General features: G+C 31.6%; 21 protein-coding genes and 1 long non-coding RNA gene across 26 annotated transcripts; 8 read left to right on the forward strand and 14 right to left on the reverse strand.

The window, feature by feature from the left end:
- Positions 1-6,556: 6,556 nt before the first annotated feature.
- LOC128392816 (THO complex subunit 6 homolog) lies at positions 6,557-8,479 on the reverse strand. Its single transcript, XM_053352894.1, has 2 exons — positions 8,175-8,479; positions 6,557-8,004 (listed from the first exon to the last, which is right to left on the reverse strand). The coding sequence occupies exon 2, from the start codon at positions 7,912-7,914 to the stop codon at positions 6,853-6,855; it is 1,062 nt and encodes a 353-aa protein (XP_053208869.1). The 5' UTR covers positions 7,915-8,004; positions 8,175-8,479; the 3' UTR covers positions 6,557-6,852.
- Positions 8,480-8,614: 135 nt separating this feature from the next.
- Positions 8,615-9,468, reverse strand: LOC128392818 (programmed cell death protein 6-like). Its single transcript, XM_053352897.1, has one exon. It carries the CDS (start codon positions 9,273-9,275, stop codon positions 8,745-8,747), a length of 531 nt encoding a protein of 176 aa, XP_053208872.1. The 5' UTR covers positions 9,276-9,468; the 3' UTR covers positions 8,615-8,744.
- Positions 9,469-9,747: 279 nt separating this feature from the next.
- On the reverse strand, positions 9,748-11,777 carry LOC128392817 (peroxisome biogenesis factor 10-like). 2 transcript variants are annotated; one of them, XM_053352895.1, is made up of 3 exons: positions 11,522-11,777; positions 10,827-11,116; positions 9,748-10,750 (listed from the first exon to the last, which is right to left on the reverse strand). In XM_053352895.1, the coding sequence occupies exon 3, from the start codon at positions 10,738-10,740 to the stop codon at positions 9,916-9,918; it is 825 nt and encodes a 274-aa protein (XP_053208870.1). In that variant the 5' UTR covers positions 10,741-10,750; positions 10,827-11,116; positions 11,522-11,777; the 3' UTR covers positions 9,748-9,915. The 2 variants fall into 2 exon arrangements, with proteins under 2 accessions (XP_053208870.1, XP_053208871.1); XM_053352896.1 differs by having other exon boundaries at positions 11,491-11,777.
- Positions 11,778-12,135: 358 nt separating this feature from the next.
- LOC128392815 (uncharacterized) lies at positions 12,136-14,796 on the forward strand. Its single transcript, XM_053352892.1, has 3 exons — positions 12,136-12,277; positions 12,729-12,887; positions 13,093-14,796. Exons 2-3 carry the CDS (start codon positions 12,743-12,745, stop codon positions 14,655-14,657), a joined length of 1,710 nt encoding a protein of 569 aa, XP_053208867.1. The 5' UTR covers positions 12,136-12,277; positions 12,729-12,742; the 3' UTR covers positions 14,658-14,796.
- A 691-nt stretch (positions 14,797-15,487) lies between these two features.
- LOC128392814 (pancreatic triacylglycerol lipase-like) lies at positions 15,488-18,375 on the reverse strand. Of its 2 annotated transcripts, none has more exons than XM_053352891.1 (8): positions 18,049-18,375; positions 17,365-17,639; positions 16,899-17,298; positions 16,436-16,828; positions 16,050-16,362; positions 15,805-15,968; positions 15,675-15,743; positions 15,488-15,608 (listed from the first exon to the last, which is right to left on the reverse strand). In XM_053352891.1, the coding sequence occupies exons 1-8, from the start codon at positions 18,128-18,130 to the stop codon at positions 15,556-15,558; spliced, it is 1,749 nt and encodes a 582-aa protein (XP_053208866.1). In that variant the 5' UTR covers positions 18,131-18,375; the 3' UTR covers positions 15,488-15,555. The 2 variants fall into 2 exon arrangements, with proteins under 2 accessions (XP_053208866.1, XP_053208865.1); XM_053352890.1 differs by having other exon boundaries at positions 17,365-17,654.
- Positions 18,376-19,671: 1,296 nt separating this feature from the next.
- On the reverse strand, positions 19,672-21,799 carry LOC128392802 (uncharacterized). The gene is made up of 2 exons (XM_053352881.1): positions 21,077-21,799; positions 19,672-20,303 (listed from the first exon to the last, which is right to left on the reverse strand). Exons 1-2 carry the CDS (start codon positions 21,221-21,223, stop codon positions 20,076-20,078), a joined length of 375 nt encoding a protein of 124 aa, XP_053208856.1. The 5' UTR covers positions 21,224-21,799; the 3' UTR covers positions 19,672-20,075.
- A 1,257-nt stretch (positions 21,800-23,056) lies between these two features.
- Positions 23,057-33,761, reverse strand: LOC128392793 (lethal(2)neighbour of Tid protein-like). The gene is made up of 8 exons (XM_053352873.1): positions 33,471-33,761; positions 32,943-33,190; positions 32,259-32,419; positions 28,150-28,270; positions 25,781-25,977; positions 25,147-25,250; positions 23,866-24,001; positions 23,057-23,625 (listed from the first exon to the last, which is right to left on the reverse strand). Exons 1-8 carry the CDS (start codon positions 33,655-33,657, stop codon positions 23,490-23,492), a joined length of 1,290 nt encoding a protein of 429 aa, XP_053208848.1. The 5' UTR covers positions 33,658-33,761; the 3' UTR covers positions 23,057-23,489.
- Positions 33,762-34,405: 644 nt separating this feature from the next.
- LOC128392800 (mothers against decapentaplegic homolog 6-like) lies at positions 34,406-36,617 on the reverse strand. Its single transcript, XM_053352878.1, has one exon. The coding sequence runs from the start codon at positions 35,521-35,523 to the stop codon at positions 34,846-34,848; it is 678 nt and encodes a 225-aa protein (XP_053208853.1). The 5' UTR covers positions 35,524-36,617; the 3' UTR covers positions 34,406-34,845.
- A 2,156-nt stretch (positions 36,618-38,773) lies between these two features.
- On the reverse strand, positions 38,774-40,661 carry LOC128392803 (uncharacterized). The gene is made up of 4 exons (XR_008326036.1): positions 40,267-40,661; positions 40,024-40,052; positions 39,666-39,893; positions 38,774-39,316 (listed from the first exon to the last, which is right to left on the reverse strand). It is a non-coding gene; the product is annotated as an uncharacterized LOC128392803 (long non-coding RNA).
- A 301-nt stretch (positions 40,662-40,962) lies between these two features.
- Positions 40,963-47,726, forward strand: LOC128392789 (protein PFC0760c-like). 3 transcript variants are annotated; one of them, XM_053352866.1, is made up of 4 exons: positions 40,963-41,094; positions 41,194-41,644; positions 41,973-44,262; positions 45,487-47,726. In XM_053352866.1, exons 3-4 carry the CDS (start codon positions 43,232-43,234, stop codon positions 47,177-47,179), a joined length of 2,724 nt encoding a protein of 907 aa, XP_053208841.1. In that variant the 5' UTR covers positions 40,963-41,094; positions 41,194-41,644; positions 41,973-43,231; the 3' UTR covers positions 47,180-47,726. The 3 variants fall into 3 exon arrangements, with proteins under 3 accessions (XP_053208841.1, XP_053208842.1, XP_053208843.1); XM_053352867.1 differs by having other exon boundaries at positions 40,974-41,094; positions 41,499-41,644; XM_053352868.1 differs by lacking the exon at positions 40,963-41,094 and having other exon boundaries at positions 41,120-41,644; positions 41,973-42,111; positions 42,985-44,262.
- A 1,151-nt stretch (positions 47,727-48,877) lies between these two features.
- LOC128392790 (coatomer subunit beta'-like) lies at positions 48,878-52,426 on the forward strand. The gene is made up of 4 exons (XM_053352870.1): positions 48,878-49,013; positions 49,368-49,990; positions 50,072-51,127; positions 51,202-52,426. The coding sequence occupies exons 1-4, from the start codon at positions 49,011-49,013 to the stop codon at positions 52,229-52,231; spliced, it is 2,712 nt and encodes a 903-aa protein (XP_053208845.1). The 5' UTR covers positions 48,878-49,010; the 3' UTR covers positions 52,232-52,426.
- Positions 52,427-52,585: 159 nt separating this feature from the next.
- On the forward strand, positions 52,586-53,639 carry LOC128392796 (signal recognition particle receptor subunit beta-like). Its single transcript, XM_053352875.1, has 3 exons — positions 52,586-52,787; positions 52,902-53,093; positions 53,168-53,639. The coding sequence occupies exons 1-3, from the start codon at positions 52,676-52,678 to the stop codon at positions 53,614-53,616; spliced, it is 753 nt and encodes a 250-aa protein (XP_053208850.1). The 5' UTR covers positions 52,586-52,675; the 3' UTR covers positions 53,617-53,639.
- A 376-nt stretch (positions 53,640-54,015) lies between these two features.
- Positions 54,016-55,065, forward strand: LOC128392801 (B-cell CLL/lymphoma 7 protein family member A-like). Its single transcript, XM_053352879.1, has 3 exons — positions 54,016-54,236; positions 54,390-54,465; positions 54,619-55,065. The coding sequence occupies exons 1-3, from the start codon at positions 54,145-54,147 to the stop codon at positions 54,925-54,927; spliced, it is 477 nt and encodes a 158-aa protein (XP_053208854.1). The 5' UTR covers positions 54,016-54,144; the 3' UTR covers positions 54,928-55,065.
- A 1,765-nt stretch (positions 55,066-56,830) lies between these two features.
- On the reverse strand, positions 56,831-58,491 carry LOC128392797 (MOB-like protein phocein). Its single transcript, XM_053352876.1, has 2 exons — positions 57,543-58,491; positions 56,831-57,413 (listed from the first exon to the last, which is right to left on the reverse strand). The coding sequence occupies exon 1, from the start codon at positions 58,479-58,481 to the stop codon at positions 57,801-57,803; it is 681 nt and encodes a 226-aa protein (XP_053208851.1). The 5' UTR covers positions 58,482-58,491; the 3' UTR covers positions 56,831-57,413; positions 57,543-57,800.
- On the reverse strand, positions 58,484-60,466 carry LOC128392792 (serine/threonine-protein kinase minibrain-like). The gene has a single exon (XM_053352872.1). The coding sequence runs from the start codon at positions 60,278-60,280 to the stop codon at positions 58,736-58,738; it is 1,545 nt and encodes a 514-aa protein (XP_053208847.1). The 5' UTR covers positions 60,281-60,466; the 3' UTR covers positions 58,484-58,735.
- Positions 60,467-60,644: 178 nt separating this feature from the next.
- On the forward strand, positions 60,645-62,465 carry LOC128392799 (MOB-like protein phocein). The gene is given in 3 exon segments (XM_053352877.1): positions 60,645-61,493; positions 61,496-62,043; positions 62,170-62,465. Coding segments are annotated over 2 exon segments (675 nt in total). The 5' UTR covers positions 60,645-61,099; the 3' UTR covers positions 61,777-62,043; positions 62,170-62,465.
- Positions 62,466-62,971: 506 nt separating this feature from the next.
- Positions 62,972-65,613, forward strand: LOC128392795 (uncharacterized). The gene is given in 3 exon segments (XM_053352874.1): positions 62,972-64,274; positions 64,736-64,976; positions 64,979-65,613. Coding segments are annotated over 3 exon segments (984 nt in total). The 5' UTR covers positions 62,972-64,139; the 3' UTR covers positions 65,587-65,613.
- A 118-nt stretch (positions 65,614-65,731) lies between these two features.
- LOC128392791 (mucin-5AC-like) lies at positions 65,732-73,751 on the reverse strand. The gene is made up of 3 exons (XM_053352871.1): positions 73,089-73,751; positions 70,275-70,417; positions 65,732-67,522 (listed from the first exon to the last, which is right to left on the reverse strand). The coding sequence occupies exons 1-3, from the start codon at positions 73,423-73,425 to the stop codon at positions 65,960-65,962; spliced, it is 2,043 nt and encodes a 680-aa protein (XP_053208846.1). The 5' UTR covers positions 73,426-73,751; the 3' UTR covers positions 65,732-65,959.
- Positions 73,752-80,321: 6,570 nt separating this feature from the next.
- On the forward strand, positions 80,322-121,474 carry LOC128392780 (neurogenic protein big brain-like). Its single transcript, XM_053352856.1, has 5 exons — positions 80,322-81,282; positions 117,572-117,776; positions 119,826-119,906; positions 120,011-120,125; positions 120,543-121,474. The coding sequence occupies exons 1-5, from the start codon at positions 80,831-80,833 to the stop codon at positions 121,289-121,291; spliced, it is 1,602 nt and encodes a 533-aa protein (XP_053208831.1). The 5' UTR covers positions 80,322-80,830; the 3' UTR covers positions 121,292-121,474.
- Positions 121,475-121,551: 77 nt separating this feature from the next.
- LOC128392781 (hepatic sodium/bile acid cotransporter-like) lies at positions 121,552-125,711 on the reverse strand. The gene is made up of 4 exons (XM_053352858.1): positions 124,659-125,711; positions 122,921-123,098; positions 122,447-122,604; positions 121,552-122,143 (listed from the first exon to the last, which is right to left on the reverse strand). Exons 1-4 carry the CDS (start codon positions 125,373-125,375, stop codon positions 121,667-121,669), a joined length of 1,530 nt encoding a protein of 509 aa, XP_053208833.1. The 5' UTR covers positions 125,376-125,711; the 3' UTR covers positions 121,552-121,666.
- Positions 125,712-126,555: 844 nt separating this feature from the next.
- On the reverse strand, positions 126,556-127,598 carry LOC128392774 (uncharacterized; the record flags this gene model as incomplete). Its single annotated transcript, XM_053352851.1, has 4 exons — positions 126,556-126,872; positions 126,956-127,029; positions 127,101-127,217; positions 127,391-127,598. Coding segments are annotated over 4 exons (666 nt in total), but the record flags the coding sequence as incomplete, so codon positions are not given.
- Positions 127,599-129,723: 2,125 nt separating this feature from the next.
- Positions 129,724-139,058, reverse strand: LOC128392775 (secreted protein C-like). Its single transcript, XM_053352852.1, has 3 exons — positions 138,063-139,058; positions 136,749-136,803; positions 129,724-129,800 (listed from the first exon to the last, which is right to left on the reverse strand). The coding sequence occupies exons 1-3, from the start codon at positions 138,999-139,001 to the stop codon at positions 129,724-129,726; spliced, it is 1,071 nt and encodes a 356-aa protein (XP_053208827.1). The 5' UTR covers positions 139,002-139,058.
- Positions 139,059-143,363: the final 4,305 nt, after the last annotated feature.

Raw genomic sequence — 143,363 nt, forward strand, 5'->3', positions numbered from 1 at the left:
TCGAAAGAGTATCTTTGTCCCTCGTGTGGCAAGAAAGACCATCAAGCTTATAGCAAAGACTGCAAACTTTATTGCTCGGCTTTGCAAACAATAATATCGGACTGCGATTTTAATTACAATAACTTAATGATGTGAATTTAAGAGCTAACCCGATCTGGCTTTGCTCCATTCACACCACTAATACGATAACAAAATCCAAATAAGGAAATAAGAATATGAAATGAAAATCATTTTAATGATGTATTTGAAATCTGAACAAATAAAATTTTTGCATTATAAGTTTACAATGGTCGCCCAATTGGTAATAAATCGTAATCAGCAAGCTGATAGAATAACAAACTTCCTTCGGTGTAGCGATCAAATAACTCAGGTATTGGCTCATGATAACAACCATTATTAACCTCCTGATATCCACTCTGAGTTTTGATATTGATGCAAGTATGCCAACAACTTGGGACATAAGAAGCATGAGGCTTGAGGTAACGATCACCGAATGACTCTCCAGATTTAGTCTCGTAGGTCATGTAAACGCAACTGAATGCGAACCTATTGAAAACAAAACGCTGATCGTCGATAGTAAGAATCATATGCTCCTCTGGTATTATTTTAAACTCGGGATTTTCCATAAGTGGCCCACGTAAACTAATCGCCATAAAATCGGGTATACGAATCAACTCAAGATCCTCGATGCTGCGATATCCACTCCCGCAAATAACACCGTCGATGACATTGGGACATGTGACCTTGATTGTCTGACGCCAATAAAAAGGCTCAGTCAGAACTTCAGAGATTCTGATAGCTTTTAACTCGACACAAGTATCACCTGGGAGCTCAAGCACTGGAAAATCGTAGGTGAAAGAGTATCGAAAATTTACACAATGTCTACAAATAAAAACTCCTTTAACGGAAAACATATACTTGTTGCGAAAAACTGGATCATTGTTAGCGAGCTTCCGAATGAGATCATAATAGGTATCACTTTCAAGTCCTCCGGGTGTTTCATAGCTTCGGGAACAGAAATCACTTAAATGTCGAAGCATAAGCATCTGGTGATCATCCAGATCCAAATCGTTGTAAGGTCTACTCTTGGTTGGAGGCTTAACTATGACATTTGGAAACAATTTTTTCTCGAGATGAGGAGGTAGATTTTTAATCACGAAATCATCTCTCACAGAAGCTTTTATAACGTCTCTAAGGAAATTGTAGATTACAATGACCCACAAATTAGGTGGTTCAACTCTATCGACTAGATTCCTTCTCTTACGAGGGTTAACGGCCTTTTTGTTTCCTATTGAATCATAGGCCTTTAAGAAGCATGGAAATAAATCATGAACGAAGGTATGTGAATGAAGAAGAGGAAGGAAAGCCGAATTGAAAAAACAGTGGCCTCTCCAGTTGGGTAACGCTGTCAAAACACGAGGCTAAATGTAAAAGAAAAGAAATGAAGAAACATTAGAGTCGCTTGTCGGTAACTGATTTTGCGAAATGAGATCTTACCATTAGTATTGTTGGGTCTCTTCTAATAAGGACATTTATCAGAGTAAAACAACTCATATCATGGGCTTTACGAAAATCCAAATGAACACCAACTCCAGTAAAATTCTTACCATAAGAATTAACCTTGACCTTAACAATGTAGAAAATTTCATCATCTCGATTATAAGTGGTGTATATAAGGTCGGTGATTCGTATGGATCCATTATGCAAAGTGAGAAACTCGCGAACCAATGTAAACTTAGCACCCAATATAAAATAAGTATTCACATATTTATTGAAAAGCGTTGATTTAATGAAACCATTGAACTCACGTAAAGAAAACTCAGGAGGAATCTTTGAAGCCATTATGATGATTTGAAAAAAGTGCCAGGGAAATAGGGTTGTTACTACCTGGCAACCAAATAAACAAAATGAATCAAAAGTTAATTAAAATGTGGATAAAAGTAAATCACATCAACGCAAACAAAATTAGTGACTTAACTCAAAAAACAATTAGCTTAACGCTAAATTCAAGTTACAAGATCACTTCAATTTGTGAGCCAAATTTGAAAGTCTTAAGTGAAAATGTAGACAACAAGTTCGTGTTTGGTAATGCAAATATTGCGATGGTGTGTTCAATGGACCTCAAAGGAAAGATTATAAATAAAGACACGTCGACGAGTATCGCTCTCTACATAAGAGAAAAAAGATTAATCGTCATTGGAATATATATAAGACCATGGAAAAAGAATCATCATGATGAATTGGTCCCAACAATTCACTCGACTTTGGCAAACTTTAAAAACCAATCGATGATTCTCATGGGGGATTTGAACACCTCGGATCCTTATTGGCAAAACACCACAAGAGTACATTCGGCAAGATTGAGAACGAGTAAACATCTATATGACTCATTAATAGATACTCTGAAAGAAAACTCAATGAAACCGATCAGTTGTAATTTTAAATCAACGTTTGAAAGATCAGAATGGGTAATAGATATGATTTTTACAAACCTTAAGGTCGAAAATCCAGAGACGAAGACTACAACATCAGATCACCTTGAACTCAGTGCTGAGGTGGAAATAAAAAATAAACAACCAGTTGATAAACGTCCCACTAAAATAAAGTTATTTGGATCCTGGATACTTAAGTCGGAGCTGAATACTATCGACGGGTTAAATTGGGATAAAAATCATCCGATAGTTGATATTGTCAAAAAGATTATACACTTTCCAGATAATCATGCCAAATGGACCTGGAAACCGAAAAAGAAAAACAGATTTAAAAGATTAATTATTGAAAGGAGAAACATATTGAGAAGAAAATCAATGGGCTGGCAAGAGAAAGTTGCTGAAATATCAGTAGAAATCAAAAGAAAAATGGATTCTTTTAACCTGGTAAAATTATTCAGATCAACAAAAGAAGGGAAAAAAGTGTGGCGACTAATAAAAAAACATCTATTATCATCACCCCCTAAGATAGACTGGGAGAACGAAAACACAATTGAGAGTAAAAAACAATGGTTGACAGGCTTCTCGAAATCTAAACCAATTTATAAAGATCAACCAAGTTATATCAAAGGTCAACTCATGGATCACGAAGTAGACATGATTAAAAACATGAAATTCAAGTCCTCGAGTTTATCGGCAGATAATTTCAACTGTTTCACCTGGACAAAATTTGTAGGGAAAAATATGCAGCTAATCATTGATTTGATGCACAAACTCTTTGAAATATCGCATATTCCAAATTGTATGACAACGGTTGGATGCGGTTTTGTTCCAAAGTCTGGTGGCAAACTCAGAATGGTAAGGACCCCATGTTATTTACTGAAAATTGCTGATACAATATTGGCAAATCGACTTCAAGACATTCTTCCGGATTTTCTTCTTCCGGAAACTCAGTTTGGATTCCAACGAATGAAAAGTAGAGAAGACTTTTATCTAAAAATAATGAAAGAAACGATTAGAACGTCAACAATAGTGAAGATTGATGTAAAAACAGCTTTCGACGATGTTAACCTTGCCAGAATCCGGTGTCGATTAATCGAGAGCGTTGGTCAATCTACATGGTCACTATTGGAATCGATAAATAACAACAGCTGGCTGACTATTTATAACAATGGAGAAAAATTATACAAGAAAAATCCATCGTACGTGTCACAGGGAACAGCAACGGGACCACTACTATTTATAATTGCACTTGATCATTGTATTAGAAGATGGTGGGAAATTGGACTCAAGGTGTATGCCTATGCGGACGATATGGTTTTTATTGTTAATCAACACCAAATTCGGAATCAGCTCAGTCTATTAGAAGCAATTGAAGAAGTTTTGGCGGAGATTGGATTGAAGATAAATAAGGAAAAAACGGAAATCATTGAACCAAAGGACTTTAGAACTTTTGAGCTGGTGGGCTTTACAGCTAATAGAAGGAGAATTAGAATGCAAGAGTTTGAAGGATATATAAATGACACATATGTAAAAGAGATATTACCAAAATTTTCAAAGAACTGGCCATCCATAAAGTACCTGCCACACCAAATAACGAAACTTCTCTTTTCATCCATTGTATGGCCGAGAATATATAAACACTTCATGGCAATGACTCTGGTGGACGCTCCGCTGTACATAAATATGATCGAAATTGTAGGATCGCTAGTAAACAGATTTATGGGAAGAGTAAATCAATCAAAATGGAGCTACCTAATTCTGTGGGGGTATCCGAACTACATTGGCAAATTAATCTTGGATCAACTAGAAAGAAAGGCGAAATTAACTGGTAGGCTGAATGACAGGAGATGGTTATCAAAGAAATGGATTCCAGTTGGACAGATTGAGAGCCGAAAGGTGGAAACAGGAGATAAGATTGTGACCTACAGAGTCAGAAACGGGAAAAATAGAATAGAAATATCAGTTAAAACTATTACTCTAAATAGAGAAAGGATACTTACGATTTTAATTCCAGGAAGAGCCACGGAGTATGAAGGAAAATTAATAGCTGTTGATTTAATCTTAAAGTTGTATCGAAATGAGAAAATCACTTTGGAACTGGATGAGCAATCATCGAGATACTATCGAGGACAATCTCAATTTGCGATAAACATGAGGATGATTCTGGATAGCCCAGGGAATTGGAGATTCAAATTGTACCAACAAAGACAATGGACAGACGGGGAGATCGGATTGGAGGTACCCGCTCTGAACAAACCAATAACCATATTAGCACAAAACCGGATACTAAAACAGACAATGGAAAGAGAGATGGAGAACAATTTCAGGAAATCAAAGACAAACCTCAGTAGATTGAACTTACAATTTAAATCCAGACTATCATGGCAACAAAAAGTAGCAGTCATGGCGATAACTAAACACTATATAATCCCTGAATGCTGTGGAAAAACAGTTACTGCTTATCATATTATCCACGAATGTGACAAGAAACTAAGAGAATATCCGAGGTTATTTGAAATGCGATGGAAAAGAGTCGAAAAATGGGACGAGGAAGACACTATGACAATTAACATGATTGTAAACAAAATGAAAATTGAACAAAAAATCTTTTCTTTGTGTTCTCTGTCATTCGGTGGCTCAGATGACCGATCGAGGGCAGCACTTGAGGCTGCTCAGTCTTCGGACGACTGTAATTAGTCACCTCTTAGAGGACCAATAAATTGATGTAACTTAGAATCCAAAATTTGGATCTTTGAATTGAGTGATTATTTTGTTCTGGTTAATTGATTGTGATTCAATAAATTATCTTCATTTTCAATTGGATCATCTGATTTTCTTTTGATACGTCAAGTGTTTTCTCGGTAAGGCTCAAGATATGTCCGTAAGCTCAACTTTTTTACTTTCAGCTGACTTTTTTTCGGCTTACGATTCGCGGCTTTTTAGGAAAATGATTTAATTTAATTGATTAGTCGATTAATTCAGCAATCTAAGATTATTTGACGCCTTGTGGGTATAGCGGGTACATGTTAGTCCACATTTAACAATGAAATAAAATGATTAGCGGAAGATGTGGCTAATCAGCTGTCGACAGCTAACATTACATTAATTGTGTGATAGTTTGATTGTCTCAGGCCCTCCGGGCCTTCCTTTGTCCATGGTGACCCTTAATAGTGAAAACCTAACCTAACCTAATTTAAACAAACACAATTAATTGAGAAATTCAGTTAACTTCCATATGTAGCTGTAATCGTAAGCCGAAAAAAAGTCAGCTGAAAGTAAAAAAGTTGAGCTTACGGACATATCTTGAGCCTTACCGTTTTCTCTTCCCTCATTTCGGTGAGTAATATTTTCTATGAGTAAGTGTAAGTGATTTATCACTGTTCTTGTTGTTTACAGTCTCTTTCAAGTCTGTCTGTTTTTCTGTCTTTTCAATTTCATCTTTATCTTTTTTTTTCAATAACAAATTGATTACTGGTTATCTATTAGGTGTCTCCTATTTATTTTTTAATCTTCTATTTAGTTATAAGCTTCTACTTTCCACTGTTTCTGTTTTGGGTCATCTTGTTATCTTCTTTTGATTTCATTGTTCTCCAATTTCTCTCTCTCTCTCTCCCTCTATCTTTAGGAATCTCTTTGGAATGGACACAGTTTTAAGTAGCTCGATGTCCAGTGCCACTTTAATTCAAGAGGTCACTCCAATTGCTGGTACCAGTCGACAAGGTGGAGATGATCAGGTTCCATTGGTACAATTAAAACTGTCCAAACCCAAGAAAAGGAAAAGGGTTACCTGGGGAACTGGAACAGTTGACAACGAATTGATGGATAAAAAGTCATCTAAATGTTGCTGTATTTGGGATAAACCTAAAGAATTTGGTGAAAGCTCAGAGGAGGAAGAAGATGATGATGATTGTGATAATTGTTATGGTCACAAACAGCGAAAATGATTAAGGAAAAAAAATGGAAACCAAAAAGTGTTTGACTTACATGATATTAGAAAAATACTTTTAAAAGTAAATTAACTTGTAAATTAATTTCTCTCTCATTCTTTTCCAACCCAATGTTGGTCCAATTTTCCGAATTGTATAATTTAACAACTATAAAAAGAAAAATGTTTTTTTTTCGTCCTCATTGTAAATAATAAATTTTAATCACAAAAAAAAAGACTAATTGTCAAATACAATTAATCTATTGTTGTTGTTGTGGTTTTTTTTGTTCTGCAAAAAATGAATCTCTTTTTACATTAATGTTGTGAAAGTGGCAAGAAGATGTAAAGATGAAATGGATTAGTTGATTGTGAGAGGCAAAAAAAGAATTAATCATTTTCTGATGATGAAAATTTTGTCTTGTTCACTTGTGAAGCGTAAATTGATTCAGCAATTAAGTGTTTCGATTGGAAAATGTACTTAAAATTAGGCGATGATTAAAAAACTTCCAAGTGAAAATCGTTGTACTTGAAATTGGTGCAAATGTTAATCTTGTAACTCGACCCACCGATTGCCATTAGCGATTTTTGATCTTTCTCGTGAATCGCAATACTATAAACGTGAAATGGTTCACAGGGAATTTCGGAAAAAATTTTACCATTTAAACTCCAGGTTGACACTTGGGATGAACTTCCACCGGAAACAACGTAATCATTGTGAATAAGGGCAACTTGTGATGTAACATCGCAAGAGGAACTTTCAAAAACGACTCCTCGTGAAAGTGACCTCAAATGCCAACTACTTAAATGTGGACCTCCACCACAAACCATCCACTCTGACGAATTGTCCAGCGCAATACTGCCAATCCATTTACCGAAGGGTCGATTTAGCTCATTGTGTTTATAAGGTTCAATTGTGTTAACAGTTTTACCAATTCTCAAATCCCATAGGCAAACTGAACCATCTTCACTTCCAGAGAAAAGGATATTTGATTGTTTGGAATAAGCGAGACAATTAATATAATCAGTGTGACCATCAAGGGTTAATCTGGGTTGATTTGATTCCAGATCATAACCGTAAATCTTATTATTACCACATCCAGCGAGTAGCAGCTCATCAGTTTCATCGTTTCCACATAAAACAAGTGAATTAATCTCTGGACGTAATATTGAATCACCATGAGCAAGGGTTATGGACCATTGAGATTCAATTGTGTTTTGATTAACCAAATCTGACCATTTCCAGCATTTGATTTCACCTTTACCACCGGTCAAGATTAAACTTTTATTCCCGGTTAAACCATAGATCGCATCTTTATGAGCTTGTATTGAGATACTTGGTTGATAGATTGATTTGTCCGAACAAGGTTGATTCTCATGTGAATCAAATATTCTGGAGATTCCAAATAAAGCTAATTTACCACTTTTAAGGGAAGCAATTAAATATTTTCCATCATGGGAAAAGGTTTGACACAAAATGGTAGCATAATATTGCTTGATAGCCTCCGATCTGGTAACGGATTTATTGGCAAGGTCACCAGAGTCATTTAAATTAACCATTGTTACCAGGGATAGAGAGAATCAATTAGAGATTAGTAATTAGATTAAATATATATTTGCTTTCCTGTGTAATATAAATTGAGTGGAAATCTATTAGAGAGAGAGAGAAAAATTGTGAAGGAAAAGAGAGAAGAGAAAAAAAATTCATTTAGATTCAGTAAACAGGGAAAATTGGAATTGATTTTCTATTGACATATTGAGGTGAAGGTCACAGTTAATTAGTGGAACAATTAATCAATTTTAAACGAGTGAAAACTTACCCAAATTAATTGTGATCAAAGAAAATAAACAAAAACAACAACAAATGCTTCTTGTTGAGAGTCTTTGATGAGCAGATAGGATGAAGGTTAAGAGAAATGTAATCACAATTGTTTGATGATTAAAGAAAATGATTTAACTTTCACAATCGAATACTGTTAATGATGTTGATTAATTGGTCGATCAGTTTAAAGAGAAAATAAATTTGATTATCTGGAGACAAATGAGTGGATAGAAATTGAAGAGAAAAGTGTAAACATCAAAACCGAAAACTCTTATGGACTAACATATGATTTTCCATTTGGAAGGAGTAACAATGGAAATAATTGTAATTCGAATTTTTTTTTGTTCTTTTTGGTTGTTTTTATATGGAATTGATTGGATTTTATTTGAACACTGGGCAGTTGATTAAGAGGAAGGAGAGATTGTTTTTGTTACATGATTTTCTTTCAATTTGGCTCTTTAATTTGGCTCGATAACAATTAACGTTTTACAATTTGCGTGAATTAGAATTGATCGTTTTTGTTTGTTGATTCTTGGATTTGGAAGTGATGGGAATATGGTAACAATAATTAAACAATACAAACATCAAAAACCATAGTTAAAAATCTTTCATAATCAATTTGGATCCATCCATCTTGATCTGTATCATGTTGCCTGAATGCTGAGGTTAGTGATTGAAGAAGTACACATAATTGGATGAAATCATCGAAATAAATTGATCCAGAAGATTTTCTATCAAATTTTCTGACTATTATGGTGTAAAAGTTATCCGATAATCTGTAACCAAAGGTGGTTAATGCTTGTTTCAACTCGTTACGGTCAATATTTCCAGAATTATCTCGATCAAATGATTTGAAACAGTTTAACCATCTAGTTACATAATCCCAGAGAGCAGTAAATTCTTGATAATTGATTGCTCCACTTTTATCTTTATCAAACATCCCGATCATAAGTCTCACCGTTTCACCATTAAATGGACTCCAAGTCCCATTTGATAAAGCTGATTGTAATTCAACCGCATTGATTGCACCCGATCCATCTCGATCTACTCTTCTGAAAAGATCATAAAGCCATTTATTATCGGGCATTTGGTAAGTCATTGTTTCACTTTACAACTAAAGAAATAAACAAATGTCAACAAAAATGGAATCTCGATTCACAAAACCAGTAAAAAAAATAATTCCAACGAAATGATGGATTGAAAAAAAAAGAAAAACTGAAATTAAACTGTAACAATATGAAGGTAAAAAAGTGAAGTGTTTCTTTTCACGAGTGAATGGAAAGAAAATGGTGAAAAATAATTACACAAATTAACGAAATAGATTTACACTGATAATGTTAATTAATAAATTGTTCGTTACTCCCATTAGTCAGAAACAAAGAGAATCAATTTTTTCCTTTCATTCTAAAGTCACGTGACCTTAATGTTCTTCTACTAGAAAATCCAATCGGTAGATGGAGTTACATGGATCTTAATTGTAAAAAATTAATTTCTTTTTTCAATTCCAATTTGGAAATGGAAATTTGGCAAATTATAAACAATAAATTGATTTTTTTTTCTTGATTATTCAATTTATCCGTTATACCGTTTTACTTAGAGTTTAAGAGAGAGCACTTTTGTTCAACTATTACAAATCCGTGAACGAAAAATAAATATCACAATTTAATAAGTTTTTATGTTTTTTGATTGTCCTCAATTGGTATCCAAATATATACTAAAGCTTTTTCACTGGTTGATAGTTAATAGTTGTGTAGATAAACCAATTTACTTCCGCTATCAATTTGAGTTCGACAGATTGGACAGAATTTCTTAATTTCAATCCATTGACAAATGCAAGTCCAACAGAAAAGATGACCACAAGGTGTAGATGTTGTTTCCTTCCTGGTTGACCAACAAAGTGAACATCGAACACCATTTGGTGAACCTTCGATTGATTGAAGGTTTTGTTGGTTAACCTTTTCTTTTTCATATTTTTTAATCCGATAAGTGATCATCATGGATAAACCAAATTCCAATGTTGATAAAATTCCAAGTAATCGGTAAAATCTTCGATAGTCTTCCGTTAATTGAGTGTGAGTTGCGTATTTAATATTTGAGATTCTCTTGGAAAATTGGTAAAAACTACCAAATATGTAGAAAAGAATAAGGTTAATGTGTTGTAACTTTTCCATCATAAATAACACCGAGTCTTTTTCCCATTCTTCAGAATTTCTCATTAATTTAGGAATAATTGTACCAGTGATTAAAGGATAAATACAGTTGATTCCAATCATAATTACTCGACGTAACTTTGATGGAACACGAAAACCAATCTTATTTGAACCATCAATTTGAATTAACGATGTATACTCTTCACCCAATGTTTGAAGGCCTGACAATGTGGTTACCATGTAATAGGAAAGTGGAGCAATTAAATTTAATTGTTGACGATACTGAAACCATCTTTGCATGCCAATTATCTTTTGGAATATGAAAGACCATTGGTTACCAAGCCATTCAATATATTCTTCATCTCTATTAGATCCAATTACCAATAAAACTGGTGAAGGTTCAACTGAAGACATGATTGTTAATCTGAAGCGGGATAAATGATAAATCAAGAATAAGAATGACATAACTATAAATGATGTTAAGATCAATATGTACTAACCTTTATTTTTTGATAATATGATTAATGTAATCTCGTTGTAAGTATCTTGTAATTTCCTTTGTCAAATATCAAGTAAGATTGTTTTTGAATCTTGGATGCTTAATATGAAATTGAGTGGATTGCTTTACAACTGAATCACCATGATAGTGATAATTATTCTGCTAATTAGATTGAAATGAGATCAACTTTGTTCTTGATTATGATTTCCCTTCATGTTATCAAATCATCAGCAGGATGTAATATGATTTCCTCGTTGAATATAAACACCAATCGTCTGAGTCTCATTGAATCTATTGGAAAAGATAATAATAAAGAAAAAGATTAGTTAATGAGAATATTAAATATTGTGACATTACTATGATCACGTAGACTAATGAATTGGAATGAATCAAATTGATCAATCGTAATCATAGAGGATTAAAGGTATTATCCAGATTAACATTAATCAAAGAGTTAAGTTTGAAGATCTAGATTTGAATCTTGATAAAGGATTAATTAACTTTCGTAAATGGATGAAAGAAATTTTTAATCTGACATCAAAATCCATTTGATTAATTAGAATAAGACAAAATTAATGAGAGAAAAGGAATGAATTTCAAAGCAAATACATTGGTAGTAATGTTTGTTTTGAATTGAGAAAATATCATCAAGTGTATTTACTTACAAAATAAATGTACTCTCAATGATGCACTTACCATGTAAACAATTAGATAATAATTAAAGTTGATTCTCACAAAATGAAGAAAAAATTATATTCCATTTGGTAATAAATTAACAATCAATTTGATTGTAATTTGTATCAAGTGAATCACAGAAGAGCAAACAGAAAATTAAATAACATCAACAATCAGCTGTAATGTCAACACTATAAACAGAAGTAAATGAATGAATTGATTACATTGAAGAGGTTGAGAAGATTAAATTGTAATCTCAATAAATGAAGATGATAATTTGTGATTACGATGATGGTGATGATCCAAGATAATTGAGAATATGAGGAAAAGTGTTCAAATTTGAGAGAATAAACAATTAATTCAATTCTATCAGGTCATAACATGAGAGGTCAAATCATGTTTTCTTTATGTGATTTAAACAACAAAAATGGTTTACGTGACTTCCACTTAAACTGGATTAGTGTATTGAAAGAGATGATGATGATTAGTATGATGATGAAAATAAATTGTTCAGTTATTTACAATATGCAAAGTGAAGGAGACACAAGGTGAGTTGGAAGAGAAAGAAAGAGAGAGAGAGAGAGAGAAGAAAGAAGGAGAAAGAGAGAAAGAGGATAAAAAAGAGAGACTATGAGAGTTTGCCTGATGGAAGAAAAAAGAATTTTCAAATATTCTATTTGGGAAGATTTTCTCTTTTGATGAAGACAAATGATGATGATGATGTTTTCGGAATTAAAAGGATCGAACGATGAAAAGGGGAATAAACACCAATAAAAGGTAATCAACAATTAAGTATTTTAATTACTCCGTTTATGTTTAATTTCTTTTATTAACACAACCGGTGATGAGAAGGTGAAACAACAAATGAGAGAAAAAACAATTTTTTCTACTCTCTTTCTTTTCTCTTTCTTTTATTTTTGTTCTTCTCTCTTTTCTGGTCCTGGTTTTTTCTACCAATAATCACGTTCACCATCAGTTAACCTTTTCTCTTTTACTCATTCAATTTGATTGTGTTTTTTTTTCTTTCTTCCTTTTTTAATCAACCAATTTATCTACAATTAATTGTTAATTGTTTTCTATTCCATTGATATTCATTCCTTATTAGAGAGGGTTAACACCTCTTTCTTGTTTTCTCCTTCTTCGATATCCCTTTTTCTCCTTGTGGTTCTTTTCCCTCTGTGATTGACTCTTTCTCTCTCATTATCTTCATCTCTCTCTCTCTCTTTAGTTGCCATTTCTACTATGGGGATTTCTCATTGTTGTTCTTCACATTATCTCAATATGGTACCAACTCTACGATTACCTAGTGCCCTTAGTGGAATCACTTTAGCTCAATTAGTTGTGATCGTAACCCTTTTACCCTTTAGTTTTCAATCAAAATATAAAGGTTAGTATTTTTACTCATATGTTTCCCTCTAAATTGTTGTTTCCTCCATTTCTTTCTCAAACTGTGACTCTCATTTCCACAAGAGGAAGAGTTTTATTGAAAAGCCGGTTTAATTACGGTTGTGTATTTACCATTCACCTAATTAGGTTTTGAGTGTTTCTAATTGTGTTTTTGTTTTTCGTTCGTTTCACTTTTCCTTTGACAGATAGTCAACTTGTAATCTATTCAAATGGTCCATGTTTGATGATCCGTTTCTTTGAATCCCAGTCAACAGATTTGACGCCATCTTTTCCCTCTTTTCCCTCATTAAGACCTTTGGAGGTGCCATTAAAAATTGCCGGTAAAAATTGTTCTCAAAATGATCCAGGATGGATTACATCAGTTGATTACTTTATGGATCCAGTTACCTTGGACTTTCATCTAATTTGGGCTGATTCAGATAGTTCAACTCTATGGACTGGTCGGGTTAATTCAACAAATTACCATATAAGTGATGTGAAGCAATTACGTGATAATAATGATATGCTTATTGGAGCTCGTGTGAGAAGTTTAATTGTTGATTCTGGAAAGATGTTCATTAGCCTTCCATATTTACATCGAATTGAAATGTACGATCTCATTGGTGGTTTATCGATTGCTCAAAAAAAGTCAAATTCATTTTCGATTAATCTAAACCGAACCATCTTATCTGAAGATACTGAGAAAATAGGAAAAGTGCTTTATAATGTAGATGAAGATAAATTATTTTGGATCGAAGAAAATAAGTGTCTATGGTTTGGAACTCCAAGCTCACAGAAAATTATGGACAGAAAACGGCTCATGTGTACCAATTCCCTAACCGATGGATTAATTTATTCTGCTGTTATCGATTCAGAGACGGGCGATATTTACGTTTTCAGTGGTAAAGGCAAAATAGAACGTCTTTCTGGTCCTAATTGGTCCCAACGAACTACAGTTATATCAAATTGTTTAGCCGAGGAAAAGTATCAATATGCTAAATTTTACACTATCAAGATGATGAAAGAGAAAAATTTTCTCAAATTCTATGCCAGTGATACGCAACATTACGCATTCCGGCAAATTAGTTTAATCAAACGATTCAAGACAGGAAACAACGATGAGGGAGATAACGATGAATATATTTTGGATAAACAAAATTCTGGAATCTTATTCACTGATGCACCAAACATTTATGATTTTATTTTCCCTGGTGATGATAAATCTAAAAGCAAAGTGATCAGTTCACCAAGAGACCAAGAGATGATGAATAAAGCGACACAAGCACAAGATGAACATGATCTCGCAACTATAATATACGATGAAAATTTGGATCAAGATGAAGATTTGGACGCGAATAATGTTGCAATTTCATCATCATCGTCATCTAGAAAGTATCAATCAATGACAAGGCCCAAATTAGAATTAATTAATAAACAAGATCTTCCGGAATCAACTTCCTCCTCTAAGCTTTTCAGAAGAACGGAATTACCTGTAAACAATTTAGATTCAATTAATTCCCTGTCCAATATTATTGTGTCTTCTTCTTCATCATCACCATCGCCCATTGAAGGTTTACCTCCTCAAATAACCTTATTAACTGTAACATCATCATCAACAATTATCTATTGGCTTTACGGCTTCTTATCGATTGGGCTTATTATCGCCGTTGTTTGGATTTTATTAACTTTAATTGGATTAAAGCGAAATTATCAAAAAGTTTACACCGATGATAACAGTTTAAAGGAAAATCTAACCAGCGTTAAATATTAAAGAGAAACAAATTAACAACAATTACCAGCTAATACTTAAATTAGAAATCAAAAATGTTTAATTGCAATTATAAATAATATATAAAACAAAATGTTAAATGTAAAATTTATCAATAGTAATAATATAATTATCACCACAATTTGTAAAACCAATCAAACTTTTTCAATTTGGTTAGTTATTGATCTTGTTTTTTTTTTCATTAATTTTGATTCTTTTTTTTTGTTTTGTATTAATAATTAATATTGATTGATAGTTAATTGTTTATATTGATCATCAATTCAATTGTATAATTTAAAATTATTTTTCATGTTACATTCAATTGCTATGTAGTTTTCAAGCAATTAGAGTTATATTTGTTTAATTAACGTTCACTGGGAAACATCATGATCAGGGTAAAATGAGAAGTCTGATAAAAGGTAAATTAATATTAATTGTGATTAGTTAATTTAATCTTCCATAGTTGTTTAAAGTCAAGGTTAAACAATCAAATGGGAAAGATGCACAATCACTGATTAACTGATGAGCCTTTTAATGTAAACATTTAATTCCTGATTATTATTAGTTTCTCGATTCATTTTCCTGATTCTTATTTTCCAGTTTTCAATTGAACAATCAGTTGATTGTTTATCTTGGTTAATTAATTATCTCATACCAATTTAATCAATTGTTTAGTTAACTTTTCAAGGAGAAAAATCAAATCTACAAGCAACATTGGATTTTCTAACCTCTTTCTTTTTAAACTTCCATTTGATAGATAATTAACTCTAATTGTTATCAATTGGTTCTCGTCATCTGTTGATTATAATCAACAATCAAGGAAAATGTTGAAATAAAAGAAATGAGACATTTTCAGTCATTTATTATGAGAATTACAATCATGTTTAGGTTGATTGTCTTCTTATTCTGGATTCTCAGTTGTAGTGAATAGATTCCGATTTTTTCCAAAAAGCACTGAAAATAGAAAAGAAAATGTTGGAAGTTAATTGCAAGTTAAATAATAACAATTAGATGAATTACCTCCTCGAGAACTTCCTTGTTGATTAGCGAGGTTCTTTAACTTTTCAATTTCCGATTTCTTAGTTGAATCTAAAGTAAATTGTCATAAATCAGTTAATTTTAATTTTCTTCAATCTCGTTCTAAATTTACCTTCATCGTTTTCTTCAGAGTTACTACTCTTTGGCGGCGGCTTATAAACGAGGCCAAGACCTAAAGGTTCATCGGGATCATATGGGTACCAACAAGGAACGAATGATTCTTGGCTTCCATTTGGAAACTCTGGTGAATGTTCAGGACACAGATCGCTATTTATTCTGGCGTAAATATCAATAGTATTAGTAATCAAGGTAAGTACAAATTGATTATATAAATAACAATTTCCAACTAATAATTACCTGTAGAAAAGCTTCAGAAAATATTTGACTGATATTCTTAGTATGAATATTCTGGGATTAGAAATATTTTTTGATGAATTATAATCATCGGCTTTTGGAAATGTCCATTTGATTGTAGCTCTTTTTAGTGGATATAAGTTTATTTCAGAAGTTAAAAGGTAAGTGTATTTACCACCAGGCTCAAAGTTCGAGAAATTATCTGAGATGTTGAGTCCATAAGCGTTTCCTTTTTCACTTTCAAGGTTAATAGTAATTGATGCAAGTCCAGGCTCAGAATAGTTAGACAAAGTGAAATTAATTCCATAATGATGAACTTTGGATGAAAAGAAGAAGAGTCGAGAAAAAAGTAGAATCAATAGAGTTAAATGTACTTCGATTAAACTTACGACAATATGGGAATTTATCACTCGTCTTGAAATAATATTTCTTAGATTTTCCATCAAAAAAAGTATCTTGTGTTTTTCTATTCAAATTAAGCCCGAATACGCGGTCACTATAGATACGAAATGGAACACACTTTTTACCATCATCACCACAATCGACGGTACATTGACCTTTCTCGAATTTATCATAACTTGAACATTGGTAACCAACGAATTGACAGTCGAAAGATTCAGAATTAACCAACATTAATTGAGCTGCAAAGTTTTCATTACATGAAACAGTTTCATTCGTCACCTTATCGTATGTGCCATTTGAATCAATGAACAATCCTTTCGATTCATTACACATATGATATCCTCCATTTGGATAAAGATCAACATCTCCAACAGGAGGACCTATTTTTAAGATATCGAAAGTAATTAATTAGCTAATAAAACGATATGAAGAAAGAAAATAAAAGTTCACCTCCAATAGTATCATAATTGTGAAGAGCATCAACGAATAGAGCATCAGTTGGATCTAAACGAAGTGAAGTTAAATTCTGATAGAAATCGGGACCTAAGGAATCTATTCCAGAGATCCGTCCAATATACGGAGCTTTTATCCTTTCACCTACATAGCCAGCGATATTAGCACCTAAACCGAAGCCAATCAAATGGATATCAGACATTTTCAAGGCCGAGAACATTTCAAGTCGTTTGATAAAATGAACGATCGCTGTACCAACAACTTGAGAGTTCACTATCGATTGACAAGAGTTGACTTTTTTCGCGCCATTCGACCAATCGACTGTGAATACATTTATCGGTTTGATCCACCGGTTCCAATTTTTAGGTACTCCTGAAAGAATATTGTCTCTGACTTGCTTCAGAGTGACAATTTAAAATTAAGATTAGAAATTTCATAGAATATATTTTAAGAATAATCTTACATTCATCCAATCTGTTTCATTAGTAGAATCGACCAGTCCATGGATGATAAATTTGTTTTTCAACCCTTTTTCGTAAGTTGAATTGTTCAATTGAGACTCTTCAAAATGGTATTGTAAATCGATTGGACTTTGTCGATTTCTCCAAGTGAATAATCTTAATGACAAGCTAATCTCCTCGAAACTTTGAGGTAAAAGCATCATCGATTCACCAGCAACGTCAATGAATTCAACCCTTGGAAAGCAACCCAAGTGCTCATAACATTTTTCCAAATTATCTAAATTTGAAGAAACTAGAGTTCATGATAAGAGTTTAAAAACTGAAAATTTCAATTCAATTGTCATATAAAAAATCATTAGCTTTCCATGTAATTATCAATCGATCAATAAACAAAATAATGATCTTTTCCATGGATCAATCGATTACAACTAATAATATTCGTTGGATAAATTATATTAAATTACAAAGACCAAAGAGAGTCTATTGATAATGATTTAAGCTCTTGATTCAAGTTCAAAGGTGAAATGACTCAGGACAAATAACGAAATACCCTGAAACTCTAATAACTCTGAAGATATTTGCACCGTAATGAAAAATTGAAATTTTCTGAATCAATAGCTTTTCAAAAATGATCTCGTTCATTCATTGCTGTCAAGGTTGTCACATTTTTCGTTGTGATTACTTACTATTTGTATCATTTGGATCCAAGTGGACATTTTTAATAAGAAATGATAAATAGAGTAAAAATTGTAATAAATTTATCTCCATGTCAATCAACACGATTTGAACTTATCGACGGGATAATAGTGAGAAAAATTAGTTGACCACAACGATTGACACCATTTCACATGAAAAAAGGTTTAGAAATTGTCATCAAAATTAATCGAAAATAGATCGAAGTGTATCAATATTAGCCTAATACTATTAGGTACAGAACTTTTTGATTCGATGATTATTTGAATGCAACGAAACTCCGTAAATTGAATAAGAGTTTTGGTAAACAAGTTGATTGAGAATCGTGATGCTTTCGATTATCAGAATCATCGATTATCATCGATAGTCGAGGAAAATTTTTATGGAAAACCAAACATCGATTTCTCTTTCTCTTTCTTTTATATCGTAACTTTCACTCTTCTCAAGTTCTGTCTTACTTTTCTTCTGTCTTTTTCTCTTTCGGCGAAATACCGATGATCATCGATTCTAATATTGCGTCACAATCAATTATTGGAAATTTTAATTATCGCAAATCATTAATTGGAAACGAGTTGAAACGGGAAAACCAAAAAAACAAGAGAAACTAAAAGGAGTGATTAGTATTTTATTTCCAATGGTAAACAGGTAAAAGAAGTTTAATTTAGTTTTCTAATCAGATTGTTAACTATTAATAATTTAAGGAGATAATTAACTGAGATAAGAATATTAAATTGAAATGAGAAAGATAATTAATGAATTGAAGTGATCAAATTTTGTTTTGCAAGAAAAAAAAGTTAATCATTCAGAACAGATTTGAATTTAAATCAATGGAATTGATTGTAAACATTATCATTTGGTTAACTCGATTTAACTCAATCAACGAATCAATTGATTAACTGAGATCTTTTCTATTAGCATTATAATCACAATTGAGATCAACTGATTAACAAATTGTTGCAAATTGAATTTACCTTCTGTTGATTTACTAACATCAACTCATTGTTAATATTTGATTATCGTTATTATTATTATAACCAAAATCAGAATCTGATTATCAACCAAACTTACAATTTGATTAGCTTAGACAAAGTTAATTCAATCTGTTAAGTGATTAACATTCTGTCCCTTGGTAACTTATTAATGAAATGATTAAATCAATAGTAATTAACAAATTTTTTTTTCTGTCAAAACAAATATCATTTAATAATTAAACGTAATAATCAGTTGATGACAATCAAGTTATAACTATGATATGTAAGTAAATTTAATAACAACCATAATAATAATGTATAATGTATTAATTGACTAATTAATCAATTGATTTGAGATGTGATTATGACAATGATGATTATAATTGATGATTAAAGAGAAGAGAGAGAGAGAGAGAGAGAGAGTGAAAGTAAATTAATGAAAATTAATTTGATTTCCAATAAAAACAAAAGCAAACACACAATCTAATTTATGGAATCAATTATAAGGTCTCGAATCGTAGACAATTAACTGATTGTTGTTGTCTTTGGTATAATTATATTACATGTTGAATCGCAGTCAATCAGTTGATTGTTATTCTAATTCTATTCTAATTTTCTCTTAATCATTAATCATAATCATTCAAACTGATTTGAGATGATTTAATGTTCAATATTTTAAAAGTTAATTTGATTACAGTTGATAAATCATAATGATATTATCGACAATGTTGATTAAATATTAGCAACTAATATGTTATTAGCATTGTTATTATTATTAATTTAAAAGGTTTACAAGTTGATTTGAAGTTGATTTGTGTTGATGAAGTTAATACAATTTAGCAATTCAATTACAATTACATATCATTTTGATTGGATTAATTTGTTGATTTTCAATTCAAATTTTTTTCTCTCTCTCTCTCTCTCAATTTTTACGATTACAGAACTTTTTGTTTTTCGGTTTCGATTTACTCGATTTTCACTTTTTCTCTTTTTGGTTTTGATAACTTTCTTTCACTTTGTTGTTGATATTATCGATTATCTTTGTGAATCTACTTCCGTCGTCTGAAACAGGAAATCGGGTTAAAGTAACACTGATGATAACGGATTTGCCTTTTCTCTGGACTCAAGATATCACGAGTTGGACCCGAAGGGGATGAAGATGATGAAGATGGTGAAAATCGTCCAACTCCTCGAAATCGAGGGACAAGGGTATAGAATTTGTCCAGACCGAGGTCGTTATCAAGACCGGAATTAAATATTAAATCAGCTCCAGATCTCTGTTAATTCAGATGAATATTAATGAGAGGAAATTTATTCACAATGAAATTCAATTAATCGGATAACTTTTCAAGATTTCCACCTAAAAACTAACCTTAATGTTTCATAAAAGTTCAATCAACTTACTAATTCACTAACAATAGCTAATTTTTTTCTATTTTTAAATGATTAACTATTTACACCTAATTGTTGATTAACTAATATGTCAAGTCAACAACCTTTCGAGTGATTTATTAACAATGGTTAATTCAAATTGTAACCTTTCCCTTTGATCATTTGAATAAAACTTTTAAGGTTACGATTGAAATGATATTTTCCATTCAAATCATATTAATTTAGAACTTTTTTCTTCCTTTAAATTTCCGAGAATTCGAATCCCTCTCTCTAAAATGTTCAGTTCAGTTCGAAGAAAAAAAAAATCTATTCACACTAAAAGAGAATAAGTTAATTTCTCAGAAAGAAGTTTTTTCTTTTCTTCAAACTTTTCATGATAACTCATTTTCTCATGAATGGGCTAACTGAATAAATTATTGATACTCGAATCAGTTAATGTAAAAACTACCATGGGAATTAGAAACATTTGTATGCACTAATTGAAATGATTAAAGATCTAAATTGAACACTTAATCAATGACAAGAAAAAACAACAAAAACAACAATTTCAAATATCATGATTACTTGAAATTGATTGGAAATAATTTCCAATTGTTGTGAGAAAAAATCATAAGAATCGCGAAACAATAAAGATTTTAATTGTTGATTTAATTGTTACCTGTTTAGTGATCCATTCATCATCTTGTTCATCGGTATTCCGTTTAATTGTTTCCCGATTAGCTGCAAGAGCAACAATTAAATTAATCACCAAGATCAATGATATCAGGTAAATGGTTGTTAAGCTGTTTCTCAGATTAAAACTCATATTTGCAAATTTAAATTTTGTTTAATTATTGATGATTAAATGATTGAAATTGTCCAATTGAATTGATTGTTGAATCACAATGTAATTAACAGTCAACCACTAAGATACACAATAAGTTAATGAAAACAAAAAACTGGTTGATTAGTTAGTAGATTGTTAGTTGATTTGAACAAACAAGAAAACAAAAGCGAGTGGATTAGTTGATTGTTGATTAGATTATCTGATTAATAGTGATGGATAAAAAAAATCTTCAGGTTAATATAACTTTCTCACTTTTTGATAGTCTCTCTCTCAAACACTCTCACTAACTCACTATATATATAAATAAATCTCTCTCTCACTTACTCTCACGAAAATTGATTAGTTAAATCGGTTTATATCTCTTTGAATGAGCAAATGATTTGAATTCGTAAATTAATCAAAATATCAGAAAGTTAAGGAGGTTTGAATTTATTTTTTCGAATTGGCGTTTGATCCGCTTCTCACTAAAGATGATGACGAAGATAAAAGGTTGAAAGATGAGAAGAGTGTATGAGAGAGAGAGAGTGAGAGTGAGAGAGACAAGAGGGAGAGAGAATTTTTATCTTGCTTATATTCAGTTGATTCTTGAAACTGATGAAAACAAGAAACGATAATATTTTAACTCCCATGAGATGCGCAGTAATAGGAATCCAAGGGAATCCGTTCATGTTTTTTGTTTCTCTTACGTTCTGTCAACTCTGATATTCCCTTGATCAGCATCATTAGGTGTTGGCTTTTTTACCGTTACATTTACATCAACATGCGCATTCATTTGTAATCGTCAATGTCCAATCAGTTTGTCTTGTGTCATTTTCTCATCATGAATCAATTAAAGGGATAAAGGGAGTGTAGGTGATGATGAAGATGGTGATGATCATGATGATGACGATCATGGTGCTTATGGTCAATGATTATTATCCTCTAATTTAACTGATTAGCTGATTTCCTTCAATTCATTACGATTCTGTATTATTGTGGTTTTTCATGGGGTCAGATGATTTTCTGATTGGTTAACCTGATCAATTGGTGATTAAATGAATTATGTTTTGTTTGCAGCATTTTAAAGTAAATAGTTTTAAAGTTTATTTGATTCATTTCTGAGGTCGGAATAGTCAACTTGAATTGAATTAATTGATTAATTGTTTATATCACATGAGAAATGATGTAGTCTAATTGTGATCGGAATAATGAAAAACTTTTTCCCTGAAATTTATGTTATCATGATGACGATTTATCATCCTCAAGTTTACATGGATAATTACATAGCCTTGAGTTAAATTATTTTCAATGAACTTTTTCAACCCTTAATCCTCATTATAAGGTGAGAGAGAAGTGAGATGACTTTGATGAAGATAAAGGTGAGACTGAGAAAGCGGAAGTAAGGTGATTTTTTTTGTTTCTACTTGATTTTTAATTCTTCCATGGGTTTGTTAAGGGATGTTACATTTAAAAGTACATTTCCGATTTAGGTGATGATGAAAAGAAGCTACAATTATAATCATGATGATAAAGATGACAGAAAATTGATCAAAACTCAAACGGAAACGGAAATGATGCTGATAAAAGTTCAATCTCTTGTAATTTGATCATTTTCTTTCATGATAACAGTTGATAATATTTTTAATCTCAAAGTTTGTTTATATCAGATTAATAACTTTGTTGTTGTTGTTTAGTTTTCATCATATCTTTGGTTTTGACCTAAATTTTGATATTATTATCGTCATGATTGAGATTTAATTACCGAAAGTATATAAATAATATCAAATCAACAGGAAATTGAAACGATATGAAAAAAATGAACCCATATTAATACATATTGTATATTATAATATGTAATCAAATTGGTCGTAAATGATTAGTTGATATTAGAAATCAATAGATTGAGTTATAAATGTTACAATAATTTAATCAATGGCTTAATTGTGAACATAGATTAAACGAAATGAAACAATCAGTGAAATCCATCAAAGATGATTATCAATATTTTCAGATAAATTGATTGAATAAAGTGGCAAATGAATAGATTTGTCAACAATTTACTATATCTAAATTGTTGTAAGTTGTTTGTAATCAAGATGATTCCTGATCAACTTGTTGATTCTTGACCATTGACAAGATGTGTTTGTCTATTTGTTGAACCCCAATCAATAAACATTGACAAGTTACACTTGCAATTGACATTTAACTCAGTCTAATGTTAACATTTATCATGAATAAGTTTTCATGGTGTCAATTCAAATCGTAATTAACATGTCAATCTATTAGTTTGCTTCCAAAGTGAGTAGATGAGAGAAATATGAGATAAATGAAGAAGCCAACAGCTCATTATCGTAGATGGATAAGTGTTCCAGCACAATTCAATCAATCCCATTAAGCAAAGTCTATCAGGTGAATTCGAGATGATCAATTTGGATTGAAAAATAGAAGAAAAAAAAAATTAAAATCAATGACAATTTATGACAATTGGTCAGCTAAATAATGACCATGGTAAACCATATTATCTACACATTAATATAATACAGTGAAACGAAATGAGTTTCATTTCATATATCAGGAAAGGTGATAACAACAGGTGATATTAATATTGTTAGATAATCAAGGATTCGTGTTAATTAACTTACTTTGAAACTGTTGAATAATTAGTTGACCAGATCAGATAGGGAATTGAATGATAATACCAAACATAAAATTGATAATGAAGGGATCGAGCAACGGTTATCCCAATCAAATTGCTTGTAAATAATGTTAATAAAATTCCTGTAACACAATTAAATCAAATAAGGTTAAATGTACAGGTAGTTTTAACTGTGTGTTTCTTAATCATTATCATTGGTAATTACAATTAAGCTCAATAAACTTGTAATGATATTATTTTGGGCAAATAAAAGTTCATCTGAAACTGAGTTTAACTTCCCAGGGAAAGTTGGAAATGGAAACAAAAAAAGTTCTGAAAATATCATGAAATTGTTCATGGGGGTCAATTCAGTAAACTCATAGCATTACATCACCTGATAACTCAACATAAAATTATCACCATGTAACTTATATGTTCACATTGAATCAATTGTCTTTATCAATTGAGGAACCAATTATTGAAATTGATTATCTTCCTCATTGAAACATAGGTTAACATTGAAATTAACTGATTACAATTAAATTCTTATAGGAAAATAAAGTTGTAACTTTTACCTATAAAATTCATGGTGAAATTAACGCAATTATTATTCAGATTGTGAAAACAACAAACACACAATCAGTGATTTAATAATTTACAATAAGGTTACATTTTCAATTTGGATAAACAATCAATGATTAACTAATGATTATCGTCATCAATCAGGATGTAATTTATAACTCATATCAACGTAATCATCATTTTCATTAAAAAACATGAAGAAAACAAAACATTGTTATCAAATGATTAACTAATCAAATTGTAATTGTTTCAATTGAGTCCTATTCAATTAACATCATCATCAGTTTGAAAAGCTTGCGGGTAATCAATTTATTAACTTTTAATCTGATCATAATTAACCCATCATTAAATAAGCTTAGGGCTTAATAGTTAATTTCTCTATATTTATCATGATACATATTAGTGAATTTAATTTGATTGTTACCAATTTGATTTAGTTAATAATTAGATTTTTGTAACTTTATCAACTGATTGACAGATATTGTTTTTTAAATTGCTACGAGCATTTTAATTGGTGGTTAAAATTGACGTTGGAAAATGTTGATAAATCATTTTGTTTACAAATAATCAATTTTAAATCACATTTTAAACAAGTTAATTAACTTTTAGATCATGATAATGATTGTCGATCAATTGATTTGCATCGAGATGGAAAATTAATTGAGGTTGAATTTTGTTGATTGAGAAAAATGTTCCATGTACTTACTTGAATTCGTTAATTTATCCTGATTAGAGTTAATTTTGTTCCTGATTCTTGTCTGAAATGTTACTTTGGACCAGAATTTAGGTTTTCTCAAAAGCGATGAATACCTGTTGAGATAATCCATTAGATCAGAATTAAGGATAATATTGATAATTTAAGATTATTGGGGTTATGATTTGTTCCTATTCTTGTTCTAGTTCAAGTTTGAAAAGATTTTAACAATCAATTCCAGGGAATCAAAGTTATCATGAAAACATAAATAATTCATCATGAAATTTGTGTGAAATTATTGACAGAAGTTCAATGGAAGTGGACAGAGAAATTTAATTATAAATATATTAGTTCAATCTTAGAACTGAATTGAATGTTGGAAACTCAAGAGTTCAATAAATAAGCCATGATCACAGGGAGAGGTTAAGATAATCATAAATGAAATTATATCTTAATTATCAGATAAACAATCCGTAAGTAAATCAGGCTAATAGACTTTCAATTGATTACAATTTATCTAATCACAGCATAGGAAATTTGAGTGGAAAAGTTAATCAGTAAATAATTAGGTTAAAAGCTAAAGATGAAGACAAAAAAAAACACTGACCAAGTTAATTAGTTGATTAATGAACAATTAAATACTAACCTTTTACCAAAAAATATCACCAATAAGATAACATGTAAGACCAATAGGATTAGGTGAAAGTTACGATTAAGAAACAGGGTCTCACTTATACATCTCCAATTAACTGTCCATTTGTAGAGGAAAATCCGACCCAAATTGAATGATCGAGTTAAATAATTTACAGGGTAGGTCAGTAGAAAAGGTAATCCAAGGAAAATCTGAAAGAAGAAAAAAAAATCAAAGAAATTAAAATAATTTGATAAAAGATTAGCTAATTAACTAACTCTAAGATTGGCCAATTTATTGATTAGAGTAAATCATCAGATTAGACAAAATAAATTATCAAACAACATTAATAATCATTTGTTGTTATGTCTGATTGATTAGTTAATCAACCAGGTAGCAATCAACATTTGAATAATTAGTCCAAACCGTAAATCAATGTGATTAATTAAATTAATTAAATGCCAATGACGTTACCTAAATAATGATTAGACTGGAAATCTCTTGTTTCATTTCAATTAATTGTTTCTCATTACAAAAGAAAAACTTTTCTAATTACAAATAAGTGGAATGGAAAAACTTAATAAGGATGATCATTAGAAAACCAGATTAACTTTGGTCTTAATTGCGTTGGATTGACCAAACTTTGATTAATTATTTGATTTGATTAAATAAGTTTGAACTAACGGCCGTTAGTCAGATACAAAATAACGTAAAGAAGATCGTCAAAATGACCTGTTTCTTGGAATTACTCGACTTAGGTAACGATCGAAAGGTTCATCATGTTTTTCACAAGTTTTCATGATAAAATATCAAAAATTCATTGCGAATATATTAATAAGTCGATACTTTTAACTTTAGTGTTTCCTGATCCTTTTGTTTTTTCACAGAAAATTGTATTAATATTAGAACATGTTAACTCGTCCTTTCAAAAATTCATGGGGGTATTAATAGATTCAGAATGAACTTTTGCTCTTCCTCCAGTCAGCATTATCTTTCTAGCTCTTCAAAAGTGATATTTTTTACAGAATTGAATATCAAGACATATCATCATCACCATTATCATAATCATTTCCAAGTAAATTTCCGATCGGGTGAAAATTATCATGGGAATTGGGAGTTAACTGGATGAAAAAAATTCTCATATTATTCAGTTCATTTGACCAATGGACTAAATGATGATAGTGTTGCATTTTCATAATGGAATGGAGTATATTTATTATGAATAAGATAAAGTTCTTTAACCTTTTCTACCTAAGATGAGCAAATCATGATAATAGAAGATTAAAGTTTCACAAAATGAAAAATCGAAGAAGATAAAATGAATGAAAAGAAAAAAAAACAATAATAATGATCATGTTAGTATTTCCGGTTGATATTTATAGGGATAAAATTGTATAGTCGATTTCCTAGAATTTTGAGATATTTATTCATAAGAATCAACATGAAAGTGCTGACAAAGTTTCAAATACTAATGAGGTGGAAGAAAAAAAGTTCAACAACATCAACAGAACAAATGAACTTGAATATGGAATTTTTTCCTGCTAATATACATTTATTAGTTCATCTTCTCTGGATCATCAATCATCTTTCAGTAGAATTGGAATCTTGAGAAAAATAATAAGGAATATGTGTAAACACCATGATAACATGAGGAGATACATGAAATTCAAATGAAATCGTTTTTCATCATCAAGTAAAATGGTGAAAGATAATGACAATTTCCGGTTCTAATCATGATTATCAAGAGATGTTGTTATTATTGACCAGGAATGACTGATTCTCTTGACATTGGTTATTATTAATAATCATTTGGGGACAATTTTCTCAGAGCTAGTAAAACTTTTCCAGGTAGATACAAATTGGTAAAGATAAATAAAGGTCAGTATCTTTTCAATAAATGATATTATTTTAATCATCTAATGATGATGATAACGAAAATTAAATAATAAAGAGATGAAGATAAACTTTGTATCAACATCAATAAGTGTATATTGATTCAAGTATAAGGTGAGTGATATTCAACTTGAATCTCATGAGATTGAAATTGATCTTCTCATGAAAAACCATATTGGTAAAAGTTGATGATTAATATGAAAAGCTAGAGGCTCTGTTGGAGCATCAGAGTATTGGTCATCTTCATCTTCATCGTCATCATCCTATCTCATATCTCATCATTTTTATCATAATAAACTGAAAAACAATCAACTCATCAATACATGTTGCAGGTAACATCAGTTTCAGATGGTTAAGTTGATCAGTTGATTATATTTATCATCAATATTATCATAACCTCGGATGGAAGATGATGAAAGATGATAAATTTACACTGTAATCTAAGCAAAATGTTAACATATTATAAAAACGATGATACTTTTAGCTCTTACCTGAGTAAAGGCACAAATACTCAAGTATTTAAGTGTATTATAAGGACCAGTTTCCTCGAGAAATGTAATCAAAAGACCAGGAGCAAATAATAAGATATTCATTTTAATGGAAACTCCAATGCTAAAGGTGAGAAAGAGAAAGAGAGAGAGAGAAAAATGATGATAAATGAAGATAGACTTGTATAATTTTCCCTACTGGACATTGTCCATTTGAGTTCACATTCAATATCAGATGAGTTATTTTTCAACCCTTTTGCCTTATTTTGTATGTTGATTGAACCGTTAATTGTAAAGTAAATTAACCAAATGATTAACAGTATTGTGAATTTTTTTGTAATTAGTAAACATTGATATTAATTGTTGAAAATTCTTACAATTAACTGATGCAATTTAAATACAGACAAAAATTATAACCATTAAAAGAATCAGTAATAGTTGTTTAAATATCGTAACAATTAAAATTAACGAATCGCACAAAATTATATTAAAGACAAACATTTGATTAAATTGTTGAAGAAAAAAATTATAATGATATCTGGTTAATAGCGATAATTAAGATTCAATTCAATTAAGGAGAACACATAAACACAATCAACTATTTAATCAAGAATGTTTCATTCATTTTTTAATTGTTATGCTAATCACTTTCAATCAATTTGATTTCACTGAAAATTACAAAATCAATGCATGTTAAAACCTAAATGATTAGCAACAACAATTAGCCAATAATCAATAATAAATCAGAGTGATTATCGTTAGGGTTTAATTGTTTATCTTTTTATCGTTAATCACTTTTCAAACTCTTTCTTTTACAACAATTTAAATCCTTTTGACTTAATAATGGATTTAATAACTCCAATCACCTCCCAGTGTAATAATGATAATCTCTCAACGGATTAACCCAAAACTTAATCTGATTGTTTTTCACCGTTCTAAGTACCTTGATTATTGGACTTTTATAAAAATAACGAGAAATTTATAATTCTGTTGATTCAATTAACTTTTTTCCTGATGAAAGATGAGGAATTAAACAGTAAATGGTGAGAAGAAAAGGAAAAAATCAGATAAGATGATGGAATTAAGATTAATATTAAAGGTGAAGAAAAAAAGATTATTAGAAAGTTAAAGAGATTAAAAATGAATTGGATTTAATTGTCATTTGAAATGTGAGAAAATTAGACAATGAGATTCAATTGGAATTGATTATTTGAAAGCTTATTAGATGATAAAGTTTCCAGGGAAATAGTAATTTATCATTAAGAATGATAATGATGAGGATGATTAAAGATGATAATAGAATTACATTCCATTCGGATTTATCCTTAATCATCAACTATTTATACTATTATTGGATAATCGTCGATTTAGATTTGAATACATCATTAACAATTGAATTCCAGGTAATCAATCCAATTACTTTTTTCTTTGTGTAACTTTAACTCTTTCACTAATTAACCTTGATTTAATTTCATTGTAGTTATATAATCAAAAAGAGAGCTGGTATTATAATTAGTTGATTATCTGGGCTTAATAATTATCGTAAAAATCGTAAATGATAATTGGATATAAGGTGATTAAAATACGAGCCGTTAAAATGGTGATATTAAATTAAGATTTAGCTAATTCATCTTAACAATCTAGGTTAACTGGATTAACAATTAAGTAACTAAGTGGTTTGTGAGTGTCCAGCTAATTATTTACCTTTGAAAGATTGATGATGATTAGCTACTTAAACAACTGAGAAAGAGGATTAATAATAAATGATTAGAATCCAATACATATAATATAACACAATTTAAAATGAAATTAAATCCAAGATAAATGCCATCGGTGATTAATACCAAATGAGATTATCAAAGCAAAATCTGATTATCTTGATCTACAGGAAGGAAGCATAAAAAATGGCAATTACAGTCCATAAGATTTCATGTTGAATACTCAGCTGATTAAATGGAAATTTCAATGAATCAATTGTTACAATTAAGGATTCGATAATGGATACTAATTAGTAACCAGAGTAATTACATTTGGCCTTTGAATACTACTCGAAATATCCTCCAAAAAAAAGCCTTTAGTCCACTTTAGTTGTTTAGAATCAATTTAGAAATAATTCTTGATTTAAGTAAAAGTTTTGATCTAATTTGCGCCAAAATTAACCGATAAATAGTTAACTTAACATAATTTCGGGATAATTTAATTGCAAACAATTGAAATATCAGGATTCTAATTTTTTCAAATTAACAAAAAAGACAAAAAGTAAACCAAAATTGTCATTTTATGCTCCCTACTGTACTTAAATTAGTTAGGATATTTAATAAAAAATGAATAATAATCCAATTGATTGAAATTCCTCATTATTATAACAATTAGTCAAGATGTAAAACAATAACAAATTATAATCTTAGCTAATTATCTTTATAACAACTTTTAAATTTTCACGTTGAATGAAATGATTAGATGAATAATCAAACATGTTGAACATCATAATTAAAACACGAGGTAAGTTGATTAAGAGTGTTGATTTCATTACAAGGCGGTTGTTAATCATGAATGGAAAAGGAGGGAAAAAAACAAATTACAACCTGGAAGGTCAATTATTGAGCTAATTAATTGGATCTCTTGTTATTATTGACAAATTAGTTCAATTATCTAACAATAAAGTGATGTAAGATGTGCTCATGGTAGAAAAGAATAGGAAAAAACAACAATCAATAATAAGAAATAGAAGATTAGCTGATTCGAATTGTAGAGATGATCAAGGAATAAGATGATTGTAAGATGATAATTGCGTGGGCTTCAGGTTAACATGGAGAAAAAGGATCTTCCAATAAAAGATTATGACGATAGTAGAAAAAGAAAAATCGAAACAGGTAAAAGTCTAATGTTTAATTTAGAAGTTAATTCTTAATGAGAATTGAACAAATTCGAGAAGCTGAATGGAAAATGATTTATAGTTAATAAGATAATAGAAGAAAATTTCTCTCGGAAGTAAATGTTAAACCTTTTCTTCATTTTTTCAACTAAATCTTATTCTCTAGAGTTGAATATACTTTCTAATTGTTACTAAATTATTAAGTAATTGATACTTAATTCTAATCTGTCAACTACTTAAGTTACTTGTTCTTTCTAGTATTCGATTGACATTTTAATCGACTTTATCTCTCTCTCTCTCTCTCTCTCTCTCTCTCTCTCTCTCTCTCTCTCTCTCTCTCTCTCTCTCTCTTTCTCTTCATCTTTCAACTTTCTCTGTTCGTGTAGCTTAATTATTAACACGCAATTGGATGGCCTCAGTTTCTGGCCTTAAATTTGATACCTTTAAGGAGACAGAAAATGAGTCCATCATCAAAATACTCTGTTTACTTGGATGTGGAAAGATAATCTTTAATTCATTTGGGAAATTAATTGAGCAACAATTGGTTAATTCTAGATTATAAGATTAGATTGATTGTCCATCATGATTGTCAGAAAGAAAATGTAATTGTAGTTGTAACAAGAATCAAGCTTTACAAGAAAATTACCTGTAGATAGATTGAGATTCCCTATAATATAATTCTGATAAATAATATTAATGATACAATATTCTTAATCGTTACTGATTGTGAAAAAAAGTCTATGAATTATATTATCTACTAACTGTAACCTTTATTGATGATAATAGGCTTCAATTTTTGATAATTATTGTCTAAAGTGATAAATATCAGTATGAAAATGTAATTGGATCAATTTTTAAGGTGATATTTTTAAGTTGCCCTGAATCATGATACTCAATCAACTTTAAATTGATGGCAAATAAGAAGTATGAATTTGAACCTAAATTAAGATTATCTCACAATTTTATCACTTACAATCTGATGAATGATGAGATCTATTCTTGGCGAAAAATTAATTGTCATATTGGGAGAATCAAAGTTAATTATGAATAAGTCAATCGTTGATTCTCATGGTGATCACAAGTCTTGAATAGATAAAAATATTACTACTGCAATATGAACAATTAGTTTTGAAATTGTTTCAGTAACAAATAGATTGACAAATATTGAAACTCTCTCATTGTCTCTGATCAATGAATTCAGGGAATGATTATCATGGAAAAACATTGAAAGACTAACCTGAACAGTAATGCCGCTGATTTCCAATGTTTTGATAGAATTAAATTAACAGATAAATAGAGAGCAAACATGGCCACTGGATCGTTAAACAATCGTAATGAGTAAATTGAGTGAATACGATATGAAGTGAGACACATCATCATCAGAACATATGGAGGAACCTGAATGGAAAATGATGAAATGTAATTAGATTAGATAGAGATTAAGAAAATGGAACAATAAACAGGAGGGAGAGTGAGAAAAAAATTGGAATAAATTAGAAAGGAAAAGAAAACAATTAGCATTCATCTGTCAATCAAGTGCAATGTCGGAAATCTCAATCAAAGGTAAACAATCAGATAAACAAAGAGATAATCTCTCCATATCCTGTTTACTATAATAAGAATCCACCATTTAGATTTGGCCTCAAATACCGAATAGTATTGATCGAAATTAACAAGTTAATTATATCAACGATCAGTGTATTGCAACAGTACCGTTACAATTTAAACAAAATTTACTAAGAGGAAATCTTTTTGTGAGCAACATTGCGACATCTCTGTTATATTTGCAGAATCAACAATCAATGTATTGATAATTCTGATGATGTTTCTTGATTTCTCAGCAGAAAATGAATTCACCAAATGATCTGTGTAAATGTTTGTTGATCTTGTTTTCGTTGAGGGAATTTGAATGTCTCAGTACCTTGCGAACCCGATTGTAAATATTAAAAACAGCAATTAAGTTGAACAGGTATAAAAGAATGAAAAAATATTGACCAAGCTGAATTGATTTTCCTTGACCAGTAAGAAAGTATAACAATGTGTAGACATATAAATGACCGGCAGGATAAACAATCGGTCCAGTATCACCTGAAATATTATTATAATCCAAAGTTCCATTGAGAAAACATCTAACCTGTTGCATGTATGTACTCCAATCAATCTCGGTGTCTTATGAAACGAAAAAGAAAACAATAGAAAATAAAATAAAAGAATATGAGAACAGAATATAAAAAACAAAAGAATAGACAAAAGCTTAATCTTAATAACGGATTAATTTAAAAAGGAATTAGGGAATTAAGGCGAGAAGAGAAAAGGAAATAAAAAGTTAAACATGAGAAAACATTAAATCATCTTCATGAAGATTTTTTAAAGATGGAGGGAAAATCTTTGAGACAACAATATAAGTCTCACAATTGTGAGAAGAAGATAAAAAAAACACTATACTTACATTTAACACGTTGAACAATTAACAAATTAAGAGCTAATTCAAAGACAATTAAAAGAAAACAAATTACCGGAATATAAGAAACATCAGTAAATAAACCGATTAATGTTGAGATTAAATTTTCTGGTTTAAGAGAATCAAATAGTCGAGTTAATCTACTCCGAGAAGATTTAATCACTTTCCGAGACATGTTTTCTATCCTGCTAACAATTAAATCAAATTCTCCAAAACAATTAACCAAACCAACAATTAAATCAAAGAAAAACACATGACATTGGATTTTCCAGCTGATGGAACTTGAATTCTTTTCTAAAACTTCCAATAGGTGGAGTTGTTTTCCATTTTCCACTTAACGGTTACTCTGCCATCTATCAAGTACAATTAACTAATTACTTTGAGACAATTAAGTGACCAAGAAATTGTTTAATTAATCATGTGTACCCACCGGTGGATAACACTTCATGTTCATTGTTAAATGATTAAAGGTTCGTAATTAGAAGTTAAATGTTCTATCAAATGTTCAGGTTCTCTTTTTTGTTTATATTTTCGAATAGAATTTTTTTTTTAATTCTTTTTTCTCTTCTTTCTATTTTTCTTTCTTTTTAATTCTCTTTCTACAGAATATTCTGTAGTAGAATTGAAATTTCATTCTGATTCTTGATTCTTCACGCTTTACCGATCTCTTCATAACCTTGAACAAAAAAGAAAGTTTGTTTTATTATCATTATGTTGTGTGTTTATATATCTACAGGGTGTAAATGTAAATTTACCATGTAAGTGTAAAGGAAAACAATTTTTGTTCGGTCACTCTGATGAAGGAAAAGAGAGAGAGAAAGAGAGAAAGTCTCATTTGAACTTTTTCCACTTTCATCATTAATGCCGATTAATTGTTTACCTTTAGTGTCCTTCTATTAATACATTTAACTGTACACCCGGTATTGTATTTTTATGTATATATATTTGTATGTTTAGAGTGTGTGTGTGTGTATGTACAATATTTATACAGTCAAATAAAATGAGTTTGACACCAATATTTTATAACTTATGTATTCACAAAGTAGACGATTGATATTGTTGATGTGTGATAGATTTTCCGGTTAAATTAATCAATCTATTAATCTGTTAATCTTTTTTTTCTTGTCTTTCTTTTGTTCATTTCTTTTGCTTTCGTCCTCTCTCTCTCTCTCACTTTTTCTCCAGGTTAATTGAACAATCTATCAATCAATTCTTTCGCTTTCCTGGCTTTATCCTGGTCTCATTTGTAGATGTTGTTGTTGTTGTTGTTGATTATGTATATATGATGGTGATGATGACGGTGTTTATATTGATCATGTTGAGATTGGTATGAGTTGAAATGATGATCTAGATATTTATACCCTCATCTATGCATAAATAGTACTTCTAACCAGCATGGACATGATGTTATCGTTTGTCTAGAATAATTTGGTCCCCATCCTTTGACAAAACTTATCCTAATGGAATACAGGTCAATGGGACCATCTTTCTCAGATCTAAAGGGATAGAGAGTGTTCTTGAGGGCAACATCATAATCGAATGCTTTGATCGAGTAACCAGGTAGAATTTTAAATATTGTTGGACGACGAGAATTTGGTGGACATAAGGTCGCCGAATTGAGGAATATTGGATAATCAGATCTGTTATAAACGTAAACCGATGAACCTTTTCGAATTATTCTTATACCATTACCAATTTTGGCTCGTGTTTTACCAATTTTACCACTATTATGATCAATATGATGGAGCGGAAAATATCCTAGATAAAGGCCATTCCCTTTTGGACAATCGTTAAAAATATCAATACGTTCATTGGAAACAGGAAATAAACGACCAACTCGTGATTTTAATTCCCAATAAGCAAGGATACACCAATGTGAAGATGAAATCTCGGATTCTGGATATGATGATGATGATTCAGTTGTTGATGATCTTTCCTTTACAATACTACTACTACTGTTACTCCTTGATGTTGTAGTAGTTATTATGGTTGTCAAAGAGTCCAATGATTTGACCATCGATGAACAGAGTAGAGTGAACATATGTAAAAAATGATGAACGTGTTAAAAGGTTGATTAGAGTGAGAGAGAGAGAGAGATGGAAGAAAAATAGAATAGAAAAACAGAACCAATTCATGAAACTAATGAAAACATTGATGGAAAAATGGTTATAGCTGTTGAAAGCTATTGAAAACTGATGATGGCGATGGTGATGATGATCAACAGAAGCAAAAGAAGTAAATAAATATCAAAAGCAGTGAAAGAGACGAGAGATGTTAGTATATTGTTGTTACTCTGTCGTCGTCGCTTTGATGTTGTTGTTGATGAGGACGACGAGAAATGAAATGATGAAGCACAAGAAGGAGAAGAAAAAAAACAGGAGAGAGAAAGGGAAAGAGAGAGAGAGAGAGAAGATGATAAAAAAAAGAAGAGCGAGAGAGATATTATCTGTCTCCTTCTGTCTACATCAAAAGTCTAGACAGAAAGAAAACCGAAAAGGGAACAAATTATTCCCCCTTGTCTGTTTCTTCTCTTAAAATAGCCAATCTATTTCTACGAAAACTTATGTTAGAATAGAAATTTTTTTTTCTCTTCGTCTGGGTTATGATTTCTCTTCTTTACGTTTCATTTAATTTTTAGCTTTTCTCTCTTTTCGTTAATTGCTGATTGATTTTTTGATTGACATCAATTACGAAGGTATCAACATCATTTTTATCCATATTGTTTGATGAGAAAAGAAAAAGAGAAACAGAGAAAAGAAAATTGTAAGTTTTCTTATGACTGATTGATGAAAATTCATTTCTCCCTCTCTCTCCCTCTGTGTATCTCTTTTATCTTTGTCTCGATTTTTTTTCTTCTTTTCTTTCGTCTCTCTCACTCTCTCACTCTCTCCCTCTCTATCATCATAATCACAATATTATTGTGCTTTTATCATAATTAACGATTTCTCATCTTCTTCTCCCCTGCTATTTTCTTCATCTTCTTGTATTCAGTGATTCACATAAATTGATTTTCCTTTCTCACTCTCACTACACTTACCAAATCTTTCTCCCTCTTTCTCCCTCTCCCTCTCTTCCTCTTACATTGTCTTGTGCTTTTACCTGTGTAAATTTTTTAGCAACGATTCTTGTAGACTATTATTATATTTTTTTCTATTGTGTCTTTTGTTCTTGTTGAATGTTATTACCAGAACTTGTTATCTAAAGCAAGTTCAGAGGCTCTTCTCATCTTCCTCCTCCTACTTGATATAAAATCATGTCCAGAAGCCAAAGTGAAAACGAGATCAATTTTAATTGTTGTTAACAAACTACTCACCATAGTTACTCTCTGTCTCTCTCTCTCTCTCTTGAACTTTTCAAGTTGATTCAATATTTGACAACCAAACAGGACACAGACAAGAACCAATCAAGTAAATACAAAATGGATTGTGTCCAAAAACAACAATTAAACTTTTCCAATCTGACCTTTGAACATGTTTTCCAGTATAAAAAAAACTCCCCAACCACTAATCTACTAAACAATTAACATTTTGTGCTCACAATTTAAAATGTTGTTTACAACCTCCCCTTAGGCTAGAAGATGAAGGAGAGAGAAAGAGACAGACAGATAGAGACAGAAAAGTAATAATTTTTTCATTGACCGTGAAAGTCTCGCCGTGTCATTATCATCATCGCACAAGGAGGAGGAGGAGGGAGTGGACATTTGATCTACTCCAGCAACAGTTTAGCTCAGTAAACAGTTTCGATTGAATTTTTTTTTTCTTCTCTCTCATTATTACTGTTCGATGAATGGAGATGATGATTATATTGTTATCATATTTTCAATATCAAAAGGAAATAACATACAAGGTATCCAACTATTGTTGTCTATTTAAATTCTCACTCGTTCTCCTCTCCCGATTATCTTCGCTCTTCCTCATTCATTTTTTCTCCCTCCCTCCCTCCCTCTCTCTCTCTCTCTCTCTCTCTCTTTCTATTTACTGTTTGTTGATTTTCTGTCTGCAAACTTCTTGTTTTTTTCTATTCTTTTCTATTTATTTGTTTACCTCAACTTTTTGTGGAAGTTTTTCTCCTCTTCTCCATATGAATTTCCAATTCTCTGTTACAGTTACTTTTCTTTTCGAATTTTTTTCATCATGTCTCTTCTCTACTTGTTGGTTTTCTTTAAAATTACATTTTTATAATATTTTTATAATATTTTGTTCTCTTTTTCTTTTTCATTGCAGACTTACAAGATTCTCTTTTCTATTTGCAATTTATCCATTTTTCTTTGGCTTTTTTTTTTATCTTCTCGGTGTAAGGAGACAGTGAGACACACTAATCACTCACATGAATGATGTAAATCTCGGATTTTTATCTTGTATTTTTTTTCTGATTGAAACAAGAAGAATAAGTTGATTTAGTCATCTGATGATTTTCTAGAAAATTTTCACTTGTAATCAATGTCTACGATCTATTTTAATCAATGTAAATAGAGTGGAAACAATGATTATCATATTGATTGTGACAACAAAAGGCATATATATCTATACATAAATGATAAGTATCATTCGCGTAAATCGTTTGTCACAATTACGAGAAAATTGGAATCAAAGAATTGAAGGAAAAAGAGAAAAAGAAAACATCAATACCCAAGGTACACATAGAAAACACTGGAACACTAAAAAGAAGCCAAACAATTGGGAAGGATAAAGAATAAGGATAAAAAGGCCTTTGGAATTGAATATAGATCAACCGTCAACCGTTTAAGTGGAACAATCAATGAACACGATTTAAAGAAAGCACATAATCAAAGAAAAGGGATCAAGTTAATTAATACAAGAAATGGATACATAACAGAAAAAGAGAAAAATTCAAACTTGTTGACAAGATGAATGTCAGAAATTAGGAATGAAAAACACACAAGTAAATGGAAAGAAAGTTGAGCCAATTGTTGAACAATCCATAGAAATTATTCAACAATGAGAATAACTTTAAATATTAGTCAAGGACGGAAATTCCTAATTAACTAATGATGATTATTAACAATCAATTAGTGTCTAGAAAATGATGATTCACTTGGATTAAAAATAGAAAAGAATTTAAATCAATTGGTAAATAGAACAACAGATGGCAGCACATAGTTGAAAAAACGAAAACAAATCCAAGGGAATTTAATTGTTTACTAATTGTGATTGTTAATTGTTTTTCTGTTTTTTTTTAATTTTATCCAATTTAGATTCTTCTCAATTAATCAGCATTTTTTACAAAGATTTTTTGTTGCAAAGAATAAGTTAAATGGGATGAAGTCTTTTTTTCTTCAAATTAATTTGAGCTTTTGATTTTTTTCTTGTTTCTTGATTTGTTTTGATTTCTAAAGGTTTGTGATTATTGTTTTTCTTTGATTATCAAATATTCATTGATTAGTTTTCAGTGTTGATTAGATGGAATTGATTTGTATTCTTTTTGTATTTTAACTCTTTCCTTTTGGAGGTTTTTCTCTCATGCAATCTATTGGAATGATCGTTGTTTTCTTTGTCTCTTCTTCCATTTTGGATTAGGTTTAATTGTAAATCTTTTTTTTTCTTTAGGTGATTAACTGTATTGTAAGAAAGAAGATTAATCTGGTTCATCTGTATCGACGATCAATCAATCAACCAACCAAGAGAAATTGAATATAATGGATTTGCCAACATTCTCCTCAAGTGTATTGATTTGATTCCTTGAATTCTTAGGAAGGAAAAGCTTTTCAACTAAACAAGATTACATAACAATCTCTTCATGTGCCGATTTGAGTAATAACAACAAACGTCTAATTATCATAATGAAACCATCATGCTCTCTATCCATGAACTATCCTGGAAAAAGAACATATAAGATAATAGTTGTTTAGATGATTGGCAGAAATTCGCTGGTTAATGAAAAATATTCTCTCTCTCTCTCTCTCTTCATCCGTCTATTTCCCTTGAATTTTCTGGTTCCTTTTCAATTTGTGTTTATTAAACACAAAAGTAAAAGAGGTGAATGGGAAAAGGTTCATGGTACATTCATGGAAAAAGAGAATCAGAGAACCAGAAAAACCGGAAAATGACCTTCCGGTTTCATCGGAGGATAAAAGAGGCTTAAAGTTTATACTCAAGTTTTGTAGGAAAAAAAAAGCTCACCGTTGATTCCTAACTATTATCATGAATTATTTTATGTACCCACCTTAGTAACTGTAATTGGACATCATCCTACTACTAAATATGTACCTTTGTGAGAGAGAAAGAGAGAGAGAGAGAGAGAGAAAGAAATTGATGACTGAACATAATAGGAACATCTAACCATGAATCGGAAATGTTTCTCTTAAATGTTCAGGTAATACGATGATGGGGAAAATCTGAACACCATCAGCAATTAACAAGCAAGAAAAAGAAAACCTCAGGATAAATCACACTGTAATTACGAAGAGAAAAATTTATCATGTATACAAATAGAAATTACTTTTTAGAGTTCAAATTTTCTTTCAACTTTTTCTTCCAAACTCATTTTTAAAGTAGAATTTTTTTAACTCATCTACCTTTACCTTTTGTTATCCTTCTGTTAACATGAATTCTGTAGTAATAGTTGGTGAGTTAGTATATTAGAGAGAGAGAGAGAGAGAGAGAGAGAGAGAGAGAGAGAGAAAGAGAAAGATTGAGAACAAAAGAATTACAGAATCAACAACACAATATCTTGAAACTATTTTCAACATGAAATCATTTTTCAGAATCTTCTTTTATATCTTTTTTTTTCTAAAAAAAGAGAAGAAGAATCTACTTTAAAATACCTGAAGCCTTTTTTATCCTACCTGTTGTGTTATAAAAGCAACAACAAAAGCAATAGGAATCACCAAAATTACTACCAGCACTTGAACTTGATCATTTCTAACAACAACTATTACTACCGGTTGTTACCAGTTCAGGGAACCATGAAAAGGTAACGAAAAGACACAGATGAAAATTTCCAGGTTGGATTGTGAATTGTTCAGTCAACAGAACGACGAGGATCATGAAGAAGAAGAAGATGATGATGATGATGATGCCCTTGATGTTCCTGTTGTATGATGATGATGATAAAGAAGCACAGGTAGAATAGAAGAGAAGAGAAAAAAAAGAGAAGATATTTTAAGAAAGAGAGAAAATGGAGAAAAAAAAAGCGAAGACGAGTCAGAATAAGAATAAGATTTTTTCCCATGGTGAATGAACTTTACAATTGAAATAAACTCTTAAATTATGTTAAATCTGTAAGATGGGAATTGAGAAGATGATGATGGTGATAAGCTAAGAGAAGATAAAACTGAGAGAGAGAAAAAAAAAGCTACAGAGACAAAGGAGAAAAGGTTAATACGTGTCAAGATCCATGAAGACAAAGAGTTATCGTCTTGCCATCTTAACCTCTTGTTCCCAACGAGAGTCATAGTAACAAAAATGTTTTTTTCTCTTTTTCAGCCAATCAGAATCGTCGATCAATTATTCTTCCAGTTTTAATCCAAAGGGTTAACCTTTTATTCATTTGGTTATTTTGTTTTCTCTTGTGAATTAATTTTAACCTTTGATTAGTTTATTTGGATTATTCATGGAATTAAGGAGATTTTCTGATTTGTTTGCAATTAAAGGTTAGAAGGTCAAATTGGATTTGGAATTTTTATTTTATTCGATAGTGTCTTCAATCGTCTATTTGTTTTGTTTTTCTCGTTTTTTTTTTCGTATTCAAGATGGTGGATGTGCATTTTAACCCTTTGATCTATTTTATTGCTTTTGTGATTGTTACTGGCGATATTTATACCTAATTAATAGTGACCCTGATTGGTGATGAGAGAGAAAGAAAAAAATTCTAAATTAATTTGGTTTTCTATTGTTGTTTTTTTTCTTGTTCTACCTGAAATCGTCTTATTGTTTCATTTTTCTTTCTACTCTTTCCCCTCTCTCTCTCTCTCTCTCTCTCTCTCACTTGCTCACTTACTCATTCTACCTCCTCCCTCTTTCTCCTTCGTTATACGTTATGTTTTTTGTATCACAGGTAAGACCAAGTGTAGTTTTTTTGAGGTCGGATTTAAAGAGTCAATGGCCTTTTTCATCCATCACCTTAAAAGAATCAAGCAAAGAAGAGGAAGAAGATGAGAATTGGAAAAGAACTTAGATCAAGAACAGAAGAAAAAAGAAAAGGTAAGATGATGGTGATGAGAAGACGATGATGAAGTAATAAGAAGAGAGAGAGAGAGAGAGAGAGAGAGAGAGAGAGAGACAAACAAGGGATCGCTTTATGTTGAGTCATGTTTCCCTATTCAAAGGTTACCCACCTTTCTACTTTTCCCTTGTATCTTCTCTCTCTCTCTCTCTTTCTCTCTCACTCACTCTATCTTCATCATCTTCATCACAAGCTTTGGTACCTGAAGCTTGATCGGCAGGTTTCAAGCCTCATCCTCACCAGTTTCAGCTCCACTACTTTTTATTATACATCAGGTAGTCTAACAGGTCCTTTTTCTTCTGGCAGGTCAATGGCAGAGATCATTGCTCGGTAAAGAGATGAGAATGGAAAGAACAAGCTCATCTATCTTCATCTTACATTTTCTTTTTCATCACTTATCTTCTCTCTCTGGGCGGACTCTTACATTTTTAATGAGAGCGAACAAGTGAGTTTTCGGGAGATATCTCTCTCTCTCTCTCTCTCTCTCTCTCTCTCTCTCTCTCGTTCTCGCTCTCTCTTCGTTCTCTCCTGTTCTGGTTAACCATTCCGACAACACAATTGTTGCTCATCCAAAATCTCTAGAGAGACTTTTTTTTATTGTTTTCCAAAATCAAAGTGTAATAATCAACATTGGAACCACTTTTAGATGTTAACCAATAAGTAAACAAAAACATTCACCTCTGTTGATTTTTTCTCCTTCTTCCCTTAACTTGAATGTGCCTTCAAAATATTGTATTCATCATCATCATCTTCATTATTACATCTCCTTGTTTAACATGATGCAATTTATGATAAACATTTGGTCAAGTTATATTGGTGATTATGGTAAAAGCCTTTGGGGCCAACAACAACATTTAATACATCAACAAAACCAACAACAAAAACAACAACAACGTTAAACTTTTAACAATCATCATCGTCAAAATTTGGATCATTTGAAAATCTCATCATATGTTTTAAACTGTTTCTGTCATCAACAAAAATAATCAACAAATTTACTTACACACAAGTAAAAACAATAAGAGAAAACCATAAACCACTTTTGTTACATTTCTCTCTTAGTCTTTTAATATCCTCAGAGAGAAAAAGAAAAATTCTAAGCAAAAGATCTCATTTTAATTCTTCTTATAACAACTCGAATTATGTTGTGTTAATTTAAATCATCGAATAGAATTTTTTTTCTCAATATTCTATTCTTTTATTACCAGAGAATTCTTCTTCTTTTTTTTTGGTTTATTCTAAATTATCTTCGGTGTTTTATTCTTATAACTTTGTGATACTAAATTCATATTATCTCTATGGTTTCACCTTCTATTAGAATGTGTATTCGTCCCAACAATCAACATCAGCAAACAATCAAACGAAAACCTTTGTCGTGTTAATTGAATCTCAACCAATCTTCTAATTGTGATCAATATTATTCTTGTGTAATATACAAAATTATCTACTAAACCAACAATCAACAGAGAACGAAAAACAAAATATACTTATCGACATTCCTACAGATCGATATTTTATAATAATTATTTATATATATTATCTATTATCATCTTTAATTAATCATCATGTTGTCCAGTTCGTCTTCCAATCATCATCATGTTCACCTTCATTCCAGCTCGAATCATCATCATCTATTATCTTCATCATCAACCTCTTCAAATAATACATCAAGTTTACATCATCCTCAGCAAAAACCATTGAGACTTCGTCGAGTTAATCATTCGGATGAGATTGTCTCTGGATTTAGTAAACTTCTTAAAACGGAATCGATGACCGATGTGACCTTAATATGTTCAGGTGGACAAACAATACGAGCCCATCGAGTGATCCTGTCAACCTTTTCACCCTATTTTAGGGCAATCTTTGAATCTCAACCTTTCTCCAATAATCCCTGCCAGTATCCGGTGATTGTAATTAAAGATTTGGCTCTAAGTGAATTACGTACAATCATTGAATTCATTTATAAAGGTGAAGTCTCAGTTTCTAGGGATAAATTACCTGCAGTACTTCATGCAGCCAAAGAGCTTGAGGTCAATGGCTTGGTTGACCTTAAATTAGATTCACCATCTTCTGTCTCTTCATGTTCATCACCATCGTCAGGCCAATCATTGAATGGAGCTAATAATAATAATAATAGCAGTAATAATAATAATAATAATTCTAACAATAATTCTCATCATCATTCATCATCTTTATTCAATGGAACCGGATCATCTGATTGTATTGATATAGTTACCATTGGTTCACTTCGAGGTGGTGGTAATCATGGAAATGATGGAAACAATTCCAGTAATTATCTTTGGAAACGATCCCATGATACTCTTGAATCATCATCACCCTCACATTCATCATCATCAATATTTGGTTCCTCTGCTTTTGAGGCTTCACTGAAAAAATCTCGTGTTACCCTTGATTCACCTGACGGAATGGGAATCTCAATTCTCGGTGAATCTAATGGATCAAATCATCATGATTCTGTTCGTAGTTTACTTCATCAACCCAATAGGATGGCCAATGATTATAAAAATTTTCGAAACAATTTATCCTCACAATTTAATCAAGCCTTCAATAGTAATAATAACAGCAACAGGTCAAGGTAAATTAGTTAATTTATTCATTTTTCTTTCTCATCTGAAATTGGTTTCAACTCATTCTAATCTCTATCTCTTCACCATCATTACCATGAATCCATTGTTATTCAAATTTATTACAATCACCTTTTCTTTTTACATATAAGGTTAATAGCCAAAAATTCAATCAGGTTTAAATCTTGTTTTTAAATCACTTTTCTCAAATGAATACATTTTATGATTTAGTAGACATGATTTTGGGATTTCTTTTTGTTTCCAATTTGTTACTAAATTAGTTGATCATTTTGCTTTGAGAAATGATTGTTGATATTACATGTAACTGTAATTATCATTCTTGCAGTTTTGGTCAGTCAACTGACCAATTGATGAATTCATCTCTCTCTCTCTCTCTCTCTTTAATCACTTGCGTCTACAATGATAATTATTTAAGTGATTAAGTTGTCAGTTTTTCTCTCTGGTGGTGGTGACCTCGAACAAGTGGTCAAGCTTTTTCTTCATGTTCTACTTTTTCATAAAACTTGATAATCACATTTTCCTATAGTTTTTGTCTCTCTCTCTCTCTCTCTCTCTCTCTCTCTCTCTCTCTCTCTCTCTTCCTCTAACATTTTGCCAACGTCATAATCAATTTCGATAGATTTGTATTGAGTTTTAATTTATGTATTATTGTTGATAGACAGAACTGATTGTTTAGCCAATGACCCTTAGGGTTTGAAAACCTTACGCTCAATAATATTTAGATGAGTTGAAACTGAAAATTATCCAGTCAAATTGTAAAGTTTAAAACTGTTGTGATTAACATGACAATTAAGGATGTGATGTGTCACTCAAAGTAATACTCACATAAAGGTGATCATTATGTATATTTTAAATTGTTAGTTTTGTTTCTTGATTTAATTTATTCCTTGACGAAATTGTTTGAGAGAAAACCATGATTATGATTGTAATTAGCATCTCAATTTGGGATATGGAATAAGTTTTATTGTAATAACACAATTTATTATTCATTCCTCCCAATTGTTTGTGATCATTAACTGGATTAGTTGTTTATCTTTGATTATGATTAATTTTGTTGAGGTTGGGTTAACAATTAAGGTATTGATGCTTGTTTTCAATTTAATATCATCATGATTGTACTTGAACTTTTCTCTCTCTCTCTCTCTCTTGATTAATTTTAATCTGATTTTGTTTTTCTTTTATTTTCATTTCTTACAATTTAACTTCTTATTTAGACATTTAACTGTTGATCAACTTTTACAACAAAAGCAACAACACCTTCAACAACGTACATTGTTACAGCAAAAGTTACGATTACAACAACAGCATCAAATGAAACAGCAACTACTTCACCAACAGCAACAGCAACAACATCAACAATTCATCCCAAAGTCAATGCTTTCATCTCGATCATCCCCTAGCATTGAATTTAATAGATTCCAAGAGAGGATAAAAGCTCAGATTTTAGAGAAACATAATCGCTCCTCTACTGCCCATGGATTAGAATCACGGTCATTGATTCAGTCATCCGCTTCACCAAGAGGAGGAGATACTCGTATTGGTGGTGGTGATGATGATGAACCAGGAAGGACAGAGGGAGGAGGCGGACCTGGTGATAAGTCAGATGATGAGGTCAAACAAGAAGAAGAATGTGAAGTGGAAAATTTGACCGTTGATGTTGACATAAGATTAGATGATGATGATCCACCTATTGAAAAGTTGTCTCGTAAGCAGAAAAGACAAATTGATGGTGACGGAGGAAAAGGTGATGGTGGAGATGGTGAAGAAGGAAATGGAGAGGGTAAAAATGAAAAAGAAATCAAAGGAAGACGAACAGGAGGAATAAAGAGCAATAATAATGGTGACGAAGTAAATGGCGATGAGGATGGAGATGATTGTGAAGAGGGTAAATTGGAAATCGGTGAGGATTTGACTATTCGTAAACGGAAATCAGATGAATCGGGTGGAGTTGATGATGATAATGATGAGGATGATGAAGAAGGAGAAGGATCAAAACGTAAAATTGAAGGGGAAGATGACGAAGATGATGATGATGTAGTTCAAATAAAAAATCAAGGAGCTGATTTTAACGAAGATGATGATTTACCCGAGGATGAAGATGAATTTGAAGTTGATATTGAAAAAGATGAAACTTTCCAACGACAACAGCAAATGAGATTACAGCAACTTCAACGTCAGCAACAATACCAATTACAATTACTTCATGAGCAACAAGAAGCCAAATTAATTGAATTACATCAACAATTTGCTGGTGCTTCAAGTGGTAACGGTGCGAGTGGTAATGGTATCATGTCTCTGCGAATGTCAGACCAAGGAGATGATACAATGGAAACTGATGGTATAGACGATGACCCCTCATCCCCACCGGGACTGAGTCTCGATTGGCAGGAAGGTTTTACCGATGATGCTTTTCCGTCAATGATAAATCATCTATCTAACGGTGAAAAAGGTCGATCCTTATTAACCGGTGGCTCTGGAATAGGTGGTGGAAGTAATAATAATAATCATCATTCCGATAATTCTAATAGCAATACTCAAAATCATGGTGGAAACAAATCAACCCCTGACTTTTTACTCCCTCGTGGACCAGGTAGACCTCGAAAGGGAAACAAATCAAACGATATCAGCCCATGTCCCGAATGTAATAAGGTCTTTGTCCGGCCAGATGTACTTAAACTCCATTATCGTAGTGTTCACCTTAATGAGAGACATCCTTGTAATTTATGTCCAAAAATATTTAAATGGCCTGGAGATTTATCTAAACACAAACGAACCAAACATCCCGAAGCAATGGCCGCCGCGGCCGCAGCCGCTGCAGCAGCGGCAGCAGCTTCAGCTGCCGGTGTGACAACATCTTCATCCAATAATAATAATAGTAACAGTTCATCAATTGCTAGTAAAAGTTAACCACCAACAGATGATTAATATAATTTCACGAGTAAATAATTATATATATAAAGAAATATATATTTACATTAATTAATTACAATTAATTATGCAACAAAATCTAAGGGACCAAAGGGATCTTATTATCATCTTTTGCAACTTTTATTATTATTATTATTATTTTGATTATTAATATTATCATTATATTAACTTTTCTATTAATTTACAAAAAAAAATCTTTATAATATTTGACTGTTAACAATGATTAGTTAATCATTAATTCCAAATGTCAATTTAAAATCAAATTATCAAACAAAAAATTAACTGATATCGACAACAATCAAAGAAATCACAACAAAATGATGATATTTATATAAATACAACTATAGCAAAAAGAAACACATAATTAATATATTATTATTAATATAATGATGATAATTATAATTACTATTAACTTGTTGATTAAGAAAACTAAATTAATCTGTTCAATGCAATTTTTTTTTACAATTAATGATTTAAAATTTTTTCCATTTACAATTAAAGTCACAACAAAATCTTTGTAAACATTTTCTCTTCCGTATTCACATTGTTTTCATCCTTTCAAATTTTCCAAAGAGTAAAAACAATCACAATTGAATTAAAAGTTAATTGTTGATTAAAAAAATTCTTTGCAGTCAAAATAACGGATCAGAATAAAAGAAAGAAAAAACAAAGCGCCATCTCTCGCCATATGGAACAACCTCCATCTTATTCTATTCGTGCAAAGATTTTGTTCATTGCAGGGGAAGTTCTGAAGTTCGTCCAAAGAAAAAAGTTGTATGAGACAACTTCGGTAGGGAAATTATATTATTAATAAGTTCGAATTACAAATGTTTTGGTTAAGACAATGAGGGGAATACATATACAAAGAAGGGTCTCTAACATTGTTCATTTTTTATTCTTTTTAGTTAAGAACCCGACTTTTTTTCGGTTATAGAATTTTGGACGAATATCTAAAAAATATCGTCTAATTTTGTTTCTATTAGCCAGACGGAAGTTATTTTAGTCAAATTCGATACCTTATAGTGACCTTGCTATTGATCATATTTAATCAACATCAAACTCATGATTTCGATAGACCTTGTTTTGGACTTTTTATTTGTACAGTTAACTTTGATTTGTTATCAGTAGTTTTTGGTCTATTCAAGTTCGAAAAAAATTCGAATAATGTCCATTCTTTGTATTAACAGACCGCTATGAAATTTTTTCTATGAAAATCAGAGAATATACCGAAAAGATATTCATATATAAGCCAAGAGTAAATGAAGTTTCAATCAAATATCCAAAATATTATGGATTCTCAATATATTAAATGCAATTTTTTACAATTACAATTAAAGTCACATTAAAATCTTTGTAATCATTTTCTCTTCCATATTTAATTCACACTATTTTCTAATCCATCAAATTTTTCCATTTGAAAAACAGTAACAATTTAAATAAAAGTTAATCACAATTAGAATTTAACATTTCTCTTTTACATTACAATAAACCCAAAACTAAGAGTTTTACAATACAAATTCAAATGAATTTTCAAATTCGCTATAGTTAATTTCGTACATTGTTTTCTTCTACTTTTAGTTGTGAAAGACAATTAAAGTGTATTGTTGATTAAGATTCTCAATTTGAGAATAAAAAAATTCTTTGCTGTGAAAATAACCGATTTCGGTTTTTCTTTTCTAATGTGAGAATAGCTCATGTGAAGGTGTGGAAATCATCAGGAAAGATACACGTCAAAGTAGATTTTCATTAAATAACTAATTGTATTTTAATTTTGTTCCATTGTTAATGATTGAAACGATTAAATTTTAAGATGGTAAGTTGTTAATTAATTGAATTGAGTTGAGATATGACCAGTAGTTAAAAGGGTTAACCAATTTGTGGTGTTCCCAATGATGACACAATATGATGACTGATTATATTTGGTTGGCTTTTTCTTCATCTATTTTGTGTCTTTACTAACTGTTTATCTTGTAATCGTATTTTAATTGATAATTATTGTAATGATTATTCATTCAATTGTAGATTAACATTAATTACTGGTTATTATTTTAGAAATTCGGATTGATTTGATCGGGAGTAAACTTGATGTGTGATGTGTTACCATATGATCATCTTTTTTTTTTACTATTTTCTTTTCTTTTTTCAATATCCGTCTGTCTCTTTTTAGCCTCTCAAATTGGATGTGCGAAGAAAATTATTGGCTCGTAGTGATAGAGTTAAATGTGTTGATTTGCATCCAGTTGAACCATGGATGTTATCATCTCTTTATAATGGTTTGGTGCACGTTTGGAATCATGAGAATCAACAATTGGTTAAATCATTTGAAGTCTGTGAGGTTCCAGTTAGATGTGCTAAATTTGTAGCTCGTAAGAATTGGATTATCACCGGTTCGGATGACATGCAAATTAGAGTCTTTAATTACAATACACTAGAGAGGATACATCAGTTTGAAGCTCATTCTGATTATATCCGATGTATTGTCATTCACTCTACTCAGCCTTACGTTTTTACCTCAAGTGATGATATGCTGATTAAACTTTGGAATTGGGATAAAAATTGGGCCTGCACACAAGTTTACGAGGGGCATACACATTATGTCATGCAAATTGTTATTAATCCCAAAGATAATAACACTTTCGCCAGTGCTTCACTTGACAGGACCGTTAAAGTTTGGCAAATGGGCTCGAATACACCTAATTTCACCTTGGAGGGTCATGAGAAAGGTGTTAATTGTGTTGATTATTGTTACAGTGGTGACAAACCATATCTAATATCTGGAGCTGATGATAGGTAAAAACTTCAATTACAATAATGAATCCAAACACATTGATTTATAATCTATTTTTCTTTCCTCTTTAACTGTTTTACCAGAACCGTGAAAATTTGGGACTATCAAACTAAAACTTGTGTTCAAACCCTGGAAGGACATGCACAGAATGTCACTGCTGTTTGTTATCATCCAGAATTACCGATTATCATGACAGGATCGGAAGACGGTACAGTTAGGGTTTGGCATTTGAATACTTATCGTCGGGAAAGTACACTGAATTATGGTCTTGAACGGGTTTGGACAATTTGCTGTCTCAAAGGATCAAATAGTGTGGCAATCGGTTTCGATGAGGGTAGTATTATAATCAAATTGGGAAGAGAAGAGCCTGCAATGTCCATGGATAGTTCGGGTAAAATTGTTTGGGCTAAACACTCGGAGCTACAACAGGCCAATTTGAAAGCTCTTGTTGACCCGGAAGAATTGAAAGATGGATACATTTTACCTTTAAATGTTAAGGATATGGGAAGTTGTGAAATTTATCCTCAAACAATTTCTCACAATTCAAATGGTCGATTTGTTGTTGTTTGTGGTGATGGTGAATATATTATCTACACTGCCTTAACTCTGAGGAATAAAAGTTTTGGTTCAGCGCAAGAATTTGTTTGGGCTTTGGATTCAAGTGAATACGCTATTCGGGACAATACAACAACCGTTAAATTATTTAAAAATTTTAAAGAAAAAACTTCATTTAAACCCGAATCTGGAGCTGAAGGTATATTTGGAGGCTATTTTCTTGGTGTTAAATCAGTTGCCGGTTTAACTTTTTATGAATGGGATACACTTGAAGTTATCCGAAGGATTGAAATTCAACCTAAAAATGTTTATTGGTCTGATAATGGTGAATTAGTTTGTATTGCTACCGATGATTCATTTTATATTTTAAGATTCCTTCCCAATAATGTTGCCAAAGCAAAGGAGAATCGAAATGAACTAGTATCGGAAGATGGAATCGAAGATGCATTCGAGGTGGTAACTGATGTTCAAGAGATTGTAAAATCAGGATTATGGGTTGGCGATTGTTTCATTTATACCAGTGCAGTTAACAGACTAAATTATTTTGTCGGTGGTCAAATTGTGACCGTCGCTCATTTAGACAGGTAAGGAGTTTGAAACAATTGATAATAAAATGAATGATGAATAGTCGATGATAATTTATTTCTATTCTTTTTAGAACTATGTATCTTTTAGGATATATGCCGAAAGAAAATCGTCTTTACTTGGGAGACAAGGAATTGAATGTTGTCTCTTACTATCTTCTTCTCTCTGTCCTGGAATATCAAACAGCGGTGATGAGGGAAGATTTTGATGCTGCCGTTCAAATTTTACCCTCCATTCCAAAAGAACAGCGAACCCGAGTGGCCCATTTCTTGGAAAAACAAGGTTTCCTAAGTCAAGCATTGGAAGTTTCAACTGACCCAGAGCATAAATTTGACCTTTCACTTCAATTGAAAGACACTGATACTGCTCATAAATTAGCGGTTGATGCTCAGAGTGAACAAAAATGGAAACAATTGGCTGAATTAGCAATGTCCATATGTAAATTTGATTTGGCCCAAGAGTGTTTACACAACGCCAATGATTATCCCGGTTTAATGTTACTTGCCACCAGTTCGGGTAATTCAAGTATGGTCTCAAAATTAGGTGAAAAAGCTCATTCCTCGGGAATCAGTAATGTCGCATTCCTTTCATATTTTATTCTGGGTGAAAAAGAAAAAGCCCTTAACCTTTTAATTGACACCAATCGACTTCCCGAGGCCGCTTTCTTTGCCCGAACATACCTTCCCTCTCATGTACCACGAGTCATTAAATTATGGAAAGAGAGTATGCTGATTAAGAATGAAAAATTTGCCCAAGCTTTGGCCGATCCAACCGAATATGAGAATTTATTTCCCAATTTTCACGATGCCCTTTTAGCTGAACAATTTGTCGAAGATCAATCAACAACCAGGCGACCAAAAGCATTAGATTATCAATCTATCCTTAGTAACGAAGATAGAGATCCAATTGAAGAAGTTCGAGAAGCAAAAGAAGCTGGTACATTTACACCTCGACCAATTATCTTTCACAAAACAATTAACCAAGATGAACAAGATCAATTATCATCAGTAACCAAAGGACTAACTGATGTTAAGCTAAACGATGGTATTGTTGATGAAGATGACGATGAAGACGAAGCCATTTACACACCACCTGAAGATTAATCTAATATCTCACCTCGTCTTATCTCTCTCTCTCTCCCACTTTCACTCTCTCTCTCTCTTTCTCTCTCCAAATTATATCTTTTCAAAATCAATCTTTTTTTTGTCAAATATCAACAATCAATTTCTTAAAAATTTGTTATCCACAATCACCATTAAATATGAGAAATAATAATAATAAATTTAACAAGAATGGAATTACAACTTCGACACTTTCGAAACGTTCACTATTCAGTTTTCATAATTTGCAATCATGAAACAATCAGTTGATTAAACTTTAAATTGAACCGTTTTCACTCAAGAAATTAGGAGACGTTCCCTTGCAACGTAACTTGTTTTTGTAAACATTTGAAATCCATTCACTATTTGGATCAATAAAAAACATTGAGCAAGTTGTCACATTGTAAGGGAATCAATTAGTTAATTTGTTAATTGTGTGATTAAAAGATGGATAATTATATTAATCTAATTATGGACAAATTGCCTCCAAGTATTCGAGATGATAAATCAACACTGGTCGCTCTCGGTGTTACATTACTTGTGCTATTCGTGACTTTAAGTGAGTAAATCTGGTTGATTATTTTTTTTTATATTTTTCTCTTTGATTTTTTGTTATTGGTTCTCTTTTACCGGGCTAATTTAATTTCTTAATGTTTTCTTTTTGATTCTATAGTTGTTTTAGGTTTTATTTCTAAATCTCGAAAAGGATCTCGTGTTCTTTTACTTGGTCTTTCAGATTCGGGTAAAACTGTTCTATTCTCACAATTGGTTGGTAGTAAATCGGTTTCTACATTTACTTCAATGAAGCAAAATGAGTGTCAACTTGTCCTTCCAAAAAGATCTGTTGCTCTTATTGATATTCCAGGTAAGATTTTCGTCAATTTCTTTGTCACTTGGATTATATTTATTGATTGGCTTCTCTTTTTTTCTTTAATAAAGGGTTTGAAAGACTTCGTGATAAATATTGGAATGATTTAAAGAAGGGTGTTCGATCTATCGTTTTCGTTGTTGATTCTTATCAAATCACCTCGAATATCAAAGATGTTGCTGATTATTTTTATACAATATTAGCTGATAAATTGGTAATTTCACAAAAGATTCCAATCTTGGTGGCATGTAACAAACAAGATAAGCCAAAATCTAAAGCAGCGAAAGTTATTCGTACTCTTCTTGAGAAAGAGATTAACTCTATTCGAGAGACTCGAGCTGCTGCTCTCGAATCTACTGATGGTGACAATGAAAGAAGTCGAGTGATTGGCTCATTGGATCGAGAATTTAGTTTCAATGATCTAAAGAATACAATTGATTTCGTTGATTGTATCGCAGAATCAAAAGAAGACTCATCCTGTCAGATTGAAGACATTACCTGTTGGCTAAATAAATTTTAATATCAATTGTTTTCTAACAAAAAGAGTCAATAACAATCAAAAATTAATTTCCACTTCTCAAAACAAACTTAAACCAACAATTTGATTGATTTGGTTTTCTTTAAAATCAATCAAATTTTCATCGTTTGTATTTAATGTTTTCAGATGAAAACATTAAACATTATTAAGGTAAATACACAAGACCAACCAGTTGATAATCTCGATCAGTAACCACTAAAGCAACAATTATCTATCGATTCGGATGATCATCAACTATTTACTATTTTTTTCGCATCTTAATTCATTGAGAAAAATAAATTAATAAAAAAAGTGAAAAAAAAGCTTTACATTAGTTGAGTTCTTTTCCCATAGATGTCGCTTGATTCAAATTCTCCATTGAGTTAATTTTTTTGTTTACTTTTCTCTTGTAACTAAAATTCATCATCGGTCATTATTGATTCATCCATTTTCATGTAATTGTAAATCTTTTCCAGTGATTAATTAATTTCGTTGATTGATTTGTTTTTGCTAATTAATTACTCTTTCAATATGATGTCAAGATCGTTAAGAGCCGATACCAGAAGTCGTGCTAAAGATGACATGAAAAGAGCGATGCACGCAAAGGATAAGGTCAGAAAATGGTGAATATATTTTTTTCTTTTCGATTTTGCTTTTTTCTTTTTGTAGAATTTTGTTCAATTCTTTTTCAATATTTTTAGCTTGACTATTATTCATTCTCTTTGTTTACAATGTTGTTCTATCCTTTTTTTCTTTGTTACGTAATCGAAAAACAGGGAAAAGAAATGGGTCACAATTGGAGATACTTCCATGAAAATCTTCAAATGGGTTCCTGTCACCAACTATGACTCTGTAAGTGAATTCAAAAATTGTCGCCATTTTTAATTAATGATTTTGATTTTTTTTCATCAATTTATGGTTGATATTGTTTTTTTTTTGTTAACCCTTTTAATTTTATTGTAATATTTACAATATTGTTTTCTTTTTGCAAATTGAATTTTTTAGGTTCCACAAAACAAAAATCTAAAAGGAAAATCAATCGCTCATAACAAGGAGAATATTGAAGAGAAAGGAAAAAGTCACTCTCTAAGTCGTAACGATGCTACAACTAACTCATCATTCTCATCAGTTTCAAATGTTCTTGTTAATAATGACCAATCTATAACTGGATTCTCTGAAACAAGTCAAGATGATTCAACCAATCATGAGGAAAAGACCCATGTAACTACATCAACATTACTCGGTGAAAACAGTAGTGATGCTCAATTTCCAGACAATGTCACATCAGACAGATCATCAGGGCATCTTAACTAAATTATTTCATAACAATCATAATAATCACAATAATAATCATCATCATATTCAATCGGAAAAACAAAAGTTTAAAATTAAATCATTAACAATTAATTCCTACATCTGAAAATTAAACTTTCCGTTTAAATTTCAACGAAACATATTACTGATGTTTCTCAATCATCTTAAACCGGGAATTAATTTAGTTTCAACACTCAATTAATCACTAAACAAGAAACAAAAATCAATACAGAACTCAATCAGTTATATCCTCGACAGTTAACAAAAAGACAATTATAAAAGCATTTGTATTTGATGATGAGATGAAAAAAATAATGTTCATTATTTAGGGAATTGTTACTTAAGTAAACAGTTGATTGTCGTAATTACTAAAGTATTGGTTGTTTTTTAGCCAATTGAGCAATGATTAAATCTACTATTTTTCAATTCCAATTCATTTAGGTCAGAAACAAAGTCTGATCCTAATGATGAATGATTTTTGTTAATTGTAGCAATTTGTTCATCTTTGTGGATTTAAATCCAGTTCAACAATGAAGTTGATCGGAAATTTGTTGAAACCTTGACAATCAATTGATGATATTTCTCATTGTTATCGGTTAATGAGTGTTAATTGTAAATCAACTGATGAACAAGTTAAATTGATTAAGAGGAATGATCAATATTCATTGCGTTCAACTTTCATACGATGTTTACTTTTCATTATTAGATTACCTGAACTCGAAAATCTGAAAACCAGCACCAAACAATCAATCGATAGATTTGAAAAGATCACTGGTCATTTTATGGCTGTTTTGTCGGGTACACAAGTTCGCGATCATTTGAGATTCGTCTTTTCATCGTTCGATTGTCAATCTTTCTCGTATTGCCTTTATGTTAACATTTAAGGACCAAAAGATTAATCTAATTCTAGGGAAATTCATGTATCAGGCCAAATACGGTAAAGCGGTTTTCTTTATAAAGGTGATCACATTATCCATTCTTTTCGTTTTGGACGAAATTTTCTTGACCCAGGAAACATCGGGTTCATTCAAATTATTTCGATACATTGATAAGTTGCGACAAAACAATCTAAACCCCGCACCAATTGGACTTTCTGCAAATAATAATTTAACTAATTTACGATCAACAACTCACATCATCACGACCCAAACAAGTCGAATCATGAAAATTTCCCATACCAACATATTGATCGCACCTTTACTGACCATTCTGACCCAAACTCTAAGTCCAGTGCACTCCTTTTCTATCATCACCTGGTCACTTAATTTAGTTTACCCGTTCAACAATTAAGGCAAATAGTTTTTCCTCAATAATAGTCGTCGTTTTCATGTCGGATGTTCACATTTTTTTCGGCATCATAATCAGAATGGACCCTCAGGTCATATCTAATTTACTAGCAATCAACGGTTGGGTTATATTGTTTTCCGCTTTAATTGCTATTCACACTTTTGAAATCCACTTGAATAAGGTAAAGTTAATTATAATTGTAGTTAACTCACTAATCGGGATCGATTGTTTCAACAGCTACAATCAACTACTGTTTATTTTCATCAAGTTTGTTGCCAAAATCTCACTTGATACTAATATTAAGGTGAGTAAATTCATTTGAAATTTTGATCAGGTTAATTGTTATTTCATCTAATTATAATGAATTGCTGAAGTTATGGACTGAATGTCGAGTCCTTATAACGGGTTGAGGCTGAAGACTTTTTCACTCTAACAACAGAGCTTTTCGTCATCGTGGGTTTTAATTGCTGAATTTTTCTCTCAACAATTTAGTTTCTTGCTGAAAAGGTTTCAACAATGATGCTGTTCGATATTTGATTCAATGGAATTGATCAATTGTAAAACTGATTTGTATTAAAGGAAAGAAAAGGAATTGAATAAATTGTGTGTGAATCTATTTTTTGTTTTTGTTATGATTCCAAAGTATTTATTGTGCTCAGACAATTTGTGATAATATTTGATAAATATACAAATTAGTTGCGATGATGATATATGTTCATTGAAGATAAATTTGATAAATGGATTGTGAATAGTTATGTAAGTGTATATGTTATGAGGTAAATTGGATAGATTAAAAGAGTAAATTAAATTGATTAAGCTTCACTTTCCTCCGTAGGTGAGTATTCATCTGATTCCTCAGGTGCCAAATATTGCTACAATTAGATGTTCCTTTGACATGAGATTATAGTTAATTACAAAAATCGTGAATCGTTTACCAAAGGGCGACTTGTATTATTGAAAATTCACCAAAATACTTGGATGATAAAAAAAGTCTGACCAAATATTCGATATAATCGTCGACACACTGAACCTAATTTACTATCAGATGAAACATGTAAAGAGGTTTTAGTTTTGTTTTGTTTCTCATTTTTGATTTAAGTCAAAGGTTGAAGATGTTGATTTGATAAAAGTTGATCGTGGAAAAATCAACATAATGTTTTGAACCGGAAGATTAATTATCTTGTAACTGGTTCCATGAGCTAATGGTGGAAATAAGCATGCCAAAGAATAATAATAATAATAAGAAGAAGAATTGATAAAACATCTTAGAAAATGAATGAATGGATAACGAGTTAGAATTGAATTTCCGTAAGCTTGTTTTCACTAACCAGAATTTTTTGATAAAATCTTGTCAACTTATTAAGATATTGGTGTTTTTTCATATTGGAGTAAATTATCAGGTTAATTGTTGTAGATGTTGTTGTAGATGTTGTTGTTGAAAATGTTGTTATTGTGATGCTATTGTGGATGTTTTTGTAGAAATTGATGTTGATGTTGATTTTGTTGTTGTTTTTCCTTTAGACGATTGGATTGAAATTTTCGATTATCAAATGTTTCCCATGTTGGTGAAAAATTGAGTATCCTTTTTAAGCTTCACTTTCTTCAGCAGCTTCTGGGACTTCTGATACTTCCGGTGCCAATATTGGTACAATTAAATGTTCCTTTGACATGAGATTATATTTTGTTACAAATATTGTAAATCGTTTACAAAGGTGACTTGTATTCTCAAACTCATCGAAAACACTTCGATGGTGAAAATATGCATGACCAAATATCCGATATACTCGTCGACACACTGAACCTAATTTACTAACAGATGATTCCTTCATGGTTACTCGAGAAGGAAAATATTTTGTATTATTTAAAAGACAAGAAGCTCCATCCAATGTATGACGGGTATAGTCTATGGCAGGACATTCTTTCGGTGTTTTATGGGCTGCACACAAGAAAATCCATTGCTCCGTTGCGGTCATTTGTATACACATCTCGGGAAGACATTCTTTCTGTAATTTAACAGCTAATTTATTTAATTCCATACAAAATTGACGAAGATGCTCATATTTCCAGGTTCCTTCATCTTGACCCTCCGGTGGTGATAATATTTCATCAATATTTGAAGTATTACAGCGAATTGATTGTTGAATTAACTGTTGTACTGCCAAAGTTGAATCCATATCTTCAAACGATTCATCGGCCCAATCATTAAATTCAATACTTTTTATTCCTTTGGAATTGCGTCGAAATATTCTACCAGCAACTGTCATCATAATTATTTTTACCTTTACCTTTACCTTTCTCTCTTTCTCTCTCTTTTTCTCTCTATCACTTTTTCACTCCTTCACTTTTCTCAATTTTCAATCTTTATCTCTCCAATTGTGTCTCCTTCTCCTCTCGTTTTGTCTCTAAATTCTTTTTCGTGATCTTTCAGGTTATTAACACCAAAAGAAATCACAGTTTATCACATTAACACCACCAATCACCAAGAAAAAAGAGAAGAAAATTTTTTTAAAAAGAACAAAACTCAATGAGAAAATAATGATTGATCTGTTAGCGGACTTATACTGTGACTGGTATTGGTATTGGTGCTTCCATCATTGGTACGACGAAAAAAACTGTGCTGAAGCGCAAGGTGAGGTGTTAGACGATTTTTCGGATTATAATCTAGCATCCTTAAAATGAGATCTTTAAATTTTAAATAATCGGACACTGAATGACCAGGTTCACCTAAACGTCGTCCACCAGGACCACCGGTTTCTACTCCCAAAATGTCATGGAGTTTCCTTGAGCCAGGAGGCATATACTTTTTACCTTCCTGTGTTAGCTTGAGTGTATACTCTCCTCCATCAGAAGTTTTATCGAAAAATTTGGTTGATTTTGCTGTTTGGTCAAGAAGATATTTAGGTGGTAAACCAAGTACTTCGACAATTTTATTTATCTGGTCAAATTCATTTGCACCACTGAAAAGAGGTTCTCCTGTGTGCATCTCTATCAATATACAACCAAGCGACCACATATCTATTGCCATGTCATAACCAATACCAAGTAAAACTTCAGGTGATCGGTAAAACCGGCTTTGAATATATTGATAAATCCTATTGCCCAGTTGACAGGAGCTTCCAAAATCAACTATTTTGATGGCACTACGCTTGGGGCTACAGAGAAGTATATTCTCTGGTTTTAGATCACAATGAATAACAGATACTTCAGGATGGGTGAGGAACATCAATGCTGTACAGATTTGCTGAGCAAATTTACGGGTTAGATTAAGAGAAACACCGCGAAAATTGGTATTCCTTAGAAGATCATATAAATTGTAAGATAACAATTCAAAGACTAGGCAAAGATGATTACGCCACATAAAGTGTCCCTTTAATTGAACAATCTTCTCTTTACCGGCTGAATATATTGATCCATTTGCATCAAAGTTATTCATCATATCCAACAGTTTTACCTCAATTTGTGCCTGATTGAGAAACGGTTTCTTATTCTTAATTATCTTAATGGCAACATGGCATTTTTCTTTGATATCATAGGCTTTGACTACTTGTCCAAATGATCCTTTGTTAATTAGAGAATCAATCTCATACCTATCGGAAAATCTTTCACCTGGTCTAACAATATAATCATGATTTTCATCATCATGTCCATCATTGTGTAGTTTTCTCTCCTTTTTATGGGTTGTATTATCATCTTCACCTTGATTTTGTTGAGCACGTCGTTTCTTTTTAGCATAATACATCTCGTTTATCCTTTTATATGTTTTTATCAGGTCCACACTAAGCTTACGTAAAGGTGCTGATGCTGGATCACGGAGTTTTAAGTTTAACAATTTAGATGAGTGATTGGAAAGTGAGGAAACAATTACATCATTACAATTTACAACAGTTCCACTACCATTATTTATACCACCAACTCCTACACCTCCTACACCACCACCACCGCCACCACCTCCACCAGTAACATTAACACCAACAACAACAGAACCAACAGATTGTCCAGAATTGGCTGTAGATGAAGCAGCAGCAAGGGCAACTAATTGATCCTGAGTAACAAGTCTACCATACATGCCGGTGACTGTTAATAGTTGATTATGATTTACTGGTTAACTAATTAACTGAAAAATTGAAAACATTAAAAATATGGTAATAAAACACCAAAGAAAAAAATATATTAACTTAGATATTATTGAAGATGAAGAAAAAAAAATAAATAGAGATTTTTTCAGTTTTCAAAAGAAAGTAAAAAAAAAGTAAGACAAAAATGTAGACAGAGAAAAGAAAGAGGAAAAGTTAACGACATCTAGTGGAGAAAAAGAGATAACCACTTAATTCTAATTCTAAATCTCTTTGTGCTCAGCGCCATCTGGAGTTTCTTTTTCTAAACTCTGTTGATGTTGAATTTTTTTCTTTCTTTTCTATTGTTTGTTTTGATTTTTATTTCTTATCAAATTAAATTAATCAACATTTCTTTTTTGGTATGTTTGCAGTTTAGATTAGAATTTGGTTGAAATTGGTCAACTAATCTATTTAATGGAATTGGATTAACGTTCCTGTTTTCCTGTTTATCATTTAATTTTATAAAAATTCAATTTCCTTTGCTTATTAACTTGTCAAGTCTATTGAGTTTAATTTTTTTGTTTTCTCTCAATTGAGTTGTTTTTAAATTTTCTTCGCATCTTATTTTTTTGTGATTGGTGGTGCTAATGTGATTTCTTTTGGTGTTAATAACCTGAAAGATCACGAAAAAGAATTTAGAGACAAAACGAGAGGAGAAGGAGACACAATTGGAGAGATAAAGATTGAAAATTGAGAAAAGTGAAGGAGTGAGAAAGTGATAGAGAGAAAGAGAGAGAGAGAGAAAGGTAAAGGTAAAGGTAAAAATAATTATGATGACAGTTGCTGGTAGAATATTTCGACGCAATTCCAAAGGAATAAAAAGTATTGAATTTAATGATTGGGCCGATGAATCGTTTGAAGATATGGATTCAACTTTGGCAGTACAACAGTTAATTCAACAATCAATTCGCTGTAATACTTCAAATATTGATGAAATATTATCACCACCGGAGGGTCAAGATGAAGGAACCTGGAAATATGAGCATCTTCGTCAATTTTGTATGGAATTAAATAAATTAGCTGTTAAATTACAGAAAGAATGTCTTCCCGAGATGTGTATACAAATGACCGCAACGGAGCAATGGATTTTCTTGTGTGCAGCCCATAAAACACCGAAAGAATGTCCTGCCATAGACTATACCCGTCATACATTGGATGGAGCTTGTCTTTAAATAATACAAAATATTTTCCTTCTCGAGTAACCATGAAGGAATCATCTGTTAGTAAATTAGGTTCAGTGTGTCGACGAGTATATCGGATATTTGGTCATGCATATTTTCACCATCGAAGTGTTTTCGATGAGTTTGAGAATACAAGTCACCTTTGTAAACGATTTACAATATTTGTAACAAAATATAATCTCATGTCAAAGGAACATTTAATTGTACCAATATTGGCACCGGAAGTATCAGAAGTCCCAGAAGCTGCTGAAGAAAGTGAAGCTTAAAAAGGATACTCAATTTTTCACCAACATGGGAAACATTTGATAATCGAAAATTTCAATCCAATCGTCTAAAGGAAAAACAACAACAACAACAACAACAAAATCAACATCAACATCAATTTCTACAAAAACATCCACAATAGCATCACAATAACAACATTTTCAACAACAACATCTACAGCATCAACAACAATTAACCTGATAATTTACTCCAATATGAAAAAACACCAATATCTTAATAAGTTGACAAGATTTTATCAAAAAATTCTGGTTAGTGAAAACAAGCTTACGGAAATTCAATTCTAACTCGTTATCCATTCATTCATTTTCTAAGATGTTTTATCAATTCTTCTTATTATTATTATTATTCTTTGGCATGCTTATTTCCACCATTAGCTCATGGAACCAGTTACAAGATAATTAATCTTCCGGTTCAAAACATTATGTTGATTTTTCCACGATCAACTTTTATCAAATCAACATCTTCAACCTTTGACTTAAATCAAAAATGAGAAACAAAACAAATTCAACCCTCTTCAAGTGTCCACACTGTAACATTCATAGAGAAATTTACTAATTGTCATCAAAAATCTAAAGCTTATTGATATTAAATTGTATCATTATGTTTACCCTGAAGTTGAATGATTAAAAGAATACAAAATGACTAATTAAACACAAATATCATCTAAAAATTTAATTTTCAAAACTAAAATCTGAAATTCTATTAACAAACAAAACTTCCACTAGATGGCGACACAAATCGTCTTTTCTGATTTGTTTACATTTTTTGACACAAATCATTTAGAAAATTTGTCTGTAATTATCTAATTGTCTTCGTTTAATTGCAAATTAACTGATTGAATTTTCATTTAATAATTAATTTAAATTGTTTCATTAGGAATCATGGTTTGCCTTCCTTGTTTCTTCGGCCCTGTTATGGTTGTTCTGCTTCTCATTTGGAGTAAATATCTTCAACCAATTTTCCAGCCAATTATTGATGCTTGGTTTACACCTAAGGAGATAAAGGTAATTAACTTAATCTATAATTTGATTTTTCTATTCAAATGTGATTTCTATTAATCTCTTGTACGTATTCTATTCTTTATACAGGCTGGTAAAAAGGATGATGGTGGCAAATCTGATGGAAATGCTTCCTCATCGTGTCCATTTGAAAAAAGTGAAAAACCAGTCAAGGCTGATTAATTTGTTCTTCACAACTAATCATGGAAAAATAAATCGATTCTATATTGCACGATTAACAATATTTCGAACAGTGACCATTTAAATATCTCACCTCTTTCTCCATTGAAAACATATATATCTGTGAAATCTTGTGCTTTTGGCTTTTTATTTACTTTCCTTAACGCTGCTGAATTTGAATGTTTCAATAATTGTCATTCCAATTTCTTTTGCTATTTTATTATATTCTGTTAACTCTCATAGTCTAATGTCTAATATAATTTAAATTGTAAATAGCTAAACATTCTATTAACACCAGATTCCAGTTATCATGATTATAAATCCACCTTAATCTATAAATACTATTAATCAATCGGAAAGGAAATTACCAGCAGAACCATCAGATGAGGAAAAGGAAAAAGATTTCAAGAAAAGATTCAATCAACACCAAAGAAGAAACGAAAATGATTGAAATTAACGAAATCGAAATGACCAATCATCAGTTAATCAATGTAACCAATAATTACCAATCTTAAAAACCAAAGAAAACGCCATATTAACTAATCTGGAACTCAACAATTAACTCATTGGGGAATGATAATATCTTCATTCAATCTCTGATACATTTACATGATTAGGATTTTCAATCATAAGTTAATTAGCTGATATAAATCCAATCGAATTGAAATGGAAAAATTGAATCGATTAACGATACAATCAACCTCGGTTAAATAACCTTCTCTAATGATTATTATTATTTATATCACGATGATTACTAGTTATTGAAAACTTGATTAACAACTCGTACAGAAATTTAATCGCCATGGTTAAAACTCCCTAAGGCAATTTAACTACAAAAAAGTTTTCCCTTTCAGTTGATTAGATTTAGTTACCATTTTGATTTCCAATAAGTTTGTTGTACTTTAAATGTTTAATTTAACAAACAAAAGGACCAGAAATACAAAATTAAAGTTAATTAAGTTATAATACAATACCTAATTAAGAGTTAATTGTTTAAAATTACCTTTAATTATTATCAGTGAATTTTTATTCATTTCTCTTGGCGTTTCGGTTAATTGTTGTCATCATTTAATTACAGTCAATTAGGAGACAGTAAACAAATTGTTTCTTGTTTTGTGAATAAACAACAATCAACAAAGTTACGATTCTCATACAAATCAACAATCATGTCAACTAATTGTGACAATAATAATAAGCAAATTACTAATAAAAGTGGTCCCCTTGTTAAGGAGATGCAACAACGATTTAGTCAATTAATCAAAACTGATTCGGAACAATTTGATGAAGAAGACATTAAAAGGGTAAAGTAATTTAATTTTTTGTCAACAATCAGTAAGTAACAATTAGATTACCAACAATAATCATCAATGGTTCATTAATTTACCTTTTTCTGTTGTAGATCTTGTCTTAATTATAATACTATATTGTGATTTAGGTTAATCAAAAATTCAAATAGTCGAAACCAAAATTAGTTTAGAAAACAATTAACCTTAACATTGATCATTCATTTCATCAATCGACAAAATAAAACTTCATCTTCTTCATCTTGATTTTAAAGTTGATTTAGTTTAAAATCAAGTGATTAAAATTAAATCTCCTCGTGATTAACAACAAACTCAAGGTAAACAATTAATGAACCATAGCCATGATTAGTATCATGATTAACCAGATGAAAGTAAAAACTAGTAAATTACAAATAAAAATTTCTCATTAATAAGTAACTCTAATCGTTGGAATCTTATTCAACTATTGGATTAATCAGATAGCCGAAGATGATTTTTTCGTTAAGCGTTTTCTCATCTCTAGAAAGCGAAACGTTGACGCAGCATTTAAGATGATGATCGGAACATTAAAATGGATCAAACAGGAAAACTTTCGACGAACTGAGGCCAACACTTTTCCCGCTGAGTTTTACTTTATCGGTGCTCTATTTGATTATGAGCCCGATCTTGAGGGTAACTTTACGATTTACATTCGAGTCAAATATATACTTAGATGTGGACCTTGGTACCTCATGCGATCTCTTGGGCGAGTAAATTTTTCTACGATCTCGATATTAAACTCCAAGGTGCCTTCTACACGGTACTAATTGATTTCCAAGGATGTGGCCTGAAAAACGCTGAATTTGAGTTCATCTGGCATGCAATTAACGTCATGAGAACCTATTTACCAGCCTGTTTAAAGCAAATTCTGATAATTGATTTACCCAAGATCTTTAAATTTGGTTGGGCGATTGTCAAGAAATTAGTACCCGAAAGTGAACGGTCAATCCTTGTGTTTATTTCGAGACCTGAGATTTTCAATTACATTGCCAAAGAAAATGTTCCCGATTTCCTTGGTGGATCGTGTTCTCGACCCAATCAAGGTCCATCAATGGTACCCGAAGGTTGTCCAACCGCAATTGAATATGGACTTTCCAAAGGTGTTCCTCTTGACCAGTGCCTTAAAATGGTCAAAATATATGAGCCGATAATCAGAGAGTACAATTTATTTCAAATGGCTGATACCAATGGCGATTTAATTGAGAAAGTTGAATCACAATTTAAAAGTCTCTCTCAAGGTAAACCATTAGAAAATCCATCACTAACTGTTGATGATCAACAATCAACTTAATTCTCAATTAAATGGATCAATTTAAATTAAATTACATTTTTTATTGATTAAAACAAAACATTACAAAAATGATCATAGTGATTTCTTTATAAAAGTAACAATAATATTTGCTTTTGAATTTAAATAGTTAGAAAAAGTTTTTAAATTTTACAGTTAATTGTGTTTAATATTATAACGGATTAATCAGAATTGATTTTATATTTTATGATTTAGAAGGTTGGAAATGATTTAAAAATAAATGGGATGATTTAAGTGAGAATGTGTCAATTTTACCTCGCTGATAAAGTGATGGAAGTTAATTTAGAGAATTGGTCATCACAATTAAATCTAATCAAGGGAAGATAATTGTTACAGATTATTTTTCACTCAACTGTTATAATACTGATATTGGTATACGACGTCTCATATGGTCACCTGGACTAACGGCAATGACCATCGGCATCTTATTCATTTGTCCAGGTTTGAATCCTAAACGATTGTTCAAATTAAAGTCATTAGATGATGAATGTGAGGGTTGGTGTGGAGGTGGTGGTGGTGGTGGTGGTTTGTGGTGAGTGAATTGAGGTGGAAATGATGATAATAATGGAGGTGCTAAAGGAGGTGAAAATTTAACCGGTAATTTTGGGTCGTTGGGAGGTTTGAACGGGGATGACAATGGTCTCCATTGACCAAAGTCAAGAGATGTGACTTTTATTGATGTGCCCGGCGGAGGTTTATGATTAGGTGGGATTGGTGATACAGTTCCTAGAGAGATGGTTGATGGTTCTGGTAGAGGAGTTGTTGTAGTTGTTGTGGTTGTGGTTGTTGTGGTGGTTTTCAATCGTAAACCGGCAAGAAGAGATGGAAAATCAATTCGTGTTCGTGTTGTTTTGTGAGTAAACAAATTGGGATCTCGACTGGTTAATTTAATTGATTCATCGGTATAAACAATTGGTGGTGGTTCCGGAGTTGTGGTTGTGGTTGATGATGATGTCAATCTCATTCTTCTTGTTGTAAACAATGGAGGTATTGTTGTGGATGAAGATGTTGATGATCTTGTTGTCGTTGTTGTTGTGGGTGTAGTTGATGTAGTTCTAATTGTTGTAGGAGCTACTGTTGTTGTCGTTGAAGATGGCGATGATGATGATGATGCTATACTACCGGTCACGGGTCGTACTGTTGTTAATGAAGGTCGAGATGGTCTAAGTCGACTTGCAAATCGATTAATTAATGAATCATTTGGATTATCATTTGAATAACGACGATTGTGTTGTGTTGCTGATGACATTAATTGATTGTGACCAATATCATTGTGATCATTGTTGTTATAATTAGCTAATGGCTTTTGGTGTTTGTTATTTGACTTTAAAGAAATCAATGGACGGGGTGTTGTCGTCGACGTTGTTGTTGTTGTTGTTGTTGTTGTTGTGGTAGTTGTTGTTGTAGAAGTTGATCCTTGAGGTGTTGTCTTAGTTACTACTTGTAGTAAGGTGGGTTTTCTAGTTGATTGTTTCAAGGGTTTCAAATGAATCGCCGTTAAAACTGAATCAACGGGCTGATTACCTTCATTTCTTTCATAGAAAACATTTCCTCTTGTTATCTGTAAAGGAACTGACTGATCTTTCAAATTCAACATTGGATCTGTATGATATGATGTAACTGTTAACGAATCAAGATCGATCTCAGGTCGACCTGGTCCAATCATACGAAGTTGAACTAATCCTTCCCTCATCTCATGTTGAACCAAATGGGGAATCAGATTATCATTTTGAGATGACGATCGCGATTCAATATTATTATTGTTTCGTCCAAAGGCCAATGTGTTGCGAGCTTGAAGTATCTTTTTACGGTCAAGATAAACTCGAAAATGGACAATCAATGAGCCTTTTCGAAAAGCATAAACTTCACTTTTAATAATTGAATTTTCAATTGAAGTCCATTGAAAAGCTGAATGAATCTGTAACATTAAAAGGAATAAAAAAAATTAATTGATTAGTACAATTAAGTTTTGATATTTTACATAAATATGATAATAATAGAGGTGAAGTCACTTGAACAATTTTAGACTAATCAATTTAATTTGAATAATAGAAACAATCAGAAATTATCACAATTAATCAGCTAATTTTATGATTTGTTACAGTGAAAATTTAAATTTAGATCAATTTAATGACTCAATTGAATTAATTATGATAAAACAATAATGATTCTCATCATCTTAATGATTAAGACTTTTAATGATAATTATAATCAGATTGGGGAATGTGAATTAATAGTATTTATTAGGATATAAGAGAAGATTAAATTAATAAAATGGGAATGGTCAATTCACTTGAAACAATTTAGATTGACCAGCTAAAGGCAATTTACTCATTAATTTACTAAGTTAATTGCTGGTAAATTTAAAAGGTACGAATGACTTTGAAATTTAAGAGGAGGAGGATGGAGATGATGATGATGATGATGAGGATGACGATGAGATAATAAAATCGTTGTGTGAAAGTCTAACTTTAACCTGGATTAACTGAAGAAACATTTACTATCTGATTGGGAGGATGATGAAGATGGATGAAGATTATGAAGATTATGATGAGAGAGAGAGAGAAAGGTAAAAAAGGAAAGGGTAGATGAAACAATTTACAATTAAATGATATTTCCCAGAGTAAATTGTTAAATTGGTTTGAGATGAGAATCACATTAAAAACAATGCTGTTCCAGTTACCACACCCTAGAAAGATGAGGATAAAGATGAAGATGAATATGATGATGGTGATGATTAAATTTAAAGAGAAAAAGGTAATGATGATGTTGATGATTGTTAGCAAAATGCAAAAGAAAGGGTGGAAATGAGGGAAATCTAAAGGAAAGGTAAATAGTTACATCAATTAGAGGTTTAATTTTATATTCTTATTATGCTTAATCATAATCATCATCAGCTTAACTATTGCAATTAGTTTAACCATTTACGCCCTTACAAAACTGCCCCAAGGCACCGGATGGGTGATCGCAACTACAAGTCAAACGTTGTAGGAGTGATCATCATCATCATAATCATCACCATCATCATCAAAAAGGAATCAAAATAATCAAGATTTACCGTTAACTTCAAATATTCATTATTATTGATTGTAAATCGTAAATAAAAAAAACGAGATTATTTTTCCCATTCAATTGGAACGATGATTTTCAAGATCATGAGAGTTTGTTGTTGCATTTTTTTTCATGATGATATTGGTAGTTGATTGTTATCAATATTATCGATAAAAAAATCATCAGCTTAATCTTAATCATAGTCAATAATCATTATCAATCATTTAGAATGATGATAATCACAGAAAAAAAATATTCAATGTTGTTCTGATTTAGTAAACGTATAAAAAGTAAATCATGTTAATGAAATGAAGCGCAGAAGAAAAAAAAATGAAAATGATCTAAATTGGGAAAGATTAAGATTATCAGCAAAGTGTTAATCTCTAAGCAAATTCACTATTCAGATTAATGATTAATCAGCTAATCAGAATACAATAAATGGAAATTATTGCAAGTTAATTTTTTTTCACCCTTCTTCTTATTATAATAGTTGAAACTTATCATTAGAAGAAAACTTTTCCCTAATATCCTACATTCGCATTGTTGGGCTCAAGTTAATTGTTACAATTTAAATTCAAGTGAATTCATGTTGATAACAATAACAACATGATGATGATAATGATGATGATGATTAAGAATGATGAATATTATAAAGAAATGAAATTTTCTCTTCTTCTAATGATACAGTAATCATATTCATCTTTTTTAGAGCTTATGATTTTTTCTTTCAAAAATTCTTATTATTATTGGATATTGAATAACAACAGAATTTCATTCCAAGGTGGTTATCTTGTGGGTGAGATATTGAACAGATCATCATCATCATCATCGTCATTTTAATCTCCATCTTGTTCCTCGTTGAACAATAAGAGTAATTCAGTGAATAACAAGTAAATAATGATGAGGACATTAGAATCTAAGATGATGATGATAATATGTTGTATCTTTTCATTGGATTTCTTTTCATCATCATTATTATCATGAAAACAATGATATCTTCAAACATGAACTTTTGTCAACTTTATATTATCATTTGTGAGTCTTTTTCACCTTTTTCAAAGGTGAGACTTGATAAGAAACAGCGGGAAACCTGATGCTTTTCAATTAGAATCAGATTATTATGTGTATTAGGTAACGATGAGAAAACAGGATTGACAATTAGATAGTTTTAAGAATTAGCAATTGGTTAATGTAATTAAACACACCAATCTATTCAGTTTCTTTCTAAGATTATCAATTGAAATTAATTGCAATCAAATTGGCATTTCAATTCTCTGATTACAATTAACTGAACAAGAAATCAAGGAAGAGAAATAAAGTTAAAACAATGATAAAGAAAAAAAAAGTCACATTAAGATGAATAGATTTCACTAATCAGTAAAATGAACTATCAACAATTAAGATTGATTGAGAAAATTTTTAATTAGTCTAACCGATTGGAGATGATGAAAGAATCAGAAAGTATTATATTATAAAAACGGATAAAAGGAAGGAAGTTAAAATAATCGTTAATTGTGTTTCAGTTTATTCAAATTCATTGAAAGTAATTAAAACGATTTCGATTGTTGTTTTTAGTATTATTGTTGTTGTTAGACAATTAATTAGACTAATTAACTTACAATGGCATTGTATTTTTCGGCTTTCTCATGAAAAGATGTAGACGATGTATTGTACAAGGAAGGGACAAAATCGTCACCAGATATAACACGAAAACGTCCACTAACAGGTAATATTGTTGCTTTGGATAGATTAGTGATGATACCTGTTGATGGATTAAGATTAAAATGGATTAGTATAATTAGATTGTCCATTCGGTAATTGTAATCGTGATGAAGAGATGAAAAGTAGCAAATTATTCAAGATAATTAGATGAAATTGTGAGTGACTTTAAATTGTAAGTGTAGTTGTTGGTCAATTGTGTGTTGGCTGATGACCTGTTTCTTGTATCACAACATCCGGCAGGACATCGTCCTCATCATCATCATTACTATTATTATCTTCATCTTCATCTTCATCTTCTTTCCTTTTCTCTTTTTCTTGTTATTTTTCATTATCATCTTCAGACTGACCAGTTACTTTTTTTGAAAGTGACCATCTCTCAGTATGGCTTATGATGATGACAGACTTTAATTATTATAATGTAAGTTTAAATTATCATTTAGATGATGATGATGATGATGATGATGATACAGATGAAGCAGATAATGAAGAAGAAGATGATAAAAAAGATTGACCAGTAAGTTAAATCGTGTGAACCTGGTCATCTCTTTAACTGGACATTCAACAGTTGTATTTATTAATAACACAACAGCGTAAATTAAATTGCAATGACTAAATTTACATGTTAACCCTTGAGGGCATTTTACACTTGGAAAAATTAACTAACTAACCAAATAGTATTATTATTAATAGTTTCAGCTTATCTGTATCATTTTACTCAATCACAAAGTTAGTTAATTGTTCCCATTGAACAAAATTAAGATAATTTAAAGGACAAAATGAGCCTAGAAATTTGTATTATTCAATTGTGTATTAATTGAGTAAAAAATGACAATCTAATAATTTAAGTTTCTTAAACAATTTAGAAATCAAATTAACTTCATGAAAAACTTTCCATCTCAATCAAGAACAACAATAATTGATTGTTGTTGGTTAAATGATAAGTCAACAAGATAATTTGAATCACGAAAATCAATCAGCAATATTATCAATCATTTGTTTTCAATTATTATTACAATTAAGGTAATAACAATTTACCCAACTCAATTTTGCATAATTAGTATAATTAAAGTGATGATCATTCAAATCAATTGATCAAAACAATCAAATAAAAAATAATAGTTTTTAATTGAATTGGTGAAAAAAAAAGGTTAAGCCTTTGATCATGATTTTTCATGATAATTTCAAGCAATCAATTAATTCTTGTAGTTTATTGTAACAATTAAATATGCTAAATTTGGTTTACGTGAATTCAATGGATTAAAATTGAAGTCAATTTTCAACAATTTACTTGCAAATCATTTCGTATGATAATCAAAAATAATCACCCAAATGGTTATCATGTAAATTGGTGAGATTAGATTAAGATGAAGTTTTCTTATTATTGATCAATGATCAACATGATTACCATGATTAAAGTTACATTTAAATAGTTATTTTGAGAATCAAGATTAACTGGGAAATTTAATGTAATATAATTAAGTTAATAGCAGAGAAATGGTGAAGAAAAATCTAATTAAATTGTTGGAGTAAATTTAAAATTATGAATGTTCAATTGTTATCATGTTAATCAACATATACTGACAATAGATTGTAACTGTAATTGAGTTTGTTATTTATCTGATTGTTGTTGAAATGACAATTCTAATCAGGAACTGATTAACAGTTTTCTTAAGAAAAAGGTTAATCATATTCAAGACACCAAGTTAATCATCATCATCAAAATAAGGCCTTTGTTTCAGGGTTAGGAACAATCAAGATTATCTCTCTCTCTCTCTCTCTCTCTCTCTCATAATAATTTAATACTAATGCAAATCTGATCATCATGAGCATCATCAACATGACAATTCAAGCAATCAGAATATTTTAAAATCAATGAAAATTCAATTGTTATCAAAGTGAAAAACAAACTAAGGTAAAAGGAAGTAATCAACTAGATGATAATCAGTCAAGTTGATTGTTATCATTGATCTAAAGTGTTGAATTGAGTAAAAAAAAAGATGATGGTAAAAACTTTATGATTAACTAATCAAATCAGGATCAGAATAGGAAATAACAATAAGTATTGGAAAAGGTTATAAATATTAATCATGAATCGCTGATTAGGATTGGAATAAGATTAAGTAATGATATTGATTGTATCTGATTTGCAATGGACGAGAACAGAAATGATTAAGGTAATTTCAACAGAATTAGATTTATACCAATAAATATCGTAAAGATAATTTCAAGAAAACCACTGAATCAATTCATTGTCATGATAAAGTCGCAATTTGCTTTATCATGATAATTTTCATTCCAAATACAATGAAAATCAATAAGAATCGTGAATCGTGATAAAAACGATGAAACTGACAAAAAGTTGACAAAAAATTATTAATAGAAAGTAAATAAAAAAATATATATAAGATTAACATAAATCCGGTCATGAATAAGGTTGCAATTGTAATTGTCACCTATCATCCCAATTGATTAAACAAACACAATTGACACAATTGACTAAATACATAGTTAATTGTGAGCATCTTAAAACCAAATCAAATCTGAATTACCAAACTAATAAAAAAAAGCAATGAAGTTGATGATGATGATGGTTATTGATACACAGATTAATTTGCTCATTAAGATGATGATGGTTTTTACAATGAAATAAATGATGAGGATAATGATTGAGTTGGAGAGGAAATTTCATGAAAATGGATTAAGTAAATTACCTAAATAAACAGCAACTCCAATAACAGTTAATAAAGCGGCCAAAATAAGTATGGCCGTTAATAAGATGGCACAACAAGCCGGTGAACAGCAACGTCTTGTGAATGTTGATGAATCCCATGAGATTGTCGATGAGGCTTGGCAAGAGTTAATCATTGGCGGTATATGGTTATATGTGATAATCGAGGCTGGATGACTGTGCAGAGATGGTGCTGGTCCATATTCATCAATATTGTTTACCGTTGAGTCCCAAACAATGTAAGGTAAATCTTCAGGTGAAGCAACAAACCGACGGCCACACGAACCACCGCCATTGCCTCTAACCATTTTACAGGTCATTTTAATTCCATTGAATATTATTTTCTTTCAGGGTTAATTTGATATAAAACATGTAAATCTATTAAAATAAAGTAGAGAGAATATTTTCTTTTTCTTTTTTACTTCCAATCAAAAGGTAACAATAGAAATAAAAACAATCCTCTGGTAATTTTAATTTTCGACAAACATTCACAGTAATTAAATCCAAGGGGACATTTGAAGTTCACTTTACACTTACTAACAAGAGCTAATTAATTTAGAGATTGATCAACACTTAATTACAATTAACAAGTTTTTCTGTTACAAAGAAGTTGGAAGCAACAATCAAAAGTAACAAATGATTAATAAACAAAAAGAAGAAAAAAAAATTCGTTCTAACTAACATTCTCTTTCTCTCCACACTAGATGGCGCTTTGAAATTCGATTCCACGCCATCTGATGGAGAGAAGAGGAAATGTAATGAAAACTTTTCTTTCTTTTTTTATTCTTGACTGAACTTTTTTGGAACAATTAATTCTGAGTAAACATGGTGATTAATAGTAGAAATTTAATTTACCATGGTTTCTCAAAAGGTGAAAAATCATTTGTAAGAAGAGAAAAAAAGTTTTCTGTATTCATGAAAAGGAAGCAAGAAATTTGGTAAAAAAAAGAGAGAGAAAAGTTGAAAACAAATGAGAAACTTTTTCAAAAGAAGAAACTTTTTTTTTGTTCTAATAATTTTGTTTTCTATCTTTTCTTTTCTCTATTTGTATTGGGCTTGACTGAATTATTATAAAAACAAACAGCCAGAAAAGGCTGTTTTTTGTGTACAAAAATGATAATAATAATATGAGATTAAAGGGCTAAAAGAGATTAGTTAATAAGCTTAGTAAGTCAAAGGATTGGCTGAGGAAAAACATTGTTACCTTGATGACCTCGTTTGTTTTACTGTTTATTTCACGCAAAGTTTAATCAAAATAGAGGAAAAGAAAGAGGCCCAGGCCACTCTCATCTCTCTCTTATCATCATCATCATCTTAAATTCTCGACGGGCCAGGTCATCTAAATGCTTTATAAAGCTCACATCATCATCGTTATTATCAAAATAAACATGTAAACATAAACAAAACTCAACAACATCTCAACCCGAGGTTAAAGATTTTCATATTTATTATTCGTATTGATTGTAACGATCAAGTTTAAATCATGTAGTCTAAATTGTTTTGGTGACAGTTAATTGTAGTTGTCCCAATCAATGTGACCCATTCAAATATTGGCAAAATTTCAAAATCTAATACATTGATATCGATACCTTTTGAACTTTTTATAATAGAACTCGATTAATTGTCTTTAAAACTTTGATAAAATTACTCTAAATTCAACTTAATTGGTTAAATAATGGTAATGATAATGTTAATCAATAAGAAAAATTGATTGTCTGATTAGAAACTAAATTAAATGAGAAACAAATCGTTTTGAACCTAATTTAACCTTGAAAAATTGAATTAACTTAATGGTTTTAATCAATTGAAACCAATTTAAAAGGTTAAATTGTTAACAGTATCAGACAGGTACCACAATTTAATTGTAATCAAAAGGAAGGAGATAAAATAAATCACAAAAAATAACGGTTTATTTTCATCTCTCTCTCTCTCTCTCTCCTTTTTTCAATCAACTTGATTATCCTCCTAATTATGATCAATATGATTGGAAGAAAAATCTTCCATATTAAATTGTTGATCAACAAATTGTTTTCCATTCTGTTGATCATGATTCAGTTGTTTACCTTTTCAAAGTTTACATTTCCAATCTTATTTCAATTCTGTTTCCGAATCAATCAACATGATAATATAATGATAATTATCCAGACACCAAATACAAAATACTAATAGCCAATTGCTCAACCAATTGAATTGTCAATCAAATTAAACTAATTTCTAGTTATATTGATAATAATAATCTCCAATGAAAATTAAGTAAATTATGATTATTGTTATGTTTCATTCTTGAAGGTTCATTCAATCAGATTGTTCAAATTCAACTCACCATGACCATCATCATGATATTTAATGGACATCAGATAATAATAATAATATTATCAAAATTTTCTCTTATTCTAAATCTAATCTTAATTGTAATCCCTTTTTCAGTTAATCAATTGTGATAATTTCACATCTATTATATAATTGAGACTATTTTAATAGCCTGACCAATGGTCAAAGGGTGTTAATTGAATGTACCTTATTGTTGTCGCTTTGTATTGATGTTTAATTAACTTTTTCTTAATTGTCTTTCTCTCTCATAATTAATTGATAATTTTAATATTAATCTGATGATTATGATTAATATAAAGGTTAACATTAGCACATTGACCTAATCTTTATTGTTAACTGTTAATTGTTAATGATGATGAGTGAGTTGATTAACTGGATTAATATAAAAATCTTACAACAGGAAAAATGTTGTTCCCGTTAATTGTTGTTGAATTATTTTTAACTGTTGTTAATCATTGAGTTAGTTAACATATTATTACAATTAAATAATTAATATATATGATAATTAATAGAGATTACATTTAAATTACAATTATAATCATTTTAATTTGATTTCTAATTTTAATTCAAACTTAAACATTTCTTAACTGATCAACAATTTAATTGATTGATTTTTTTTGTGACTTTTCTGTTTCTTATCTAATTAACTAGTGACCATTTAATTAATTACTTTCTACTAATTGTGATTAGAAAACAATTAGTTGGTTGAAGTAATGATCACTTTCATGTTGTTATTATTATTCAATTAAATTGATTAGTTCCATTAAACTTGAAATCAAATTGATTGGAAATTAATTAATTGGTTATTAATGGATAAACTTTTATTGATTAAAAGGATAAGAGGATGAAAGATTATAATTAGACATCATTGATGATTTGAACTGTTAAAAGGATGAAAAATGATAAGAAAAAAAGTTCCAATTCAATTCAATTGGAATCATGGTGATGATGATAAAATCGGATAAGAAAATGATGAAAAATTGAAGATAACATGTCAAAGAGAGAGATGAAGATGAGGATGAGGATGAGAAAGTACCAGAGGATAAGGAGGTTGATGAAGATGATAATGATGATGATGATCTTTGGTGAAAGGGTAATGAAGCTAATAAAAAGATGAGATAAGTTTGAAGGAGAGGGGAAAAAGTTACAGACACAATGGATAAAAGGATGAGGATGAAAAAAGATGATGATGAAGAGAAATCAAAATCCAATCCTTTTGATGTTTAGGGAAAACATCATCATCATCATCTTAATCTTCATCTCTATTCTCATCATCTTTTCATTTTCTTTTTCTTCTTCTTTGTATCTTTACAGACACGAGAAGAAAAAGGAATGAGAAAAAAATGGTAAGATAATGAAGATGAGGAAAAAAGATGAAGATGATTTGTGAAAATGTTTCTCTTTCTTTTTCTTTCTTATTGATGATGACTTGTTATTTCTCAGAGAATCTCATCTTCTTAGTGATAATAAATCAAAGAGTCGCTAACATTAGGCTCATTGAAATTCTCTCTCTCTCTCTCCTCATCTTCCTTCATCAATTTATCTCTACATCACCTTATCATCATGATCCACCATGAAGATAGTGTGGCTTTTGTTTCATCGGAATAGATTCTCATGAACAAGAATTTTGTCTGAATAATTTTCCGTCAACAAATAGAGCCCATTTTTAATCATCCTTTTAATTATCAAGCAATCTTTCAATTATCACTCTAGTTAAACTAACCAGTGTGTAAGAAAATTCATCAATCAATTTAATTGTCCGATTTTGATCAACTTTTGACCCAATTGTAAATATATTTATTATCAATATGATTAATTATGTCCCATTTTTCAAGGTCAATATCAGTCAACAATTGATAATAAAAAACAAATCTCACAATTATCAAAACAATTAAACCAATTTGTTGCCAATGAAACAAACACAATGAAGATGATGATAAAGAAACAAGGATAACAATTAACAGTTGATGATATGACAGTTAATTGATTATCCCGATTATATAATCGCGTAATCAGTTAATTAGGATAATATTAATAATGGTGGAAAGAAAAAAAATTAACTTTCAATTCTAACCGTTAATTGTTATTTCTCATTGACTCTTATTTTATATATGAGATAATACAAAAGAAACATTGATTTAATATCCAATACAACAATTAAAGGGTTGATTAGACTCGCAATTAAAAGTGTCATTACATTAATAGTTATAATCTTCAATTGAGATGATAAGTTCAGGGAATAGAAAAAGTTTCATCTGAATGAAAGGAGATAAAAACTCTCAATACTATGGGAACTATTAGTTGATGATGATGCTTATGAACTTTTTCATGGTAATGATCATGATGAGAAAGTGGAAAAGATTTGTGAATATCTCTTTCACTCTCAATCACTTTTATTTGATTTCACCACCGGTAAGATTTAGATTGGATTTAACTAGGATTAAGTTCAGCATCAATCATCTGGAAATTCAGTTTATCGAACTGTCATTTCCAAGGTTTTCCTTTGGATCAAATTCAATATATTATGAATTTTTTTCATCGATTTTATCATATCAACATCAGTTTTAACCCTTTGACTTTGAAAGAAACACCATGAATTCTATTAGAATGACCTGAGTTTCTCAGTTTCATGGGAAATTTTCAGATGAACCAAAGAAAATTATTAAAGGAGAAAGTGATTCTGTACTTGATAAAGTACATAAACTTTAACCATGTTCAGGGAGATTCATTTATGGAAAAGAATCAGGAAAAGGTTTGATTGTCAATTGATTTGATGATTATGATGATAATGGTGATAATAGGAAAAGTGGTTGATTGTGAAAAGGACACTTAACAATGATAATATTGATAACAATTACATGTTTTAATGGACTCACTTTGATCAATTTGGGTGAACTCAAGTTTGTTCAGATTTTCTGATTCAATTTCAATGTTTATGTTTATCATCAGCAAGATAATCATCATCACATGAAGTAGGTGTTCATGTCTCTCTTATTAGAAGTAGGAAGATGATTATAAGATGGATTGAGAACCTCATCATCTCTACCGTTAGTAGTAACCATTTGATGGTCATTAACTTAATCCAGTTCCATTAGTTGAAGAGGAAAAGTTCTGACAAAATTTGGGTTGGTTTTTTTTCACTATTATTTTTATTATTTGTACCATTTCAATGAAGGTTATCATTATCACTGCTTATCTCCCATGTTACACCATGAAACTCATATTCTCCCACCTCCTTTGGTTCATCTTCTGTATCAATATTACATTTTCACTTGTCCACTTCCCTTGACCACCTTCATCTCTCTCTCTCTTTAATACATGATGATCATATTTTCACTTCCTTCATTGAGCTTTCAAATGATTATTATCATCATTTAGCTTGAAATTGATTCAATTACAATTATCTGATCAAATATTTATCTCCAAATGATGATAATCAATGTGATTAAGGTTTTCAAATGTTTGCCTTTCATGATAATATATTAATACATGTACGATTGTGATTACAGTTATTGTTACCCTTAATGTCCAACAATTGAGTTGTTATGATTAAATCACGATTTTGATGAAAAATAAAGGTCACCAGGGTCAATTTAATCACTTGAGCTTAATCATCTATCATGATCATCATCAAATTAAGTGTCCTCTCAATAATTACAATCAGTTATTAGTAACAATCAATTTTCATCACGAATCGTTTTTTTTACAGGGCGTTTACACCAATTAAAATCCGTTTTTTTTGTACAACTTTTGATCTACACTACCTACAAACATTTAACCAATATATTTCGAGTCGTCATATCATATGGCTCTATTTCAAGGTCATTCATCACAGCACGTGGTTAGAGGTCATTTAAAGATTTTTCTAAAAGTTCAAGAAACAAATCTGTTTAGTTGACCTGAACGCCTTGTATAGCATATCAATCTTATGAAAAATGTGCAGGAAGTTTATTTCAGCCAGAATTCATTCATCTTTCCAAAAATATATGCACAGTTCATATTCTTGAGTACATAATTCAAACACATATCCGTCCAGATACAATTGAACAATACATGTACTTCAAAAATATATTACCAAAGTTACGTTCGCGGGTTGATCACGATAAGTATTAATATACAGGGCTAATCGTCTAATATTTTTACTGATGAGTTCGAGAGACTCTAGGACTCATTGTTACCAGTTTACAACACGGTTCTTGATTCAATTCAAACTTTTCTTGATTTATAACTTATTCAATTGGAGCCTCGTTTAAATTAACTTCCTAACTTATTCAATGAAAGAATTAAAAATAATGACAGTTTTAGTTTTTAATTGTTCTACTAGAGGGCAGTAGTTAAGATGCATAAATAAATAATCTGAAAGATGATTTAAGTCGGACAATTAACTAATGATCTGAGATTTTTCAAGCAATTTATAGTAAAAAGTACCAAGATAATATTTAGACCCATTAAAAGGATACAATGTAATATCAGTTCCTAATGAATTCGAGGTTTTCTTTCTCGAAGTCGATTCAATTTTCTAAACTTTTTCTTCGACAATCAATTACGATTAAAAAATTGTTCTTATGAGATTGACGTTTTTTTTTCTTTATCAATTCCAAGAAAATGGCCTGATTCCAGTATCTCACATCAAAGAGAACTCTATTCTTTATCTTCTCTCATGAAACTATTCTATCATTAAGATTATCGAACTCCCAGTAAATTGTACTAATCATATTATCTTCAGAGATTGCGCCTCACATGAAGATGGAACCGTCTCATCATCCGCATCATTTTTTCTTCTCCATAATCATCTCTCTCTCTCTCTCTCTCTCTCTCTGGCAAAGATTTTTCTCTTCCACATCTGTACTATTTCCTTTTCTCATCCGCAAAACATTTAGACTCCACCATCAGTCAGTGTTATGTACACTTGTCATTCTCTCTTTTATCATCCTTCTCATCCTCATCCTCATCCTCATCCTCATCCTCATCAATAGTATCAACATCATCTTCTCACTTGATTTCTCTCCATAGGAAACCTCATACAGCTCTAATAGTGAACAAAAAAAAAGTCACCGAAAACTTTTGTTTCTCCATTTCAGTTTCATCTTTTTTTCTCATCCGCATCCTCATCATCTTTATCTCTGGTGTTGATTTTATTTCATCATCAAAGATATTTACTTTTCCCTCCAGATAAACAAAAATCAACATCAACTTTTCCTCTTTTCATTGAAACCTTGTCATCTAATTAATTGAACATTACCAAACAATTTAAACAGTTATATACATTATCATTGTCATTACTTGATGATCAAGTTAATTAACAACAATTCTCATCCATATGATAGTATCTAACAAGATTAATTGATTTAGTGTCGATCAACAATTATTATCAAATCAAAATTGGAAACTAACATGATGGTTTTACCGAGGACCAACAACAATCAAATCAATTTATCAACTGAATCATTTTTGATTGGATTAGTTGAGAGAATTGATAAATTGTTACTCAATGATGGTTATCGAAATCAATCAATGTCCCAGGAAGTTAAATCACTTGAATTTTGGCGAAGTTTAATCGCCGAGTGTTTATCAACCTTTTTCTATGTGTTTCTTGTATGTGCGGTCAACATTTCCTGGACTGGGTCACTTATCGGTCATACACCCAATTGGATTGTAATGTCGCTTACAAGTGGCCTGGCGATGGTCATTTTAACCCAATGTTTTAGTCACATCTCAGGGGCTCATGTCAACCCAGCGGTCACTTGTGCTTATCTGGTCACTCGTAACATTACACCCTTAAGGTCAATATTATATATTATTGCTCAATCGGGTGGAGCCATTGCTGGAGCTGCTTTACTTTATGGGTGAGTAGTAATGTCCAGTCTTGACCTCGAAAATTAAACAATCAGTAAAACAAACAACAACAATTAACTTTAATTACTTAATTTTTTTTCTTTCGTTTCATCTTCTCACTTATTATTTATCCAAATTGTCAACTTGTTGGTTATAACTATTATTATCATTTGATTAATTGTGTTAATTTACAATCAACACAATTAACTTTTAACTTTTTCCTTCAACCATTATGATTATAAATGTTTAATCATCAACAAAATAATAATAATTGTTGACAATGACATTATTATGATTAAGTTAAACTACCTGAAGAAATATAAAAAATGTTGATTTTCTGGTTATAATAAAAAAAAATTAACTTAATTTGATTATAATCAGCAATTGTTTATTAATTAACGATGACAGTTAATGTGACAATTAACGTTTACTATCATTATTTGATGAAAATCAATGGTGATTTAACAATAGATTACAAGGTTTAGGTTAACAGTTATAAGAAAAAGAGACAAATTAAATTGTATTAATATAATGGAAAAGAAAAATGAATAATAATTAAGTTTAATTGTGTTTGTTTGAGTTGGAAAGTGTCTAGAATCAATAATTATAATTGTAAATGTTGATCGAGACAATTAAAAAGGTGAAATTGTTAGTCGTTGCTGTTGAAAATTAAAGATTAATAAATTGTAAAAAGTTTCTCAAATTAAGTCCATCAGAAAGTGTTGAATCAATGCAACATTTACAATGATTATTATTACTATTAAAATAATCGTTGATTGTTGAACATTGGACTACATGAGTTGGAATTGATCGGATTAACTGGACCAGGTCACTTTGACAATGATGAAGACTACAGTCTAAGTTTGGCTGGAAAAATGAAGATGACGAGGATGGAGATGAAGATGAAGATGAAGATGAAGATGATGAATAGGATGGAGATCTACGGTTTAGTGTAGGTGGAGATTGAGGTGTGTAGGATGATGAAGATGAATCTCTATTTGTTGATTGTTGTACTCGATTTAAATTGGTTAATTCAATTTCATATTTAACTCTTTCAAATATTGATAGACTTGAATTGAAACAGCATTTACAGTCATCTGAATTGCCCATTTTAATACAGGTAATCACTTGGGAGGGGAAACGTTTAATTGCCTTTACCTGAGGCCCATTACAGTTATGATGAAGACAATCAACATCAAATAGATTTGATGATGATGATGATGATGATGAGCCTGAGCCTGAACCTGAATTTGATGAAGATGAATCATATGATGATGGTGCTGATTTAGATGATTGTGATGATGATTTTTTGGATGAAGGTGAGAAGAAGTCAAAAAAATTTGATTCTAAATCAAATGGATTACTAATGAAATTACGTGTTAATGATGAATTGTTATTATCATTATTGTTAACTGTTGATCCTTGTTGTTGTTGTTGTTGATTTTGTTTGGTTGAGGTTGATGAGGATGAGGATGAGGAAATTGATTTAGTTAGTGATTTAACACAACATTCACATTCACTTTCACCCGGATTACCATGGTAGTGACATTCACTGTTTGGATCATCAAGAGATTTAATTGCTTTCACTTGGTAATCATCACAACTTAATACTTTACAAATACGATTATCATCTTTACCTGAAGATGAAGGAGACGACGAAGATTGAGAGGAAGAGGAAGATGAAGAAGAAGATGATGATGATCGAGATCGTGTCATCAGTGATGAACCAATTAACCGGTAAAGTTTATCCAATTCCGCTCGATTAAGTTGTGACCTTAAACAGCAATGACATTGAGTGTCGAGTTGATGACAACGGATTTGATCAATGAATTCAGGTCCACTTCGAATTGCTTGAATGATTGAATCTTCACAAGTATTCAGGTAACATGGACTCGAATCAAAAAGAGGATCAACCAAAGGTGGTGAAGTTGTTGTTGTCGTTGTTGGTGTTGAAGGGAAAACAGTTCTACTTTGCCTTTCTTCACGATTATCATCCCAAATTGTTTGAAAAGATACCGAAAATTGTATTAATATTGATGATAAAATTACCAATCGGATAATCATGATAAACATGATGGAGACAATGATGATTTTATTATTATTATCACCAAACAAATGTAAAGATAATCCAATATACACAGACAGAGATAATCCTTTTCCTGTTGGTTTTAGATTAATATAAACAGAGGTAACAAGGTAAACTTAATGATTAGATTGAGATTTTGTTTTCCTGGTCCAAAGGGATTAAGATAACATTAGTAATGATTAGACTTAATCATTGAGACACATAAACAACAACAAGAAAAAGTGAAACCAAAAATACAAAACCAGAAATTCAGAAACCAGATTAAGTTGATTGTTGTTGTTGCTTGTTGATGTTGATTAAGTTGGTTAACTGCCAACAATGGATTAAATTTCTCAGAATTAAGGTAATATGATGGTTTTTTTTCATGGGAATAATTATAATAGTAATGAAATTACTTTTAATCTTCATCTCATCATCATCACAATCGTCAGGCTATTATCATGTTTGAAGGGCTTTCGACAAACAAAAAGTAACATCAACATGTTAATGAGAGAAAAAGTTAAACTCGAAAACTCGAGATTTAGAACTAAAAGTTTTCGCTTGTTGTTACTTTTTTATTACTATTACATTGACCAGAATTGTTGTTGATTATATCAAATTAAATGGACACTAATAAAGAATATGATGATGATGATAATTATGATTATGATTAAAGTTGAGAAACAATTAGATTGTATCTTTAATAAGAGAGCTTGGAAAAAGTTAATTGGACTTAACCTTGAAAAGAAAAATTTTCTTAATGATCTTAAATTGTTCATCTTTAATTGTGGATAGTTCAAGTTTCATTGGCTTCATCATCAACTTGTCTTCCTTGAAACTCACAATCAACATGATATTATGAATATGATGATAAAAAATGAGAGAAATGATTAGATATGATAGATTTATAAGAAAAAATTCATTCAGTGGCTACAATTTTATTCTCAGAACTTTTTCTGTTTTTTTTTCTGTCTCTGAATAAACATCATGGTAGATATTTGAATAAATTATATACTCATCATTGAACTTTTCCATTCTTCGTCAAATTTATCACATAACACAAATGCTGATTGTTTACATTTTCATTATCATAATTACAATAACATGATAACCAGATCATTATCTTGATTATCATGAAATCCTAAGTAACCAATCAGTGAATCAAAGCTTTCAAATCTCATGATGATTTCATTTACAATGGTTCAGGTTTCAAGATTAACTTTATTTCAGTTAATCAGAAAACTTTTCATCCTGATAAACCATCGCCATTTATTTTCCTCTCTCATTCACCTTATCTCCATCACTGGTTGTGTTTCTTACTTTTCAATTTTTCACCATCATCATGATGATGATCACGATGATGAAGATGGAAAAATCAATCGATTTTCCCAAACCAAATTCTTACATTTCTTTCAATTCCACCACCATCATCACCTAGCCATCTATTTCCTCTGATTCAGTTCAATATCATTCTATTCCAATGGTTAAAATAAATATCGATGATTGTAGTTGATTACTTTTCCTTGATTAACTAGAGAGTTAATCAAACATTTTGAGGTTTTTTTTATCAATTCTCATTCATTAATAGTTATTAACAACATCTATTCTCATTGTTGTTGATTAACTTTTTTTTCCATTTCTCGATTGTTGTTAATTATCACCATCTCAATTGTTATATTGAACTTTTCTCACTCAGCTATTAACTGCTATTAACTTTCATACACTGTACACATACACTTACAATTAACTTGATTGTGAAAAAAATATTATATATAATTCAGTTACTGTTGATTAAATTGTATTATTGTGTAACTATTTATACACAATTCCCATTAACATTGTTATTACTATTTTGACCATTGACCAAACAATGATTAAGTTTTTTTTTATCATCAACATCATTATGATCATTATTTTAACACATACACACACACAATAAACTATTATCATGTACAATCATCATCATCATAATCAATCAATAAATTGTTCACCGTTAACTTTGAACAAAATCAAATGAAAAAATGAAAAGGTAAACATGATGATGATGGGAATCAATTGACTGATCACTCAGCCTTTTGTTATGTACCTTTGATAACTTCATTGTATTATCGTTATTATTATTATCATCATCGTCCATTGTGATGACCATTAACAGTTTAGTAAGTGAAGGGCAAGTGAAAAGACAGAGAAATAGAAATTCAATTTAACAATCAAAAAAGTTTTCGATTAACTAATTATCGCATTCGAAAGTAATAATCGAGTAAGAGAAACTCAGAAACTTTCACCTGGATTAGAACTCTCGTCATATACAGAGTTGGAACTTTAGTTTCACTCTCTCTCTCTCTCTCGTTTTCTCATTTATTACGTTTCTTGATTGAACTTGTGGTTATCATTTTCATCTCTTGATTCTGATAAATGAACAGAAAATCATGATCCTTATCATGATGACGATGAAAAATCAACATTCTGGTTCTGTTAGATTTTCATTATTTTTATATCACTTTCCATGAAATCGAGTCATTCATGGAGAAATCATGTTTTTCCACAAGTTTGATTCCTCTATTGGAAAATTATGTATAGCAAATAGAAAAATATTCGCCATTGGAAAAAGTTTCACATCGATTTTTCTGAATTTTGGAAAAACAAAAAGTTCTAAATGTTGCCACAAGCTCCACTATTACTTCAATAAAAACTTATCGAGATATAATTTAACTTTTCTCACTTTCTTTCTATTAATCAAGATTAATCATTTTGATCTTGTGTTGCTTTTTTTGTCCTCAATTGCAATTAAACTTAATTATCAATCTCTTCCGGTGGTTTAATCCTCTGTGTGACCTTCACATTAGGGATCCATTATAAAAGTTGGATCATCAATCAATTACCAAAAATTGATCAAGATAATTGATTAACTTTTCTGTTAATTAATCTTGATGACAACAAATTAGCAAAAATAATTAATTAACCAAATAGATATCAACTGAAAAAAAGTTTAATCAATTTACTCAGAATTTTGTATCATCAGGATTGAATAATATTGAGATACAGAAAACATTATCATCATTGTTTAATAACAATTAACATCGTATTAAATTATAGCAACAATTTAATCAACTGACCTCACCCATAGGTCAATTAACAACCAAATAGCAAATCAAAGCCTCGCCCTTTGCATTGTAACAATTAAACTTGATTGTAACATTATTATTTAAAACGATCAAGGCGTTTACCATGAAAATTCAGATTCCAAGTGATATTTTCCCATGGAGATGAAACTTTTATCATGCTTCATGATAATCATCTAAAATTCTGAATAATTTATCAATAGATTTGACTTTCTAAATTAACTTATTAAATACTATAAGATGATTAAATTACTCATTAGATTAATTATTCAATCAGTTGTCTTGAAAATTTAGTGATTAATTTTCGTAGCTTAATTAGGATATGATTAAGTGATGATCAATTTAATTACACACTACCAGTGATTTTAATTTCAATTGAATTGAAATTTTATCCTTGTAATAATCATTTTCAACATTCTGTATCTTATATCATTTAATTATCCTTTCTACAATTAAAGCTAATTAGTTATTAATTGACATTGCATTAAATCACTAACTAAACTTTTACAGGCAAAGTCAATTAGACAGATTAACTTGGAGCAAAGTTAGTTGATTATTTGTCTATCTTGTTTGATACAACAAGGATAATCAAATTAACTTCACTGTCACCTTACAATTAGATTAGCTGATTGCTCACAAATCATTGGAAATAAAATCAAAATGAACCAATGGAAATCTAATGATGATAATTACTAAAAATTGATCAAAATTAAAGGTTAATTACTGAGAATGATATTCAATTCCAACTTTAACAACCAATATAATAAATAATCAGCATATTAACTGATAACATTTAACATTGAAAAAGTTTCCAAAACTTTTCTCAACCTTTGATTACCTATTTATCATTGAATTTAGTAACTAATTAACTAATTCAATTCTCGTTGTCTAATTATCTGATTAACTGAAGGAAATATTATCGACACTGAATAAACTTACCGTCGATATTTTCTTGAATTCGAGCTCAATGTTACACGTTATTACAGAAAACTCGATAATAATTTCGAAGAGAGAGAAATTTACAAACTAACAAATTCGAAATGTTCAAATTTCTTTCCTTGTATATCTTAACTCTCCCTCGAAACATATCCTTAGTTTTTGAATTCGTACATAGATTGAGTTCTAAATGCGATGTACAAATAACTGTAAATGATGTTTTTTCCAGCACAAAAAAGTATCTAGCATGGTAACAGCATAATCTTAATGACTAACATGCAATGTTAATGATACTTGAGATGATAAAGATGATGATGATTACAATAAGATGATAATGATTATGAGCATCTCTATGTGATTTATGCAAAAGGAAGCTGCTTTTTTGCCACTGAAATAACAACAGTTGGGTTAATTAGTGATGAGAGCTGTGCTACTTGATCATCAGCAAAGAAATGAGAGAAAAAGTTAAAGAGAAGAAAAAAATGTTAACAATTGATGATAACAGAAAAAGGATACGGATGCTAAATGATGATAATGATGAGTCCACAAGATGAGATTGTAAATGTAGACAATCAGCTGGAATCAACATTACATTTGATGGGTTAATGGTCAAGTTTACATTAAGTTTTTATTGTGCAAGATAAAAATTCATCATTAGCTTGTGGTGATAAAATGATGATGATGATGATGATGATACCATCAATTCAACATGGATTGAAACATGTACCCTGTGAACATGAAATTCAATAACATTTCAATATAATTTCATGTTACATATACGAGGAAAGTTGTAGATATTACAATTCTGATGGTTGATCAATTTTCATGAAAATCATATGACAAGAAAACTTATTTTCCCTGTAAATTGGTTTATCTGATTTTGAATTTTTCCCTTTTCATTTCATCAATTCTTATATCATAACTTATAACATCAGTTACCATGATGATGTTGGTTATATTTCAAGATATTCAATCATTCAGTAATACAAAACTCTGGTGTATTATTTTCAGGAATAACTGGTTTTGTTGAGTAATATTTTCATTGTAAAAATTTTAATCATCAACCGATTAATAGATAGTTTGAAATTTAATCAATTCTTATGTGTATGATTGTAATCACAATTGCATCTTAGTGATCATTGATCACTTTCTGAAACTTATCCTCTTTTGTTATGTGATGATTAGATTTGAAATAATTTAATCATTTTTTATAGCAGCTGAATCCAAGTTTAATGTCGCTGATGAATATCAATTGATTATAATTGCAAATTGCTGTGAGGAGATTAAAGGAGATTAGTTAACAAGGAAAAAGGATTAAGTGTTGAGGATGAAAAGGAAATGGTGAAAAATTCGAGATATATACGAGATAAGGAGCAACTTATTGGGTGTAGAGTTTTTCCCATGATAATATTAAATTGTTTCACTCTTTTAATCCGAATTAAAATTAATCATCATCATGAACAGTTGACTGAACTTGTCATGGAACTTTTTTTTCTAGTGTTTACCTTCTGTGCCCAATCATTAAATGTCAACATTTCAATTTCATCTCCCAAAGGGATTACCTTTGATTTCCTGTTATTTCATCATGAAAATCAACACACAATTTGATAAGATTGAGACACAAGCTTGATTAACATTCAAATGTCCACAATTTTCCAGTGTCGTTTTTCATTTGATGACAACTGGACATGTTGATGGACAATAGATGAACCATCAAAGTAAAACATTGATCATCACAATCAAACTGTAAATTATTCATTTAGATTGAAAGTTGATATATGTACTTAATTAAATGAATTGATTGGAGATGGAAAATTTTGCTTTTTTCCCAATGAAAGTTCATTTGATTGGAAGGTGAAATCGTTTTCATAAAAGAATCTCTGAATGATTACATGATAGAAATTGAACTTTTCATTTTCTCAATTCAATATAATATCTCATGGTAATTACATGTATCATCATTATAATTTCATCATCATTTCTATGGGCTCACATTGAAACTATTGTTTCCATGTTAATACATGATGAGAAGGATATTATTATTATGATGAAATAAAATCAACTACAAATATTAATAATAAACAGTAATCAGTGAACCAATTTCATCATGATGATGGAAAAAAAGTTCATCTTTTGATTTTCCATTATAAGTATTAACTTAACCATATTAAACTACAATATTATCATGATTACTCAGAGCATTCTCATAATCACTCATGAATTTCATCTCAGTTTTAAAACATTTCATTTTCCAAAACAATGTTACCATGAAATTAAATGGTACCAAAGAAAGTGTTGAAATCAAGCAAAGATTATGATTAAAAGTTTGATAATTGTAATCAATGTTTAACAATCTAAATTGTTGTTAAGAAAATTAAAGTTATATTAAAAAGTTCAATGATCTTTTCTCAGTCATGATCATCATGTGAATACATATTGTTGTAATTGTTTAATATTTAACGATCATTTTAATGATTCATAATCAATGAACATTTTAAGTTGGCAAATTTTTACTTGTAATTCAATCAATTGATTGGAAAGTGATTACAATTTGGTTGTAAATGTTTCATGAAAAATTAGAATCTAATCAATTGGGGATTTCAAACAATTTTGTTTCATTATTTTTGTTCCGATTTATTCAGTATCTTCATGAATTTGCATTTAATTGGAGAAACCATCATGTATATCATATTGATTGTGATTTCATGTCATGAGTTTCTGTGATTTCACCCTGTTATTATTCATATTTCACTTCACAGTTTTAATTTCATCACTTTGATCATATCTCTTTCTCTGCACCTGATAACTTGAACAATTCTGATTCTAAGTTTGATAACCATGAATTTCCAGAGCTTCATGAATGAAGAGACATTGATAATCATTGAAATCAGAATTGTGAAAAAAATACTTGAGAGAATATCGTATTCGAAGATATAAAGAGAGAGAACCATACTCAGAATTCATCATATTATTATCAATAAGAGCCATGATAATTGAGTGAGAATAAATTCTGGTGAAAATTTTTTCATGGATGAAAGAAGAAAAAATAACAATTTATTTTTTCCTCTATTTCTCCTTCAGGTACCGAATTCATTTAAATTCATTGATTGAAATTGAGAAAATCATTCAAAGTGATAATATCTGTAAATCTAAATTGATAATATTAATAATAAGGTAATACTCAATTCTAATAGCAAACTAATTGATATCAGTGTTTATACAAATTTCAATTCTGAATGAATGACGATGATGATTAATATTAAACCTGGTGTGTGTTTGTGTTCATTCAGCTCTAACCTATTTTATTACTCATATGGGAGACGAAAGGGAGAGAGAGACTACTTTTCCGATCGAATTACAATAAGAAGGTAGGAAGATGAGTGAATGACAGAGAGAAGAGAGAGAGAGAGAGTAGAAAACGGGGAGTAATTGATTTCTATTGATGGGTGAGGTGGGAGGAGATCTCACCGCATTTTCATTGTTCTCACCAAATCTAGAGCGTCCAATTGATTGTTACAGTTGATAACGATAATATGATGAGTGTCTCTGGGAGTTTAAACATAAGGTAACTTACAATCGGCGTGTGTATCCCATGAGTATTTCTTGTATTCTATTGATGAAGATAATCAATTATAAAGTAAATGATGCAAGTTCAGATATTTTAAGCCTTTCAAACTAGAGAGTGAAAGAGAGATATCATCTTATCACTTGCAAAATCTCATTGATAATACGTGTTAGATATTTAAGAGTAACTCTCTCTCTCTCTCTCTCTCGCAATCATCCGATGAAAGGATGTTAATTTACACGATTAATCTTAATAACTAAGTCAAGTATTCATCCACTTGCTCCTCATCCTTTTATATGACTCACTATTCTCGTGTCATCATCTCACTTTAAACTTTTTAAATTTTAAACTTGCAAATCATTTTACATGTAAATGATTTTACATGCAAATGATTTAATGTCTAATCTAAACTTTGATTAAGTGATAATTGAAAGGAAATTTTAACTTTCACTTATTGTGATTACAACCATTTCCATTTCAATTGTTGATTATTTAAGAGAGTGAAGAGGGGAAAAAAGTTTCACAAAACAATTAAGACAATCAAATGGTATTAGATTGAATTTACATCAAGTCTTGTATAATAATTGTCACATTTAATAGCTGTTAGGTGCAATTTTGGATCTCTCATGATTTGTGAACAATTAATTTTAAATTATTTGACAAATTTTGCATACAAAAAAGAAGTTGCAACAGTTATAAGTTAATCTTCAATCAACTATTAACTTTACTCGAGTGATGGTTGATGCGATATTTACAAAAATCATGAGCGACATTGATGATAATGATGTTTGCAATATCATCATAATCATAATCATAATCATAATCATCATCATTTGTTTACAAAGGAAGCCAATAATATGTAATATCATAATATTGCCATTGATAAAGTTGCTCCTCTCAAATAACTGTTACTGTTGATGAGGCGTAACAACAACCCACTGATACTTTAAAAAGTGCATGAAAAAAACACTACACATTTCAATGGGAACAATATAGAAATTGCAGCAAAAAATAGTCATCATCATCATCTCTCTCCGTCATCTTTGAACCCACACGAAAACTAGGCCCACTCCTCCTCTTCCTCCTCCTCCTCCTCTCTGTAGCACTTGACCATATGTCAATAGTATCACAATAAGCAAGAAGGACATTCGAGAGTTTCATTGAGAAAAAAACTCTTAAACTCTTGAAAAATGTTTTTCATTCACTTTTACTAATGATAACATTTTGTTTTCTCAAATCTTAATAATGAAACAATTTTTTTTCTATTTCTATTCCATAATCATTGTAACCTTGTTACTTTTATCTGACATGATCATCATTATCATCATCTTATCTTACTTTGTTTTTGGCAAGATACTTTTTTGATATCAGAGATGGTGAAGGAAATGATAAGGGTAAAAAAACCGTTACAAAAGGCGTTCAAAGGGAAAAAAGTGATGAGGATGATAAGGATAAAGATGACAATATGCTTGAAGCAGTTTTTTGTCTCTTTCAACAGAAAATTACTATTGCAAAGAGCAAAGAGTAGAGATCATTTTGTAAAAAGTGTAGAAGGCAAAAAAACTAACAGGGAAAATTATCAGAATCATTATAATGAATTTCCATCTTAATCATCATTTTCTCTCTCTCTCTCTCTCTCTCTCTCAGTCTTACTTGTCCTAATTAACATCATATTATATTTCTGATGAGTTATTTTGAGTTTTCATTAGGCAGCGATTCTGTTTACCTTGATCTAATGATAATATTCAGATTCCTCATGTTTTATATGAAAAACTCTGAAATTATGAGTTGGAATTTTTTTTGCAGTTTCTATTTGGTTCATGTAAATTTTGTACAACTAGAAATTCAAATGATTTGTTATACATTGTAATTAGCTTGATTTAATTTCTAATTCAGATTGATGTACTTAGTAGATTGATTTTTAGTTGATCTCCAATATTATTATGAATAAAATGATACAAAAATGTAAAATCAATTGTAAAGGTTGATCAGTTTAAATTGTTAGCAAATTCAATTGCTCAGACTGTTCAACTATATTCTATGTTCATATCAATCATCATACCGATTGCTACCTGAAGATAATTCAAATATCGTGATTATCATGATTGTTTCATCAAGTTTACCATTTAGATAACTAGGTTATTTGATTGCTTCATTTGTCTATTGTTTCAGTTACAAAGGTAGAAATTGAATTTCTGATAATAAACTACAGCATATGCACAGTGATGAGGATGAGTTGATGATGATTCAGGCGATTGCTACAGATGATAATGATGAAGATGATAATATTGCCTTGAGAAGTTGAATTGAATTACATTGCGAATGAAAGTAATAGTGTATCAAGCATTAAATAGGTATATTTGCCTCGAGGTGAATTTGTTGCAATTTAATGGGTAACAATTGGATGATCGTGTCGAATTTTCATCGTCATTAACATTTCGAAAAATAGAAATAAAAATAAAAGTCAATTTATCGAAATTTATATGAAAAAAATGAATAGTTTAGAATAAAATTTAACCAAAGATCAAAATTTCATTGACAATTTGATATTTGCCTTTAAAATGTTTCAAAGTCAATCCGTTTACAACAGAGAGAGAGAGAGAGAGAGAGAGAGAGAGAGAGAGAGAGAGATGATGATGATGGTTCTGATTCTGAGAGAACTGTCCTTTGGTAGATTATCAGAATTAGTGGCCAAAAACATTACGAATTTTTGTTTTCCCGGATAATCAGTTTGCTGAAAATATTCATACCCATGATTCAAGAATATGTGATATTCATATTGATGTCAAGAGACTTTGTTGACATTAAACATTGACCAGAAACTTTTTTCTCATCAGAGATTTTATCAAGATAAATATCAAAGAATTGAATTATCTCATGTATGAAACGTAATTTTGGAAGAAAATTTTCCATTCACTGTAATTAAACTCTGTCAAGTGTCATGAAAATTTAACTTTTTTTTTTTTGATTGCAAAAGTGTCAAATGCCTGAACATTGATACCATTAATCTACCATTGTTACTATTAGTTGATCAATATAATTACCATAGTCTAAGAGTAAAAATTGTGATGAGCATATTTTATCAATTGGAATAGTTTCTGACTGAATATTTTTTTGTGATTTCTCAAGTTTTGAGATGAACCAAAAGAAATCAGAATGAAAAGTTGACAGAAAACTCAAATTCAATCCTGATGATTCCCATGAATTCATTGAAATATATTAAATTCATGGTAATATCCGAATGGTGTCTCTCATCATCCTTTCTGAAAATGTCTTCATTTCTTTCATAATCAAATGAATAATTATGATAACAGTTGAAATCAAATCATCATGAGACTAATGTTGTTATTGTGATCTTTGATGAAGATGAAAAAAGCAAATGGATGAGAAATTAGATTTTAAATAATGTAAATTCATCCTTTTTTCATCACCATGAATTCAGTCTGAATATCAATGGTGTAGAAACAGGAAGAGACAATTTCAAGATGAAGATGAAAACTAACAGAATTAAATTCGTACAAAAAATGAGTAGACAAAAAAAACTCTAAGTGAAACTAATGGTTTGTATTATCACTGAAAGTGTATCATCATAATCATCATCATCTCCATCATCATCTTCATCAACTTGATGTATTTTCACTTGAATCCTGAAAAGTGAAAGATTAAATTTGATGATAAACATGATGAGAATCAGACTGGACGAGGATGCTGATAATTTGTAAATACTATGAGAGGGATTAAGATAAAAGTAATTGATGGCCATTAATTGTTGTCAAATGATGACAATTGATTGACAAGATAATATTTTGATTATTCAATTGTTAATCGTATCCTTGATTTGAAATGTTTAGTTAAAATCATTACCAATGATTATGTACAATCAGTTAATGATAATGTGAACATGGTTTAAAAAAGCAATTTAACTGTTAAACATTTAGAAAATTATTGATTATTTATTGGAGATTATTTAACTTCTTGTCAATTTAAATTATTGATTTGATTATTAAACTAAAATCAATGAGATGTTTTCATCATCAAAGTAATTTATTGTTGACAAAACTTTTCCAATATAATCAAAAATAATCTAAAATTAACCTTAACTGTAAATGTTTACCTTAATTGTTGATCAACAATTTACGAGGATCAAACACTCGACTAATCCAGTAGGCGAGGATAAAGTTTTAAAATAAAGTTTGTTGTTAAAGTCACCAGATGATGATGATGACAAAATTTTTAGTACTTTGAGTTAGATTAACATGGGAAAGTGATGGTGTTAATATTTGGTGTCTTGTTTTTTTTTGTCTCTCTGGCTCTCTCAGTTTCAAGGAAAAGGAAATGATAAAAAAGCCAAGAAAAAGACATGGCGAAGATTTTGATGATAAAAGTGATGTTCATGGAGTAAAAAAAGAAAGAGAAAAAAAACTTTCACTAGCTTGATGGTAACTCGACTATTCTGGGAACAAGGTTCATTGGCTATTGACAGGTTAACATAGACATGAATGTATTGAGGAAGCAAAAACTATTCTTGAATTAGATAACCACTTGAGAGGAAGATTCAGAGAGAAAGAAAGAAAGAGAGAGAGAGAGAGAGAGAGAGAGAGAGAGACTTAACCTTCTTTCATCATCTGTGCCTTTTTTATCGAGCATTTTTTTCAGATAACCCAAAATCTATTGGGAGTTGATTGTATTTACGATAACAAAATTTTATTAATAAGCTTCATCCATTTTAATATTACCTCATCCCAAGAGAGTCACCAAACACTGGGAGTTAATTTAAGTCTGGGAGAGATGGTGGGAAAGACTATTGGTCCATGATCAGCTGAGAGTAAAAATTTATAGAGGATAAAGAGAGTGAGAGAGATAATCAAATTATCATTCAATAGAATAGAAAATGAATGAAAAGTTTTTTTCTTCCCATTCAAATCAACTAATACTTTCTATTGGTTTGCCTTTACTAATCTTCATTCGTATTGGAAATAATATACACAGAACACAGTTTAATAGCTTATTGAAGGACAACAATTTAAATCATTACGAAATTGAGATCTTAATCCAATAAAAAATCTACTGTTAGCATAACATTGACTTTGGGATTATAATCCGATTGAATTGAATGAACATTAGGATAAAAGAGTAAAGATTAACAAAAATGTTTGGTTTTCTTTTTGTGCTTTGGAGATGAGGATTAAAGAACTATCAACCTAAAGATGACCAATGGTCAATATTTCGTTCAAATATTTCTTCTTACCTTCCATGACACTCACCACCCCTTTATTACGATTATTATTACTCCATAGACTTAAATTTGTTGCAGAATAACAAGAAACATTATGATAATTGTGGTAAACCAACAATGACCAATAATACTGACCAAAGAAGTCAAAGTTTCCTATTTCCATGATAATCAGATTGGAATTTATATTAATCTTTATTTCATCAAGTAAATCCTATTATTGGAATAATAATAATAGGATATCATCATTATCTTGACCATGATATCCACTGGTTTTCATTGATAATCCATTTCATGTTCACTGATTTATTGAAAATAAGATAATAAATTTCAAAACCATTCAGCTTTTTCTCATGATCCTCTTATCATCATGATCATCAGACTGTATTACTATTTCTTATATATGATATTACTAATGAATGGAAATTATTGATTATCTGGTTCTCATTTCAATCTGTGAGCTTTTTATTGATAAAAAAATCAGGTAAACAACATTTTCTTTGGAAGAATAAAAAATTTTCCACCATGAAAAGAGAAAAAAAGTAAAATATTCAATCATCGATTGAGAGAAGGAATTTTTTCTTGTGAAGAAAAAAAAATGTTCTATTCTCGAACTCAGAAATATATGTATACAATATATTCTAGTATAATCTTTACATTATAAAGATTACATTGGTCTTGGAATATTCTCCCTGTTATCATGCTGACACTGAACTGATGAACTTATTGAATTCTGAGCCTTATCGTTATCATGAATCTCTCCCCTTTCGTCTACTATTATATTGTGATATTTACTCAGGGAATTTGTTTTTTTTCTGCTGTTCTTTGCTCAAATATTTCAGGTGATGTTATTATCGATATGAATCCATGGTAACAATCAGAATTTTTCATTTTTCTTTCCCTTCTAAACAAGAGAAAATGACGAAAAAAGAAAATCAAAAAGTTCAGCAGAAAATAACAATGATAGGTATTACTCTGAATCTATTTACTAAGATTTTCATGATGATAAACAAAAGACTGAATTGAAATATCATTCAATTGAGATTTATTATCGTTTGTTATTATGATTCTCAATTTAATTCGGATGGAAAACAATAATATTATTGTTTACTTGTATTTAGAACTCTGAATTCCAGGGAATAATAATAATACCTAATAATCAGAATTCTTAGCATTTTAGAAAATTCATTCTTCCATTAATACTTTTTTTTCCTTATTCTCTCTCGATCTCTCTGCCACACACAATATTATCAAATGAGAACAGACTGTTGACATTTCGTTTAATTATCTTCTTCTAATACGATTATCCTTTTTATTCATGGGACAGAATTTATCGAAATTGAAATTTCTGTCACATAGAATGAAGAGAAAAAAGAGAAATTATTTTCTTCAGTTCCTCTTTCTTGACAATGATATTCCATAGATATAAAAATGAAGATAAATCAAGAATCATGAAGAAACTGGTGATATTGTCATTGACATTTATCATGAAATAGAATATAATTGAAGTTAAGATTGTTAAGAAAATTCTGACAAACAGAATACTAGAGAAACTGTGTCACTTTCTTTCTGCTCATCATTTGTTTCAATGGTTCAGACTCATTGGTGATAATTCTGATAGTTACGATGATGATAAAGATTAATATGAAATCGATATTGAGCCAACTATGTTTCAAATATTTTCTCCACCTTCATACCCTCTTCCACCTCTTCATGTTTTCTCCTTTTACTATCAACTTATCAGCCAAAGAAAATACTAACTGCAAGTAGATAAGAGTGTCAAGTGGTAATCATATTAAACATCCTTCTTATCCATTTTATCACCACTGATGATGAACATGAGAAGATAATCAGTGTATCATCCAAGGAAAATGCTCAGACGAAAAAAGATAATACATTGGACGAGAAAGTTTTTTTTCTAAGTCTGGAATAATATCGTGAACTCAGCAAAAAGTTTCACTGTTATCTTAAAGGTTAGATAATAGTCACTTCGTGATTCTCATTCTCATGAATTGATCAAAAATCTGATCGAATTCAATGTAAATTCCTTACCATGCTTATGAATAGTTTCTAAGGTTGATACATGGAAACCATGAGAATTCGATAAAGTCAACACCTATTATTCAGCTACTATTGTTATCCATTTTGAAATCGTCGTTAATTCATCATGATTCAAACTTTTCTTTTATCAAATCTCAGTCGTTCTCATCTTCGATAATCATGAGGATTCCAATATTTTGTATACAATTCATCTTATCTTTTGGTCAGTATCTAAATAATAATGGCCGTTAGTTTTCACGACTAGAGACTTAATCTTGACGATAAAACTCCCACAGGAATCATTCCTTCATCATTTCCATCATTCCTATTCTCATCTTCTTACCAACATGATAATGTTTCCATTCCAAAAGTATCTTTCTTTCTCACCAGTGTAATAAGAGCTTTCAATTCCCTTTTACCACCACAAGAAACTTTCTCTCACCTTCTAGATACTTTGTCCATAGTAAATAATCTCAGAGAGAGAGAGAGAGAGAGAGAGAGAGGAAAAACACTTCGATCAGCATGGTTTCTCCACCATTCCTTGCATATACATTATCATTATTACCATTCCCAGGGATCAATTCGCAACCAAATCACCTCCTAATCTCATACCCTTTTCCTTTGCATTAATCAATAAACACAAAAGCAACTCAAGCATCAACTTGGAATCCAAAATGGCTTCCGAAAAATATTCAATCCATTTGATATTTTATATCGTAAACAGCATTAAGTCATCAAAGTCTCGGAATCTGTTTATTAGTAATAACAACATTTCTGGTTCATTAAAGTTCACTGGAAATAACTTACAGTCAACAATCTGTACACTGATTGTTTCAATTTAGCTTATCCTTCAATCATTCTTACAACAAACCATCAATGATAATGATTATATTAAGAATACACTTTTGATTCTCAGTCTAAAGTATTCAAGCTCAATAAAACTTTTTACAGAATTTCAACTCAAACACCATGTGAATGGTTCGTTTGATTCAATTCAGATGATAAAACAATGATTAGGCTTACAAACATCATCAATCAGATCACATTTTGTTTATTACATTTCCAATATTGGTATTAAATGTAATATGTTAACTACTAGATGATTGATTTAGTATGAATAATATTTGTCTCTGATTCCTATCAACTCAAACTCTTACAATCTGATAACCTCTCATCACTTTGAATTAGATTTAATCTGTAAGATTATCTTTAACTTTTATCAATAGTATCTGAATGAATGGAGAAATCAAATTATTATCACATGATTAAAAGTTTTGATAGAAAAACTCAGAGTTGTAAAAGTTTTTCATTGTCTCTTTTCATTGATTAATCCATTCTCGTGAAGTTTGATTAAAAGTTGAAAAGTTCTTGTCATTGTTGATGAAAATTGTCACCTGAATGGATAAATATCATGACATTTATATTAAGTTTACCATCAAGACTTTTCTCCCTTGAACTAAAACAATACGTTTAAATGATATTCTAATGCTACGATTGAAACTGAATCTTTTCTCTTCTCATCAAATTGATTCAACTGATGAAATTATTTTTTTTTCTAGATTTTTATCATTCAAACAGTTACTCTCATTATCTAAGAGCATTTGAATTGTTTCATTGCGTCACTGAAATCAGATTAACTAGATTGCTCATCGAAAGATTATCTTAAATTCAATAACAATAATAACAACCTTATATTCACATTATCTCATCTTCATCATTAGAGTCTTATTTTCATTCTCAACTCTCTTTTATCTTTAGCATCCTCATCTTTAGCCTTTCGAACGTTAATTTGAAGGGTAAACCCTGGAAATCCATTTACTGGAAGTGTAATTTTTTTTCTTTGTTCTAATCTTTTCCTTTTTCTTTTTGTTCATTTCAAATGGAATACACCTTGAGCATAGCAAACCTATTACCTGGAAGTTTAAGAAAGTTCAGCGGATGAGTAAAGTATTCAGGGAATGAGTGGTGATGATGATAATCAGCGCTCAATAGTAAGCCTATGTGAAGAAAATAATTGTCTGTTTTCAAGCGAAAGTAAAAGAGATAAACAAAGGATAAGAATGAGGGAATTCCCTGTAGGGCCAATATGGGAAAGAGAGAACGAGAGAATTTTCTCCCTTCTCATCATCATCATGATCTCATCTATGGGTTAACTCAATTGCATTTATCGTAAAGAGGAAATGATGTGGTTTATCCTCTCCCATCTTCATCTCTTACAATTTCCATCACCTTTTTTACCTAATAAATTGAAAGTTCATCAGCTTAAAGTTCAAGTAGATTGTTCAACTTACCATTAACCTCTTAATCTTATTCTTTCACAATTCAGTTTAATCTACATAATCAAAGTTATCTCCTCATAATCATCATAATTTTTTATTTCAAATTGGCTCTTTAGCTTCTCTTGAATTACCATTGATAAAATATTATCAACAGTTAATCTAATCCACTCACTGAGTTAATCTTTAATCATCAAAGTCTCAACTGATTCAAAAAAAGATTCATGACTCAGATTAACATTGATCACTCAACCTTATTACATGGATAAATCAGCAATTTAACATTTATTGAAATTGATGATATTATCTAGAGTTTAACCTTGATAGATAAGATTAGATGAAGATTTCATCGGGAAAATTATCAATTTTAATCCATTAATCACATCATATAATCAATAATTTATGTGTGTGTGTAAAATGATTGAGGCAAAAAAGTTCATTCAACAAATTCAGCACATTTTGTAAGGGAAACGCTTCGATCGGCTTCTTTCCCCCTTAATTATTTCTCTCCATCAACAATCAATTATATTTGTTTATCCCGCTTAATCTCTGTAACCAATCATCTCTTTCTTTACCTGCATAAATACCTATGCTATTTCCTTTTCCACATCAGTTGAAAATAGTTGTTACTACTCATCTTTGTATTAATCTCTCAATCAGGTTATGTTAATGTCTAACCTTTAACTTACTCAAGTTAACTCTCTCTTCCCCAATCTCTCAACTTCCGTTTCCATGTTATAAATCTCAAAGTGTTACTTACTTCAATAAACAATTTCCTAATTAACTAAATCGTTACTCAATTGCTCTTGCTAATTAGCTAAGAGGGATATTAGGGTAATTTACTAAACCCTCTCACTAATTGCTAGGATTGCAGTTCGATCATTTCGGTGCATTTTTGTAAGGGTGCCTGTACCTCATCCCCGTGAATTAATTAGACCTTACAAATGGTGGAGATCCCTCATTACTTAAACGAGTAATAACTTCAGAGAGTAGTGGTAATCATTATCTTGTCTGAAGGTCATCGTGAAAAGTGTGTTCCTTTTACGTGTGACTAGCTCTGAGTGTGTTCTTTCCTGTGTGTGCTTTTAGCAACAATTAGTAACAATTTAACAAAGTGGAGCTTTCGTCCTCATCTTCAATAGAATCAAAATTCTTCACATCATTCGATTCGAGAATTTATTCATCATTAAGAACAGCATTTTCTGTTCCAAACCTCAACACATCTTTAGTTGAATTTTTCACGAAAACAAAGAGTTAACGTGCACGATTGGACATTCAGTGATTCAATCATGTCTGAAGAAACAATTACGGTTGGCGCTTATATCAATGACGAGACTAATCGTCAAAAGCTCTGTGAAATTTATGGACTTAAATATTCAGTCCAAGGTAAAGCCTATGTCACCAAGGTCATTCGCGAGGCGATGACCACAAGCCTTATTTGTGGTTCCTTTATCCTATTCATCACCCATCGATAAAAATCATCAATTCGACCCTAAATTCCTCGATTGCCCTGAAATTCACCACCGATTGAGAAGCGCTGGTATTACCGAAGAGAATCTTCGAAAATTAATCAAGGAAGAAGTCATCGATGAAGGTAAGAATCTCTCTGAAGATTATCTAAAAGAACTTGAGTTCACATCTATGCAAATCAGAAGGTATTTTGAGTGTTTCCCTCAGAATGATGATCATGATGAAGCTTTAGTCGATGACATTGTCAATGACGAGCCTCATGATTATCATTCTCCACTCCCAAATAACCACAAACAGAAAACCAACCCTCAGACTTCAATCAATTCCAATCAAATGTTTAATTTCACTCCTCAATTTTTTCAGCAAATGTTCAGATCTAATTCACCATCAATTCTTGATGGATTTAAATTCAAATCAGTAATTGAAGAATACATTGAAAAAGGGTCACTGACTTTTTGCCAATGGTTAAACAAACTAGAGAGAAGAGTTTCTTCTAGAATTATCTGATCACCTTGCTATTAAAACTCTCTGTGCACAAGTAACTGATGATATTCATAAAGCTATTGATGAAATTCTCAGAAACAATCCTAACATTTCTTTTGCTAATTTAGTTAAACGTGTTCGTGAAAGCTTCGTAGGCGAAAGAGAAGTAGCTGAAGCGACTGAAAAATTGTTCAATAAGAAATTCACGAAAGGCATCAATCCAAGTGATTATGTCTTCGAATTAACAGAAGCAGCTAGGTTAGTGATACCTAAGATTCCAGATAAAGGAATCATCTTTTTAATTCTCCATTTGCTTCCAAATGAATTGAGCTTCTCTTTGAGACACAATTCAAATGTAAACACGTTGGATAAATTAACTAAATTTTTAATCATTTATAGCAATAAGATAAAGGATAGCTCTTGCGATGAAAATTATGTTCCGAGTCCAATTAATCGTCGACAGAATCAAAGTAACAATAACAATAGAAAATCTAATGGATTTAACTCAATTTCACTCCCAGTAAAGATAATTCTAATCGATCCCAGCGATCAAATCAATCCAGTTCACCTAATTCTAGAGGTAAATCTGTCGTACAATCAAGATCAGAACAGTTCATCATCACCTAATAATTCAAGATCGTCTAGAGGTCGATCAAGTAATTATAGAGGACGAGGAAGGTCAAACAATCAGCAATCTAATCGACCTCCAAATCAACAGTCAAATCAGCAACAATCCACAAATTACAGTAACAATGAGAATAACAATAACAGTAACACAAACAATAATAGTAATTATTGTTCCTTATGTACTAGTTACGGTCATTCGACAGCAAATTGTCAGGCTAGAGTAGCCGCTGAAAATTCAACAAATTGTATGATACAAGCTATCAACAATCAAATCAATATGAGACCGAGAGTAACAATTAACATTGATCACCATGAAATAGCCAATATTGAAGCTCTTCTTGATTCCGGCTCAGGCTCAACTTTCATGCGAAAAGATTTAGCAATTAGATTGCAAATTCCTATTTATCAGAGTCACCATGAGTTTCTAGGGTTGTCAGGAAGAAATAGACCTGTGAGAGCGGTAGGTGTTACACAATTGGTTTTTAAAGTAGAAAATCCAATCAAATTGGATCCATTAAGAGTTTTTGTCCTTGAGGAGTTACCATTTGAAATGATACTTGGTAAAAATTTCTGGTTCTGGTCTAACACAGCACTGGAAGCTGACCGGTGAAAGGTTGAAACCAACCAGATCTGGTAAAATCTCAGAATTACTCTGAAGATTCCCGGACCTGAATGTTTTCATCACCTTTCACAACTCAATTCCCAAGAATCTATGGACCCGCCCGTAATTACCCACCTAACTGCAGACAAATTCGCTCACAGTCCACAACTTCGACCTCACATTCAACCTCAAACTCACCTTCACAACAAAATCAATCAACTACAAATCATCAACAAATAAATCATTCAACAATTAATCAACAATCATCACCTTCCAGCTACAATCAACCTACAAGTCACAATCATCCAAATCAATTTAATCATCAACAATTAAATTCTTCTTCTTCTTCAACCTTTAATCACAATTTAATCTTTCCACATCAATCAACTTTTAATCAATCGCCTTATAATCAGCAATCAATTAATTTTAATCAACAATCAAGCCATTTTAATCAGCATGATAATCATGTCCTCCTTTCAGATGAACAATATCTTCATGAAATTAAAAAAGCCAAATTAGACACAAGACGAGATGAATTTCCTTCGGAAATTTCAAATTTACAATCAACATTAATTAAAGGCATCTCATCAAATTTAAATCAGCATCAAAAATCAACAATGGTTGATTTTCTTAACAAATTTAAATCGGTTTTCTCAACTCACAAATACGACCTGGGTTGTATTCCAGCCGAAACAGTCAATATTAAAATCGATATTGGAAGTCATTCTATTCCAAAATGTAACCCTTATCGACTTGGTCCAAAGAAGAGGGAAATTCTGGACAAGAAGATAACTGAACTAATTCAGAACAACATCATTGAACCATCTAATTCCTGTGGTGGTTCCCCTGCATTTCTAGTCGAAAAACCTGGTGGTAAAGACTATCGTTTGGTTACATCATTTAAAGAACTGAATTCTATCATGAAAACAAGAAGCTATCCAATGCCCAACATTGATGATCATATTCAAGCTTTGGCAGGCTATGAATATTTCATCACCATCGATTTTGCTCAAGTTTCATCAAATCAATTAAATCCTTCCGAAAGAGAAAAGTCGCTCTTGTTACCGAAATGGGTAAATTTCAATATGTGAGATTACCCATGGATTAGCTGATTCCCTGCCTACTTTCAACAATTCGTAAATTCTGTCTTTGCAATCTTCTACAAAGCTTGTTTAGCATATATTGATGACATCGTCATTTTTGGAAAAACGTTTGATGAATTAATCGCAAATGCTAATTCCGTTTTTTCCCGAATAAAAGATATTGGTTTAAAAGTTCAGCCTGATAAGTGTAAATGGGGACATAAAGAAGTAAAATTCTTAGGTCATATTATCAGCGGAAATTCAGTTCGCCCGGATCCTGAGAAAATCCAGCGCCTTAAGGAATTTCAACCTCCCAAAAATGTCAAGGGACTTCAAAGTCAACTGGGACTTTTCAATTATCTATCGAAATTTATCCCTAATTACTCAACTGTTGCTTCGATTCTGTTCGAGTTATGTTCTAAGAAGAACAAAGGTAAATTTAATTGGGATAAACATCATCAAAAGGCTTGGCAGCACATCAAAGATTCATTGATAAAAGATTGTTTACTTTCTCAATTCAAACCTGAAGCTCAACATAAATTGATGGTTGATGCTTCATCTATTGCTGTTGGCGGGATTCTCCTTCAATTAGAAAACAATAAATGGAGAGCAGTTTCTTATTTTGGACAGAAACTTGCAAAATATCAACTGGCTTATACGATAACGGAGAAAGAGTGTTTGGCCGTTATCGTTGCAGTTAATAAATATTCTCATTATCTAAGTGGAAAAAGTTTCACGATCGTTTCCGATCATTGTGCACTTTGTGCTTTACCGAAAATTAATTTTAAATGTGCACGATTGCACCGATGGGCCTCACTAATGTCACAATACGACTACAAGATCGAGTATAGTAAAGGAGATACTCATCCAGCTGATTGCTTCTCACGTTCAAGTGAATGGCGCCATAAGAAAATCGGTGAAATAAATGAAGAAGACTATTACAAATATCTATTATTTGCTTTTGAGGAAAATTGTCAAGTGATGTACAACGATTGTCATCAATCTCCTCACAATTTAATTCATAATTCTAACTGGATGGATAGGGATGATTCATTAATCAAAAATTTCGATTGTGACGACATTGAAATGATTAAGGATGAAAATAAACATCAATGGATTTTATTTTCGAAACAATTATGGAAGAAATTGAGAGAAAATGGGACAACCTGAGATTATTGACGATAAATTAGTTTCTAAATTTATCGCAACTGGTGATCAAAAATTCAAAGTTGATGATGATTTTAACGATTCGAGCGAAATTAAAAAGCATCAATCGAAAGACAATTATGTCAAACAAACAATTCGACAGCTATCAAAAGGTTATCTAACCAAGCATTTTGTCATGAAGCATGGGCTTCTTCAAAGAAAATTAACTAATAACAATTTGGCAATTGTTCTTCCTGCTTCTCTACAAGAAAAAGTTTTTAGTGCTTTGCACACGGAATCAATCGGAGGTCATTTTGGGTATAAATCTACTTCGAAACGAATGAAAGAACTATTCTGGTTTCCTCAAATGGACGAATGGTTAAAATCGAAAATTGCTAATTGCGATACTTGTTTATCTTTTAAACATCCCACAACAAACAATCATCGACCTCATCAAATGCCGATTCCAACTCAACCATTAGAACGATTACAAATCGACATCGTCGGAAAATTTCATCCGTCATCTCAAAGAAATGAATATTTATTCACAGCTGTCGACTATTTCACTAAATATGTATTCGCTCAACCTTACAGGAATCAAAAGGAGAACGAAGCAATTAAGTTTGTTAAATATATTATTCAATTTATCGGGCATCCTAAAGTTATTCAAGTGGATAATGGACCCTGTTTTAGATCAAATGGATTTAAAGAATTTTGTGAGCAACAAAAAATTAAATTACAATTTACAACTCCTTATCGACCTCAATCGAACGGATTGATCGAAAGGTTAAACGGTATTTTGGGAAACCGTATCAACATGTTTACAGTTATACCAAAAGATTGGGACAAGTGGATAACTGAACATGTTCTAAGTTACAATTCTGCTCATTCAGAAAATTTACAAACTTCTCCTTATTATCTGTTGTTTGGAAAATTACCAAACACTCCGCTACTCAATGAATTAGAAATTCAGCCTACGCAATCAAATCATGAGGAACTTCAACAATTAAGAAATGATCATTATCAGAGAATGATCGCTAATCAACAGAATCGACTTGATTTAATTGAACCTCAACCTTTACCATTTAAAGTAGGTGACAGAGTTAAAGTTTCTGTTAAAATTCAGAACAAATTAAGAGGAAAGAAATTAACTGCTCCTTACAAAGGAGATTATATTGTTATTGAAACTTATGATTCTGCGGCCTTAATTGTGGGACCAAAAGGTCCAGCATTTAAAGTTAATTATGAAAATTTAAAACTAGCAGGTGAAAGATCTGAGATAACTGATTTAACTGATCAATCAGCTGATGTTTTGACAACATCAGAAAACACAGAATAAGTTAATTGTTCAATTAATTGTCACAATTAACTTAAGTGAACTTCCTATCAGTATCAAACATTTCTTCTTTCTAATCATCAGAAATTAAAATTTTAATTTCTGCTTTCATTCAATCTCACTTTCCCCTCTCATAATTAAAAGATAGATATTCCCTTTCATTCCATTGATAACCAAAGTAAATTACCCTAATTATCAATGTTCAGATAGCAGTGGTCACAAATTAGATTTGATCAAAAAAGTAAATTACCCTTTGATCAATCATTCGCAAAAATTTAAAGTTAATTCAGTTCAGAGTAAATTACCCTGATACCTGACTGATTAATTTAAATTTCAATGAATCAATTAATTGATTCAAAAAACCTTTTACCAATCCCTTGATTTGTTGTTTTTCTTTCTCCTCCTTTGGTGGAATAAATCAAAACTTCGCCATTGATAATCAATCAGATCCATTGAGATAATTCCCTTTAACGAAACAAAATAGAAAAATTAATTAATTTAAATGATAATTAAAAAGAAAATTAGGAAAATTTGATTTAAGTAACACTTGGATCATTGATTCGATTTTAATTAGAAAGAAATTCATCTTTCAGATGATAGTCTCGAGCTAATCTTCGCTGAGATTAAGATTTTAATTAAAACAAATCAATTGTTTTAACTAATCAAATTGACCACAAGTATCCAAAGTAAATTACCCTGGTCCTTGTGTCCAGTAATATTGATACATTTAACAATTTCGCTATCTAATCTAAATCTATCTTCTCTCTTTCGTTCTCTCATTCTTAATATTTATTAATCAATTGATTATCTCTCTCCCTCTCTTTCTTTAATTAGAAGAATCTTGTTTACCAAAGTAAATTACCCTAGTAAACAAGTTAACGATTTCGATCAATGATCACAAGTTTAAACAGATCAAATTTCTGAGAGCAATTTAAATTCAATTGAAACAATAGAGACAAGAGATTCTGACCATTTGGTCAATTTAAAATTAAAAAGATCAACTTATCTTTTACTTTCCTCCATTTTGGTTCCCACGATAAGAAAAATTCGTCACCAACATGAAAACAAAAAGAAACAAAGAAAGCATTTAATTCATATTCAATTTTAAATTAAGATTTCGAATTAATCTAAATACATTAATTACCTTTTTCTGTCGATTCTCCTTCTCTAATTAATCAATTAGTTCCTCGTAATTAAAACAATTACCTTTAAAATAGAAGAAAAGAAAAAGCTTAGTATTGTAAACGGTCAAAGTAAATTACCCTGAACCGAAATTACAAACACCAAATTCTGATTGATTAATCAACTAAATTAATGGGAAACAATCAATTGATTAACTCACAAAAGTAAATTACCCTTATTAAGTTAATCAAATTGATCAAAATTAAACAATTGAAACAAAAGAAATTACAAATTTCAACTTACCTTCTGATGCATATGTGAACGAGGTTCCAATTGAAAATTTCTCACAGAGATTCTGAAAAAACTATTCAGTCGATTTTCATGATTTAAACACCATCAGATTAAGCACATTTTAAATATCAAAATTGATATAAATTAACAATTTAAAAAATTAATTAACTAATTAATTAAATTAATTAATTAAGAGAAGAGACAAAAGTAAATTACCCTTGACTCTTCAATTAACCAACAGACGCTTGCACAAACAACAAGTTCTCTTTCTCTGTCTTTTCTCTTTCCGTTTCCTCCAAAAGAAAATTCTATTCTATTTTCTCCCTTTCTCCTTCTTTTCTCTGTCTATTTCTCTGTCTAAAAAGACAATGTCCATTTTCTATTCTCTTTAAGGAAGAAGAGTTAAAAATGTTAATTTCTTCAAAGTGTCAACATGTTTTCACTTTCTCTTTGTTTCTTCAATCAAATCAACAATTAATTAATTATTTTTTCGTTTAATTTAGTAAGTTAAAGGTAGATATTAGGGTAAGTTACTCTAAACTACCTTAACTTAAACAAAGTTAATTCAATTTAAATTAGTTTAATTAGAAAGTGTGACCAAAGTAAATTACCCTGGTCAGCACGTTGTCTTAAAGTGATGCGTGTTAATTTTTGATTTGATTTCTCTTCAATCTTCCTTCATTTTCTTGAAGAAAATGCAACAATTAGTTAATTGTTTCAACAAAATCTCAACAATAATCAACAATAAGATTAAATTGTAAAATTTTTCCTTTTCCATTCCTTTCCCAACAATAACCTTCGCTCAAAGTCAAAGTAGATATTGGGGTAATTTACTTCAAACTACTTTGTTAACTCTTATCCTATCCCAGTTAATTGTTAAATTAGGGTAATTTACTTTATACAACAATTAACTTTTCCTCAATCCAATCTTTTAATTGTCAACCACAAATAAAGTGCAAGTGTTAATTACCTGTGAACCCTTGGTGACATTGGTTGGATTCGTGCTGTTAAATTTTGGATAAATTTAAATGGATAAAATGGATAAGCAGTTGTCATCAGAAATGGAAACTGATGAAGGTAATGAAAATATTGGAGGTAATGAATTTATAAAGGAGTTGGATGGTGAACAATTCAAGAAATTCATCAAATTAAAAGTTCTAAAAGTTTACGGTGAAATAACTGAACGTCAATTCTCAGTTTCATTCGATAAGGTATCAGTTCAACCCGGATTTACAGTGGATAAGGTCAGTGGTGATCAACGATCTTACATTTGTATTTTATGTGATCAAATAGCACGAGTTCCGATGAAATGTATGGACTGTACCTTCTTCTATTGTCGTACCTGTGCTCGTTTTCTTCATATTCTTTCTCAAGCAATTAAAAATCAACCTCTTACCAAGAATATTAATGAAGAAAAAATGGGAAATAAGCAATTTTTATGTCAATTTAATATTTGCGGAGATAATGGATTCTCCAAATTCGAGCCTTTAGCCGAAGACGAACGACAATTAATCACCAGTTATAAAGTAAATTGTATATATTCAAATTGTAAAGAAAATGGTGATTACGTTACAATTAGTAACCATTGTAAAAATTGTAAACAATCAAGTAACAAATTTAAATTCGATTGTTCCAATGTGGCCGATACTTTTCTTCTTGACGATGAAACAATTAATGAAAATCCGAGCGATTTATATTTCATCGATCAAATTGGTCAAGAAAATTTCACCGAAGAAGATATTCAAGCTGCTTTTAAAGAGCAAGCAAATTCATCATTGAGAAATTTATTCAGTGATCCTGAACAATCAACATTATCAGATTCATCATCATCATCTAAACGCTCATCTGATACCGAATCAAATATTCCATCGAAAAAGAAATTAACTCCTGCCGAATATCTTCAAAGAAAATCTAAAACTAAAATTCAAAAACAAGTAGAACAATTAACAATTAATCAACAATCAATTTCACCAACTCCTTCATCTTCAACTACAACTACAAATACAACCTCAACAATTAAAGAACCAATTTCAGCAGCAGATCTTTTCATTCAGCCGACTTCATTTGAATTATTATTAGAAAAATTAGGTTCACCTTTACCTGTTATTACTCCTTCATCAGATAAACAACAAACTCCCAAAGAAACTGAAACAATTAAACAAATTAATTCATCTCATTCCGCATCACCAATTCATGAACCAGAGATACCATGGGATATAATTGAAGCATCAAGAGCATTAAAATCTCAAGCTAATCAACGTCGTCGAGCCAATAAAAATGCTCGAAAACGAGGTGAATTAACTCCCGTAATACCACCTCCCAAGCCTTTTACCTTCCAACGTCCAAGGGAAGAAGATTGTGTTGATTGGAATGAACCTCCTCCACAACAACAATTAAAGATTTCAAGTGAAAATCTCACGACAATTATTGAACGAATTCCTGATTCAGTTCCTTCAACTCCAAAGTCAACTCCCGATCCAACTCCTTCAGATCCTCGAACCCGCCGATCTATTCCTTCGTTAAGCCTCTCATCATCTCAAGAATCTACTTCATCAGCTGTTCCTTCAACTTCATCATCTCAACCATCTCCTTCTCCATGTTCATCTCAACAATCACCAAATTCAGATGATATCATTTTCAACTTCAGTCCAGCCACAAAGTATCAGCCGATCACTCAAATCACTCCAGCTCATACTCCTGAAACTGAAGCTGAACTTGTTAAACGCCGTAAATCCCGATTATTATATCGACGAAAAAATTCAAAAGCATTTAACAAACAAAAAAATCAAAGGAGACAAAAGCTTTATAAAAATGTTATATTAGCTAAATCAATCCCTTCATTACCACTAATGATTCCTCCTGAACATTTCTCGAAGCAAATTGCTTCTGCAGTTGGAAAAATCAAATATTATGGTTTCAAAGTTTGTGCAATTGATATTGAGAAACAAACTATTGTAATGAAGGATGGAAGTTTTAAAAATGTTCCAGTATGGATTTCGATTGTCGACCAGTGCAATAATATTATCTACAACTCATTCATTCGTCATCCAGCAGCAGCTAATTGGGATATGCAAACAGCTTTTCATGGCTTAAAATACGAAGATGTTCGATTCGCACCGTTATTTGTAAAAGTTCGAGATGAAGTTTTAAAAGTTCTAAGGAAATATGATCGAATCATTCTCTGTGGTCACATTGCCGATCTTTCTGATCTCTACTTAACTCCACGTGATCATTATTATTTATTACCTCGAATCGTTGACATTCTTTATTATAATTGTCGAGTTAAAACAAAAGAAGCTCTTGGCCTAAAATATTGTGCCTTCGTTTTATTTGGAAAATCTTTCAAGAAAACTCCACCCCGATTATCGATGCAGCTTTTACCCTTTGGCTCTATTTAATCGATATGCCTCGAATTGAAGCAACATTAATTGAATTATACAAAACCAAACCTCGTTTTACTAAAACTGGTTATCGAGGATACAATTGGCCTCTTAATTTCAATATGGGTGGACTTTTAAAAGATGTTCTTAAACAAATTACCGATTGGCCTGATGCTCTTAAAACAAATCCAAAACTCCCAAGAAAAGTACAAGAATCTCAGAAAATTGAACAAAAATTTTATCCTGAAGATTTCATTGATGGAGAACCTGATCATAAACGACCGTTACCTTATAAGCATATCAGAAGCCTTTCTACGCTTACGAACGTCGTTAAGCCTATTTAAAGGTCATAATCGACGCTTTGAACGGGGCTCTGTAAGGAAACGCTTCGATCGGCTTCTTTTCCCTTAATTATTTCTCCATCAACAATCAATTATATTTGTTTATCCCGCTTAATCTCTGTAACCAATCATCTCTTTCTTTACCTGCATAAATACCTATGCTATTTCTTTTCCACATCAGTTGAAAATAGTTGTTACTACTCATCTTTGTATTAATCTCAATCAGGTTATGTTAATGTCTAACCTTTAACTTACTCAAGTTAACTCTTCCCAATCTCTCAACTTCCGTTTCCATGTTATAAATCTCAAAGTGTTACTTACTTCAATAAACAATTTCCTAATTAACTAAATCGTTACTCAATTGCTCTTGCTAATTAGCTAAGAGGGATATTAGGGTAATTTACTTTAAACCCTCTCACTAATTGCTAGGATTGCAGTTCGATCATTTCGGTGCATTTTTGTAAGGGTGCCTGTACCTCATCCCCGTGAATTAATTAGACCTTACAATTTAATTTTCGTAAACTTTTCATAGTTGAAAGTTCAATCTCTGAATACATGTATCATGATTTGATGAATGGTGAACAAACTGATGAAATGGAGAAAAACTTTATCTAAAAGTACTATGAAGATTATTTAATATTTAAAATTCTGAATCACTGAAGATTCTGAATAAATCTTGTGTTCATTTAAAGTGTTGACAAAATGTCAAAAATGATCAACATGCCAACATGATAACACATTTAAATCTCAATAGTATTATAAGATAATCATGAATTCTCAATTTTGTAAAGTAAGATGATAAAAACGAAGCAATAAAAATGGAAAGAATCAAAATATTTTTTAGAGAAAAAAAGTTCTAATGACTTATTTTTATTCTGAAAAAAAAAATTCGAGACTCGAAATGTATTTACATTTGTATCTTTCCTCTGAACTCAGGTTAAACTGTAGATTGAGTTTGCTTTTAAAAGTTAAGCTTGAATCATTTTCTGAATGAGGATTACATTGAATTCAAATAGTCACTTGATGTAAATTCATTCATATAAAAAAGTTTCATTTCCTTGTGATTTAAATTTACTCATGTTCAAGGGTTAAAGTTGAAAGGTGATGTTGGATAACCTTGAAAAGCTATTCAGATTAGTAAGTGAATTTGGTTCATTTTAAGGTTAAGCTTATCCATGGATAAAGATTAGATTGATTGAGTCTCATTCTCATGAGATAATGTTGAACATTTATTCTGGATACTATTCTGAGTATTTATCATGCTTGATGCATATTCACATTGATATTATAATAACAACAAAGAAAGTTAAACTGTTCAATATAAATGTTTATCTTTGTGAATTTCAATATGCTGAGTTATTTATTAGCATTTTGTGTTGTTTCACTGAATACTGTACATGATAATCATGATAATAATAATGCATGAACATATTGAATGAATATTCAAATGGGATGAACAAGAGGAAATTTATCTCTCTGAATTTTCACCAGTTGAGAATATACTTTTTTTTTCACTTGCACCCAAGTGGATGGAGGAAAAGGAAGTGAACAAGTAGGAAGACATTGAATATATATTACATTAGGAGAGAAGAAAATTCAATCTCACCTTATATTTATGCAGAATGATGAAGATGAGAAAGAATTGAAACTGAATATGTTTTGCTTTTTTTCTAAGAATTTACTAGGATTACATATTGTTAGAGTTATCGTATATGTATGATAACGGAAGTTGATGTAGATATGCATTCATGCAGATAGATGAGAGAGAGAGAGAGAGAGAGAGAGAGAGAGAGAGAGAGAGAGAGAGAGAGAGAGAGAGAGAGAGAGAGAGAGAGAGAGATAAATTCTTATTGAATTAATTCAATGTACTGTTGTAGATTAGGCTGGATAAAGGTAGGAAAAAGTTCATTTGGTGTGTAGATCTCATAGAACTCACTCCTAAGATGGTAACAAATTGAACTTAAAAAGTTATCAATGAATTGGAATGAAAACTTCCATGGGCCATTGAACTAAGTTTCGTTGACACAATGGAAAGTTGTTCCAATTCAATGACATGAAGAATGAAAATTAAAGAGGGAAAGTAGCAAAAAAAGCGATGGGAAATAAGTGAAGACACTCAATGGAATGAACTTTCTAAGTATCACATAAAAAGTTCTGGTTAGATAATTTTCTGAATAATAATAATAATAACTTTTCTCTCCTAGCCAATGCTATCATGAAAGTCTAAGAGCACGTTTATCCTAAACAGGGAAGCGAAATATTCAGCTCAGAACTTAGATCAAGCTACACTTCCATTATATATCTTCAGGTGAATGTGATTACATGCAGGAGATTTTTTCTGATTTTTTTACCGACATATTTAATATCCAAGTTGGTTGTTTTCCTTTAAGTTATATGCCTTTTTTTTACCTCCAGTGTCTTCATCATCCAGAGGGAAGATCTTTCAATAGGTATGAAAAAAGTTCTGAGACTAAACGTGAAGATGAATAAGAGAGCCAACTGACAGATAACTTCTGATGAGTGTTCTTGTTATTTGATAATGATAACCTCTAGAGAGAAACTTGAAGAAACTATTTTTTCTTTCTTTTTATTCAGATAGAATTCAGTTCAGGAGAGATGAACGATGAAAAGATTGACTCTGATGTTCATTAGAACTTTTTTTCCCAATTCTGTCTCTGATCTTTTTTCATTTATCTTTTTTCCTCGAATCATTGAGTTCCATTCTTTATAATAATATGAAATTTACTTCAATGTTTTCATGGTTATCAATTGAATTAGAATTTAATTTACTTGGAAATCAGATTTCTCATCATGAATTGTTCATTCACAAGCTAATCATCAAGATTCAGGTGCAAGAAAAAACATTTATTGTATTTACCTGAATACAAAAAATGTTTACATTGATTTTTTCATGATGATAATCATTATTTGCATTCATCAGGTAACATGGTTTAAAATTATCTCATGAGAGCCTAAACAAGGTAAGGAAAAAGTTCTGAGAGATTCATGATCCTGATAAACATGATTAATCCAACTCTGTGAATACAACAGGTTAACACTTTCAATACACAGAAAAAAAGTATTAACTCAAATAATTTCTAAATGAATCAATTGATTTTGTTTGGAATTAATTTTCGAGTGAATAATGATTAAACTAATCGTATCATGATTAGACTAATTATCGGTAAATTATCAGTTTGATTGTAGCAACAACCAGGATATTTAATCGTTGATTCCATGTTCAGTTATATCCCTTCAAGGTTCAGAATCAGATTTTGGTGAATATAAATTGATAAAAATTAGCTCAGTTAAATAGTTGTAATATCAGTCTCATTATCATGAATTATATCAAATTGCCTTGAGGCAAATTGTTTGTTTACCTTTAATTTGTCACAAATTTAGTTTCTTAGAACTTATTTTTCCCCATTCAAATACGAAAAAATCTCTACCTATGTATTAATATCATGGTGATGATTATGATTATGTTTTTCCTCCATGGTGGTATTAATATATATTCACCATGAAAAAATGTTTGTTCATGATGAAAATTCATGTAGATTCAACTGAAATTTTTTTCCGCTTCCTCTATTTCCCTGGTTAATTAATTAATCCAAGATTGAAATCAATGCTGGATGGATACATTGTTAATTAATTATTATATTATATTATCATTAGAGCCATTAAAATGATTAAGTTAACCAGAATTGCTTTTTTTTTACCTCAGTTGATTAAATGACGATGATGATATTATTAATGTAATAAAATCATTTTGACAATGGTGATAATTAAGATTATCATTTTATTCATAAGCATGTAACCAAACTAAATTAGTTTAATTATACAAGAGATACAATTAATGTTCCCACACGTAATCAGCTTGATTTTAATCGATCGTCATTAATTTTACCATTGATTTAGTTTGATGGAAAAAGAAATCAAAAAGTTCTGAACATTTACTAAATCATCATTTCCCTTTTAGCTGTGAGTTATATATGGTGATTACTTTGATTCAGTTAAATTACAACTTGTTCGACAATTACTTTCATTTCTGGTTCTAATTATCATTTTCTCCTCGAGTTATATGCTTCATGATTGACAACTATAAGAGAAGAAAAAAGTTTATTCTCGAATAAAGTTTTCTCGAAAATCTCATTGCTCAATAGAAGGTGAAATGGATGTTCTAATCTTTAGATCTTAATTTTTTCACCTCAACCAGTGTTTCCATTAATTCTGATAATATCCTAATTCCAGGATTCTATTAGCCGAACAAGGAAAATGCTCATTACCACCCACTCATATCTCTCGTGTTTCCTTATTCGAATACTCTGACATGTCCAATCCTGAATTGCAAAAAGTTCTGTAGCATAAAAAAATTCCAAAGAGAAAAAGTCACAGATTAGGCTTCTTTTTGTTCTCATTCTCTTGATTTCTGTCAAGAATTTTTTTTCTTCCCATGAACATTCATCTTCCATGCATCTTTGCCTCATATTCTGTTCATTTACACTGTAATATATTCAATGTTTGATTGATTGTCCATGGAAAGATTAGGATAAGAAACATTTCCCTTTAGATGAAACTTTTGTTGCAGCAAGTCAACTATTAGACATTTATTTCTATTGATCATACTCTTGACCATTGGTCATTCCTGAAAATCCTGGAAAATTAACATTGTATTCACATTTGAACATGGATACAATATGTTAATATTATCTGTCTCTCTTTCACTCAAAATGATATTCACTTTTCTCAGATCAAGCTTTACTTTTGTCATTTCTAACCGTAAAAATCATGTTGGTTCCATTCAGATCTATTCAGACTGAATTTCCAGTAGTTTCTTTTGCAGTCGAAGATGATAAAAGAGAGAAATAAAGATGATATGTATTAGTAGCAATAGTCGGACAAAAATTGCGGAAAATTTGAATATCTACCTTTACATTCAAGAAAATGAGAATTGATTATCCATTGAGATAATAGCAACGATATTGAGTATCGATAGTATTCTGTGTATATATCATGTAAAACTTGAAACTAATTCTGTAAATTGATCCTGTGGAAATGGTCACTTGGCCATTTGGTGATTTTCAATCATGCCTAATGAAAATTGTTTGTTTTGTTTGATTTTCCAAACATTTCCCTGTACATGAATCTAATTTACTAATTGAACCTCGATCTTGTCTATAATAGAGTCTCAATTCCTGGTCATCAAGGCGCTCTCGGCATCTCTCTAGCTCACGAGTCGCTTAGCGCAGGTCAAATTTTTGGCGTCGAATTTGTCCTTACCTTTCTGATTGTGTTCACAATTTTCGCAACATTGGACATCAACAGGAAATCCATGGGAAATGATTCAATTACCATCGGATCGGCTTACATGGTCTGTTCATTAGCAGGGGTGAGTTACCCGATTTCTTGAACAGTTCAAGTTCGTGATAAAGTTTTGTGAATAATATAAATATGATAAAACAAAGTGGAAGTTGAAAAAAATGAATTAATCTCAATACGATCAAACAAAGCAACGATAATTATTATACGATAAAAGAAGCCAATTAATTATATCATATGAAACATTGTGATTAACTTCATGATCATTAATTGTTATACTTAAATTAAGCCTTAGATTATTATCATTATTGCAAAATAATCACCTGTCAGAATGCTTAGTAAGCTTTAATATTATCGTAGTAACTTTTTTGCTCCCTTGATATATTAATACTTTGCCAGTGTTCAGGGTTCATGATGATCTATTTATCCTGAATGAAATTCAGTTTCTCCCTGTTGTTCATTGAATCATCTTGTCATTTAGATGAGATAACTAATATTAATTGTTAGAAAACAATAAAAACCTTTAAGGTATAATATTTCATCGTTCATTAGCTTTCAATGTAACATAATCATTAATTGTGATCGTCAGCTAATTTAAAGGATAATCACAATCAAAGGTTATATCATAATTGTAGTTGATATTTTTGTTCTTTCCATGATAATATTTATGTTATTGTCAAATTGTTACAACAATTAAGCTTATCCAAATAAACTTGTTGTGGTCAGTGAAGCTAAAAATAGTCTGGACAATTAACGATCAAGATAATGATGATAATAATTGCGATGATTATTATAACCTAGGGATTAATAGTGAATCGAGTCAATTGTTATTGACTTTTTCTTGTTGTCCGTATCTAAAGTTATCATTGGAATTGGAAATGTAATAATAATTCAATCAGAATTCCGAACAATTGAATTATCTTTGAGTTTCCAATTTTTTTGTGAAACTTTTTTTTTCTCAAGTGAATCAAAAGATTTAAATGTTTTCACAATTTCTTAGTTTAAAAGTTTCACAAATTCTGATGGTAACATGAAAATACATGGAAAAATAAAGAAGAAAAAGAAAAGAAGAAAATTCTAATGAAATTCAGGTTGACCAATTTTTTTTTCTTCTTCTCTCTCTAAGGTCAATAACATGGTCACTTTGAACATGATGATGATTGTGTAATAGTAACAGTAAACATAAAGTTCAGTTAAAGGTTATACTTATCTTCACCATGTATCCACAATGATAAGACTCTGTAGATATAAAATCTCACCAGTAAATAGATTGAAAAAAAGTGACCACGTAAAAGAAAACAAAAATTCAGAGAGATGGACACAGAATCCTGAGTAACCATATTATACATTATGATATTATGATATTCGTGTCTTATCAAAGTTGATCTGTATTCATTATCATGATCATTTGAGTCCCAATGATAGAAAATCCAATGGCAAAAAAGTTCAGTGATATTATCATATCATGGAAATTAATTCTTGAATAGTATTTTCATTATCTCTAATCCAATGGAATAGATTTGTTTACATGTTAATCACTATCTTTCGAAAATGAATCAGAGTTTCATGGTTAGAACTTTTCTTTTTGTTTTTTCTCTTTGATAAAATGCTCATTTTTATGATCGTAATTAATTCATATACATATTATCATAAATGTTCATTGGTTTTCTCCCTGTAAATCATCAATTGTTATTCAGTGGAAAAATTAATATGTAAATTAACCGCGAAAATGACATCAGATATAACTCATTACATTAGAATCAACTTGTTGTTCAATTTTCCATCTTCATCCTTATTAATGAAAAGATGAAAACTTTTCCAATTGAATTAATTTATTCACTTGCAGAATTTGTATTATTACTCATGTAACTATCATGGTTGAGTGTTTAGTATAAAGGATTCAAAGGAATCAGAATCAATCATCAGAATAAATTTCCATGATAAATGATTAGAATGATGAAAATGTAGTTAGTGATTTATCATTTAAATAAAGTAAACGGTTAAGGTGAAAAATGGTGATTAATTATTCAAACAATTAGACCAGATGATTGTTTCTCATGCAAATGAATTATTCAGGTTTATATTCATTTCAACTTTTTATTCAACTTCTCATTTCCAGCTACCTGCCAGTGGAGCTTCATTCAATCCCGCTCGAGCACTTGGACCCGCTTTCGTTATGAATAAATGGCGACATCATTGGGTAAGTGCGATCCTGTCATGATAGTAATTCAGAATTCACCTCTCAGAACATCGAGTCTTCAATTCATTAATCATAAAATTTGAATATACTCATTGATTCATTAGGTTTACTGGATTGCACCAATAACTGGATCAATGTTGGCTGGTTTAATATATGAATTTATATTTGATTCAAGGAAGAGTAAAAATTTAAGAGACACAATTGATGATATTGATAAAGGTGAGTATCGATAATCATTATCGTAATTACCATGATTAATATCCGAGACAATACATTTTCCTTCATTTTCTCAACCAAATTCAATGAAATGGAAGAAGAATAAAGTTTTGAGAGATTCAATTCTCTGAAAGAATAGAGGAAATGTCTAAGTTCATATTGTAATAAGAATAACAGAAAAAAATATATAATATGATCCATAGTATTTCCGTTGATGATAAAGAAGGAGAAGAAGATATTTTAGAATTAGATTTTTATTGTTACAATGAGTTTATTATTATATCTCGAAAGGAAATGTCTGAAAGAGGAAAAGTTACCAAGAAAAATGTCAGAATTTTCAACAATAACAACAATAGTAATAAGACAATTAAATTTGATTCTTTATTGATCTTTGATTTATTGATTAATAAAACTTTTCAGTTTGCAATACGAACGAGGATCATTATGATGAACCTGAGGTTAAGATGAGCAGTAAAACTATTATGGGTTTCCCTCTAAGCGGAAGTTCACATTCAAATTCCGGAAGTAGTTCAAGTTCAACCCATCAATCAAATACAACAGGCTATTCAAGTATCAATAGTGCCCATCAACCAGTTAATATTATCAACACCAATCCACAATCAGTACATCTCCAACATCATCCACCTCCACCACCACAATTACCGCCTCATCTCCTACCACATCTTCCCCAACAACACCAACCAAACTCATATAACACCATCAACACCAACACCAACACCAACAATAGTAATAATAATAACCTTGGCTTAGGTCATTCACTGGCCAATACTTTTCAACATACAGTGATAACTCATGATGGCCTTTACATGGGCAATGGGAATAATAATAATAATAATAATCATATAAATACCTCAGGTAATAGTCATGTGACACCATTGTTATCATCATCTTCCGGATCCTCTTCCTCTTCATCTTCAACCTCATCGTCCAATTATCATCCACAGTTCAAATCCAATAATAATCATAACAACAACACCATCAACAACAATAATAATGTTAATAGCAATTCGTATGCTGGAATTTACGGAACTCGAGCATCAACATTACGACATTTATCAAATCGAATGGATTTTAATAATTCTAGGAATGAGATAACATCCAGAGAAAATATCATTAATAATAATAATTGTCAACCAGGAAAATATTGATTTTCTCACAATTCATACACCTTAATACTGTAATTAACGATATGTATTCATAACAATAAACGATCCTAATTGTAAACTTTCATAATTAATCACTTTCGGTGATAAAATCGTAAATTAATAATCAGCAATCAATTTATCAATTTTGCGAATTTTTCAAATAAATGTTGATTGAATCACTTTTAAAATTGTTGTGTTGATTGTTTGAATGATCAACTAACCAGTTGATAGATTAGTAAAGTAAATTACAAATTACAAAGAGATTTAAAATCTTACTAAATAATTAAATTACTTTCTTTGTTTTTAATCTGTAGGTTTTTTTTAAACTAAATTAACTTAATATTAATAATTATATATCTTTTAATTGTTAACAATTGGTTAAAAACTTTTAACGGCATTAAAGCCATTTACTGATTGGGGTGTACGAAGATGCTTATGGATAATTTCATCTTCGGGTGGACTGTAAATGACATTTTTTGATCCTTTACAATTGCAACATCGTTTAATTATCCAGAGAAACATCAATGGAATCGGTGTCATTAGTGAAGCCGCGACGGGTAGTAGTGTTGCTAAATCGCTTTCGGGTGGTTTAAGTGCTAAACGTATCAGCATGATGGATATTCCTGTATTTTGGACTCCAGTTTCAATGGCAATGGCTATTTGGTCAGCTTTTTCAAAGCTAAAGATAACTGCAAATACAAATCCAATAAGAAAACCGACCCAAACATTGAGACCCGCTGAGATTAAGATACGCCAAGTTAATAGTTTAACCATAGACCAGTAAACGTAAGTGCTGAATATGACTATGAATATGATCATTGCTGTAGATACAGGAGCCAATATCCGTTTACAGATCTAAAAGGAAATGGAAATTTGTATAAATTGATTAATCAACATGAAACATTATGGAAAACGTAATCAACGTATCAACAAATTAAGGTAATCAAAAGTTACAATATTTCCTCAGTAATTAAATAACTGTAAGTGAGGAGATAATCTGGAAAACTTGATCAGGTTTCCGTTTAATCATCAATCAATCGATTCAATTTAAAGTTGGAATTAACTTCACTCTTGATTAATTGACATTTGTAACTTTTGATTGTAATTATTGTAGTTTTTCAAAGGCAACAATTTAGAGTTATCATCGTGATGATATACCTTGGAAACTTTGGGAAGATATTTTTGGAAAAGAAGACCGATTCCTAGGAAAAAGGCCATTGCGGCCAATGTCCGAACGATTTTTATATAAGGGACATTTATTGTACTTGGACCATTAACGTAGATTCCCAAAGTAAATAACCAAAGAGGAATCATAACTGTAAATTGAAAAGAAAAGAGAAAAGTTTCCAATCAGTAATCGAAATCGAAATTCAGGAAAATTGATTAAATATCAACAATAAAGAGAAGAGCAAAAAAATCAAAATCTGATTGCAATTATCGAATTGATAATCAACCAAGTCAAATAAACAGTTTGTGAACATAAATCTTATGAGTACTTAATCTTAACTCAACTCAAGTTGTTCGTTGATTGTGAATTAAAGTTAAAGTAAATTGTATGTAATTAATGAATAAAGTACTTTGTGGTTAAATTGTAAACCTCGCCGGTGACTAGTGACCTAGTTAAATACTTACATAAGGCGGCGAAGGTGCTGATGAACGTCATGGTGAGGCTGAGGTTGAGGTTACCACCGAGGAGAAGGGTCCACATGTTGGAGGCATTTCCACCGGGTGAACATCCGAAGGCAAATAAACCAAACCAATAGTAATAAGCTTCACCGGAGAGCAAAAAATAGCCCACTATCCACGCCGTCTACAGATATAAATTTAATAGAAAATATTGATACAATTAGTTGATTGTTTGGAAGAGAAAAGAAAACAAGGTTAATTGTAATCAATTTCCAAGTATTAATGGTTTGGTATCGATAAGATTTTATACAACTTATACATTTCTGTTTACGATTAATTGTTTAATACCTTCAATTAGATTTAATCTCATTTTCACTTTAACCTTTACAACATGATAATCAAGTTTATCTATCGTTTATAAATGTTAACTATTTCATTTAGATCATTAATTGATGTTAATCAATTGATTGCCCTTGAGCAACAATCACTATAATGATAATAAATTGCTCAATGAATTAGCGGTTGTTATTAATAATATAATAATTATTTGTACATTTATTATATCGTTGTAATCAGTAATCAAATTAAAAGTGAAACAAAATGATTAACATTGAGTTTCCTTATTCTAATTCAGTCTTAATTGTTATTGTTGAATGATTTTGATTAAGATAGACACGTTGATTGTTGATCATATTTGATTTGTGAAACTTATCATTAACAATTTACTAGACTATTTAAATCAATTGATTGAAATGGATTTAAATTATTCTAAATTTTAATTATTAGTATTTAACTAATGTTAATTGTTGGTATAATGGTAAATTATACAAAATGAGGAAAAATTAATTGGTAAATGTTAAGCTAATGATTTAAAAATAGTAAAGTTAATTATCATCATAATTGAAGTAGAAAATAAAAAACTAATCACCACAATTATGGTAAAATTTACAATTAAACTTGAAAATCAACTAATCATCTTGTTCAAGTAAATTGTTGATGAAATTATTTACAATTAAGAGGAAGAGGGAACACAAAGCCAATATAAGAGAAGAAGAAAAAATTGTAAACTGGTAAACAAGTTAATCTTAATTGTAATAATCAGTTGATCATTTAAGAAATTACCTCATTCGTATATGTGACCTGATCAAACAACTTTTAAATCTGTTGACCTAATGGTCAATTTGTCAAGATAATTAAGAATGAAATTCATTCATTCTTACTTGGAACGTTTATCAATATTAATTAATCATTACATTAATCACTTGGAACAATGGACCAACTGACCAACATTGAATGTGAATCATTTTGATGCTGGTTAATTGTGTTAAAAGGGGTTAAGCTAATTTACTGATTAAAATGATGGTGAATGGAAAATATCAAGTTGATTCTTACAAGATTAACATGTTACCAAGTTTAACTTTAGAGAATTGAAAGTTTTCAGAAAAAAAATGAGGCCAACTTATTATGTAGTGCGTGAGATTTTCATTCTTACTGAAAACCCACTTAACGGCAACGGAATCTTTCAAAATCAAGTAACGGTAACACGAAGTCAAATGTTGGCAAAATTTTAAGAAGAAAAGAACAAAAAAAAGTGACAACACAGCAAAAAAGAATTTCAATTCAACAATAAGAAGTAAAAAAAAGTTGTTTCTCTCCCCCTGAGTTTCTATTAACTTGTAATTTCCACCATGAGAAGGTGAGCGAGTGAGTGATTGATTGATTGAATATCGATTTTGTCTCTTACCAAAGGCATGACCACATATTGAGATATTAAACCAATTAGAGGTGCTATTGGCTTCTTAAGGACACTTTGAATGACCACCAGATCAACAGCACATCCCATGTTGATGAAATTCAATAGAACCAGGGAAACGACTGAAAGGGTGAATACATTTTCCAATTTACTATGTTTAAGTGAGACCAGAATAGATAATTGATTTGTTTTGTCAACAACATTTTCACCATTAACCAGTGAATTTAGATTAACGGTTAAAGATTCAGCTGATGATGAAATATGTTCATCATCTTTTTGAGCACATGGTGGATTATCTTTAAGAGCACTTGTTAATCCATTGGTGTAATGAGTATCATTTGGATTAATGTATTGAAGGAAAAGGTTTGTGTGTCCCAATAGTTTACCAACTATTGTGACCGACGATGAATAATTGAAGTAGCCATTTTTATCTGGGATGAGATAAGCTTTATCCAAGGTGATTCTTTTCATTGACCCATCGGTCTTAAGGTCAGCAACACGAGGTGAACTGATTCTCAATTGATAGTAAAGGTGACCATCAGCATAAGTAGAATGAATTTTATCGGTTAGAGTGAAATTGATGAGTGTCGATTCACCTTCTTTGATTCTAACCTCATTGATTCCATAATTTACGGAAAGGGAAGTAACTATTTGAATAAATAGACAGAGTAAAGAGTAAATAAAGGTCAAAAGGATAACGGGACACATTTGAAGGACAATCTATGTTAGGTTAATGGTGGAAAAGATTAAGAAAAAATTGTCAATGTGTTTAACATTGAGAGAGGGAGAAAAAAAGTAAACAAGGTTAAGGTGAAGATCAACCAGGAAAATTAATCAATAGAAACACTAATTATCAACATTTCTTTTTTCGCCGCTTCTATGGTAACAATTTAATTCACTGATTGTTTTCTATTTAACCATAGTTAATGTAATTAGGTTTGAATTAAAACAGAAACAATTAACAAAAAGAGATACAATTTAAAACATAAACAATAACAACTTTGTGATGTGATCCCTTCAATAACAGAAACATGAATGAACCCAAATAGACAGACTCGAAATGTGAATGAAAAGTTTAACCGGTAAACCTGAAGTTGATTTACTATTGAAAACGTTAATTACAATTAATCAACTTGTCAAGTGACTATTTATATTATCTATTTATAAGTGTTTCTTAATTAACTTAATAGAGTTATGTTTAATTGTTGACAATTAGGGGGAAATTTTTCACAACTGAGCACTAGTGTTATTTGTTCCTTAGTCCTTTACATTGGACTCTTTTAATTGTCTTTAATTGTGATAATTATTACTTGATCATCGTAAACATTAATATTGATTGTGTTTCATATCTTTGAGTAATAAAAATTATTGGTTAATTTGTTGCTATTCCGTTGTTATATTGTAACCTTGATTCTAAAAATTGATTTTTTATCAAATGGCTCAATTTTTCATTCGATGAAAAAACTTAATTGTTTACGATTTAGTTAATTTAGGCAAGATTTTGAAATAATTAAACCGTTAGTTTGTTTGTGAAATAATCGCATTTAAAGATTGATTTAAGTCAATCGGGTAAATAGTGAATGGGAATATAATAAATACACAATATGTATATTGGTTAATTTCCAGCGATTAAAAGATAATATATTGTAAATACAATATATCCTTTTCACCAACACATTAATATTTGTTCAGGTGGAATTTCTGGTAATTAGATTTTCAATTTTATCGCATGTTGGCTGTTATCTCAAAAAATCAATCTTTTTCCATCTAATTCAGTACATACGATGGATTAAAACCTCATTTGAACATTGATGACATAGAATTGATTTAAGATTTTTGTATATAAAGGATTTTGGTGTTCTCCCAAATTAAATATTCTTGCCGATAATAACTCTCCAAATAAAATTTGTTTAGACTTGAAACGATAATTGATATCAACTATTGAGTTGATAATGAAAATTTTTCTACTCCTCGAGATCCACCAGGTATCACACCGACTACTCGAGGTTGAATAGGTACAGTAATCGTTTTGGGTACAACATAATGAGGCTCGGTGATCTCTTGGATACTTTTCGATTGATTACCAACTGCAACGGGTCGATCGATACTCTTATTTCCTCCATTACGAAGAGTCAATCGATTTAGCCGAGAAAGTCTATCAGAGGTGACCTTTTTCCGTAAGGCAACATAATTCGAATCACCATTCTAGTTGCAATTAAAGAAAAACAATTAATCGAATTATCCTTGATCACTTTTAATTATATTACAATTTTAAAATAAAGACATACCTTCATTTTCAATGTGCTGTCCGTCGATACGCTTGACCCATCACTTTGTAGTCTTTTTTTATCTTCATCTATTTCTGGAATTGAAAATATGAAAATCATCATACAATTGAATAATATTATTCGATTTCAGATCAACTTTCCCTACCTCGAAAGTAATCTTGATAGTTTTGAATTATATCGATGCCGAAAAATTGAGCCGTTAGATCAGGATATTTAATGTCAATAATGTAAACAAAACTCCCCAATAGCAAGCAAAATAATCCTAATTGTTGGAAAAAAGTCCATTATATACAGATAATTGCAATATTATTTATCGATAAACATCAAATGATTATCGAAATTCAATTTTTTCATATATTAAAAATAATATATACTTTTTTAGTTTAGCAGTGTAATGAGATTTAATGATTTTCAAATATTAATAATAATAATTACCGTTGGTTAGATTTATCCAATAAGCCCATGAATAGTCAGGGTGTAAGAACTGCACTCTACTACCACTTGGTGATTGAAATGGAATCTCCAATGGAACTGGATTATTATGTAAAGCCCAAATCATATTGGTTGTAATTAGAGATAATCCAGTAAGCATCATCATTAAGGAACCATATTCAATAACGATACAGAAAAGGCAACTTGATATAACCAACAGCCAAGAGAAACCTATTTATTATTGATGGATTGATTAAAAAACTTTTCACAACAATCTCTTTCTCAAATCAATTTGATTGACCAACTGACCATAAGAAAGTGTGACAATACCATGAAGCCTGTTGATAGAAGTGTGTAAACCTAAACTCTTCTCCATCTATTGTGAAATAATCAAGTACCCAAAGAAATGGAATCGGAAGTCCATTGGAAGCTGATAATCGATATTGATACTTGAGATGACCAGTCTCTAAGATTAGAATAAGAAAATATTGTCAATCCAAATCAAAACCATTTAATAGTTCCACTTATTTACCTTCTGAAAGTTTTGGTTTATCAGCTGATGATGAAACCCAATTCCATTGAAATTGTTCATTATAATCAAAATTAATCATGTCCGGAAGGATTTTATCTGTTGATTTGGATACATCCAAGTCTTTCATGGTTATATTGAATCCAAAGGCCAATATGTAGACCAACTTGGCAACGATTTTCATTGGTGATGAAAACCTCAACCTAACCAGGGTATTGATTGAATCAGATTCCCAATAAGGTGAATGATAACATACTACAGACATGATAGATAATATAACAAGAATTGATAGTAATTCCTTTCGAAAATCAGGTAAAAGTTACTCACCGATAATTATTAATGGAACGGTAAGAAAAACGGTAATTCGGCATATGTAAAACCATCTCTAAAATAGGAAAAGTACATATTTATTTAATCGTTGGTGGTGTAAATGATCAACTACACTGGTAGACAAAAATACTATACACACTTTTTGGAAAAGACTAATTTGACTATAATTAAGAAATTATTGAGCTTAATAACACAATCAATACATCAATATGATGAACTTTTTATGTAGATTAATAATCTGTAAAATTTCAGATTGAAACATTGATATTGGTAAAGTTATGTCATTTTTCAATAATAATGTCTCATTACGTGAATACTCAGATTTAATTGATTTCGGATAGCCAGTATTTTCAATGAGGGAAAGGGTAATAGTCGAACCATTCTATCGAAAAATAAGATACTAATAGAAATTAGGTCACCTATTTGATAAGCTGATCGAAAAAAGAAAATTTCGACCATATTAACTATTAGCTTACGGTAAATCATGAAAATAATGATAGAAATTGAATAACTTTTATGAGTTTTTATAACTCTTGATGTGGTCCTCATTGATTTTGTAAAAGAATATTTGACAGAAATATTGTTTAAATTGAAAAAAAAGTCAAAAAACGTAATAGCACCTAAATTGTCCTCAGTTAAAATGCTTCGTAATCTTGGTCATTCGCATAATAATCACGCGAATTTTGGTTTCAACAAGATAATTAGAGCCCCCCTCAAAGCTGAAAACGTCTGAATTGTGCTATTAGCTTTCCACAATTAAATAAATCATATTAAATTATTAAAATTCGAAGTGTGTATAGTATTTTTGCTTGTCAGTGTAATTACCTCTCTTCCTGCAATCTTGAGATTTTTCTTATGTAAAAATTATCATCTTTATCTCCACAGACAATCTGATTGATATTGCCGGGCATGGATTCGATCCACCAAGATATAACCCGTTTTCTCCAGAAAAAGGTTTTTGCTTGATGAAGAGTATAGTAATTCGCTGACCAAGTTCGAATCTGGGCGAATTCCATTTTGGTCAATTATCTAACTGATCTTTATTTAGAGAACAATCGACTTGATTACAATATAAAGTTGTATGTTTATTAAGTTTGACTTTGAGAACAATGTAGAAAAATCAGTGAGTTGGTCTACCTGAATGGAAGCCTTAGAATGAAGAGACATACAGTTACATGTATAAATCTATAGATTGATAAATCGTCTATAGACAATTTTTCTTGAAAGCAAAAGATTATTTTTACCCATTTTTTCTGCACATATAAAGACCTTTTGTATAAATAGCGTTTGCTTTACCATAACTGTATTTTTTTCGTTATTTCTGTCACATAGTTTGAAAAGGTCACTCTCGTCTCTTCTGTCGATATCAGTAGAAAGCAAATACGAGTTAATCTTTAGTAACTCGGGTTTTTACGAAACCTATAATAATTTTTCTACTGTCGCAGATTAAAATGAGAGACAGAGAAAACTCGGTAATTCACTTTAATATTGCGATGTTTGAAACCGTTAGAGTTTGAATATCCTCAACGATTTTCCGGATGTTACTTCCTTTGGCTTAAGATTGATAAAGAATCATTGGATTATCTGTAGTGAATCTCTGCTTAATCTCGAAAGGAAATCCAAATCAACACTGATTGCTTTCAAGATGACTACCAAAACAATTCAACATAGCACAAGCTATTTTGAAAGATATGAAAGTATGCTCAAGTGTTTCATTTGCAGACCTTGTTGAGTATAAGGATAGATTTTACTCTTTCGATACGAAAATTCAAAAAACTTTCAAATAATTATTAATATTTTTACGAAAATGTAATGTAAATGTTAAGAAATGAGAAAAAGGTTAAAAATGGTTGTTTCCCTTGAGGGTTAAATGTAATCTTGTCCTCTGTCTCAACAAGTGTAAAGTTTCTTTGTTGAGATTGGCTTAAATACTTACAGTCAAGTACCTAAAACTGTCCACGTAAAATTGTCCATAGACCGTGGCTCCATCTTTCAAATTGGAACTAGTCCCAATTGTTCCAATTAGAATAATTATTTTGTTTCTCAATTAAATCTCATCAAATCGGTCTAAAACAATTAAAATCAATATTTTCTATTTAATTTCCCATTATCTTAGAAATTAAAATTAGTTAAATATTTTTTTTAATCGAAATAATTTTTAGATTTTAACCCTTTCGAATTGCCCGCTCTAAAAAAAATTTGGACAGTTTTAGGTACTTGACTGTATTAGGGAGTCTTCTAGGGTACAAGTTAGTGTTTAACTCACAAACAATTTCCACTGGTCGAAATAAAGTATAAGAGATGTGACTATATTATAAGCAAATCAAAATTCCTATTTCATTTTTGATTTTTTATATCATAAGTAACCAATTTTGACTGAATAGATCTACAGATCTTATGCGTGTCTATATAAACCCTGAATATCATGAATATCTAAAAAACGCTATAATACAGCCTCGAAACTTTTCTAGGCTATATTCTAGAACACCACCGTTCGCAAATCGTCTTGAAACTTTTTCAGTGTATAGCCCTTAACATATAGGTCATACATATGGATGGAATTTCTGCGGAAACTTTTGGTTCAGAAGATACAGATAATCAAAAATACATTTTTACATAGGAGTCTATGGAGAAAATAAAAGTTTTCTACAGCATGTCAAAAAATTTCTAGAACAATGTTTTTGATAGCATGTATACATATTAGTATGATGATGTTATGTGTGAAAATTCAAGGTTCTGAGTGACTTGGTTGTGCTGCCATCTGATGCATGATAATCACCATAATCGCGAATAATTAACTTCAACACAATTAAATTGCTGTTCACAGGTAAAAAATTTGAAACTCCTTTGATGACCTTGAAATGACCTTGACTAGTAAGTTTGACCTTGAGAATAATATGTACTAAATTTTGAGTGTGGCGGACCTTCGGTTCAATAGTAATCTATGAAAACAGTGAAAATACACTTTTCATGCAATTTTACCTACACAACCAAGTCACTCAGAACCTTGAATTTTCACACATAACATCATCATACTAATATGTATACATGCTATCAAAAACATTGTTCTAGAAATTTTTTGACATGCTGTAGAAAACTTTTATTTTCTCCATAGACTCCTATGTAAAAATGTATTTTTGATTATCTGTATCTTCTGAACCAAAAGTTTCCGCAGAAATTCCATCCATATGTATGACCTATATGTTAAGGGCTATACACTGAAAAAGTTTCAAGACGATTTGCGAACGGTGGTGTTCTAGAGTCTTACCCTTTTCTATAAGCCGCGCGATAAAACCAGACATAAAATATACAGATAATTAGGTTAATTTATTATTATTCTCTATATCAAATCATGTTCATATATAAGCATCTTATGCAAAACAAACACATTTTTGACCAGCTTCATTATAGAAAACAGAAGATGATGAACCAGAGTTGTTAGTTGAACCAGTTGATGATCCTGAGCCAGATGATGAACCTGAGCCAGATGAGGCACCTGAAGCAGCAGCAGAACCTGATGAAGCACCAGCAGCAGATGATGATCCTGAGCCAGTTCCTGATGATGATGATGAACCAGAGTTGTTAGTTGAACCAGTTGATGATCCTGAGCCAGATGATGAACCTGAGCCAGATGAGGCACCTGAAGCAGCAGCAGAACCTGATGAAGCACCAGCAGCAGATGATGATCCTGAGCCAGTTCCTGATGATGATGATGAACCAGAGTTGTTAGTTGAACCAGTTGATGATCCTGAGCCAGATGATGAACCTGAGCCAGATGATGAACCTGAGCCAGATGAGGCACCTGAAGCAGCAGCAGAACCTGATGAAGCACCAGCAGCAGATGATGATCCTGAGCCAGTTCCTGATGATGATGAACCAGAGTTGTTAGTTGAACCAGTTGATGATCCTGAGCCAGATGATGAACCTGAGCCAGATGAGGCACCTGAAGCAGCAGCAGAACCTGATGAAGCACCAGCAGCAGATGATGATCCTGAGCCAGTTCCTGATGATGATGATGAACCAGAGTTGTTAGTTGAACCAGTTGATGAACCTGAGCCAGATGATGAACCTGAGCCAGATGAGGCACCTGAAGCAGCAGCAGAACCTGATGAAGCACCAGCAGCAGATGATGATCCTGAGCCAGTTCCTGATGATGATGATGAACCAGAGTTGTTAGTTGAACCAGTTGATGATCCTGAGCCAGATGATGAACCTGATGATGAGGCACCCACAGCAGCAGAACCTGATGAAGCACCAGCAGCAGATGATGATCCTGAGCCAGTTCCTGATGATGATGATGAACCAGAGTTAGTTGAACCAGTTGATGATCCTGAGCCAGATGATGAACCTGAGCCAGATGAGGCACCTGAAGCAGCAGCAGAACCTGATGAAGCACCAGCAGCAGATGATGATCCTGAGCCAGTTCCTGATGATGATGATGAACCAGAGTTGTTAGTTGAACCAGTTGATGATCCTGAGCCAGATGATGAACCTGAGCAGATGAGGCACCTGAAGCAGCAGAACCTGATGAAGCACCAGCAGCAGATGATGATCCTGAGCCAGTTCCTGATGATGATGATGAACCAGAGTTAGTTGAACCAGTTGATGATCCTGAGCCAGATGATGAACCTGAGCCAGATGAGGCACCCGGAAGCAGCAGAACCTGATGAAGCACCAGCAGCAGATGATGATCCTGAGCCAGTTCCTGATGATGATGATGAACCAGTGTTGTTAGGTGAACCAGTTGATGATCCTGAACCAGATGATGAACCTGATGAGGCACCTGAAGAAGCAGCAGCAGATGATGATCCTGAGCCAGTTCCTGATGATGATGATGAACTAGAGTTGTTAGTTGAACCAGTTGATGATCCTGAGCCAGATGATGAACCTGAGCCAGATGAGGCACCTGAAGCAGCAGCAGAACCTGATAGAGCACCAGCAGCAGATGATGATCCTGAGCCAGTTCCTGATGATGATGATGAACCAGAGTTGTTAGTTGAACCAGTTGATGATCCTGAGCCAGATGATGAACCTGAAGCAGCAGCAGAACCTGATGAAGCACCAGCAGCAGATGATGATCCTGAGCCAGTTCCTGATGATGATGATGAACTAGAGTTGTTAGTTGAACCAGTTGATGATCCTGAGCCAGATGATGAACCTGAAGCAGCAGCAGAACCTGATGAAGAACCAGCAGCAGATGATGATCCTGAGCCAGTTCCTGATGATGATGATGAACCAGAGTTGTTAGTTGAACCAGTTGATGATCCTGAGCCAGATGATGATCCTGAGCCAGATGATGATCCTGAGCCAGATGATGAACCTGAAGCAGCAGCAGAACCTGATGAAGCACCAACAGCAGATGATGATCCTGAGCCAGTTCCTGATGATGATGATGAACCAGAGTTGTTAGTTGAACCAGTTGATGATCCTGAGCCAGATGATGAACCTGAAGCAGCAGCAGAACCTGATGAAGCACCAGCAGCAGATGATGATCCTGAGCCAGTTCCTGATGATGATGATGAACTAGAGTTGTTAGTTGAACCAGTTGATGATCCTGAGCCAGATGATGAACCTGAAGCAGCAGCAGAACCTGATGAAGAACCAGCAGCAGATGATGATCCTGAGCCAGTTCCTGATGATGATGATGAACCAGAGTTGTTAGTTGAACCAGTTGATGATCCTGAGCCAGATGATGAACCTGAGCCAGTTGAGGCACCTGAAGCAGCAGCAGAACCTGATGAAGAACCAGCAGCAGATGATGATCGTGAGCCAGTTCCTGATGATGATGATGAACCAGAGTTGTTAGTTGAACCAGTTGATGATCCTGAGCCAGATGATGAACCTGAGCCAGATGAGGCACCTGAAGCAGCAGCAGAACCTGATGAAGAACCAGCAGCAGATGATGATCCTGAGCCAGTTCCTGATGATGATGATGAACCAGAGTTGTTAGTTGAACCAGTTGATGATCCTGAGCCAGATGATGAACCTGCCAGATGAGGCACCTGAAGCAGCAGCAGAACCTGATGAAGCACCAGCAGCAGATGATGATCGTGAGCCAGTTCCTGATGATGATGATGAACCAGAGTTAGTTGAACCAGTTGATGATCCTGAAGATGATGAACCTGAGCCAGATGAGGCACCTGAAGCAGCAGCAGAACCTGATGAAGAACCAGCAGATGATGATCCTGAGCCAGTTCCTGATGATGATGATGAACCTTGTTAGTTGAACCAGTTGATGATCCTGAGCCAGATGATGAACCTGAGCCAGTTGAGGCACCTGAAGCAGCAGAACCTGATGAAAACCAGCAGCAGATGATGATCCTGAGCCAGTTCCTGATGATGATGATGAACCAGAGTTGTTAGTTGAACCAGTTGATGATCCTGAGCCAGATGATGAACCTGAGCCAGATGAGGCACCTGAAGCAGCAGCAGAACCTGATAGAGCACCAGCAGCAGATGATGATCCTGAGCCAGTTCTGATGATGATGATGAACCAGAGTTAGTTGAACCAGTTGATGATCCTGAGCCAGATGATGAACCCAGCAGCAGCAGAACCTGATGAAGCACCAGCAGCAGATGATGATCCTGAGCCAGTTCCTGATGATGATGATGAACTAGAGTTGTTAGTTGAACCAGTTGATGATCCTGGCCAGATGATGAACCCAGCAGCAGAACCTGATGAAGAACCAGCAGCAGATGATGATCGTGAGCCAGTTCCTGATGATGATGATGAACCAGTTGTTAGTTGAACCAGTTGATGATCCTGAGCCAGATGATGAACCTGAGCCAGATGAGGCACCTGAAGCAGCAGCAGAACCTGAAGAACCAGCAGCAGATGATGATCCTTAGCCAGTTCCTGATGATGATGATGAACCAGAGTTGTTAGTTGAACCAGTTGATGATCCTGAGCCAGATGATGAACCTGAGCCCCATGGAACCTGATGAAGCATAAGGCAGATGATGATCCTGAGCCAGTTCCCATGAACCTGAACAGAGCCAGAACCATAGCACAGCATCCTGAGCCAGTTCCTGATGATGATGATGAACCAGAGTTGTTAGTTGAACCAGTTGATGATCCTGAGCCAGATGATGAACCTGAGCCAGATGAGGCACCAGCAGCAGCAGAACCTGATGAAGCACCAGCAGCAGATGATGATCCTGAGCCAGTTCCTGATGATGATGATGAACCAGAGTTGTTAGTTGAACCAGTTGATGATCCTGGCCAGATGATGAACCTGAGCCAGATGAGGCACCTGAAGCAGCAGAACCTGATGAAGACCAGCAGCAGATGATGATCCTGAGCCAGTTCCTATGATGATGATGAACCAGAGTTGTTAGAACCAGTTGATGATCCTGGCCAGATGATGAACCAGAGCCAGATGAGGCACCTGAAGCAGCAGCAGAACCTGATGAAGCACCAGCAGATGATGATCCTGAGCCAGTTCCTGTGATGATGATGAACCAGAGTTGTTAGTTGAACCAGTTGATGATCCTGAGCCAGATGATGAACCTGAGCCAGATGAGGCACCTGAAGCAGCAGCAGAACCTGATGAAGCATAAGCAGCAGATGATGATCCTGAGCCAGTTCCTGATGAACCTGAAACAGAGCCAGAACCTGATGAAGCACCAGCAGCAGATGATGATCCTGAGCCAGTTCCTGATGATGATGATGAACCAGAGTTGTTAGTTGAACCAGTTGATGATCCTGAGCCAGATGATGAACCTGAGCCAGATGAGGCACCTGAAGCAGCAGCAGAACCTGATGAAGCACCAGCAGCAGATGATGATCCTGAGCCAGTTCCTGATGATGATGATGAACCAGAGTTGTTAGTTGAACCAGTTGATGATCCTGGCCAGATGATGAACCTGGGCCAGATGAGGCACCTGAAGCAGCAGCAGAACCTGATGAAGCACAGCAGCAGATGATGATCCTGAGCCAGTTCTGATGATGATGATGAACCAGAGTTGTTAGTTGAACCAGTTGATGATCCTGAGCCAGATGATGAACCTGGCCAGATGAGGCACCTGCAGCAGCAGAACTGATGAAGCACCAGGCAGATGATGATCCTGAGCCAGTTCCTGATGATGATGATAAACCAGAGTTGTTAGTTGAACCAGTTGATCCTGAGGCGAGATGATGAATTGATGATGAACCTGAAGCAGCAGCAGAACCGGATGAAGCACCAGCAGCAGATGATGATCCTGAGCCAGTTCCTGATGATGATGATGAACCAGGTTGTTAGTTGAACCAGTTGATGATCCTGAGCCAGATGATGAACCTGAGGCAGATGAGGCACCTGAAGCAGCAGCAGACCTGATGAAGCACCAGCAGCAGATGATGATCCTGAGCCAGTTCCTGATGATGATGATGAACCAGAGTTGTTAGTTGAACCAGTTGATGATCCTGGGCCAGATGATGATCCTGAGCCAGATGATGAACCTGGCAGCAGAACCTGATGAAACACCAGCAGCAGATGATGATCCTGGCCAGTTCCTGATGATGATGAACCAGAGTTGTTAGTTGAACCAGTTGATGATCCTGAGCCAGATGATGAACCTGAGCCAGATGATGAACCTGAGCCAGATGATGAACCTGAAGCAGCAGCAGAACCTGATGAAGCACCAGCAGCAGATGATGATCCTGAGCCAGTTCCTGATGATGATGACCAGAGTTGTTAGTTGAACAAGTTGATGATCCTGAGCCAGATGATGAACCTGAGCCAGTTGAGGCACCTGAAGCAGCAGCAGAACCTGATGAAGCACCAGCAGCAGATGATGATCCTGAGCCAGTTCCTGATGATGATGATGAACCAGAGTTGTTAGTTGAACCAGTTGATGATCCTGAGCCAGATGATGAACCTGAGCCAGTTGAGGCACCTGAAGCAGCAGCAGAACCTGATGAAGAACCAGCAGCAGATGATCCTGAGCCAGTTCCATGATGATGATGAACCAGAGTTGTTAGTTGAACCAGTTGATGATCCTGGCCAGATGATGAACCTAAGCTAGATGAGGCACCTGAAGCAGCAGGAACCTGATGAAGCACCAGCAGATGATGATCCTGAGCCAGTTCCTGATGATGATGATGAACCAGAGTTGTTAGTTGAACCAGTTGATGATCCTGAGCAAATGATGAACCTGAGCCAGTTGAGGCACCTGGCAGCAGCAGAACCTGATGAGCACCAGCAGCAGATGATGATCCTGAGCCAGTTCCATGATGATGATGAACCAGAGTTGTTAGTTGAACCAGTTGATGATCCTGGGCCAGATGATGAACCTGAGCCAGATGAGGCACCTGAAGCAGCAGCAGAACCTGATGAAGCACCAGCAGCAGATGATGATCCTGAGCCAGTTCCTGATGATGATGATGAACCAGAGTTGTTAGTTGAACCAGTTGATGATCCTGAGCCAGATGATGAACCTGAGCCAGATGAGGCACCTGAAGCAGCAGCAGCAGATGATGATCCTGAGCCAGTTCCTGATGATGATGATGAACCAGAGTTGTTAGTTGAACCAGTTGATGATCCTGAGCCAGTTGATGAACCTGAGCCAGATGTGGCACCTGAAGCAGCAGCAGAACCTGATGAAGTCAGCAGCAGATGATGATCCTGAGCCAGTTCCATGATGATGATGAACCAGAGTTGTTAGTTGAACCAGTTGATGATCCTGGGCCAGATGATGAACCTGAGCCAGATGAGACCTGAAGCAGCAGCAGAACCTGATGAAGCACCAGCAGCAGATGATCCTGAGCCAGTTCCTGATGTCGATGATGAACCAGGTTAGTTGAACCAGTTGATGATCCTGGGCCAGATGATGAACCTGAGCCAGATGATGAACCTGAGCCAGATGAGGCACCTGAAGCAGCAGCAGAACCTGATGAAGCACCAGCAGCAGATGATGATCCTGAGCCAGTTCCTGATGATGATGATGAACCAGAGTTGTTAGTTGAACCAGTTGATGATCCTGAGCCAGATGAGGCACCTGAAGCAGCAGCAGAACCTGATGAAGCACCAGCAGCAGATGATGATCCTGAGCCAGTTCCTGATGATGATGATGAACCAGAGTTGTTAGTTGAACCAGTTGATGATCCTGAGCCAGATGATGAACCTGAGCCAGATGAGGCACCTGAAGCAGCAGCAGAACCTGATGAAGCACCAGCAGCAGATGATGATCCTGAGCCAGTTCTGATGATGATGATGAACCAGAGTTGTTAGTTGAACCAGTTGATGATCCTGAGCCAGATGATGAACCTGAGCCAGATGATGAACCTGAGCCAGATGATGAACCTGAAGCAGCAGCAGAACCTGATGAAGCACCAGCAGCAGATGATGATCCTGAGCCAGTTCCTGATGATGAACCAGAGTTGTTAGTTGAACCAGTTGATGATCCTGAGCCAGTAGATCCTGAATTTGATGATGACGAAGAACTAGAAGCTGGTGAATCAGCAACAGATGCTTTCGAGTCTGATGAGTCTGTGTCTTCATCGTCCTCATAACCTCCATCGGCTTCGTCACTTGAATCCTCACTAGTGGTTCCATGGTCTGTATCAGTGTTTGTTTCAGTTTCAGCAAAAGATTTACCTTTGGATGTTGACTCTGATGGTGATGTAGTTTTTGGTTCTGGAGAGAAAATTGATTTCATAGGGTTTACAATTTTTAATTCCATGTTCATTGGTGATGGCAATTTCATCGCATTAGCTTGGTCTATTGCAGTGAGTGCAACGACGGTTAAGGTGAAAAAAATAAAAAGATTATTCATTTTTGCTTTTTTACAAACTTGTTGAAGGAATAAGATAAACTTGTCTGATGAGTTGTACCTCTAAACTTGCGTTTATATATGATTTTAAGTGGTGTCTGATCAAACAAATGTAAACTTAATTCTCTTTGTAAAATTCACAACAAGATACAAAGTTTATTTTTTGCTTATTCATCTTCACATTAGAATGTCGCGAGTTTTCCGACGGATAAATGTTGTTTCAGTACACCAGTACTCTAAAGTTTAAGGGGAAATTTACCTACTTTTACGTGATTGAATTAAGATTAGAATAAGAAAATATTGTCAATCCAAATCAAAACCATTTAATAGTTCCACTTATTTACCTAAAGTTTTGGTTTATCAGCTGATGATGAAACCCAATTCCATTGAAATTGTTCATTATAATCAAAATTAATCATGTCGGAGGATTTTATCTGTTGATTTGGATACATCCAAGTCTTTCATGGTTATATTGAATCCGAAAAGGCCAATATGTAGACCAACTTCGGCAACGATTTTCATTGGTGATGAAAACCTCAACCTAACCAGGGTATTGATTGAATCAGATTCCCAATAAGGTGAATGATAACATACTACAGACATGATAGATAATATAACAAGAATTGATAGTAATTCCTTTCGAAAATCAGGTAAAAGTTACTCACCGATAATTATTAATGGAACGGTAAGAAAACGGTAATTCGGGTATGTAAACCATCTCTAAAATAGGAAAAGTACATATTTATTTAATCGTTGGTGGTGTAAATGATCAACTACACTGGTGGACAAAATACTATACACTTTTGGAAAGACTAATTTGACTATAATTGAAATTATTGAGCAATAACACAATCAATACATCAATATGATGAACTTTTTGTAGATTAATAATCTGTAAAATTTCAGATTGAAACATTGATATTGGTAAAGTTATGTCATTTTTCAATAATAATGTCTCATTACGTGAATACTCAGATTTAATTGATTTCGGCGATAGGCCAGTATTTTCAATGAGGGGAAAGGGTAATAGTCGAACCATTCTATCGAAAAAATAAGATACTAATGAAATTAGGTCACCTATTTGATAAGCTGATCGAAAAGAAATTTCGACCATATTAACTATTAGCACGGTGAAATCATGAAAATAATGATAGATTGAATAACATGAGTTTTATAACTCTTGATGTGGTCCTCATTGATTTTGTAAAGAATATTTGACAGAAATATTGTTTAAATTGAAAAAAGTCAAAAACGTAATAGCACCTAAATTGTCCTCAGTTAAAATGCTTGTAATCTTGGTCATTCGCATAATAATCACGCAATTTTGGTTTCAACAAGATAATTAGAGCCCCCTCAAAGCTGAAAACGTCTGAATTGTGCATTAGCTCACAATTAAATAAATCATATTAAATTATTAAAATTCAAGTGTGTATAGTATTTTGCTTGTCAGTGTAATTACCTCTCTTCTGCAATCTTGAGATTTTCTTATGTAAAATTATCATCTTTATCTCCACAGACAATCTGATTGATATTGCCGGGCATGGATTCGATCCACCAATATAACCCGTTTCTCCAGAAAAAGGTTTTGCTGATGAAGTATAGTAATTCATGACCAAGTTCGAATGGGCAAATTCCATTTTGTCAACTGGTTTATCTAACTGATCTTTATTTAGAGAACAATCGACTTGATTACAATATAAAGTTGTATGTTTATTAAGTTTGACTTTGAGAACAATGTAGAAAAATCAGTGAGTTGGTCTACCTGAATGGAAGCCTTAGAATGAAGAGACATACAGTTACATGTATAAATCTATATTGATAAATCGTCTATAGACAATTTTCTTGAAAGCAAAGATTATTTTACCCATTTTTCTGCACATATAGACCTTTTGTATAAATAGCGTTTGCTTTACCATAACTGTATTTTTTCGTTATTTCTGTCACATAGTTTGAAAGGTCATCTCGTCTCTTCTGTCGATATCAGTAGAAAGCAAATACGAGTTAATCTTTAGTAACTCGCGTTTTACAAACCTATAATAATTTTCTACTGTCGCGATTAAAATGAGAGAGACAGAAAACTCGGTAATTCACTTTAATATTGCGATGTTTGAAACCGTTAGGTTTGAATATCCTCAACGATTTCCGGATGTTACTTCCTTTTGCTTAAGATTGATAAAGAATCATTGGATTATCTGGTGAATCTCTGCTTAATCTCGAAGGAAATCCAAATCAACACTGATTGCTCAAGATGACTACCAAAACAATTCAACATAGCACAACTATTTTGAAGATATGAAAGTATGCTCAAGTGTTTCATTTTGCAGACCTTGTTGAGTATGCGAAGGATAGATTTTACTCTTTCGATACGAAAATTCAAAAAACTTTCAAATAATTATTAATATTTTTACGAAAATGTAATGTAAATTGTTGATTTAAATTGATTTTCCTTAAGCAACTGAATTATCACAAAAGTAGAAATTTACTTCTTCTCATTAACACAATGAGGATACACAATTTAAATATAAACGACACTTTTATTAATAAGTAAAAACTTCAATAAGTTACTGGTACAAAGAGTGTGACCAAAGTGTAATGATTATTGTCAAGGTTTCAGTTTAAATACAGGTAGAAAAAAGGTCTAAGGTTTGGTCAGTTTGACCGGATTGGTCGATTTGAATTAATTGTCCGTTGGTAAAGTAAATGGATGATTAACTTACTAAGGTAAGTAGATAGTAAGAGAGTAAAGTGAGAGAGAAAGTAAAGAAGTGATTAAGACAGAAGTTGGGGCAATAAGAGATGAGACGAAGTCATTGGTCAGTTGAGCGACTGAAGGAGCTGACAAATCGTAATTGACCAAATGGTAAGTGTATTATTGGGTTAATAAGTCCAATAAATGGGAAAGAAAAGATAATCTCAAAGTTCAAAGGTAAACACAAAATATGAGAAAATGATGTTGGTCAATTTACTAAAATTGACCAATTGTTTATGCTCATATCTCAGTACACATACAACTTACAATAATTATTATTATATATTAAGACTCGCTTATCTAAGCTCTTTCTAACGATATATCATTTGTTGATAAAAACTAATTAATTAGTTAAAATGTGTGTTGGTATCAATGGTTCACTTAATTGGTCAAAATAGTCAAAAACCGAAGGTTTTTGGTTAATTGTCGTTGAACCAATTTACCGATCGACTTGGTTCGTATATTAATCGATCATATTTAACAAGAGCTTCAATTATATGTGTGTACTATTGTCGGCAAATTGTTTGATAAGAAAAAGTTAGCCACTTGAGACAATACCCAATGTTAAGTCTATGGGGAATCGGGAAAATGTTACAACTGATGTCGCATGGGAACTAATCGGAGTAATTGTAGTAACATGAAGTAGTAAATGATTAAAATGAATGAATATAATCAGTGAATATAACCAACATAAATGTTAAGAAATGAGAAAAAGGTTAAAAATGGTTGTTTCCCTTGAGGGTTAAATGTAATCTTGTCCTCTGTCTCAACAAGTGTAAAGTTTCTTTGTTGAGATTGGCTTAAATACTTATTAGGGAGTCTTCTAGGGTACAAGTTAGTGTTTAACTCACAAACAATTTCCACTGGTCGAAATAAAGTATAAGAGATGTGACTATATTATAAGCAAATCAAAATTCCTATTTCATTTTTGATTTTTTATATCATAAGTAACCAATTTTGACTGAATAGATCTACAGATCTTATGCGTGTCTATATAAACCCTGAATATCATGAATATCTAAAAAACGCTATAATACAGCCTCGAAACTTTTCTATAAGCCGCGCGATAAAACCAGACATAAAATATACAGATAATTAGGTTAATTTATTATTATTCTCTATATCAAATCATGTTCATATATAAGCATCTTATGCAAAACAAACACATTTTTGACCAGCTTCATTATAGAAAACAGAAGATGATGAACCAGAGTTGTTAGTTGAACCAGTTGATGATCCTGAGCCAGATGATGAACCTGAGCCAGATGAGGCACCTGAAGCAGCAGCAGAACCTGATGAAGCACCAGCAGCAGATGATGATCCTGAGCCAGTTCCTGATGATGATGATGAACCAGAGTTGTTAGTTGAACCAGTTGATGATCCTGAGCCAGATGATGAACCTGAGCCAGATGATGAACCTGAAGCAGCAGCAGAACCTGATGAAGCACCAGCAGCAGATGATGATCCTGAGCCAGTTCCTGATGATGATGAACCAGAGTTGTTAGTTGAACCAGTTGATGATCCTGAGCCAGATGATGAACCTGAGCCAGATGAGGCACCTGAAGCAGCAGCAGCAGATGATGATCCTGAGCCAGTTCCTGATGATGATGATGAAC

This window comes from Panonychus citri, unplaced genomic scaffold, assembly GCF_014898815.1.
Source record: "Panonychus citri isolate SS breed McGregor unplaced genomic scaffold, ASM1489881v1 Contig00137, whole genome shotgun sequence".
Classification (NCBI taxonomy): Eukaryota; Metazoa; Arthropoda; class Arachnida; order Trombidiformes; family Tetranychidae; genus Panonychus; species Panonychus citri.

Coding starts and splice junctions, on each gene's coding strand:
- LOC128392816 (XM_053352894.1), bottom strand. CDS start 7,914: ATGGTTAATTTAAATGACTCTGGTGACCTTGCCAATAAATCCGTTACC.
- LOC128392818 (XM_053352897.1), bottom strand. CDS start 9,275: ATGACTTACCAAATGCCCGATAATAAATGGCTTTATGATCTTTTCAGA.
- LOC128392817 (XM_053352895.1), bottom strand. CDS start 10,740: ATGTCTTCAGTTGAACCTTCACCAGTTTTATTGGTAATTGGATCTAAT.
- LOC128392815 (XM_053352892.1), top strand. CDS start 12,743: ATGGGGATTTCTCATTGTTGTTCTTCACATTATCTCAATATGGTACCA. Junction 12,888..13,092: donor TTTTCAATCAAAATATAAAG/GTTAGTATTTTT, acceptor TTCCTTTGACAG/ATAGTCAACTTGTAATCTAT.
- LOC128392814 (XM_053352890.1), bottom strand. CDS start 18,130: ATGGAGATAAATTTATTACAATTTTTACTCTATTTATCATTTCTTATT. Junction 17,655..18,048: donor GGATCCAAATGATACAAATA/GTAAGTAATCAC, acceptor CATGAACTCTAG/TTTCTTCAAATTTAGATAAT. Junction 15,609..15,674: donor ACAAGGAAGTTCTCGAGGAG/GTAATTCATCTA, acceptor TTCTATTTTCAG/TGCTTTTTGGAAAAAATCGG.
- LOC128392802 (XM_053352881.1), bottom strand. CDS start 21,223: ATGAGTTTTAATCTGAGAAACAGCTTAACAACCATTTACCTGATATCA. Junction 20,304..21,076: donor ATGAATGGATCACTAAACAG/GTAACAATTAAA, acceptor CTGAATTAACAG/AGATCTGGAGCTGATTTAAT.
- LOC128392793 (XM_053352873.1), bottom strand. CDS start 33,657: ATGTCTCGGAAAGTGATTAAATCTTCTCGGAGTAGATTAACTCGACTA. Junction 25,978..28,149: donor GTATTTGTGCCTTTACTCAG/GTAAGAGCTAAA, acceptor TTCTTCTTTCAG/ATTTTCCTTGGATTACCTTT. Junction 25,251..25,780: donor GTGATATTTTTTGGTAAAAG/GTTAGTATTTAA, acceptor TTATCTCAACAG/GTATTCATCGCTTTTGAGAA.
- LOC128392800 (XM_053352878.1), bottom strand. CDS start 35,523: ATGTTCACTCTACTCTGTTCATCGATGGTCAAATCATTGGACTCTTTG.
- LOC128392789 (XM_053352866.1), top strand. CDS start 43,232: ATGTTGTCCAGTTCGTCTTCCAATCATCATCATGTTCACCTTCATTCC. Junction 44,263..45,486: donor AATAACAGCAACAGGTCAAG/GTAAATTAGTTA, acceptor CTTCTTATTTAG/ACATTTAACTGTTGATCAAC.
- LOC128392790 (XM_053352870.1), top strand. Junction 49,991..50,071: donor ATATCTGGAGCTGATGATAG/GTAAAAACTTCA, acceptor CTGTTTTACCAG/AACCGTGAAAATTTGGGACT. Junction 51,128..51,201: donor ACCGTCGCTCATTTAGACAG/GTAAGGAGTTTG, acceptor TATTCTTTTTAG/AACTATGTATCTTTTAGGAT.
- LOC128392796 (XM_053352875.1), top strand. CDS start 52,676: ATGGATAATTATATTAATCTAATTATGGACAAATTGCCTCCAAGTATT. Junction 52,788..52,901: donor TGTGCTATTCGTGACTTTAA/GTGAGTAAATCT, acceptor TTGATTCTATAG/TTGTTTTAGGTTTTATTTCT. Junction 53,094..53,167: donor TGCTCTTATTGATATTCCAG/GTAAGATTTTCG, acceptor TCTTTAATAAAG/GGTTTGAAAGACTTCGTGAT.
- LOC128392801 (XM_053352879.1), top strand. CDS start 54,145: ATGATGTCAAGATCGTTAAGAGCCGATACCAGAAGTCGTGCTAAAGAT. Junction 54,237..54,389: donor AAGGATAAGGTCAGAAAATG/GTGAATATATTT, acceptor ATCGAAAAACAG/GGAAAAGAAATGGGTCACAA. Junction 54,466..54,618: donor CTGTCACCAACTATGACTCT/GTAAGTGAATTC, acceptor TGAATTTTTTAG/GTTCCACAAAACAAAAATCT.
- LOC128392797 (XM_053352876.1), bottom strand. CDS start 58,481: ATGATGACAGTTGCTGGTAGAATATTTCGACGCAATTCCAAAGGAATA.
- LOC128392792 (XM_053352872.1), bottom strand. CDS start 60,280: ATGTATGGTAGACTTGTTACTCAGGATCAATTAGTTGCCCTTGCTGCT.
- LOC128392791 (XM_053352871.1), bottom strand. CDS start 73,425: ATGACCTGTAAAATGGTTAGAGGCAATGGCGGTGGTTCGTGTGGCCGT. Junction 70,418..73,088: donor TGGAGTTGCTGTTTATTTAG/GTAATTTACTTA, acceptor ATCCATCAACAG/GTATCATCACTAATCTATCC. Junction 67,523..70,274: donor CCGAAAAATACAATGCCATT/GTAAGTTAATTA, acceptor TTAATGTTACAG/ATTCATTCAGCTTTTCAATG.
- LOC128392780 (XM_053352856.1), top strand. CDS start 80,831: ATGATGGTTTTACCGAGGACCAACAACAATCAAATCAATTTATCAACT. Junction 81,283..117,571: donor GGAGCTGCTTTACTTTATGG/GTGAGTAGTAAT, acceptor TGTCTATAATAG/AGTCTCAATTCCTGGTCATC. Junction 120,126..120,542: donor AATTGATGATATTGATAAAG/GTGAGTATCGAT, acceptor AAAACTTTTCAG/TTTGCAATACGAACGAGGAT.
- LOC128392781 (XM_053352858.1), bottom strand. CDS start 125,375: ATGTGTCCCGTTATCCTTTTGACCTTTATTTACTCTTTACTCTGTCTA. Junction 122,605..122,920: donor CAGCACCTTCGCCGCCTTAT/GTAAGTATTTAA, acceptor TTCAATTTACAG/TTATGATTCCTCTTTGGTTA. Junction 122,144..122,446: donor ATCTTCCCAAAGTTTCCAAG/GTATATCATCAC, acceptor ATTTCCTTTTAG/ATCTGTAAACGGATATTGGC.
- LOC128392775 (XM_053352852.1), bottom strand. CDS start 139,001: ATGAATAATCTTTTTATTTTTTTCACCTTAACCGTCGTTGCACTCACT. Junction 136,804..138,062: donor AGGTTCATCATCTGGCTCAG/GTTCATCATCTG, acceptor CATCTGGCTCAG/GTTCATCATCTGGCTCAGGA. Junction 129,801..136,748: donor ACTAACAACTCTGGTTCATC/ATCATCAGGAAC, acceptor ATCAATCTTAAG/CCAAAGGAAGTAACATCCGG.